General features: G+C 45.8%; 4 protein-coding genes and 1 pseudogene across 8 annotated transcripts; 1 reads left to right on the top strand and 4 right to left on the bottom strand.

Moving 5' to 3' along the window:
* Positions 1-10399: 10399 nt before the first annotated feature.
* LOC118618233 (activity dependent neuroprotector homeobox) lies at positions 10400-46432 on the bottom strand. 3 transcript variants are annotated; one of them, XM_036244345.1, is made up of 4 exons: positions 46382-46432; positions 21351-21463; positions 19523-19615; positions 10400-14584 (listed from the first exon to the last, which is right to left on the bottom strand). In XM_036244345.1, exons 2-4 carry the CDS (start codon positions 21456-21458, stop codon positions 11474-11476), a joined length of 3312 nt encoding a protein of 1103 aa, XP_036100238.1. In that variant the 5' UTR covers positions 21459-21463; positions 46382-46432; the 3' UTR covers positions 10400-11473. The 3 variants fall into 3 exon arrangements, with proteins under 3 accessions (XP_036100238.1, XP_036100236.1, XP_036100237.1); XM_036244343.1 differs by lacking the exon at positions 46382-46432 and adding an exon at positions 44305-45332; XM_036244344.1 differs by lacking the exon at positions 46382-46432 and adding an exon at positions 22294-22428.
* A 3173-nt stretch (positions 46433-49605) lies between these two features.
* On the bottom strand, positions 49606-69833 carry DPM1 (dolichyl-phosphate mannosyltransferase subunit 1, catalytic). Of its 2 annotated transcripts, none has more exons than XM_036245435.1 (9): positions 67298-67931; positions 66629-66728; positions 61846-61879; positions 60263-60339; positions 60153-60178; positions 57676-57771; positions 54826-54894; positions 51236-51350; positions 49606-50363 (listed from the first exon to the last, which is right to left on the bottom strand). In XM_036245435.1, the coding sequence occupies exons 1-9, from the start codon at positions 67429-67431 to the stop codon at positions 50259-50261; spliced, it is 756 nt and encodes a 251-aa protein (XP_036101328.1). In that variant the 5' UTR covers positions 67432-67931; the 3' UTR covers positions 49606-50258. The 2 variants fall into 2 exon arrangements, with proteins under 2 accessions (XP_036101328.1, XP_036101327.1); XM_036245434.1 differs by lacking the exon at positions 67298-67931 and adding an exon at positions 69652-69833 and having other exon boundaries at positions 50014-50363.
* A 257-nt stretch (positions 69834-70090) lies between these two features.
* On the top strand, positions 70091-72050 carry MOCS3 (molybdenum cofactor synthesis 3). The gene has a single exon (XM_036245211.1). The coding sequence runs from the start codon at positions 70093-70095 to the stop codon at positions 71467-71469; it is 1377 nt and encodes a 458-aa protein (XP_036101104.1). The 5' UTR covers positions 70091-70092; the 3' UTR covers positions 71470-72050.
* Positions 72051-98858: 26808 nt separating this feature from the next.
* Positions 98859-102597, bottom strand: KCNG1 (potassium voltage-gated channel modifier subfamily G member 1). The gene is made up of 2 exons (XM_036245751.1): positions 101824-102597; positions 98859-99629 (listed from the first exon to the last, which is right to left on the bottom strand). Exons 1-2 carry the CDS (start codon positions 102595-102597, stop codon positions 98859-98861), a joined length of 1545 nt encoding a protein of 514 aa, XP_036101644.1.
* A 22908-nt stretch (positions 102598-125505) lies between these two features.
* LOC118618638 lies at positions 125506-126727 on the bottom strand (annotated as a pseudogene). Its single transcript, XR_004957079.1, has one exon. The product of XR_004957079.1 is annotated as a glyceraldehyde-3-phosphate dehydrogenase-like (transcript).
* Positions 126728-128336: the final 1609 nt, after the last annotated feature.

Here is a 128336-nt window from a genome sequence, read left to right as displayed (position 1 = left end):
ATGCAGATGAGGTTCCGGCTTATCCTGAAAGTCCACACTCCACACTTTAGTAACGGGCCTTTTAGTTTTTCCAGCATTCCTCACGGAGCCGAGAGCGCACACACGCACACACACACACACACACACACACACACACACAGGAAGGGAGACAGGGAGAGACAGAAACGTCGATGAGAGAGAACATCGACTGGCCGCCTCCTGCATGCCCCCCACTGGGAACTGAACCAGGACCTCTTGGTGCATGGGTCACGCTCAACCCCTGAGCCACACCCGCCGGGCTGGAAATCTAACCGAGTGAATCAGGCAAGATAGCAGAAAAGGAAATTGTCATTTCTGGAATTAAAAGATAAAGGTGGACCCCCTTGTTTCAAGAAGAGCTGACATTTTTTTGTGGAGATGACTTTTGTGAGCATTTATCCTTTTTTATTTAAAATGTTTATAAATTCCTGGGAGTTACGGAAGTCTGACCCCCAGAGAGGTGCGCCGAAGCGTGTGGTTCATGAGCTGTCGGACTGAACACATCTGTTTGCCCCTCCCCCAGGGAGAAACCAGCATGGTCAGCACCCAGAACCCGCAGGCTCCCTCCCAGGTGCTGCCGTCCCGACTCTAGTACAGCGGGTGCTGCAGGCTGGTCCGCGGTGGGTGGAGGGACCGGAGGCTGCACGCACAGGATGCCCCCTTGGTGTCTAGCTCCCCGACACTGTGCCTGTGGCAGGCGTCCCTGTGTGGCTGCGGATCGTTAATTCTCGTGGCTGCGTCGTATTGATTGGGACTGTTTTTAATGAAGGAAGCCGAGGTACTCGCTGGGTCCCAGGCTGCTCCAGGAGAGCCTAGATTCGGTGACAAGTTCATTTTTCAGACAAGGGGGGAGGACGCCAGTTCCCAGAAGGCTGAGTCTGTGTTGATGGCTGGAGAGGCCCAGGCTTCTTCCCTCTGCCAGAGCCTGAGCCAGGGGAAGGCGCTGTCGTGGGAACGAGCCACGGCAATTTCAGTGCCGTAAACAGACCGCAGGACCCTGCTGAGCTTACAGGCTGAGGCCCGCCTGCCCGGGGCACCGTCCTCCCCTGTGTGCCTCGGCTGTGTGACCCTGGGCTAGTTGCTTACCCTCTCTGAGCCCAGCCTCCTCCTCAGTAAGGATAACGGCAGAGGATGTTGCGAGGCTGAAACCAGGAGCCAGCGTGCGCACCGGCGCAGGCCTGGCCGGGGCACCCAGTGATGGGTGTCCGGCTGCGGTGGCGGGCAGGCTGGCTGTGGCTGCTTCTCAGTCGGCCCGTGGCATTCACGAGCCTCCACAGCAGAGACTTAGGAACAGCCCTGAATTCAGAGGAAGAAAAGTCAGGAGGGGGGCTGCCAGGAGTCCGACTCGTCTGCCCGGGTTTTGTGGTCCCATCCGTGAGGACACATGGGAACACCTATGGGACACGGTGGCTAAAGAACTAGATTGACCCGTCCAAGTTCCCTGGGAAGTGCGGTGCCAAACAATGAACTCGGGGGCACTGGGGGACACCGGGGGAGGGAAGGCCAGTCACAGCGCCTGCCAGGTATTCCCGACCTGGGTCCTTTGAGCTGCTGGGGTCCCGGAGGCCCTGTCCTGGTGCCAGGTGAGCCAACAGGCTTCCCCTTTAAGGCCAGTGCCTGACGTGCTCCCGTCCAGCACGAGAAAGCCGGGACACCGACTCAGCCGGTGCCCGAGCCCCTGGCAGGGTCCCTTCACAGCCTGGGAAAGGGCCCTTCCATCTCTGGTGTGGCTGTCGTTGGGCAGGGGCCCCGGGGAAAGGCCATTTATTACACATCTTCATCAGAGCGAGGCTCCTCGGCTGGCCACCCCTTCTCTCGTGCACGTGAACTTCATGTCGCAAGCCAGAGGTGCCAGGACGGTGGCCCTGGGTTGACAGAAATATGTGGTTTGTCCCGAACTGTTTTTAAATTGTTTTCATGTTGCGACAACTGGGTAACCATCTGGAAAAAAAATGAGTTCCATACCTCACTCTGTACACCAGGAACACTTCCAAAATTCCAAATGGATTAAAGAGGAGTTAAATGTATAAAAATTAATTTTTTAATTGTTGACACTATTACAGATGTCCCCCATTTTACCCACTTAAAAGTTAATTTATAAGGATGCTGAAACATTACAGAATCATACAAAACGCAGAAGCCATAAAAGCTAGATAAAATTGATAATGTATAATTAATCCTCTGCATGGCAAAAAAGACCTCAGAAAACTCAATCAAAAAAAAAAAAATCTCAAAACCAAACAACAAAATCCTAAGCATATTCAAAAGACAAATGACCAAAAAGACTAATGACAAACAGGGGAAATGTATTTGCAGCTCCTATTACAGAGGGATAATCTCCCTAATATATAAATAGCTCCTACGGATAAATAAAAGAAAAAAAATAGAAAAATGGGCAAAAGGCATTTCACAGAAAATGCAAATGACTTTTAAACATTTGAAAAGCTAGTCAACCACAATCTATACCAATAAGTATGAAAGAAGATTGAAATTATTTTATTTTATCAGGCTGGCAAAAGTGAAATGTTTTTTGAAGACACTGTTGGTGAAATTTTTAAAAAGAAAACACCCATGCCCTGGCCGGTTTGGCTCAGTGATTAAAGCATCGGCCTGCAGTCCAGAGAGACCCGGGTTCAGTTCCCGCTAAGGGCATGTACTTCGGTTGTAGTTTGTCTTCGGTTGCAGTTTGTCCTCCAGCCCTGGTTGGGTCGTGCAGGTGGTAGCCACTCGATCTTTTACATCAATGTTTCTCTCTCTCTCTCCCTCCCGCTGTATCTGAATAAAAATGGAAAAATGTCCTCGGGTGAGGATAAAAAAAAAAAAAAAGAAAAAACCCATTCAATTTCATACATTGTTAGGGGGACCCTTTCTCATGGAGGTCTGGGGAGCTGTATCTATCAACAATAGAAATGTGTATACCCCTGAACCTAGTAACTCTACCCTTAGGGATCCAGCCTCCCAATGTACACACAAGAGAAATGATAAATGCAAAATACTATTCGCCACACATTGAAAAAACAAAAGATTGGAAAGAACCTTAGTCTCCAAAAATGGAACTGGTTGAGTTCTAGCTTACCCATGCATACATGGACAGATGGAGTCCCCTGAAGTTATAAAAATAGATTAGGAATTCTTTATGGATCATTATAGAAATATCCCCAAGGTCAGAAAGCCAAAGTGCATAAAAATGTACACGATGTGTGCCACCATCTGTGTGTGAAAGAAAGACACGAAAATTCTCAGAACTTTGAGAACAGTGAATAGCTGTTTCGGGTGAGAAGTGGACTTTTCTCTTTCGTATACTTTTTTCAATATTTTGGTGTTTACGTATTCAAAAATTAAATGAAAATTAGTTGCTACCAATGAATCATTTGGACAGTCAGGAAAAAGACCTGGATTTCCAGTTTCTTTTCAGAAACTGAATTATCTCGCAATGTTGGCCCATGGGCTCGCAAGGCAACAATGAGCTACAGCGGAGTCGCTTTGGAGGGGCCATGCTGTCCAGGTTTCTCTTGTATCCACATTGATTTCACCTGCCTGGCCCTGTGGGCGTGTGCGTTTCAGAGCCCGAGAACCACAGGGAACTTACTCCCGGGAGATGAGGAATGAGAAGCAATGCAACGAGGGCAGCCGTAGAGTCACTGTAGTCGGAGCATCTGGCAGGCTAGCGAGCATCTCCGTGCTCCAATTTCAGATTCCAAGGGGGCGGGGGTGGGGGTCTCATTATAGAAATGTGCTTTCCACGGCTCTCCTTTTGGGAGTGACTGACACCAAGTCAAAGGTATCATAGGAAAGCTACAGACCAGCTTCCCTTATGAACACGGATGCAGAAGTCCTCAACGAAGTATTAGCGGACTGACTCCAGCAACCTATGGAAAGGATTACACACCATGACCCAGTGGGATCTAGAAATACAAGGTTGGTTTGACCTCCAAAAGTCAGTGTAACACACGGTATTAATAAAGGTTAAAAAAAAAACACCATGCTAGCACCTCAGAAGGTGCAAAAACAGCATTTGACAACATCCATTTGTGATAAAGGCGCTGCTTCTCCGGGTGGGGAGAGGAATTCTTGGGAGGGCTGGATGCCTCCCCCCTGCAGCTGGAGGCAGCAAGGCAATGCTCCTGCCCATTTTAAAAGCAAAATTCCACTTGTCTTACAGTCAAGAGCACAGCCATCTTGGGGTTTGGAAAGATTCAAAGCAATCCTGACTCCGAGCCGCCCCCGAGAGTCCTGCGGGTTCTGAGTCCTCATCAGCTAGATGCTCTTCAGGCTTGCAAGCCGCTGGGGAGGGGTGGGGGCCGGAGGCTCGGCTCTGCCCTCTTCATCGGGACTCTGGCAGGTCTGCCTTGCTGGCTACATACGACGTGTTTGAGGAGTCAAGGAGCACGCTGCCAGGAGGTGTATTCTGTTCGGTCCGGATAAATGTGTGGCTCCCCAAGGCCCACGGCAGCCAGATGCTGGAGGTGGGCCCCTGCCCCCGGAGGGCTTTCTCCCTGGGTCTTGCAAGGAGTTGCTCCGTTCCAGGTGAAGTCAGAGCTTCGGCAGCACCTCCGCTGGGAGGCCAGGCCCCAGGCATCTGCAGCCTGGAGACCTGGAGGAGCGCCCCCGGAGGAGCACCCCGAGAACAGGTATGTGCTTTTCTTCTGTCGGCACTTCCGCCGCCGCCGCCCTGGGGACGTGAGCCAGGGAGCAAGAGTTCTCCATCTGGGGTCGCGGTCCCCGGGAGCCGTGTAGCAAACGTGTTCAGTGTTGGCTACACACCGGTTGTGTCTGTGAGGGCAAAGAGGGGTTTTCCAGGCTGTTGGACTGGTGGTTGTTGAGTGGGGGGGGGGGGTTAGAAAAAGTGGTCTCACACAGGAAACCACTGGTAGCAAAGTATTACACGGGGGAAGGCTCGCTCTGTAGCCCCAGTTTGCGTGTGTCTTTAAAACCGCGGCTTCCAGCCCTGGCCTGGTAGCTTAGTTGGTTAGAGCATCGTCCAGACCCCCGAGGGTGTGGGTTGGACCCCCAGTCAGGGCACAGGCAAGAAGCAACCAATGAATGCAGAAATACGGGCCACAACACACTGGTGTTTGTGTCTCTCTCTCTCTCCACTCTCTCTCCCCTTCCCTCAGCCCCTCCCCTCTCTTCCCTCTTCCTCTTTCTCTAAAATCAATACATTAAAAATTTTGTTTTGAAAACAGAGGTTCTCAATCTTGATTGCACGTTGGAGTCAGCTGGGCCACCCTGGAAGGCCACTTACCTCTGTCCTGGGGGAGGGGCCTCGTGGCTTCAGTGTGCACCAGGGCTGGGGGTGAGTGCGCACCAGGGCTGGGGGTGAGTGCGCACCAGGGCTAGGGGTCAGCACTGCTGAAGAGTCAGTCAAGCATGTTTTTTTTTTTTTTCCAATCATCACCCAAGGATATTTTTCCATTTTTGTTCAGATAGAGTGGAAGGGAGGGAGGGAGGGAGGGAGAGAAACATCAATGCGAGAGAGAGAGAGAGAGAGAGAGAGAGAGAGAGAGAGACAAAGACAAAGGCAGAGACAGAGACAGAGACATCGACAGGCTGCCTCCTGAACCACCCCAACCAGGGCCGGATGGACTGCAACCTGCAACGGAAGTACGTGCCCTTGACTGGAATCAAACCCGCGACTCATTGGTCCACAGGCTGACGCTCCAACCACTGAGCCAAACCAGCCAGGGCAGCAGTTGAGATGTTTTTTTTAAAGGAGGATTTGCTACCGCTTCTCAGTCGTAGCAGCTGCACGTTCCATACTTGATGAGGTTTCTTTTGAAAAGTGTAGTGGCTGATGTGGCTCAGGTGGTTGGCTGTTGCCCCATGCACCAGGGGGTTGCAGGTTCGATTCCTATCAGGGTAGGTGCTTGGGTTTCTGACTCGAGCCCCAGTTGGGGGGTATGCCTGTCAATGTTGTGCTCTCACACTGATGTTTCTCTCTCTGAAAATCAATAAACTATTCTTTAAAAAAAGAAAAGGAAGGTATAGGGGCCTCAACGTCCGTCTCACGCCTTCCTGAGTTTGGTGTTTGAGTTGGCTTCTTGTTTGGGTTGAATTGATTCCACCCAGGTCAAAGAGGGGTGCTGACCGGTCTATGCCGATCAATCCATCCCAGCTCCGCAGCTCTCGAGGTAGCTCGGCCCAGGCCTGGGCAATAGAAACTTGTTCTGGAATGGTCAAATTGGCCCTGAGTTCGAGTCGTGTTCAATAGAGGGAGGGGACACACTCTCAGTGAAGGTGGAAATGCCCGATGAACCCTAGAGTGCCTGCCTAGGATGAAGGTGACCGTGTGGGTGTCAGGATGAAACAACAGAGGACCGGAGCCCTTGCTGATGTCACTGAGGCAGCCTGCCCCACGCAGGCACAGTGGGTTTCCTGCGCGTCCCCTTTATTACGCCCAGTCTTAGTTGGAGTTCCTATTATCTGCCTGTGAGAATCTTCTTTCACGGAAAAGGAGTCTAAAGCCGGGGGAATGAGGTCATCACAAAGACTTCCCTGGGAAGCACTGAGCCAGAGCCCTGTCTTGCCTTCGGTTGGGGCCACAGGCATGCATTAGGTCACACAGGCCACGGGAGACAGACGTGAGGCCTGACCAAGTCTTTGTCTTGCCTGGGCCAGGGGGAAGGTCTCATTTTGATACTAGGGTGACCTGAACCCCTCTGATTTTTCCTTTTTGCTAAACAGAGCAAGTCTCAGGCTCACAGGTCATAGCAATTACAGGTGGCAAAAATTGACTGTAATGTTTTGTCTGGTATTTATTTTTATGGATGAAGACTTTCATTAAATGGCAAATGATGATGGTTTTTGTGTAGACAGCTTTCCTTTTTAAAAGGGGAAGTTGAAATGTACCAAGTACTTAAAGCAGTTTCTGAGGCAGATGCGGCAGAAATGATGAAGAGGGCAGCAAGAACAAATGGAGTTCGGAAACGCTGTGTCAGGGAAAGTGTGTGTTGGCGTCGAGACCAGGGCTCCTGGGTCTTTGCATTCACAGCAGAGACAGCCTTTCTTAGTAGCCTGGTCTTGAGCCAAGACCAAAGCTGCACAGTGTGGTTGGGGATTCCAGTGACTGTGGACTCGGACAGCCTGGGTCCAGGTTGGCATTGCTCCTGGGATCTTGGGACCAGTCAGCTTCTCTGAGCCTTCGTGTTCTGAAACCAGGCACTGATACTCCCCTTATGAGACTTTTATTTGGGACCAGGGCAGGACTGTTTTGAAGATTCAAATTACCTTGGAATCTATTGTTCCACAGCTAGTCCCAGAACACTTCAATGATGTTCACAGAGGACTTGAGTAAATACGTACTTGGGATGTGTGCTGAGCTCCAGGTGTTTTTTTTTAAGGAACAGTGACACACTTATAGGCAAGGTGTAGTCATGCCTCTGTCCTGGATGTCCCCTCCCTGGAGGAGGGCCGAGTTTGAGCCCCTTGGCCTCCTTTCCAGAGAAGCCCATATAAGCTGTGCGGGCCACCAGTCGGGGACACAGCAGCCTCCAAGGCAGGGTCTGTACATTCCCAGACTCCCAGATGGTGGCTTCTCTTGCACAGCTGTCACACTGTTCCCATTTGATAGCAGCCAATACAGTGCCCCCATTAAGTACACTGGAGAAGCACATTTCTAGCCTCTTGCTCTCTGTCTCCAAAAGGCAAACAACGTGCTTATTAGGATATCCATGTTGCTTCATTTGGTAATAAAACATTAATGAAGGTACAAGATTTTTTTGGGGGGGCAAAGACCAGTTTAGGTTAAAACAGCTGCACATCTTTCTATGGGGTACTGGGAGTGGGGGAGGGGCTGGCTTGTATCCCAGATGCACAAGCATTGTATTCCGATGAAACACACACACCTGCAACAATGCATTTACAGAGCCGCAGATTGCGCCCTTTATTCCACTCGGAGCATGTCCTGGACATGACTATGGGCCTTCCTGTTTAGTTGGAGCACTTTGAAATCATGACTTCAAGATACGCAGTTTTCACCTTATATGCTGCTTTTTGAACACAGCCTCCACTAGATTCAAGTTAGTGAATGTCAGAGTTACTGAAAGTGGAGTTAAGTTGATGGGAAGTAGCAGGATGCAAAGAATTACCAAATGGTGACCCTCATTTGGTGCAAGTTTGAATCAATTTTGAAAGCTAACCTGCCAAGTACTAGCTGGTAGAAAATGCCTTTTTTATTTTCTAATTTAACTCACTGTTGAGTTTATCTCAGCTGAGTCTTTTTCTAGTACACCTTGTGGTGGTGGGTGGCCAACTGATAGTTAGGGCACCATTTCAGAAAGGTGGGAGCTGCCCCTTTATTTCCAATCTTCTGGGGATCCTTGAGATGCTTTCACATGACACTTTGGTGAGACATGCAATTGGTGCCAACCCAATGAACAGACGGGGTGGATTAGAAATGAGGGTTACAATGGGTACAAAAGACCATTGCTGAAGGGACAGAGGCTCACCTGATGTTCTGTGAAATCCAATATACTCAATGCCCTAATAAACTTCATTAGCAAAGAGTTGACTTTCCATCTCTCAAGCTAAATGGTTCTCAAGCTTCAGTGGCATAGAAGCACCTAGAGATGACTTGGGGGCCCTCTGGAGGGTTTGGTGCTGGTAGCCTACAGTGGAGGGGAACCAGCTCTGTGTGTGGCAGTCCTCACTTGGCAAGCCATTTTAATGGCTTCTAGCAAAGTGTTTCAGATGGGGCATGCCCTCGTCTGCCAGATCACTCTCAGAGCTGGTGCACATTTGTTTTCTGAAATAGTGTACATTTTTACAAATGGCCAGGCATTTGGACCAGATATACACAACTACAGGGCAAAAAAAGACACCTCACAGCTTGGATCTCAAGAAGGGACAAAGAGCTGTTTGATAGAGACCCTTGTAACTGCTCGGTGAAGGAACCGGAGATGGGACAAAGTAATACTTTGATGTGCTGAAAAGGGAGAGAAACATAGTGCTAGTCAATCTGACTCTGGAACTCACGAGAAATTTGAAGGGCAAGAAGTTCTCTGGAATCAGGTTTTTCCTTGTTCAAAAGAAAATTTACAGAATTGTTCAACTTCCAGTTATATTCTCTAAGTAGCAGTTTGCCACAGCTTTTACTTCCAGATTATTCCAAAAGCAAACAGTAGCAACAACATTCTTTTAAAATGGCTTTTATTGAGATACTTTTAGGGCTTCTGCAACATTTTTAGTTGGTCCACTTCTTAGGTGGCTAAATTCTTTCTAAATGTTAACAAGGTCCACTCCCACTACCTCAGCAAGGAAGCACTCATTTGTCTCTGCTCAAATGTCCAACCAGGCCACCCCCCGTCTATTTTGCACAATTTTCTCATTGGTACTCCACATAGGACTAATAAGCTCAGGCCAAATTCTTCCCACATGTTGATGAGGCAGAGTAATTTCAAAACAAATGTGAGATGGCTTCAATTTGGCTGGTATTACTATCCTCAAGTAACAGACCTTCTCAATGCTGCCCCCGCTCCTGACCCGATTTGGTATTTGGGGATATCCTGTCCTAAATATTAGCTGGTGTCCACAGAATGTACAACCTATGTAAAAGAATTCAACGAACCCATGCCAGTCCCTCACACTCTAAAGATTCTATTTTTATGCTTTCTCCTGTATTGAGTAGCATGACTTCAACATTTTAGGGGTAGATTGGTCAAATTTCTACTCTCAGGCAACAAAAGCATTAACAAGATGAAATATTTTGGAAAGTCTTAGAAATTATAGAAACCAGCCACTTCAGAACTGAGAGGTGGCTGACCAGCCTCTGCCCGCTGCATGGATTGGAGGATTCCATGGTTATAATTGCTGAAAATGTTGGCTAATTCTGCCTCCCTGTAACTTCCCTTCTTTAATACGAGTTGCTCTTGGGAATCTTTGCATAGTAAGTATATCTGGTCTTTCCGTGTTGAAAGCCCTCCAAATGCGTGATCTCCAAAGCCTTTTTTCTTAACAAGATGGTCAAGTTATAGCAAAAGAGAGTAGTTAACTGTTTAGTACAATTGTTCCCATTGTAAGGTGAAAACGAACATTTACTTCATTTAGAACACCAGGGCATTAAAATTCTGCTCGCAAATCAATGCCAATTTATGTTTACATCTTTTTATCATCAAAACATTTACACATATAAGCAGGCTATGCTCCTTAACAAAAGGTGAACTGAAAAACTCAAGGATGTTTATTTTAGCAGTTATAAAGGAAAAAGACAAAAAAAAAAAAAAAAAAAAAGACAGCCCCAAAGCCTTCTTCGTGTCAATGGCAAATCTTGGTCTTCCACCAGTCTCCTCCGTGGCCGTGGCTCCATCTCAGGTGAGAGAGCCATGGCATCACCCGACTCAGACATAATGGACACACAGGACTGTAATGTGTAATAAAGCAAATATTTACATTAAGCACAATACAGCAATTTATTTAGATGCTTAAAATGAATACAAAGGGAAATAAAGATCACAAAATTATACATACTACAACAGTGTGTCATATATTAGATGGTATAAATGAATACACCACGTGGTGTTTAACTAAAGATAAAACTAAATATCCAAAATGCAGCACTCATTGGTTTGCTGCTTCAACACAACACACTTTCATACAGATCTAAAAGGTGTCAAAATTAGTTGCTGCAAAGTCAATTCTTGCATGTGATTTTTAGCTTAAAAGATTTCAGAAAACAGATCTGAAATACCAGTTTTTGTTTGTCAGCTGTAATGTCAAGGATATTCAGAACAAGAAAAATTCTATAATACAAGAGAGTCCAGATATATATCTTATGTGGCTGGCCTCTGTTGCAAGATTGTACAAGGTTATGTGCAAAAACTAAGTCTGTTCAAAAGTTTATACTAGCGTAGTTCCAAGCTTCTGCTAGGTAAACTAGATACAGCGTTTATTACACAGCAAGGGCAACACTAAAAAAGAAACAAATCTATGATGGGTACACAATAACAATATTATAAGCATTACTTGAATAGGTCTAAAAGACTGTACAAATATACATTTCAACTATTCAGAATGAATACATGAAAAAAAATCAATTTTCCCCAGTCTACTATACACGTATTGGACTGGTAGCTTGTATGTTGGCCCTACGCTACCATGTGAATCAGGGTAACACTTCTTAAGGACATCCAAACATTTTACAGAGGGAAAGAAATATTGAGAAGGCAGATAAAATAAACCTCTGCTTTTCCTCATGTGCATTCGTGAGCCACCAGCTTATCGGTTTTTCACATTTAGTTACTGTGTCTGTCAAAGCAAGTTCTAAAGCAAGATCAGCCAATTACGTGTCATAGAAATAACCATCGGGACTGCAGTGGCCACATGTCCTTACAGCCTGATGACCCAGCACTCAGAAGGCAGTAACAGAATAGTTTTGCAGTCATACTCAAAGAACAGAGTTCCAGGCTGCAGCATGTCACTGATGCCAGAGAACCTGGCCCTGATGCCAGAGAACCGGTCTTTATGCCTGTTGGCTGCTCAGTTTAACTCCGGTTAAGCTGCCATGCATTGGCTCAGCTACTCCATCAGCCATGTTCTCAAACTGCTCCCCATCCTCACTGTCAATTGTGCTATTCTGCCACTCAATCTGTGGGTTGGACAAGCGCTCATCATTTTCAGATGCATTCTTCCACTGTGACTGGTCCTTGGACCAAAACCCTTCAACTTTTCCATAGGAACTATTCTTCCATTTCAACTGCTCTCTGTCACCTTGCATGGTAGCCTTTTTTTTGGCAGCTGGCTTACTGCTCCTTGCATCTTCACTCTGGGAAGACTCATCGGACCAGGTTCCTGGCTTCATTTCACATGTGTTGTCCTCAAAGTCTGACACTTGTTGGGAACCAGGGCCACTCTCAGATGGAGAAGCACCATCTTTCCACTCAACAACATCATCTTGGTCAACCTCACTATCAGAAGCATCATGCATTAGTTTAGTTGGTTCCTCAGTCAAATGAATAGTTTCATATTTTGAACCATCCACCTCTTTTTGGTCTAGCTTCTCCTCAGATTCTAAAGCATCCTCAGAAATTACCTTCGGTATGTGCTCCTCTGGATTATCATTAGGGATTTTAGGCTCAACTTCAAAAACAGGGTCAAAAGGGCTACCACTTCCATTGGATTCTTCTTCCAAGTTTTCAAAACTGTCTGAGGAACTGTCCTCTTCCTTCCCAAGGTGGAGCTTTTTGTCAGCAGTTTTACTAGCATTAACTCTGGAATCCTTCTCATCATGATTTTCAAATAACCACTCTGCATCAAAATCCATCTCATGCTTAACTTTGTTTAATTCTTTCATGTTGAAGCCCAGTAACACACCAGGCTTGTACTTCTCACAGTCTCGGACACACTTCTTCCTCTTGTTACTAAAATGGGAAGCAATGTCACTTTTCCACAACCATAAACTGGCTGCTAGCTTCTCAATTTCTCTCCTGGTGGGATAGGGCTGTTTGTTGAAATATTTTGTTAGGAAGCTTTTCCTGGCTTCATAGGAATCATCTTCATGACCCTTGGGGTCTAAAGCTAAAATAACAGGTTCCTCAGGCTTCTCTTCAAAGAAGCTGGGTGCATCACTATCATCATCTAACTTTCTCTTTTTCAGCAAGGGGAACTCCATTTGCTCGTAAGTGCGCTTCACAGGTGCCAGTCCTGGAGACTGATTAAGCCGAGAGGGTGCATTTGTCTTATCCTGGCCATTTTGAGTCTTTCCGACACCCCTGCAGTGAACTAGATGCAGAGTGATAGTTGAGGCCGTCATGTTGCTGGTATACACACCAAGGCAATGAATACATTTGTAGGTGAGCTTTTTCTCCACTGGATGAACCGTCTGAATAACTTGGTGCCTCTCTCGTAAGTGATGTGCAAGTGCATCAGATATGGGTCCTTTTAGGATTGAAAAGCAAAGAGGGCAAAGGGTTTTCCCGACATCTTTTTTATAGGGCACTGCAGCTTGAGGTGAACTTTTAACAGGGGCATCTGCCTTTTCCTGAATTTTTGGCTGTGGCTTTGGAGGGACTGGAGGATTATTTTGGGCATGGTAAGCAACAGATTCAGCTGGGGCATCCCTCAAGTTGTATGTGGTTACAAGGAGATGAATGTTAGTGTGACTACCCTGCTGTAATGTCAAATCAAAACTCAAGGTAGAATCTGTTTTAGGTCCCATCTCTTCATCAATGTGAACCATCCTCATGTGTGCTGCCATCTTTTCCACATCATTGAAAGTTGAACGACAATATGGACAAGACAGACCATGAATTAACATATGGTTGAGCAGGGTATCTGTGGGCAAATAGCGATTACAGTAGAGGCATTTGCTAGTAAAATTGTGTATTTTCATAATGTAGTTGGCTACTGCTGGGACTTTCTCAGCTTTATGTTCTTTTTCGAAGTGCACACTATAGACATTCTCAGGAAAAAGCTCATTACAGATTGTACATATTTTCCACTTCTGGGTTGAGGAAGTATTGGCTGGGGGAGGGCCTGTGGCAGCTGCAGTAGGTTTGGAACTAGACTGACCTAATACTCTGGATGCCTGTGACTGTGAGAGGGAAGTAGACTTCATCTGGCCTGATGAAAGAGAAGAGGCATTAGCAGACTGCAGGGCGTATCGTGCTGGTGCCTGGGACCTCTGCTCTGACCCAAGCCCGTAAGATCTTCCATTTCCACTTGGAAGTAACTGCTTCACAGACTGAGACTGCTGAGGGATGGAAACGGGTGCATTTCCACCTAGACCCAATCTCATTGACTGACCAACGCCATAGCCCTGGCCTACAGATTTGACTCCATAATTGTTCTGCTGTAGGTGAACATTGGACATCATGTTGACTCCTGTAGAATTTAAGTTAGGCTTTGGTATTGAAAGTCGATTCACCATCTGCTGTGAAGGCAAAGACCGGACGTTTCCAGAAGCAAGGGAACCAATTCTTGATTGGAGTCCCATGCCCTTCTTCTCTTGAGGTTTGGGGGCAATTAGCATCAGAGGTTTGGATCGGGGAACTACCACATTTGTGTGCCCAATCATGGCAGTGACCTGATAGCCTATGCGTTCATGGTCTTCGATGACATGCTGAACCAAAGCTTCATAGGACTTTGGCATGAAAAGGCATCGCTTGCAGTGAATACTGCCCTCTTCCCGGGCATTTGAGCCTAAGGGGACAGCACCGTTGAGTGATTTTTCACCTGCCTTTGCTATGTAAGGTGCTGCCACATGCTGAAAATGTTCCCTGTAAATGTGCTTCCTAACTATTTCATAAAGAGGATCTCGGTAAGTGCACTTCTTACAGTAATAAACAGCTTGCTCCACACTGTCAGCCTGCTTAGGTTTAAGGCCATCATTTTTGCTTTTATCTTTGAAAGTGCTGAGGCTGCTACTTGGTGCGCTGGCGTTTGGAGCATGAAATATTTTAATGTGTGTTTCCAAAGTCTTTTTGTCTGCATTGAAGGTACAGTAGGGGCAATTAAGGAGAATCCTATTTTCAAAGTCTTCACTATGGACATTCCGGAAATGACTTTTGTAGGCAGAGAAGAATTTTGAAGAAAATGGACAAGCACTGCAGCAAAATGGTTTTGTCCGATAGTCCTAAAGAAAAGACAAGACTGGAATCAGAATGCCACTTCAGACAGGCAATAACAGGTTCTAAGTTGTTGTTCAGACATTCTCTATTCTTAAAGTCGTGTTAGTTTTAAAACTGAAACTCTAAAGCACTGATTTTTTTGCAGAATAAATTTATGAAATATAAACTCAAACGAGAAAGCAGTTTTAAACTAAATACTTTTGAGTCCCACAATGTAAATAGAAAACTTCATTTTTAAGCTATTCCTCAATGCTTAGAAAAGACCAGAATCATATTTGCTGATTGGTTGTAGACAAACGGCTTTAAGATAAATGTTCTACAGTTAGAAATGACAAGACATAAATTATTTGTAATCACTTTCACTCCGTGAATCATTAAGGCTTCAGATTTACTATATAATAAAATTCAGAACCCAGAATGGTATAGTATAATTAGGCAATAAAATATAAAGATACACCTTTTGTCCTTTCCCCATCGTGAAATTTTTTATAGAAAAAAGGCACATCTTCAAAAAATCGCAAACATTTTTTCCTCTGATCGAAGTCCAGTATGGTATTCAGATTTCATTGCTGATCAAAAAACTGATCTGAAAGTAGGCTTTCTTCTACAGGCCATGCTGTTCTTTCTTAAGAAAGAGCAGCCTCAAAAGAAGTAATGAAGTAACTGCTTCTTAGATTCAAATTAACAAGTTAAATAAAAAAATGTCCTACAGACTGTGAGGAGCCCATGATGTTACAAAAAGCCAGAAGCACTGGTATCAAAGAGCAGCTTCCAGAATTATACTCACTGACATTTGGTCCTTTGATGAAAAAAGGTGAAACACAAGGTTGGCCAAAGATTATATTTTCGCCCTAGAAACCTACTTTGTTTTAGATACTGGTCTGAATCAAAATGAAATACTCCATTTTCCCCTTAAATCTCAACCCTTCTTTAGTGTTAGAATATGAGGCTTTGGGATGGGATTCATAAAAGTGAATAATGTGTCCCACTTAGAAGCTTTGGTATTTTAAGACTGTTGGTTAACACCTTTTCCTGGGAAATAAGTAAGAAAGAACCAGGTAACTATACTATCAAATTTCAGAGGAAGAGTTTAAAAAAGTACTAATTCCCTACCAAGTATGTTCCAAGAGATGAACAGGTCAATAATCTAGAATTACAACCGATACTGAAACAGTTAATTGTAAAGTATGAATTGACAATCACTTCTCCCTGTGGAAAAGAAAACACTACCTACTAACTCCCTCTATCTTTGTCATATCTTCAACTAATGATACTTGTTGGTATCGCTGGTGCCTCACATTAAGTATTATTTTTAACTCCTGTTTGCAAACATTTAAGTTACACCTCTCTGTCACTGATATCTCTTACAGAACCACCAACTCCCTCCCGTCCCCGATGTGCTGGCTTAGGCCACCAATAGAGATGGAGTGAGATGAACATAAGAAAACCTAAATGGAATAAACAGTCTGGTCTTCCCCTTTCTAGAGAAAACAAGAACTGCAACACAGATATAAAAAAATGATGAATATCCTAGATGAACAGAATGTTGGAGGGAACATTTTAGAAAAAGGAGTAGTACTTTTGGGGGAGGAGAGAATGCTGGTGTACAACAGGCTTCAGAACTTTTTAGTAAAATCTCAAGTTTTTACACTCTAAGTTTTAGTCCAATGACAAAAAAGACAAAAAATTCTTCCTAGTTTTCCCTACTATGTAAGAAAATATGAAATACAGTCATGCGTCGCTTGACCAACAGATATACGTTAGATGTTATCATTGTAGACCTACATGGCACAGCCTACTATATACCAGGGCTATCTATATGGTATAGGCTGCTGCTCCTAGGCTACAAGCCTGTACATGTTACTTAGTAATAACAGAGGTAATCGTATCACAATGGTTAAGTACTGTGTATCTAAACATACCTAAAAGGTCTAGTAAAACTATGGTATAGGAGATAGAAAATGGTACACCTGTATAGAGAGAGCACTTACCATGAATGGAGCTTGCAGGATTGGAAGTTGCTCTGGGTGAGTGAGTGAGTGAGTGGTGAGTGAATGTGAAGGCCTAGGATATTTATACACTACACAGACTTTATAAACACAGCTACAAGCAGACCACACTAATTTATAAAAAAAAAATTTCTTTCAATAAACTTTAGCTTACTGTAACTTTTTACTTTATAAACTTAATTTTTAAAAACTTTTTGACTCTTTTTATAATAACAGCTTAAAGCATAAACATACTGTATAGAAATTATTTTTCCTTCATATCCTTATTCTATAGACTTTTTCTATTTAATTTTTAAAACTTTTTTTTTTTTTTTTGTTAAAAGCTTGAACACACACACATTAGTCTAGACCCACACAAGGTCAGGATCATCAATATCACTGTCTTTCACCTCCACATCTTGTTCCATTGGAAGGTCTTTGGGAGCAATAATAATGCATGGAGCTGTCATCTCTGATGATAACAATGCTTTTTCTGTAAGCAAATAATGTACCATGAACATTTTTCTCTATTAATGAGAACCTTTCTGTGTTTAGGTCCATGTTTTCAAACTTTTTAAGAGGCTTGCTGAAGTCTGCAAAAGCTTCTGCCAAACCCTTCACTGTGAAGTTTCTTGGAGATTCTTTTTCTTGTCCTGCAGTTTTCTTTTCTCTTGCCTTTTCTTTGGCTATGTGTTCCTGTTCCACTCCTGGTGACTCCTCATTAGTCAATTTCCTCAGGAACCACCTCTAGGAGCTTCCGAATTCCTTCCTCATCCATGCCCAGGTTAAAGTGGTTTGCCATTGTTCAACCACAGCCTGATTAATTTTTGCAGCGTCCCCATCCTTGGCAAATCCTTTGAAGTCATGGATGAACCTACTGCATGTCTTCTTCCAGATGTATTCCTAGGTGACATCACCACAAGCAAGGTTATTAAGCAGTCACAGACATTGTAATCCTTCTAGAATTTCCTCAGTTATTGCAATAGTCTGGGCAAAGGTCCTGGCTTTAAAAGCTTCTGTATTTCCCTGATCCATTGGTTGGATCAAAGAGGTGGTGTTTGGAGGGAGAAACACTACTTTGACACTGGGAGAAGATCACTAATAAAAGAAGTATGTCTGGCAGCATTATCAACAATAAGCAAAATCTTGAAAGGCATGCTATTTTCCAAATAGTATTTCTCCATTTTGCTGGTGTAGCAATTCAAGACATCTTGGAAGAGAAGCTGGGTCATCCATGACTTCCTATTAACTCTTGTAGTACACTATCAGTGTGTGCTTATTGATATGGTTGAAGACCGGGGTTCTCACTGTGCCAAATCACAAAGGGTTCAATTTGTAGCCTGCAGCACTGCTCCCCAAGCAAGACTGCCATCCTGTCCTTAAAGCCTTCAAGCCTCCAAGCCTCCTTATGGATTTAAGTCCTTTCAGGCATCCGTTTCCAGAGTAGAGAGGTTTCATCCATACAGAATATTTGCTCTGGCAAGTAATTTTCCTCCACAATAAGCTTATAGAGACTTTCCAAAAATTCTTCAGCTGCCTTCACATCAGCACTAGCAGACTCACCACTCACTTTCATATTATGTAATGAAAAATGATTCATTCTTGAATCCTTTAATCCACCCAGAGCTAGCAGTATTCTCAACATTGTAGTTGGGTCTAGCCTTTTCTTTCAACATCACAAACAAACATTTTGCTTTGGCCATGATCATTATGGTGCTGAGAGATAATGCTTCTGTGTCTGGTCTTCAATCTAGGTCATTAGAAGTTTCTCCATGTTTGATATAGGCCCTTCTTGAATGTTAGTCTCATTGCTTCAATGAAGCAGCTACTTTAACAGCTTCTGTCACTTTGTTCTTGTTCTTCATAGTGGACTGGGATATGCCTGACTGATGAGCAATAGCCATCCACCTTCATAGTCCTTAATCACTCTTAATTTCACTTCCAGGTCAATCACTTGATGTGGCCTCTCACTGTCAACATTAGCAGTGGATTTTGTATGCTTAGGGGTCATGATGAACAAAACAAGATTAAAACAAGCACAAGAGAAATTATGTGATCAAGAACGTGGTAGACATGTATGAAGCTGCTACTGATATAACACAGCATACTATTTTACAGCAAACTTTTTTATGTAAGTAGAAAGAATATACTCTCAAATGACAAAAAGTGTAACATAGTAAATATATAAATAACATAGTTTATCATCATCAAAGATTATGTACTATATATAATTGTATCTGTTATACTCTTTCTAAAAATCCTCACCCGAGGATATGTTTTTACTGATTTTGAGAGAGAGAAAGAGATCGATGTGAGAGAAATATTGATTGGCTGCTGCCCTCTGCACATGCCCTGACCAGGAATCAAACCCGCAACCTTTTGGAATTTACATAGGGTATAATTCCCCTTCGTAAAAATGCTCTAACCAAGTCACCTGGCAAGGGCTATTCTATACTTTTATATCACTGGCAGTGGTTTGTTTACACCACTAACACACGAGTAATGAGTTACACTACTATCTTACGGCAGCTTCAACATCACTAGGTGGTAAGAATTTTTCAGCTCTATCATAATCTTATGGGACTACCATTGTATATTTGGTCCATTTTTTTTTATCCTCATCTGAGGACATTTTTCCATTTTTTGTTCAGAAAGAATGGGAGGGAGAGAGAGAGAAACATTGACGTGAAAGGGACACATCGAGTGGTTGCCACCCGCACAACCCAACCAGGGCTGGGGACAAACTGCAACCGAGGTACGTGCCCTTAGTGGGAACCGAACCTGGGTCTCTCTGGACCACAGGCCGACGCTCTAATCGCTGAGCCAAACCGGCCAGGGCTATTTGGTCCATTGTTAACAAAAATGTCATTATGCGGCGCATGACTGTAATCAATTTTGACATTTTCCACTACGACAGGACTAGAGCTGAAAAGGGAATATACCTGTCCCACTTACCTGGTTTTTTGTAAGTGAAGGGTCCCATAGTCCTACATCCTCCCATGTAGTGTTTTTCAAATAAAAGTCATTAGGTTCAAACTGTTTAAAATCCTAGAAAACAGTGAAAGAAGTTTACAAAAACATAGTGGTATCAACTCTAGCCCAATCTTACTTATACATCCTTTCTCTTAACTAGGGTTGGAGTGATGTACCAGAAAATCAATACCACCAAGAACTAAACCAGGAGCCATAAGGCTCTTAGAAAATACAAAAAGGTATATAGAAGTTGCACTGAACATTTTATATTAACCATTCCCCTAATGGTCTGCCAAGTTTTCAAGGAAAATGCTGAAAGTTCTAATTAAAAAATGTAGTCACAGATTAATACCAAAGTACCCTTCATTAGAGTACTGCAACTCATCAGTTGTAGTATTAGAATGGAGTGTGACATTCTGGTTCTGCGCAATAAATAAAATAAATAAATGGCAGGGTTGGGGGAATTGGACTGCAAAGAAAACTCAAGAGTTCTGAACCCCCAAAAGGAAGAAAGCTATTCAAAGAAAGTAAACAGTATTATGTTAAATTTATACTCTTATGTAAAAATTTAATGGCCTGCTTCCTCCCAAGCTAGGAAGATAAAGTCCTAGGGTATAATTCCCCTTCCTCCTAAAAGGTTCACAGTTCAGTGTGGGAAAATCAAGCACATGTAAATTACAAGATATGTTCTGGGTGTAATCATGGGAGGGGGGAAAAAAATCAAATGTAGGATAGAAAAGGTACCTTATTTGCATTATTTATTCTTATGATCACCCCACTGAGTGCAACGTGAATGGACTATTTCATCAGGCAGATCTACCTGAAGTTGAGAGGTTGGAGAGGGAGTGGAGTGATCTTCCACACTGGGGACAACATAACTCGAGAAGCTTCAGTCTACATAATAAATCCTAGATTATTATTAGTGGAAATCAGGGAAAGAAAATCTGTTGAATAAAGGAATTTTTTTTTTACTTTCAATTCCATCCAAACATTTACTTAGTACCTATTTTGTACCTAGTTCTATGATAGGTGCTGGGGATACACGGATGGACAAGGTAGTTCTGGGCCCCTGACAAATTGGGACTTAAAGGTTAGTGGGCAAAACAGCTTTGAACTTTTCTTGTCAATCAGAGGCTTTGTAGACCAACTAAACATAAGACCTGGAACAATGAGATCTGGAAAAAAAGGAACCAATGCACTGGCTATTCCACAGAGCTGTTGTGAATAAAGCTCATAGAATAAAAGGCTAGAAAAAGTTTGTGAGTCCAAACTGTTACACAAGGGGAAGATAATAGTCTATGATGGGTCAAAAGGGCCAACACATGCTCAAATCCTATGGAAAGAAACAAAAAGCACCCAAACCACCACGCCTCAACAAACAGAAGCTCAACCAGAACATTCAGGTATATCAGAATGGGATAAGGCTCTGGAGTCCCAAAGACAGACCCTGCCAACGCATAACTGTGAGGTGGACCTATTTCCTTACAGTTTCTTTATCTGTAAATTGGAGATAAGATTTTCTATATCCCTCCAGGGGCTGTTTTAAGGATTCAAAATTTAGAGACAATTTTAAAGCACCTAGTAAATTGTCCGATATGTGTATGTCCTCAATGGTAACTGCTTTTGCTTCAGGATGCAAAGATGAAAAAGCCTCATTTAGGGAGAAGAAAACAAGTTAGGCTAACTGAGAATCTAATGCTGAGGTTCAAAATCAGAATCATACCTAAGAGTTCAACATCCTGGCCGCCAACACAAAGTAATGGATCAGAAGCTGAGTTATGTTAAAATTAAAAAATGGCATGCTACTTACTTCTATGTGTTCTTTACAGTATTCCAACCCAATGTCACTAAGTATTTTTTTCACAGTTTTCCGGGCTTTTCTTAAACTGCCAAGATTGTTGACAGGAAGTTGGAACATAGTTTCTATTGGGAAAAAAAATTTAAGTCAAGTCAAAACATGTACAAATTGTAATATTTACTAATTCCACTGATAGTAGGATCAAAAACTCTGGCCCAGTCTGACAAAAAAAGATAAGTAAGTATTTTAGTATGCTCTCAATACTTAAAGCAGGCAGGCAAAATAAGTGCTCTCTGACTTTTCCTATTTTTAACAAGACATTTTATGTTATAGATTGACTATGAGTCTAACCAGGCACAATTCTGATTAAATTTTTGGTGATGGACTTCTAAAGTTAAAAATTAGATAAATAATACCAAATGACTATTTTAAAACCAAATGTGAGTGCTTTACTCCTTGTGATGCCAGATCTCTGAAAATGGAAAATGCTCACCATTTTAGCATTAATGCCACATAATTTTGAGCGCCAGGGAAAGCAGCTTATGGGATCTGGAAATTGTCTTGAACATTACCCTTGTATTCTTTAAAAAAAAAAAAATGACTTGTATTCTTTTTTTTTTTCTTTTTAATGTTTTTATTGATTTTAGAGAAAGAGGAAGTTGGAAAGGAAGGAAGGGAGAGAGAGCAAAACATCAATGTGAGAGAGAAACATTGATCAGTCAATTGACTCCCACATGCCCTGACCGGGAATTGAGCCTGCAACCCAGGCATCATGCGCCCTGATGGGAAATCAAACCCAGAAACTTTTAGTGCATGGGATGATGCTCAACCAACTGAGCCACATGGGCCAGGGCTTGCTATAGTATTCTTGAAGAAACATTCTTATAAGTTTCAGTATGCTATGCAAACTAAAGACATTAATGATGGTGTAATTTGCCCCTCACCAGCACCATACCTGGACAAAGGCACTCACTTATGGTCACAGAATGAATGCCGAGATGGGGAAAGCTGGGCTCAGCATCAGAGCAAATAATGGTACCTGGTATATGATTTCAGGGGATTTTTTTTTTTTTTTTTAATGGAAAGCTTGTATATGTCTGAGGGAACTGAAAAATTATTTGAATGACATGACCATATATCGAAGAAGAAAATGTAGATCATTTCCCCAAGTTCCTTAAAAACAATGGTTAAGAAAATAAAATTAGTAAAACTTGGGTGGATGACAACTCATATGCCTTCCAATAAGATCATAAATGTTTCTTATAAAATACGGTAGCAATTTATCATCAATAATCTAAATAAATTTTGCAAGATCTATAGTACTAAAAACCAAAACAAGGCAAAAACCCCCCAAAACAAAAAGCTAAAGCAAAGAATTAAAACTTAATACATGCAAACCTGCTTTTCTAATTAATAAAGGCTGTTACTCTATACCACTACCATTTGTAAACAATCATAAAGTCAACTAATGCAAACACAGTACCATGTTACCTCATTTATTTTTCTAATCCAAAAATCAATATTAACTATGAAAAATGGAACAACAACAAAAGAATGAGGCCTACCAAAACAAATAGTAACTCCTAGAAATTTGGAATCTGGGTATGTTACCAGAACTTAGAAGTTTCAATATATTCTATGTGAAGAACCAAAGCTGAGGCCATAAGACAAATGAGACAAATGTATTTCACTGAGGAAAACTTATCAGCCTTCTCACCTTCTAGATGGAACTCCTACTAGTTATGAAGCATAACTATGAATATATTCTCTGTACTCTGCCATCCAGTAATCTGTATAATATTTAGCTAAGAGCAGACTTAGAAGTTACTTCTGATACAATTTAATGTGCATTCAAAGCCAAATCTATACCTTATGGTAATATGATTTTTAAAATCCTCACCCAAGGATACTTTTCTGTTTATCTCTAGATAGATTGGAGGGAAGGAGAAACATCGACATGAGAGGGACACATCCACTAGTTGCCTCCCGCACGACCCTGACCAGGACCAGGGAGGAACTGCAACCAGGGTACGTGCTCTTGACCTGAACTGAACCTGCGACTCATTGGTCTGCGGGTGGACGCTCTAACTGCTGAGCCAAACCAGCCAGGGTGGTAATGTGATTATTAAAGAGACATTTTGTTTCTCTAATCATTTCATAAATTCTCCATGGGTCAAAACCCAGCAGTTCTTTTAGAACTTCCCAAGTTAATCCTGCAGCAGTTCAGAGCAGAGATGTGCCCAGAAGGCAGCCATTGTTGGTTTCCTCTGCCTCCTGGATAAGCTGCTCAGTATCTCAGCAAAACAAATACACAAAGATCTGGAAATGTTGCCACCACTGAAGCCACCAGTCTATATAGAAAACATCCAGGGTAGTCAAACTGTAGCTCAGGAAAAGGAAGCCCCATTTGGAAAATACTAGCCATTCTAAGTGCCCACAGACAGCTAACAAAGTTGTCTGAAGACATCCAAGTGAAACACCTCACTGCATGGTGGGTACACAATTTATCCACCTACAGTTCTAAAAAAGTGAGTATGCTCATAAGGGAATGCCATTACAACAAACATAATTTATAAAGAGTGACATTTCTGCCACCAAGTAAATCTCAAGTTTACTTATTTAGGCTGAATTAAATAGGCTTATAAATAAATTAATGACACCAATTACTGGAAAGTGCTGTACAAAAATGGTTCTTTGTTCTATGATTAGCAACTAGGAGAAAATCAGGTTAAAGTTTACATTGAAAGATGCAGAATATTCTGAGTTAAGATTATAACTATCTTCATGACATTTCTAATCTGGGGAATTCTATCACTGGCCCTTTCCCCAGATGGAGCTATCCTCTATTGCTTACAGAGGCCATTATCCCAATATTTTGTTCATCTGGAGCTGGAATAACACATTCATATGTGTTAGAATCCTCAAAAGCATTTACAAAGATTCTTTTCTTTCTTTAAATCAAACAAAAACACTTTTCTCAGTATATGAAGCAGGCACACAGTACAGGAATGTAAGTAAAGAAGGCTTCCCCTACTCCTACCCTCCAGCCATGCAGCCCACGGTTACCATTTCTTGTGTATACTTCTTGAGCTTTTCTATGCCTATATAACAAGCCAAAGGTTTATTAAAAAAAAGACTTTAACAAACTCTATCAGTTATTGGCAATTATTATGGGTGATAAAAAGAACTCAAGGGTTCTCTCTATTTTTTTTTCAGCCTATTGCTTGCTGTTAAGAGACTTCAAATCAACAGCTGGCTCCAGGGTTCATTATTTTTATCTATTTGATTCCTGTTTAAATACTTTTACAACAATTACCCCTGGTCTTCTCCCCACTCCTGAAAAGCCTGCTGATTTAGAAATCTGGAGAAGATGCCCATACCTTAAATGATGAAGGATAGGAACAGAGTAAATAGGGAACTTACTGCCTAAGATTAAAGACCGTTTCTTCACTTTTGAAATAGAAAGAGCTAAAAACAAAATATTTACAGTCATTACTCTTGGGGAGGAAGATGTCTTACAATAATGTGAAAGTTGTGTAAAGATGGGCTTTGAAAGGAACGCAGAGGGATGGAGCTTATCTTTCTCTCCAGATTTGTCCCCCAGTGGCTAACCCTTTCTCTTGAGCTACCTTGACTATCAGGATGGCCATTTTCACAAGGTCAGCACCATTATCCCAATACCAAGGAGAGCTCCCTTCAGCCAAACCATAAACCTCTCAGCTCATGGCATAAAAAAAGGAAAATATTCAATTTAACAGAATGGTACCATAGTTCATCTGTCCATCTATCATTTTTGAAGCACCCACACTTTGCCAGTCAATAAACTAGGAATAGAGAGATTAACAGGACACAGTTCTTACCCTTCAAAAGTCCACTGATTCTAGGGGATGGATCTAGAGCACACAACAGGCACGGGGTTACTGGAGCACAAAGATACTTTGTTTCTGCCTAACTTCCTCTTGGAACCACCACGGCCGCCCTGTTGTGTGGTCAGTTAGGAAGCCTTTCATTCTTTAGAGCAGAGTGTATATGGCTCAGACCACCAATTAAAATAGTCTATCACTTTAGACACTGATTAGTACAGAGTAGGGCATGTGCCTCAAACAGGGCTGACAGTGATGCTGAAAAGCAGTCAGGACCTGCCACTACATATAGAAAGCAGAGGGAGAGAAAGATTTCTGCTGACACTGCTTAAGGTCAACATACTTGTGTCCTGACAGCCAGCCCCACTACCCCCCTGACTTTTCAGAAACAAAAGCAAACACAGTATCATTCATTCATTCTCTCTCTTCCCCAAGGACATTTTTCCATTGATTTTTTTTAGATAGAGTGGGAGGGAGGAAGAAAAGAGAGGGAGGGTGGGGTGGGGGGAAGAAACATGGATGTGAGAGAGAGACATATCAATTGGATGCCTCTCAAAAGAGCCCAATGAGCCTGCAACCCAGGTACGTGCCCCTGACCAAGACCCTTGGGTCCAAGGGCCGAAGCTCTAATCACTGAGCAAACTGGCCAGGGCGTCATTTTTGCTTAAACTTTGGTTCATGTCACTTGTTAATCAAGTCTTGGTGTCCTGCAGTGGGTCACAGAAGAGGAAGTAAGCGGGAAGATGGGGAATTTTGTGTAAAATAATTATAGTTGTAATTGGGTCTATTGGCAGAACAGCAGTTTGCCAGGAAGTTGTGGTTATTCTGAAAGACGCTTTGGCCCCTGGTTTCATTAATCAAAAACACAATATGGAAAGAGTAAAGCATTTTCTAAAATCTAAGAATCTGGGGAAAGCTCAATGACCTATTAATAACATAGTTAACATTTGTAAGTTGTTTTATTAACACAACTGAAGATAAGTAGCTTCTGAGTAAACAAAGAACACCTGATGAACTAGACTTAAATCATTACATCATTTTTTTTTTCAGAATGATGTAAAATTATTGTTGAATGAATGATTCAGTCACACTCCTTTTTCCTACCAATCTTTGCAAATTATACCCTCACCTACTGATTGGGGCCAAAACAGGCGTTTCACTAATCCTGGGTCAAACTTCTACTCACATACTTTTGTCAGAGGACCAAAACAAAAAGCTAAGATCCATAGCCCTAGGCTACAGATGAACTACAACCATATAAATTATATATCTGACTGATCTACTGCATGCACCTCTTTACCCTCCAAGCACAAATACTCCTTTACTCCAAGTACCAAGAGGGCAAATAAAGGCAGAGAGTGTCTGTCTCATGAGGATATACATACTACAAACAATTTCAGTCTTGGTAACATCATCAACCCAAATTAACATTTAAATAACTCAAAACAAAGTACAGTTAGTTGACCCTTGCACAACATGGGGGTTAGGGGCACTGACTCCTGTGCAGGGATTCTGTACAGGGGAAGGATGATGATATAATATCAATGACTGTGGACTTTACTGAAGCAAAGAGGTCATTATAATCACTTATGAAAATACAGCTCTGCCAAAAGGCTCGGATCTAGTCAGGTATACTCGGGATCTTATGAGTCAGGAAGATAAAGGGAAACTCAACAGATGCCAGTGCTAGTTTAGCAGACTCAGGGCAAGGCCTGCAGAACCTGACAACCAACAGTCAATGGGGATTGCCTATGTAGTAGGTAGTCCCTCTGCAAAGCTGAAGGATCAAAGATGGTCTAATTTAGTCCCCGTTTTTAGGGGTAGAAAAACAAACAAACAGGAGAGAAAGCATTTATAACAGTGCCATCAGAAAGTAAAACAAAAAACCAAAAAATCCATAAAACCCAACCATAAACCTTTGACCAGGCACAGATAAATAATCAAGCTAGGAGGGAAAAAAAGCCTCCAAATTAAACCTCTCCAGGTTGTATTTTAAGTAGCTACAAGTGTGGATCTAGCATGGCATTTTCCAGTACATAATTCTGCATATTTTATATTCATTCTTATATGATGTTCCCCTCATTCCTAATAAGTACGTGTGTTAATTTAACATGCCAGAATATACAGAAATAAATATGATCATGTGTTCTAGTTTCCATCACCTGCTGGTATAACTCTGCTACTTTTTCTTTCTTTTTTTTTTAATAAAATTAATCCTCACCTGAGGATATTTTTCTATTAATTTCCAGAAAGAGTGGAAAGGAGAAGGGGGGGGAGAGAAGAGTGGGAGATATACCAGTGTTGAGACACATCAACTGGTTGCCTCCTGCACGACCATGAACGGAGGCCAGGGATCAAACCTGCAACCCAGGTATGTGCCATGCCCTGGACTGGGTATTGAACACATGACCCATTGGTCCATGGGCCAGTGCTCTAACCACCGAGCAAAACCGGCCATGGCTCTACTACTTTCTAATACAGAATGAGCAAAGTAGGTTTACAGTTGTTAATACAAATAAATAATATAACAAATAATAATACAAGAATAAACTCTGTTTCATGTACTCACAACTGTAAATCTACTTTTGCCCAACTCTATTTGGGAACTGCAATCTGAACACATACCAGAGTTACAACAAATGCATCAGTTATATTAGCGAATGCAATTCAAGAAGCATTTCTAACACTGCACTGAGAGCCAGACAAGGATGGCTACATTTCTTCAGGGTAACATCTAAACATAAGTTGCTTAGTCTAAACCAATAGTTTTGAACCCTGCACCACCCGCCAAAGGGGTGAAACCCTTACTTCTAAAGAAATCTTAGGTGAGCCCTGGCCAGTTTGGCTTAGTGGTTGAGCATCGGCCTGCGGACCAGAGAGTCCCGGGTTTGGTTCCTGCTAGGGGCATGCCCCCCCCCCCCCCACACACACACAAAATCTTAGGTGAGATATAAACAAGATTAAAAGTGGAGGGGCTCAGGTAGAAAGAAAGAAGAAAAAGTTCTCTGTCCCCAAATATTTCCTTGAAACAGTAGTTACTTGTCTAAACTAAGCTCATGATGCAAACTTATGGCAAGGTGGCTGTCTACTGAAACAAAATCTGGACCTAGCGGGCAATCAACCAAAACAGGAAAGTTGATGGCTATAGCAAAATTCCAACCGTTTAGTGAAAATATCCCCTAAATAAAATTAGTCTGATCAGAATACGGTTATAGGAAGCCTAAGGATTGTAACATAGCTTATACTTTGATATCTTTTAAACATTTTTACAGTAAAGCTGTAAAGATAAACACAGTCTCTCTGGGAGTTTTTTTTACCGGGAGGGGGGAAAATAAAAAAGAAACAAACAAAAAAAACCCCCAAAAAACAACCAAGACCAGAAATTATGCCATTACTAGTGAAGAAAATGGCTGCCGTATTTTCTAAGTTAATAAAAATTAGAAAGACATTCAAACTACTATACAAACAATTTCAGTTTTGGTAACATCATCAACCCATATTAACATTTAAGTAACTCAAAACAAAGTACAATTAGTTGACCATTGCACAACATGCGGGTTAGGGGTACTGACTTGCTGTGCAGTTGAAAATCCTAGTGTAACTTTAGACTCCCCCAAGGCTTTACTACTATTGACCAGAAGATGTAATAATAACATAAATAGCTTATTAACACACATTATGTATGTTAATATGTATTATATGCTGTATTTGTACAATAAAGCTAAACTATTAAGAAAATCATAATAAAATATATTTTCAGTACTACTGTACATATTAATTGAAAAAAATCTGCATATAAGTGTGGACCCATGCAGTCAACTGTACTCCAATTAATGCTGATGAAAGTATGTAACAACCTTAAAACCCACACTGGGGTTTAAGAGTCTGATATTTGAAGTTTCTTTAAACAACTAAAAAAGTTATGCCATTTTCTAAAAAGCCAAGCATTTTAAGATTCTCATAAAGTGAATCAAAGCACCAGTTAATTCACTACTACCCATGATGGTACTTTAAAAAAAACAACAGATTTTGTAATGTTTCTGTGGAAATATTTAGGACGTGGTTAAGATAAAAACAGTTTACTGATTTTTTGAGAGAGAGAGAGAGAGAGACAGAGAATATCGATGGGCTGCCTCCTGCATGCCCCCTGACCAGGAATCAAATTGGGACCTCTCAGTCCATGGGATGGCTGCTCAATCCACTGAGTCACATCAACCGGGCTATATATTTGTATTTTTAAGAACAAATCTTGTAAAGCTATGCTGGAACTACCCTCCAATATGTGAGCATACCGAGAGCCCTGAGCCTACATTCAATCTGGAAGTAATCATCCTACTCAATCTTTTTCTAAAACATAGTCCTGAACAGAAGTAGCTGATCTTTCAATTTCCTATAAACTTGGGCAAAAGACCTTCCAGATGCCAGAAACTCTTCATAGAAAGACAGCTTTGTCGTCTTCTCTCTTTCAGCAAGTAACTGTCTGACTATCCCAGGGGCAGAATGCTATTCTAGATTAGCAGATAAAATGTGCAGCATTACAGAGGTAAGAAAAGAAAGTTTCGTCTCCCCTCTCAATGTCTAGTAGTGTTAAGGCTAAAAAAGGGGGTATTTGGAAAGCCCTGGAGAATTAGAAACTACTTTGCAAACTCAGACACACTTATACCAAAAAGCTAAATCTGAATAATGAACACAACTTATATTGCTCAGGATAATCATATTGGAATACTGTTAATAAAGACAAGAAGCAGGCAGGAAATGTAACCAATCTGTTTTATTTTATGCTCAACTACTAGTGCATTGACTTTTACTAGCCTATTTGATAATGGAAAACAAAAAACTGCCACCCAATTAACTGAGTAAAATGTCAAATACAAAACTGCCTCCACTAAAGAAAAAAACCAACTTTGATTTTCAATTTTTAACCAAATCAATTATTATTAAATTCCATATAATTAAGTTTTCATAACTACTTCTTTGGTAGGCAGACTATATTTATTAAGGCAAAATGAGTATATTTACCTAAATATAGCATTCTGTATGAAAATGATTGGTCTTAGGAATACTTTTGGCCACTTTTTATAAACAGTGTGTGAATCCCTTCCAGAAATAACCCTGCTCTAAGAGACTATCTTGCTGCCTGATCACCTCAAATGAGGGACGCACAAACCCTACCAGGCAGCTCATTTCACAATGGACAGCTCTGTTCATAAGTTCACTCTTTATAAAGTTTTGTAACTGCCCAGAACGCTCAGCTCAGCTACAGAAGTTTAATCACTTAGCCACATAACAGCCTTTAAAAATTTTAAGACACTTCCTCCTCCCTTCCCAAGTTTTCTCCTTCTCCAAGTTAACCATGCTCAGTTCTTTTCACCGTTCCTTGTTATTGCATAAGCCAGTCACCAATGGCTGGGCTCCAGTTTGTCAATCTCACTGATGTCCTGAATTAACTCATTTCTGATGTGACATAATCAGAATATCAAGTGGGACAATACTTCTCTAATTCTGCATATTATTTTTAAATTAATGCTCCAGAAAGGTACATTTGTGTTGGTGGCAGCCACTTTACACATGATCACCCTAAATCTTTTTTTTGTATATGTGCTGCCCTTTTCAGCAATTAGCTGGTTCAGTTGGTGGAAAAAACATATTCTATACTGAATCCAAGTCTGGTTAGAAGGGAAGTAATGTCGGCTGTCTTTAAGTTACCTTCTCAACTGAAGGGGCATGGGCATTCTGACTGCAAAATGAAAAAGAACCAATATCCATTCCAGGTCTTAGGAAAGAGAAGAAATTAAGATTCACATTCCAAATCATAATACCAACTGCAATGTTATGGAAAAGCAGCACTTTGAATCACTGGTTGTCTAACCCAACTCTTCTCATTTTACAGATTAACAATTGAGGTGAAGCAACTGCTCTAAGGATGATCAGCTTGTTAGTGACGGAGTTGGATCTCAAGGTTATTTCCGGATCTAGGATGCAGCACTCCCCTCAGTATCCACATGGATGAAGCTCTGATCTCTGACATTAATTCAAAGTGAACAACAGCATGTTCTATACATACATCCAAATGTGCCAGAATGTTAATTCCTGGGATGAAATGATGTTAAAATGTTCAGCCAAACTAGCTCAAGTGGTGATACAGAGATTAAGAATATACACTCATCTCCAGTCAGATGGTCCCATTACACCCAGTGGAGAACTGAAACAGGAACGCAGCTCTGAGACCATCTGCTCTAAAGTGCTCTATACCATCACCATGGATGCCAACATTCACTGGATAAGTCATATCTGAAAGATATCTTTCTACCCAAACTGTAATGGTAATAAATTACAAAAGGAAAACCATAACCTTGGTATTTTTAAATAAAACAAGAGCTTTTAAAAAACAAAGGTATGCTATGTCTCTAACTTTACCATTTTTCCATTACCAACACTCAAAGCATGTTCTTCCCAAAATTGCTTGGGAAAACAGAGGCTCTGGGTAATCATTTTTTCTTTCCCTGGAGGGCAAGGCTAGGTAGGAGGCTAGTGAGCTATTAAATGCCTCTTTATCAACTTTCCCCAATAAAGTTCCATTAGTTTTTGTTACAAAAGCAATTGGGAAATGAAAACATACATCCATACACAAATAAACAAAAAACAAAACAAAACAATCATAATACCCAAGGAGAAACAGCCCAACTGATAAATGAATAAATGTAGTATATCCATACAATGGAATATAATTGAGCCATAAAAAGAAATGATATACCTATTCATGCTCCAACATTAATGAACCTGAAAAACATTAAGTCAGTTATAAAAGTCCACTTATTATATGACTTAATTTACATGAAATGTCCAGGAAAGGCAAATCTACAGAGATAGAAAGGAGATTAAAGTTGCCTAGGGTTTGGGGATTTAGAGGGGAAAACAGAGGGTAACTGCTACCGGGTTCTTTGTGGGGTGATAAAAATATTCTTAAGTGATTCTAGTGATAGTTGTACAACTCTGTGAATATAATAAAAAATTTTAATTGTACACTTTAAATGGGTGAATTGTATGGTATACGAATGACATCTCAATGAAGCTATTACCAAAAAAAAAAAAAAAATCTATTAGGCCTAGTATAAGATTACAAAATACAGATAAGGCGAAAAACAAACTTTACGCAAAGACAATAGTTAACACTGGGATAATATTTATCCTTCAGATTTTTATGCACACATAATTTTTCTTTTGCAAAAAACAGTATTTATCTCACTGCTTATCCATGCAACAAGAAAACCAATGCTGCTTGAAAATTTTGTTAACTTTAAGAACTGTGTTTTCCAATAAGGTAGCTACTAACCATAAATGGCTATTAAGCTTAAAATGTGGTTAGTCTGAACTTAACTGAGATATGCTTAAAAATTATTTTGTCTATTTATATTGTTGTTAAATACACTTAACAAAAACTATTAAGATGCTAGATTTTATGTGTACAGTTCAGTATTAAGTAGTCATACTATGGCACTATCATTACCACCAACCACCGCCAGAACTTTTCATCTTGTACATTGAAACTCTATACCCATTAAACAATTAACTCCCCATTTCTCCCTCCTGTTCTGTATCTGGAAACCACCATTCTACTTTGTCTCTATGATTTTTACTACTCTAAGTACTTCACATAAGTGGAATCATAAAGTATTTGTCTTTTTGTGACTGGCTTAGTTTACTTAGCATAATGTCCCCAAGGTTTATCCATATTATGGCATATGTCAGAATTTCCTTCCTTTTTAGAGCTGAATATTTCACGCTACATGTACACATTTTGCTTCTTCATTCCTCTGTTAATGAACACCTGAACTGTTTCTACCTTTTAACTGTTGTGAATAACACTGCTGTGAACATGGCTGTACAAGTATCTTCCCCAGATCTTGTCGTACCACATAATTCTATGCTTCCAGAGCAGCTCTATCTTCACATTCCACCAACAGTACACAAAGATCCCAGTTTTTCCACATCCTCATCAACACTTTTTTTGTTTATACTAACCATCTTAATGGGGATAAGGTTTTATAGTTTTGATTTGCATTTCTCTAATGCTTAGTGTCAGTGAAAATCTTTTCATGTCCTTTTTGGCCAGTTGTGCATATCTTTGCAGAAATGTCTACTGGAGTCCTTTGCCCATCTGAGATATGCTTTTAAGTATAAAACATACTTCAGATTTCTAAGGTTTAGTATAAAATAAGCCAAAACACTGATTTTCAGAGGAGGGGGGCTGGAGGGAGGGATGAGAGAAACCAAAAAACTTATTATATACATGTATGCGTAACCAATGGACATAGACAACAATGCTTGGGGGGCAGGGTGGAGATAGGGAGGAGGGTGTCTGGGAGGAAAAAGGAGAAACATCTGTAACAAAAATTAATTAATTAGAAAAATAAATAAAAGATTGAGAATAAAAAGATAACATTTATTTTAATTTTTTTATCCTCACCTTAGGCCATTTTTGCATTCATCTTCAGATAGAGTGGGAGGGAAAAAAGAGAAACATTGATGTGAGAGAGACACATCAAGTGGTTGCCACCCATACGACCCCAACTGGGGCCAGGGACAAACCACAACCAAGGTACGTGCCTTTAGTGGAAACCAAACCCAGACTCTGGTTCGCGGGCCGACGCTCCAACTGCTGAGCCAAACCAGCCAGGGCAAAATAACACTGATTTTAAAATGACAATATTGTGAATATACTGAGTTAAAATACTATTAAAATTAATTTCACTTTTAATTTTTTAAATGTGGCTACTGGAAACATAGATGGACCCCAAGACTTGCAAAATAAAAAGAGCTAGTCACAAAAGGACAAATACTGTATGATTTCACTTCTGTGAGATATTAAGAGTAGTGAAATTTATAGAGGCAGAAAGTAGGAGGGTAGTTGCCCAGGAAGGGAGAACAGTGATTATTGTTTAAATGGTATAGTTTCAGTTTTGCAAGTGAAAAAAGTTCTGGAGATGGATGATGGTAGGTTGTACAACAACGTGAGTGTACTTAATATCACAGAACTGTACACTTAAAAGTGGTTCAAATGATTATTATGTTATACATATTTTATTAAAAACAAATTAAATTTTTGGTGCTCTCCCTCCAGGGAGCATGCCCACGCCCATGCCTCTCAGGTGTGCATCTCCTAAACCAGTGGTTCTCAACCTTCCTAATGCTGTGACCCTTTAATATAGTTCCTCATGTTGTGGTGATCCCCAACCATAAAATTATTTTCACTGCTACTTCATAACTGTAATTTTGCTTCTGTTATGTCTCGGGCTACCCCTTTGAAACGGTTGTTCGATCCCCAAAGGGGTTGTGACCCACAGGTTGAGAACCGCTATACCTAAACTCTAAGGGTCTGCTTGAGACTTGCAACCAGGAGAGCAATAGACAGCAGAAGCTTGTCTGGGGTTAAGCCCCCTGTACCTGTCTCCAAGGCTATCTTCTCTCTGACTCTTCAGTGAGCCAAAGCAGCCCGCCTAGGCTCATTTCTTTCCTAAAACAATTCTAGAGAGTCAAAGCAGCCCCTCCTGGACTCTCTCCTGTTGTTTCTTCTATGCTTAGCCCTTCCTTGTTTCACTGTCCCCAGCTTTAATAAACATACTCTCAACATCACCTGGACTTGTATTGCAAAATCTTCCCTGCACAAAGTCAAGAACCCACGCATTAGGCACTACCAGCTGGCCCAAGGCAGACCAGCTCCGGGCCCAGTAACATCCCCACACTCTTTCCCTCTTCCCTACCCTCCTCACTTTTTAATACCCTTTGTCCCAGGATCTGCTTCTGATGAATCAACCTAACACACAAAGCATAGTTCCCTACAACCCACCGCAGCTGCCTTTTACTGTGCATGTGCTATATGGTCACTGTTGTCAAATACCTACAGATAAAGCTTTCATTTAATTTACACAATAACCCAATCATTACTGTTACCCGAAAGGAGACCTCGCTACGCAGCCCCCAAGCAGGTCTGCCTGGGGCCAGCTGGTAGTGTGTGGGCTCTTTGTGCAGGATAAACTTCACAAGAGTCCAGGTAAATTTTAGAGAATGTTTATTAAAGCTGGGGATAAACAAAAAAGGGCTGGGGAAGTGAGCCTAAAGTGAGTCTGCTTTGGCTTACTAAGGAGTCAGAGAAAAGGGGGCCTTGGGGATAGGTTCAGGGGTTCACCTGGGATGAACTGCCACTGCCCAGTGCTATCCTAGTTGAAAGCCTTGCGGGGAAAGAAGGGTGGGGGGGAGGCACAGGAGTGTTCCTGGTAGGGACGCCTTGCGCTAGGACCTTAGTTTTGAGGGGTTTTAAAGGCTAGGTATTTAAATGATTGACAGAATATTCAACAGATTTATGCTGATATACCAAAATGAGATTTATTCTCTTAACTTTATCTGTTGGTTGTCAAATAGCACTAATTAGATTTTTATCTTTCTTCCTAAGTAGGGTGGTTTAAGCTATTTACCCTCTGGTTGGGGAGAAGTGCAAACCATTTTCTTTTTTGTTGATGTTGTTAATCTTCACCAGAGGTTATTTATTTATTTATTTGAGAGAGACTAGGAGGGAGGAGGAGAAGGAAAGGGGAGGAGGGGGGAGGGAGAGAGGAAGAGAAACATGGATGTGAGAGACACATCAATTGGCTGCCTCCCGCACACACCCTGACTGGGGCTGGGGATTGAACCTGCAACCCAGGTACGTGCCCTTGACCAGGAATCGAACCCAAGACTCCAGCCCATGGGCGCTGTAATCACTGAGCCAGGGCCAAACCATTTACTCTTAAGTGTCCTTGGCTTAGGGAAGATAGGATTTACTAGATGGCTGCAAACTGCTGATTAACTGTTTCCCTTTCTGCTTGTCCTAGTTTACTAGCCTGCCTCATTATCACCATTTTGAAGAGAGAAACAGAGACCATGGAGAGGCACAGTCACACAGGGGATAAATGGCAAAACTGGGATTTGAACTCAGGTCTTTCCTATGTCAATGTGTCTGGTTTTAACCATTACATTTTCCCATATTTATTCATTTGTGTACCCCGGACACAAAATACAATGTCTGGGCCTTCATGGACCTTTAATATGTTGTATTAGTCACAGTTCTCCAGAGAAACAGAACCAATAGAATATAACAATGGAGATTCATCATAGGAATTGGATCTTGAGACTATGGAACGACGATCTACCGTCTGCAAGCTGGACACACAGGAAAGGCAGTGTGCTGACATGTTCACAACCCCATAATTGATAATTGGTAAATTATTGTGCTGATTTGTTTATAGCTCCATAATTGATTGAGAAAGTCACTGTGTGCCCTTTAGCTGAACCTGTTTTGTAAAGAATTTAATCAACAGGATAGAGATAAAAATAACCTCAGTAAATTGGAATACTCCCTGAACCAAGAAATTGTCGGGAGCTGGCTACATGTCTGACAGAGTCCAGGGAGCCTGGAGGTCTTGAGTCCGAGACTCAACCACCCCCACAATCTCAAGGAATTAGGTTTGTGTTGTGCTTGTGCAGCTTGGGGCTAAGTGTGACTCAATGTACATTGAAATACCTGGGTGTTCCTGTTATCCACAAGGCAAACTAATTCTATACAGCATTGTTGTAGCCCTGGGTATTATATCAAAAAGATCCTATTTTCTTATATCATTAAACTTTTTCTGTAAGGTATAAAAGGCATGTAATAAAGCATATCGAGGCTGATCTCTGAAGACTCTGTCACAGGGTTGTTGGGAATCAGACGCCAGCCAGCTAATAAATGGCTCTTACTTGGACTTCAATTCTCTAGTGGTCTTTCTTTGACTTTGTCATGCCACAATGGCAGTACAGTAATGCAATCTGAGTCTGAACCAGGGGAGTGGATGGGGTAGGTCCCAGTAGGAGAGGAAAGGCTAGGAGTGCCAAAGTCCAGGGGTTGGTGAAGATGGACGTCCCAGCTCACAGGAAAGTAAATTCGTCCTTCTTCCACCATCTTGTTCTATTCAACCCTCAGAGATTGGATGACATCCACCTGTAATGGTGCGGGTGGATCTTCTTTACTCACTCTACCAACTCAAATACTAATCTCTTCTAGCAACATCCTTACAGACACACCCAGAAAATAAATAAAATTTTCAGACCACTTTGGACAATATTAAATGAGTGACTCCATGGTAATATATTAATGATCCCCAAACTGTTAAGTACTTAATAAAATCTTAGTAGAGAGTTCACTTTCCTGGCAAAACTGCTCCACTCCAAGAGGCCAGGAACAATGGAATGTAGTAAGTCCTCACTTAAAGTCATCCTTGGGAGGTTCTTGGAACTGCAGTGACAGGATGTATAACGAAACCAGTTTTACCACAGGATAACTGATCTGAAACTATGCTGATCGTTGTACTAAAGGACATTATTTGAGAACCTGCTGTGTATCACTTTGTCATTGTCAAAGATCCAATTAATTTGGCCTTAACTTAATAGATTTAATCCAGCTGGAGTTATTTTAACAAGAAATTCAACTATTTTTTTAGTTTTGCAAAACTGAAATGATTCCAGAGTATGTAGCAATACAAAAACGTTTACAGCCATTCCAGACCTACTCAATCTGAAAGGTCTGCGAAAGCAGCAGAGCCTCAGTTATAAGGCAATGAGACATTGATGTGATAACAAAAGGAAGGAGAAAAAGGGTTCAAGGGTAAAGCCTACAGCCTACATCAAAATTTGTTTTCATGGACAAAAATTTAGATGACCTATCAGCCACATGCAAACATTTTTACCTCATAACTTAAAACTTCTGTAACAAAAGGTAAGGTGACAAGCACAGGAAAGAAAGATGTTATGATACAGTGACTAAGAATACAGCCCCAGAACTAGACAGATCTGTACTTAAATACTTGCTCTGTCACTATCTCTGTGACCCTAAAAATGATACTAATCCTCTGGAGGTCTGTTTTTTTTTTTTTTTATGCTCATCCGAGGACACTTTTCCATATTTTGTTCAGATAGAGTGGGAGGGGGAGAGAGAGAGAGAAACATCGACATGAAAGGGACACATTGAGTGGCTGCCACCCGCACAACCCAACCAGGGGACAAACTGCAACTGAGGTACGTGCCCTTAGCGGGAACCGAACCTGGTTCCCTCTGGACCGCAGGCCAATGCTCTAACCACTGAGCAAAATCGGCCAGGGCTATTATTATTTTTTAATCATCAGCGGAGGATAAAATAGGAGGGGCGAGAGGGAGAGAGAGAGAGAAACATCGATGTGAGAGAGACACATAGACTGGTTGCCTTCCACATGACTCTTACCAGGGCCAGGGATGAACCGCAATCGAGGTATGTGCCCTTGGCCAGAATCAAACCCATGAGTCTTTGGTCTGCAGGCTAACGCACTAACCGCTGAGCAAAACCAGCCAGGGCTGGCGTATAATCTTTTTTAAAAGCATGAACTATTATTATTATTTCCGAGAATCAGATGTATTTGCCACATATCTATTCCTATGCACATTATAATGTACATGGACCACTCATGTCAGAGTAATATTCTTAACTTTACCAAGCTCTGTAGCACTTAAAATGCTTACGCAATAGAACATCTGCAAATACCCAAAATAAATCTAGGTGACTTAAAGTTACGAAGAAACATAAAAGTGTGATCTAGATTTTACATATTTATTTTAAAAAATACATGAGTCGCTCCTCTTTTGAAAAGACTTGTTGAATGAGAAAATAGCGAAAATGCTATTATGTTGCTGCTTATCCTGTTACTTTGAGATTTCAGACAAGAATCCTAGCTATGACCACCAGAATTTCTAACAGCAATGGAACCAATAGTTTTCAGGGTTTAGTTCTGAGAGTGTGCTGAGAGACGGTAAGATAATGAGTTTGAATGGAGGGGAAGATGATGCCTAAGGGACAATCCTTAATTTTATATACTAGAGTGCACTTAAAATGTATTTGAAAGGGAAAAAGATGCCTCACTGTTTAATAAAAAGAAAAAAAAAAAGATTGAGAATATCTCCAACATCCCAATCTAGTTTTAGGGAGTGTGAGCTGGGGAGCATTTTCCAATTTATTACTTTTAAAATAGGCATTCCAGCAAAGCAGGGACACATTGTGGGAAGTGATTCTAACACTTTGCTGTCTACCTAAGAACGCCATAGGCTTAGAGACGCTGGCTGTCAATACAGGTGGAAAACCTGGCTTACGAGAAATGTGAAAACAGATAACCAACTTACAGTGGGCCTAAGAGGACATTCAGATATGTCCTCTGGAATCATTCCAGAAGCATGTGGCTGGCCTTTGCATTTAAATGGCATAAGACAAAAGTAGGTTATTTTCAACCCCTTGAAAATGTACCACACTTTATCAAAACTTCAAAAATAATTTTCCCATCCATAGTATTGGGGAATGTACTTTTCTCACCATTCTTGGGGGGAAAAATGCTACATTTAAACTATTTCTAACTCATCTTCTAAAGTCAAGGCTTAGCCAAAGCATTCTGTGTAGTAAAAACAGCATTTTTATAGCAGGTTTTGACACTAAATGGTCAATGCCTACATTTTCTGCAGAGAAGTTTTGTTTTTATTTTTCTTGTTTTTAAGGCTAACGATCTTGAACCAGGATTCTGAGCACTCCCTACATTAGGACACTCCAAGTCTCCATTCTAGTCACCTTTCACAAGAGCAAGAATTCTGACTTAAATTGGTAATTCAAATCTAAATTTTTTTAACCCATTTTGCTATATTTCCACTAGATGGAAGTTTCTTCAGATACCTAGGTTTCAAAAGACACCACTCATGCAGGTTCTCAATGTTGCCAGCTTTTGCCAGAAAAGGAAAGCTTTACAATTTTCAAGGGAAGCACGTTTCCGTGAGCTCTTACATGCAGTATAAAGGGTTCAGAAAAAGACAGAAATGGCAGAAGGGCAAAAGCCAGCAATTATCTGTCTAAGCAAAAATAACTGCTCACAAGGGAGAAGGAACAAGACTGGCCTAAACTACAATATTGGGAAAGGCAACAGGACCACAATCAAACTTTCTTTTTAGATCCTTATACAGGTAACTTCAAACCAGACATATACTACTTCAACTAAAAGCTACTGTCACAATTTTCATCTATATTGTCCTGTTGGGGGTGTGGCTGACTTTAACTGTGGAGCCCATTTGGGATCTTAGGGTGTTAGCTGACATACAAGCACAAAACATCACTATGAAGTTATGAAGCATTCATCTGAGCCCTCATTAACCAAAGAGCTCACAGGAGCATTTTATAAAAGCCTGTATTCCAAGCACAGGCCTAGGAACCAGCACAGACATATTCTGGGGCTCACTTCATTACTGCACGTGGTAGTGCCTTAATTTCCCTACTTGTGAAACAAGGAAAGTCCTGAGAGAATTGTTTATAAGTACTTGGAAAATAAAACAGGCAAGACATCAATATTATTTTATAATACCACAAAGGCCAGCAAGGGAGCCTTTACACTCATTAAAGACATCAACCAAGTCATATGAAAAATGTCACATAAACACAAACAACCCAAAGTTGAGCAACTCAATTACAAATCTACCTACCCTTTCTAAAAAGGGAACTAAGATGTGTGGAGATTTATTTTCAATTGTATGAGCTGGTCAAACAATGCATGAGTCTCTTATGGATGTGCATGTCTTTGAGTTAAATTTTAAACTGCAGTACATATTCAGGGCAGTCTTCCCTTAGTAAACTCTTACCAAAAATCTTTTATGCTCTCCTTTATTTCTGAAACTGCTGAAATTCTTAACATTTTTGGATTTCTTTAGCTGCTGTCTTGGAACTATGCTGGGATCAATAAAACCAAGGAAGCTGTGAGTGCATCTCAAACTGCTAAAGGCAGAGGACAGTGAATACATAAATGGAGGTAAGAGAACCCAGAACAGAAATGGTGTTAAGAATTTTGAATTTTACACTGATTAGAATAAAAATGTACACTCAATCAAAACTGCCACTTTAGTTTGCTCACATTTTACCTGTGACTTTTCCACACATACACCCCCTCCCATATAACCAGGTTTATATATATATATACACTTGAGAAGCCTGGTAACATGTGAGGGGGCCTGTTTTCTCCTCCCAATGAAGCAGAATATGGATTTTCTTTTAAACTGACCCCTAATCTGACAGATATTAAAGGTAGGTTATGACCTAAACAGAGGTATAAGGAGTACTAAGACATGGAAGGAACTCAATCATCATTCCTATCACTTTCTAATTACAGGGTCAGAAAAACAATAAAAAAACCATGAAGTCATCATGATGGAACCATGGTCATTCATGTTGGGCAAAACATGGATGGCTTCTCTTATAAAGTGTCTCAATAATCAAGATGGAAAGTGCCAATGTATAAACAAGAAACAGCCTTTATATTAAAAAAATCAATTCCTTTAGTGTGGGCCTTTGGTTCATAACAGTTTCAAATGCCAAGTTTCAAACTAATAACATAAAATAATTGATGCACGTCAGCAAAATATAGCATTTTCTTCAGATTCAATGAGCTCTTACAAAACCGAAGAAGAAAAATCTGCAAGTTTACATGATGCTACTAACACGCCAAAGTCTGTTAATTGAACTATAATCAAATTATTTATATAGGGGAGCAACATTTTTCTTCATCTTCGTGCCTTTTAGGCAACTAAATGAAAGTTAAACTCTCACGGAAAGTATTTTACCTTCTGGAAGACATAACAGGGTTATAACATTCTTTTAAAGTGAAAGTCCTTTGGAAGTTGAAGTTGAACAAGTAGATTACCCAACAGTATTGGGCATCTTGATATAAATGACAAACTAGCTTCTAATCTTATAAAATAAAAATTTTATTTTTGTACTTTCATATTATTTTTAAAGTTTATTTCAACAAGATTTAAACAGGTTATTTTTAAAAACTCGACACTTCAATTCTATGTTTTTCTCTGCACTTAATTTCTAACTTTAAAACAGCAGACTGTATTTTGTGTGTGTGTACACACACACACACGTGTAATTAATGGAATTAATCTGCCAAGGTCTATTACAACTTACGCAATTCTGTTATTTATATGTTTCTCAAAAGAAAAAAAAAACCACATAAATTCTGAACATTTCTTTTATCCTTTCTCTATGAATCCCTATTTGCATTTTATAACAGCTCTATCTTCCTTATTAAATCATAATTTTCAATTAAATGTGTAGTCAGAATGTGTACATCTCAAATATATCAACCAACAGATTGCTGAGTATTTAAAATGGTAAAACACTAAGAATTATTTTTAATAGATATTTTCCTTTCTTTTAAAAAAATAATTAAAGGATATTTTTCCATTTATCCTCAGATAGAGTGCGAGGGAGGGAGAGGCAGAGAGAGAGAGAAACATCAATGAGATACATCGACTGGTTGCCTCCCACATGACCTGGCAGGGCTGGGGACAAACTGCAACCCAGGTATGTGCCCTTGGCTAGGACTGAACCTGAGACTCTGGTCCACGGGCCTATACTCCAACTGCTGAACCCAACTGGCCAGGGCTTTAACAGATATTTTTCAAAATTTATAAAGTTACAAGAAAAGCAATAACTCATAGTGTACCTTATGTAATTAATCATGCTTTAACTAATATAAATAAGAAATAAATGTATGCATGTATGTTACAGTGAAAATCGAAAGCCATTTTACTTAATAAAACCCTATTTATTGGTTGGTTATTTGGTAGAAAGTACACTCTTGACAATCTGTTCAATATGGTGACGTTTTATTTTAATATAAATAGTATTAGAACTTTCCCTGCATTCTGGTTTAAGAGAAAAAAGAGAAATTTAAGCAAAATAAATTAACAGTGAATATGTTTAAAACCAATGACTTCCATATAGGTAGGACAAGGAGGGGGTCTTTAGAAATTCACAGCCCAATCACCTACTATTTTCTATAGAGACTGTAAGACCCAAATCAAAGACTTAGTTTGTTTAATGTATAGCAATCACTATAAGGTAGTCTTAGAAAAATTTCAACAAAGGCCAAAATGAAGAAATTTCTACTTAATGTTCAATTAAACAGGATACCCATAAACTACCCTCTAGTTAACTGAGGTTTTTCATATAAACTTTAATGAACCCTCACAATTTAAATTCCAGCCTTCAAACCCAACTGTTTCACCTTTTATTTTTCAGTGTCAAAACCAGGGAAGCCTTTGAAACCACAGAATACATGCTTTTCTAAGAGCTCACAGCAACTGTAGGAGGAAACCAGCTATTACCAATAGGTCATCAGTTAACACTGTATCTTATGTATAGTTCACTAAATCAAACAAAAGAATCTCCAAAAACTTCATCTCAAACATAGCCTCAAATAAGAAATTGTCTTCAAATTACTCATTTATAGCTCGTGTAACTATATACCTAAGACCAAATATAGATCAAATTATGTTTGTTTAACAAATACTAAGTGATATTTAGAACTTACAAATAATACCCATTTAGTTTAAATATCTGATTCTTGTAATTACTAAATAATTTAAAAGCAAGATAGTTAAGTTTCTAATGGAACACCTGAACCCAACTACCTCCTTTTCACTCACCAAAATGCTACTTGGTAACAAATGCTCAATGAAAAGTCTCCCTTAAGCACCAAAGTAGTCAACTATGTATCAAATAATATACCTATTAATTTTCCCATAAATTTATCTTGGTTTATCTATATAAAATACTTGTAACAAAGCCTTAAAATACTCTTGAGTATCAACAACCAGTCAATCGTTGGTAGCAAGTACATGTTCATGGAAAAGCCTGCTCTAATCAGAGAATCTTTAATGTCTTTAGAAGCTTAACAACTCTTGAGATTGGGTCATCAAAATAGCATAACCGAGAACTTAACATACTTTATGTACAAGAGTGCAGAATGCAAAAGATTAAACATTATTAGCAACTTAAAATTTTCCCTCAAACAAGTCACAAGTCATTTCTCTGTTCAGAACCCATGACTACAACCAGCTCTGACTGGTTCCTTGAGGAATGTGGCTAGGCTAAAATTTTGGAAGTGTTGGCTTTGGTGGTGACCAAGGAGGAAGAAGTCTCTGGCTTCCCTGTTGCTGCTGTTCCCACCCTTCAAAATGAATATACCCACCGGTGTTAATTGACAATGTGGTCCAAAAAGCAAAGCAGGAATGGAGTCCAGATCCTCAAAATGGTAGTACAGGGCATAACCATTAGTCCACCTATCAGTTCAGTACAAAAAGTACAACCCTGCGCATCATGGTGCAAAAGCTGGGGCCTAGGTTTCGCATTGTGCATCTCACACCTATGGAAATAACAAGAGGAGTAAAATCTACAGAAATCAACACACCCTAAGAAGGTGGGTGTTCCAAGAAGACTGGTGTCAACACGTTTGCAAAGGTGGTTGGCTACTAAGATAATGAATGGCAATTACAATTCGAAAGTTGGAAGGAAACAAAATTTTACAATCAACTGTTGAGTTTGATAATGGGGAATTCAACATGGGCTTGATGTTCACCAACTAGGCTTTGCAAATCAAGACACTCATCTACACGCTTATGACAATTACTACTACCCCACTAGTGTCTACCATATCTCAAGAATGATTAACTCTCAAAAAAATTGGAATGATTTGGACCATGAAGAAGGGAAGTAATCAGAAACACTCCAAACCAGTTACTCTTAGGTTTTAAGCTTGTCCCTTTACCATCTGACCTTGGAAAGACATAATGACCTGTTCAAAGTTTAAGGTGGAAGAATTCCAGACTAGGGGAAATCTGTGTACCAAAGATGTGCCAAGATGATTCGTCAAGAACTAAGGTAGATTCTTTGAGGGTCAACAGTTTTGAAAAGTAAAAAGAAAGAACTTCTGAAATACAGAGTAGATTCTTTAAAGATATAAAAAAATCACTGCTCTTGACTCAATCCTTCGCCATGTTGCTGTCAGCTCACCAACTAAGAGTGCAGTGTGTCTTGCTGGGCCCATTTCCCCATGGTCTGTAGAAGGCGCTGTGAAGCACATCCTGTTCTAGCTCTGGGGCCCTTCCCCCCTCTGCAGCCTTACCCAGTGCAGAGAATGCGCCCCCTACTGACTCGAACACTCATAGCCTTTAGCCGACTTGGCTGCAGTGCATTTTGGGTGGGGGCTGGTATTTTCTTCATGGCCATAAACCAGAAGCAACAATGCAGATTTATAAAGAAACTGTATCAAGCTCCCCAGGAGATTTTTTCTTTCATTTGGAAGGTTCAAGGCACTGGCACGAGAAGCATCAGGAATAGGAACTGGGTGTGTGGGGATGGACAGTATGAAAATGGCAAACACAGGAAACAGTTTGGTTCTTTTTCCCTCCTACCCCTTTGTCTGAGAAATGGGGTTATGGCAAGAACTGTCCAGAGGACCTGGCGAATGCAAGAGCATCAAGAAGACTTGGTGTGGGTGTGTGTGGCTGAAAAGGATGTTAGACCTCAGCGCCGATCTTGGGCAGAAGAGGAAGAGGAGCAATCGCGCCTTTTCCAGCAGACAGGCATCCAGGTGGGGGTGGGGGCAGGCAGGCAGGCAGCCCAGGGCAAAGAAGAGGTGGATAAAAGGGTGCTCAAAGAATCACTCCCCATTCATTGCACTAAAAAAAAAAAATCCTCGCAGCTTTCTGGATCTCCGTTTCCTACCACCTCACTGCAAAGTTGGGCTCGGAAGCTCCCGAGGTCGCGCTGCCCAGCGGCGGGTCGCGGCGCGGAGGGCTCGGCGAGGCGGAGGGAGCTGGCATGCTGGGGAAGGACCGCGCAGGAGGCAGACTTTCCTCCGCGCCGTGCATGCTCCCCGCCCCCCGCTGTCCCCCTCCTCCAGCTCGGGGTGGGCAGCCCTGGCGGAAGATCGTCCCAGGCGCTGGGGGTGTGCGTGGGGCTCGCTGGGGGGGCGGGAAGGAGGGATGCGTTCCAGGGATGGAGAGCTCGGCTCCCGCTGGGGGCGGGGTGCAGGGCGCTGCCATCGGCTGGGCTCCGCGGGCTCCGCGGGCTCGGGCTGCAGGAGGAGGCGCCTGGCCGCCGGAGCGGAGCCGGGGAGCGGGCCGGGCGGGCGGGCCGTCAGCCCGAGTATGCAAAGGAGCGCGTGCGGCCGCGGGGCCGGCAATCGGAGCACGACGCGCCGGGGCCGGCCGGCGGGCGTCGCGCGGCCCGAGGGTCGGGGCAGGGCCGGGCCGCGCGCGGCTTACCTTGACTCGGCCTCGAGGCGCGCGCGGGGCCGGCGTGCTCGGGGGCCGGGCGGTAGCAGCGGCGGGCGGATGGCGGCGGCACGGCGGAGGCGGCGGCGAGGGCGCGCCCGGGGCCTCGTCGCGCTCGGGCTCGGTGGCCTCGGCGGGCTCCGGCTCGCGCCGCGGCCGCGGCTGCTGCCGGGGGGCGCGGCGGGCGCAGCAGAGCGGCGGGCGGCGGCGGCGGCGCGAGCGGCTCCCTCCAGTCCCCGCGCGGGCGGCGGCGGCAGCAGCGTCGTCGAGCGGTGCAGACAAAGGAGGGGCGGAGGGCGGAGACGGAGGGTGTGGGAGAGGCCGCTTCACCGGCGCGGGCAGGCGGGCAGCGGCGGCCGCGCTCCTCTCGCTCCTCAGCTGCGGGGACCGAGAGAGGGAGCTGTGCCTGAGGAGACGCCAAAATCCCCCTTAGCGCTGCCCGCGGGAGGGGGAGGGGGCACAAGATGGCGGCGGCCCGGGGGGGGCGGGAGTTCAGCTCATGGATCTCGGCGGGCGGCGGAGGGGAGACCGGGCCGGCGGAGGCTGCGGCTGCAACGGGCGGGGGAGGGGGCTGATCCCGCGTCTCCCCTCAGCAGACAATACAAGCGCCTCAGAGCGAGTCCCCGAACCTGCCCTAGCCAAAATGGCGGCTGAGAAAGAGCGGAAGTGACGTAAGTGCTCATTAGCATAAGAGGACTCATTGTCCAGCTAAGTGGGGGGGGAGGCAGTACCCTTTCCCCACCAGTCCCCCAGGGACAACTCTTACTCCCACTGTGCTCGCACCTAACTTTTTCGGAGGGAAGGTGGCACCAGCACCCCACCACCCGCCTAAGGGAAATTATATAATCCCCACTGAGGGGCAACTCTCGCGAGAACCAGGAGAATTAGCCATTGCCCACTAGGAGGCGCCGCAGATAATGGCCGCAGTGCGCTTCCAGGCCGTGTGCACGGCAGGCGCCTTCCACTGGCCGCAGCGCCGGCGGCGGAGGCACAAGCAGAGGGCCGCAGCACCCCCTGCACTCAGTCAGGTGGCCGCGCTGGGGATCCCTGCGCGGGCCCAGCTGGGCCTGGACTACATCTGGCGGGAGGGGGCGTGTGGGCAGCCTGGCGGCTCCACGTGCCGGGAGGCCCGCGCGCTCACTGGCTGGGCAGCGGCAGGAAGGGCAGGGACACCTGGCGGGTCGGGCCTGCGCCTCCGGCCCTAGAGGAGGTGTGAGCGCCTCGTGCTTCACACCCTGCCTTGCGATGGGCCGCAGCCCCACGGATGCCGCCTGACCTCTTCGCCCTGGCTCAGTCTTCCAGCAGCGATGGACTCCTCCTTGGCCGTGAGGAGACGAACGGGATCCCCAGCATGTCGAGGCCATTGGACTGGTGAAGCCCAAGGATGAGCAATGATGTTGCCAATGGACTTCAAGATCCTTAAGAACTACACGTCCGTCAACTGTAGTCCCGGGCCCGTTCCTTCTGGGCCCCAGTCTGCGGCACGTGGACCGTTTGCCTTTGTAGACTTAAGTCAGTCCCGACCAGCACGTGATCTCCTCGCCAGTCTGAACCAATCCTTAACAGCAGAACGCATCCGAGTATATCATTGGCTGAACGCATTGAATAGTTAGTAAATGCCAATTGTGAAGGATTAAGCAAGCCTGTTTTCTTAAGATGTGCCCTGTAAATCCTCTATCTTTTGCTGTTACTCAAAATTTCAAGGTAACAGTTTCAAACCATATTTAACACCCCAAAAGAAATTTACCTTAATTGAAAATAGTACAAATTGTGGTTGCATGTAGCTCAATGTAACCTTCAGGTAGATTTAGCAAGGTGTTTCATCCAACACAGTATTCCATTAATTTCTGAAATTGTGATAAAATACACCCTTAAAACCCAAATCAGTATTTCAAAGGAAAAAACAATAGCTGGAAAAAGTTGTAAAAGAAAAATGTGTGGGGGTGCAAAATTTGGTTTAGAGACAAAGATGACTCAATTACATGTTGCAGAAGACAGGCAAAAGCTAATACGAAATAAGCAAAAATTTTATCTGAAGTTTAGCTTTCCTTAGTTATACTTAGATTTCATACAGTGATAATACAAAGGGAGAACATCTGGATTTCATCCTTGGCCTCATTTACAAAGTAAAAAGGGATGCTGGATTCACATGTAAATGATTTTAGTGTTTAAGTCACCACATCTACTACAAAAATGCATCTAAATAGTCCACATTCCTTTCTAAATAACTTCCAAATGGTGAAAGTCTTCACTGCTCGAATACTTTCTTTACTGTAAACTCCAATAAGTGAGCGTGCTGTAATGACTGTGGGAATGAGAACCGAAAAGAGTAAAAAGGCAAAAGATGCCTCCTCTAGTGGAGGTTAAGAAGGCAGTACTCCTCGTGGGTTCTCTGAGGCAGTTACTTCATCTCTGTTCCACATATTTGACAATGAAAACTCAACTTCAGATTTAAATGAAAAAGAACAGATTCTAAACACTTTTTAAAAAGGATATTTCTATTGTTAGCTTAAAACTAATTCTATATCAAAGTGATGCATTTTCTAGTTGTTAATGATGAGAGAAATCACCTCCCGAGGAAGGTGGGTTCCTGGTGGGCCACTGCAGCGCTCTGTGTGAACGGGAAATGAAATAGCAGAGGTCCTATGGATTCAACAATGGGAACAGGCAATGTTCAAAATGACCCAAGGGTTAATACTCTAGTATTTATTTCTGGTATGATGTTAGAAATGGAAACAAAAAAATCAGACTTAAAATTTCTTGACTTGAGCAGTCAAATTAAGCCAGGAAAATGTAATAATTAGGAATACTGTTCACTAAATGTTTATTAAATAACTTAGAGATGCTTCTTTTTACTTGCAAAGTCAACTTGATCTTAAGCTTATATGCTCACAGTATGTCTTACCCGAAAACTTGAAAGACACTTCATGACCCAAAAGCTATGTTAGAGATTTATCTTTTTTGAAATACCTACATTAGAGAAGGTAAACAGAATATCTGCACTGGCTCTACTGAACAATTTAACCTGCACTTTAACTGTCAGAAGACGTTTCTGAACAGAGAGAAAAGCTCTAGGAAAGGAATTTTTGTTTTTTATAGTAAAGACATATACTTCATTGAAGGTCCTGAAATATGAAAATATTTTATATAGTTTGTCAGATGTTTAAAAATTACTATAGCAGCTAAATTATGCTTTAATATAATCAATATTTTTCTTTACTGATAGAAGTTATTGCTCAGAGGAGAAAACACAGCTATGCTATCAACTGTTATCAAGTTGTTTCCAATTCAAATATATATTTAAAATAGACTTGCTTTGACAGATGAATTGCTTCATCAATTCAACAGCTGCAAAGACCCAAACTCTAAAACTGTGCTCTAAATGTATTGTTTTATCTAAGAATTTTGAAATACATTTTCAAAGAAAGGGCAAGAGGTGTGTATTTCTTTTTCAATCCACACAGAAACAGTCATATGTATTTCATGAATATAACTAGCATTCCTCTTCTGACATTAAGTACAAAGAGCTATGAATAATCTAGGTTTTATAGAGAATATTTCAAAATCTCCCCCCTGCAAGAAATTTTACATTCACACACTCTAATGAAAGCAGCAATATTTTATGCAAAACCCTATATGCATTTATTTATAGGTTTTACTTAATACAGCAAAATGTTAAAATTGAAAACACTGCTCATTTTTCTAATTTAATTTGACATATAAAATGGAATTTCTTCAGAAAAAAAGATTTGCATGAAATTTACCTTACTTATGATTTATGCTCTGAGAGTACATTTTATAAAAATCAGCAACCAGGCTTTTTTATGTTTAAATTGAAATGAACATGATAAATATAAATACATTTCTTTTAGGTAGTAGCAAAAAGAGTCAATAATCCTTTCAAGAAAGAGACTATTTCATTTCCTCCCAACTTGGATTCACCGTAAACACGATCCACAAATGTTATTGGAACCTAGTTAAAAAAATATACGTTAAGTCAGTCTTCAAAAATTACGAATACAACAGAAACAAGACTAATTCTATGACAGCAATTCCTATTCCTTCAATTCTTACAGCAACTATGCACACCTCCAACTCTTTAAAATTAAACAAGCATTTTATTATCTAAAAATAGTCCATATAAACCAAATTGGCAACTGTTTGAAAAGCATTGATCCTGCATTTTAAGTTGGTTTACTCAAGTTTCAGACTGCATTTCAAGGAAAAATTATACTCCAAAAGTTAAATGGCCTTAATTTTTTCATTAGTTTGTCAAACTTAGCTGGCATTGTTTTAGTATGAAGTTAAAAATCTTAACATTTCCACAAGACAAGTGGCATTCTAGTTAGCTACTTCTTGCTCTGAATAAGTCTTACTGTTAAACAAGGGGAGTCTTCCCTAAGAGTTCACTAGCTAGCTGTAAATATTACAGACACCCCCCTCCAATTCCTGTACTTTTCATTTACTCACAGGAAATGGGCAATGGGACTCATCATTCATTTTAAAGTCGGTGGCTGTGGACTATGGCAAGAGGAAAAGCAGCAAACAGACTCATCCCAGAAGGCAGAGTGGTCAGAAGAAAGGGCAAGGATGGAGAAGATACCAGTAACTTTTAATTATTTATAAAAGAATGTTGCCTTCTGTTAATGTTTTCGTTTTGGTAGGTCAAACATATCGATGTAAAAGGGATGTGAATTTTCATCTGTTAGTGCTTGGGCATTCTAAATAGCTGGAAGCCTTTCACATTTATTTGGCAGTTATAAAAATTAAACTTTTAACAATAAAAAGTCTAAACCTTATTTCTTTATGAGGAATACAACATATTATTTACCATCAATTTCATACCTCGCCAATAGTATAATTCAACTGTCTTGCCCGAACAATCATTTCCATCTGGAAGACGTAGCCTTTAGAAACACATTTTTCTATTAATTTCTGTAGAACTTCTTTTCGATATAATCTGTGTGAAATTTAAAAATATATATATAAACACCTGGATAAATACTCCTGCCTACATGCATCCTAGTATTTCTAAAAGTTCACTGGTATTTCTAAAACCTAAAACTTTCACTAGCCATTTGTATACAGAAAAGCTCTCTCAGTTGATATTATGATTTGTCCTGAACCAGAAGGGTCATGAAATATTTTGTAAATAATTTAGAAATTAATTCTTAGTATCTTTTAGAGAATTATTTTCCTACCGTACTATCAGAAATGATAAAAACATAGTAAAGTGAATCATTCGAAGCGGAACTACCTATTGTTTTTAACTTACTGGGCATCACAGGATTGAGGCAAGCCTGGTGGGACACAGCTATCACCAACTGATGTCACAGTTAGATATTTATAATGGGTGAATGAATGTGCAGTCGAACTGTGGAAGGACTGTAGGCCAGACACAGAGCTCATCAGATTTACAAAGAAAGACAGGAGCTGGGAAGTCCTGTGAGTGACCCCAAGTGCTTTCTTGAGGAGCTCCCTGTTTTCAGTCAGAGGTGAACAAACAAACAAAATACCCCTAAACAGTCTCAGTGAGTAGGAAGGCAGCAATTTCTGCCTCTCTCTCTCTTTGGAGCAAGTTAGGAGAGGTAGTTTGGTGTAACTTTGTTCTCTTCCCAGTTAAAGGCCACCTGGATTTACAGTGCCTGAGGGCCTTACCTGGAACCCACATTCATTTTTCTCAGGTGCTTTCTAAGGAATCCTATTAGACAACACAGTCCTTAGAGGAACCTGAAAAGGACTAGTGTGCACTTTTACCCACACAGCTTCCATAAGAATTTAAAAGGATAAGTTTGGAATAAATCTAAAGTGAGAGGAATCTGATGGTAGTAATATTTAATCAATAATAAGTATTTACTAAGCAACCTACTGTGTTTAAGGCATCTTTTTATGTTTTGGGGTTTTAGCAGTAAAAACTAAATAAAGATATATGTCAAATAAAGTTAAATAGGGGAGGAGATTGGGACTATGGGAAGGACTAGGATCATGATGGGATGTTTCAGCATTACCTTTTATTTTATTTTTATTTTATCCTCACCGAGGACGTTTTTCCATTTTTTGTTCAGAGTGGGAGGGAGAGAGGGGGAGAGAGAGAGAGAGAAACATCAATGTGAAAGGGACACATCGAGTGGTTGCCACCCACACGACCCAACCAGGGCCGGGGACAAACTGCAATGGAGGTAGGTGCCCTTAGCGGGAACTGAACCCAGGTCTCTCTGGACCGCAGGCTGACGCTCTAACCACTGAGCCAAACTGGCCAGGGCAGCATTACCTTTTAAATTGGGGTTCAGCTATGAATTCTGCCCCTTTAACAGTCATTTTATTCCTCATAAGAGTTATTTTGTAAGACATTTCTCTTTATTGCCATCCCTTCTCCCCACCACAGTATTTTTAAAACTATGGGTGATGATGTAATACTGCATACATAAAGCCATGAGCTGGTAAATTAGGATAATTAGGATCCAAATGGTCTTTGCTATTAAATGGGTTTACATCAGACTGCAATCTTTTTGGGTTTCCTTTTATCTGATAAAAGGCACATGCCTCCTAAATACTAAGAACTTTAACAAGAAGTTGAGCTTTAATAAAAGCACGTATTAATAAATCATTACTCCTATGAAGAGACAGTGAGCTTTATTTAAAAGTAGTGAAATCGACAGGCTTACTTTCGTGTGTTTGGCTGCTCTGATATTTGCACAGAATACGCCCAATCACTGTTTTCTCTAGAAGCTATCGACAGCTCCAGGCCAGCCTTCATCCTCACCCCCTCCTCTACTTCCTGCATGGTTCTGGTGGCAATGAAGTGCCACCACCCATTACTCTCTGCTGTGTTTTTCTCCACAGCAGGGTCCCCCCATGTGATGCTGCACCTACTTTATGTAGTTAGTTGTAAGTATCATGTCATTAGAATGTATAAACTCCATGAGGATAGGAACTTTGACTCTTGTCCAAGGATTGGCACATAATAAATATTTGCTGAATCTAAAATGAATCACCTTTGAACTTTTTGAAAGCATCTGCAGAGCTTTCAATAGGGTCGCTAGGCCAAAAAACAAGGCCCCCACTCCACAACCCTTGGAGCCACCCTAGGTCTTCGATCGTAGTCATCATGCCTATGAAGTCTACACGGGCCATTTGTCTGCACAGAGATTTTGCAAGTGCCACGACTCTTTGCATTGTTGCTACTGGGCCATCAGTGACCTTAATCAGATAACGTATATTCCTTTGCCTTGAAGTGGGGGACAAAGGGCTCCATTTATGGCCAGATCTGTCTCTTACACACCAAATTCTGCTTTTTAATCAATTTCCATTTTAATTCTAGAAAGGCTTCATTTTCATTATTTGACCTCTAATTTGTGATGGCTCTCTTCATTTGGCGGGGGGTAGGGGTCGGGGAGGTGGGGGGGGGGGGTGTCAGGGTTGCGGATGGGGCAGCTGCCCTTGTCTCATAAGTACTTTTATTTTTACTAAATAAGGACATTAAAAAAAATTTCTCTTCACTTTTGACCCTCTCAGTCTTACTATTTCTGAACTACTACTATTCAAGACTTGCAGTTACACTACGAATACTAGTTACTTGAACAGCCAGCTCCTAATTTGTGTGTGAATTCTAACGAAGGATCAAATATCAACATTATTTAATGGAAAAACTAACTATTAAGTAATATAAATTATTAACTAATGCATGGGGCTTGGGCCTTAAAGAAAACGAACAGGCATTTTATAGTTTCAGAGATAAAAAAAAAAATTTTGGCAGGCTTTAATCATTTGGCATGGTCATACAAACCAGTTCATCTATTGTAGCAAGTCTAAAATTAAACACATACCCCCCCCACCCAGAGTAAACAAAAATAAAAAACCCCAGGGACCTAGCAGGAGGCTTTGCACCAATTAAATAAGACTTTTAAAATAAAAAACATATGGAGAACAAGGTAACCGAAAAGGCTCTACATAAATATTAAAGGTTTTAAACTTTTCTGTGGACAATGCTATCAATATGCAGAAAAACTGCAGAAAATGCCTGGAAGAGGCACTGTCCTTTGGAGCACATTACCAGTGACAGCAGTGTTCAGAAAGAGCAGTGAGTGGTCACCTTGGACCCCCCTAGGGGCTGAACATTAATACTAACATAACAAGCACACTAACCTGAGCCCTGCCTTTGATGCTCTTAAAAAGGCACGATATTTGCCCTGGCCGGTTTGGCTCAGCAGTTGGAGCGTCGGCCTACAGACCAGAGAGTCCCGGGTTCAGTTCCCACTAGGGGCACGTACCAAAAAACAAAAAGGGCACAATATTTTTCAAGATGCATTAGTGTCCCAGGACAAAAACAGGGTAGAAATGAAAAGCATCTCTTTAAAATAAGCCATTGTAAAGCAAGAAATTTAGACAAGCAGTTATAAATAGTAGACATATAAAATCACAGGTTTTCACTGTACCTGAAACTTCCTGTTAAATCGGATGCTCCTGGTCTCAGCAAAATCTGAGTTATAAAATTGGCCCCACGGCTGTCAAATAAAACAATCAGATCTTCTTTATAAAATAGTTTCTAAACAAAAGAAACACATCCAAGAGCAGAGTAGTACAAATACTACACTAATTTCATAAATAAATGCAACACTTTCACAAAAACATTAATTCTATAGAACAAAATTTTAGTCAGTGAAAGGAAATCTGATGTTTCTCATTTTCAGAAAACGGGGACATTTAGAGGGAACCTATAAAGCAATCATTCTTTCAAGCTTGACATATGAATGGTAACAGATTTTTAACTTGTGTATTTGCCAACAGCCATTATTTAGAATTCCAAACATCTGTCAGCCAGCAAAGAGATCAGGAATCTGGAGTTTCCTTTTCAGATTCCAATAAGCACAAAAGGGATAGTGGCTTCAACTAGGTAATAGGCCAGTCTGCATAAAAATGGCACTTTTTTTTTTTTTTTTAAAGAAGGTGTGTGCAAGTGGAAGAGGGTTTTGGTTTTTGGTAATCTCTGGAAACTGATCATGGTTCTCTGGGAGACTATCTTAGTCTGCTTGGGCTGCTATAACAAAATAGTGGAGTAGGTAGCTTAACAACAGACACTTCTTTCTCACATTACTGGAGGCTGGGAAGTCCAGGAAGTGAAAGCCCTCCTCCAGGCTTACAGATGGCTGCCTTTCTGCAGGAAGGGGTGGGGGGTAAGCTCTTGTCTCTTCTTCAAAGGGCACTAATCCTACCACGAATGCCCCATTCTCAGGGCCTCAACTACACCCAATTACCCCCCAGAGGCCCCACCTCCGAATACCAACACTTTCAGGGAAGGTACTCTAACATGAATCTTAGCAGACACAGAGTCCATAACAATGACTTTAGGGCATGTACTTCAAACACAACTAAGTATCAATCAATTACAAGCTATTACTGACTAACAGCTATTATTAACATTTCAAAAAGATGTGATGTGATCCTAGAAAAAGTGACTTTTGTACTACAGCTATTTTATTGTGCTCAGATTTAAAACAAACAAACATTTTCTAGGGTAGCCTGGAGAGAAGTTTTCAAAACCAAAGTAAGGGTAATTGTTATAGAAATAACACAGGGTTATAGCCAGAATAACAGCTAACAAAAAAATCCTCCCTTCATTTTGCTTCAAAAACCTATAACAGAAAATTCCAGGACACAGTTTACAAAATGTGTGTACTCAAAGAAATGTGAGTGCATGTGTGTATATATGTGTATGTATGGTGTATATGCATGTATTTGTACATCTAATTTATTTTTACATTGGTGTCTCTTAATATGCAGCAAAAGTCAGACAGACTTGGATTCTGGACCATATAGCTGAGACCTTGCACAAGTGATAACAATCTTTCTCAGGAGTTTATACTTTAAGTCAGCTCAGACATTAACAACTAATGACAGATACAACTAAATGATCCAACTAAAAGTTGTAAACTGTCTTTGGGACTCCCCAGTTTTGAATAACAGCTGTAACGCCCAGGTGCAGAGAGGCCTGAGAGCTCACTGTTGGTCTCAACATCGTCTGTATACAGAATCACCTGGGAAGCCTGTGGAAAATACCAATGTTTGACCCCACCTCTGGAGTAAGTCTGCATGGTGTGTGTGTGTGAGAAAGGACCAATAGGGCGCAGTTGCATGTCATTTTCTCCCTACGTGACTCCAATGTTCCCTACATGAAAACCACTGTTTTCATCCAACCCTTTCATTTCTCTGAAGAATGAGGCACTTACATGTTTTAAATGACTTGCCCAAGGTTCACAGTTAAGAGGCAAAACTGAGATAAGCAGAATCTTCAACAGGAATGAAGTGGGTGATAAAAAGTACTAATAGCCAAAAATTCTTTAGGGGTTGTCCATTCTGTTTCTCCACCCCTTAGTTAGGGGCTGCTCTGACCAAGAATGAATGTGCTATCAGCCCTAGAACCCGGGACTCGAGAAGCCCTGTGGCCGCGCCTTGGTACTGCTGGACCTACCCTTAGGACGCCAAGGAAAGAAGCTGGTCTAGCTTTCCAAAAGGGGAGGGACCACATGCAGAACTGAGATGCCCCAGCCCACCACCGGCACCAACTCCTGGATGGGTGCGCGAGGCAGCCCAGCCCTTCCAGCACGGCTGCCTCTCCAGCAGAGGGGAGCTGCATGGATGAGTCCAGGCGAAACCAGCAAAGGGACCACTAGCCAGTCCACAGAACCAGAAGAAATAATAAATAGTCGTTTTAAGTCACTAAGCTTTGGGATCGTTTGTTATATAGCAATAGAAAACGGAAACAGTAGGTTTTATTTCCACTTTATAACGAGGAAAGTAAAGCTTAGAAAAGGTAAAACGTGCAAGGTGACACAGGTAGTCAAATGACACAATCGGGATTCTAACCTAGGTCTGACTTCAGAGTCTCACTACTTTATGCTGCTTAGGAAAAGTTGAAATCGTTGTGTCTGATTTACTTAAAATGATTAAAAAAAATATATGGAAAAAACTATATAGTCCCAAAATACAGAAGAACAGTTCGCTTAAAACCAAAGCTGAAGGTCCAGTGGAATACATTTGTGCTGAATCACACTATTTTTACCAAAGGTTCAAAGGTTTATGCTGATTTTTCCTTGGTGAAAAATATCCAAAATAAAATAATCATAAAAAAAATGTAGGTAAGAAGCTATCTGAAAGTATTTATTGAAAGTTATACTCTGATCCCACAAATACCAAGGCAGCATGGTAATTTAACCTAAATACCTGTTATAAACGTATTTATAGTAGTTACACTGAAAAACAAGAGAAATCATAGTACAGGTATATACCTGATTAATTTTCTTTTAAAATCCCAGCCATAAACACCTCCATTTCCTTTGTATCGAGTCCCAGAGACAATGTCGAAATTACCTTCCTTCTGCTTCCTGTGGAACAAATAAACTAGCTGTCAATTGGAGAAGGCTGTTGAGCTTTCATAAGTTATTTTCAAGAGCTACACAAACAGAACGTTCAAGACTCGCATCTAGAAAAAACAATACCAAGGAAACAGATGAACTATAGTACTGTAAGATCTTTCAAAGTAAGGTTTTTAAACCTGATTCTTTTCTTTATTAATATTTAGAACAGTACATTTGCTGGCTGCGCCATGTGAAACCAGCCTAAAATGTAGTAATAAAATTAAATTTTCACAATCCCCCTGCATTCTGTTCTCGGCTCCCTGAAGTAAACAATGCCAAAACAGCCTGGTAACCTTTCAGACCTTTCTCTGTTCACAAGGAAGATAACTCAGACACACACACACACACACACACACACACACACACACACCTCTAGGGTTTTAGGTCACTTTTACAAAATTGGAATCCAAAAAAAAGTACATTTTGCAACTTCTTCTTTTTTTTTTTTTTCCAGTGAATAATACAGAATCATGGAATCATGGATACCCCTACAGGTCAACAGAAAACTTCCCCATCCTTTAAAAAAAAAATTGTTTTTTCTTTCTTGGTTTTTAGAGAGGAAGGGAGAGTGAGAGAGAGAAGAGAAACATCGATGAGATAGAACATCAATTGGCTGCCTCTGGCATGCCCCTCACTGGGGATGTGGCCCACAACCTGGGCCTGTGCCCTGACCGGGAATCAAACCATCAACCTCTTGGTGCAGGAGTCGACACTCAACCACTGAGCCACACCGGCCGGGCTTCCCCACTCTTTTCTAATAACTGCAAAAATATTCCATAGACTATTGAGCCCATTTACTCATATGATTGTATCCATGGTGGGTCCCTCCGCTTCCAAGAGCACAACCACAATGAATAGTGCTGCATTCTTATAAATGTATAGCCTGCTGCTTAGACTACCCAAAGTAGAACATAATGGGATTGCTAAAATAATTCTAACAGATCTCACCAGAAATTACTTGTAAAAAAGGTTGTAGCAACTCACTTCCTCCTGCAATATTTGAGTGTGCTCATTTTCTACAATCTTATTGGTGCTGGATGTATTGCTGGATTGAATTTTTAAATCTGATAAACTAATGGGTAATAGTAACAGTTGTTTTTAATTTGCATCACCCTAACTACATCCTGGGGTGACTAGTTTCTTGTAGGTTTATTAGCCATTTGGATTTCTTCTACATTTGGCCTGTTTGCATCTTTCCCATTTTCTACTCCACTGGTTCTATTTCCCTATCAGGTCAAAGGGACTTTGTGTATGGGAGAAATAAGCAGAGCTAGTATCTCTGAGGTGACTTGTGCAGAGGTCAAAGGATGAGAAGTTGTTGGCCACTAAGGAGCAAAGAGCAGGGCAGGCGAAGGGAACCTGGTGCGCTGTGCGGGCACAGGAAGGAAGCGGCGTGCCTGCAGAGGAGAGCAGAGGGGAGAGGCTTAAGGGAAGTTCAGAAAGGGAGGCAGGGCCCAGATCACACAGCAGTTTGAGGGGCAAAAAAAGCAGTGCAGATTTTTTCCCATGTGTTAATGGGAGCTCCCTGAACTAGTCTAAACAGGGAGTGACATAATCTGACTTTGTTTTTGTATATTTAGCTTATATTCAGAACAGCTACCAAATTCTTATTTGGACAGGTTTTGTGCTCTCTTGGTTTTCTAAGAATATAATTATATCACCTGCAAATAAATATAATTTTGTATCCTTTACCAATATTTATACTAAATTCGTATCTTACATTACTTAAAATCTCCATGTTTAATGGTAGCTGGTATGCCTATCTTGATGAATTTATTAGAAATGATTCTACATTTCACCATTTAGTAAAATGTTTGTATTAGGACTGGGTTACCTTCATCATGTTTAAGTGGTTTCCTTCTATTTCTACTTTGAAGTTTTTATTGGAAATGGATAGTGAATTTGATCAATATCTTTCATCATCTACATACTTAATCATGCTGCTTACTTTGTTAATGTGATAAATGATGTTGACAATTCCTGAAGATGAACCACTCTGGCATTCCCGGAATAAATCCTATTTGTTCATGGAGTTTTACCCTTATGATGCAGGGCTTAATTCCATTTACCAGGAAGTTGCCTTCTGTCTTTTTCTGTAGTCTGCAATAATCTAGATAACAAAGGGATTATCTGTTGATCAGTCCCTCAGGACTCCTGAAACATCGTTTAGTCACATATCTATACACTCATGAGTCTCAAGTCTACATGTTGGTTTTATTTTTGATAGCTAACAAAATATCATGTTCGTTTTTAATTAATGAAGAATGAAAAATAAAAATGAGTCCAAAATCAATATAAGATAAATGATGTGAATCATATTTTTTCCCCAAAATATTAGAATTACCTACCTAATGAATTCAGGAATAAATTTTGGCTGAAATTTAGAAAGAATAAATAGTAAGTCAGTATAACAGGCTAAGACAATCACAGATCACTAAGAAAGAAAGATGCTACTTACATGGTGTGAGAGATCAGCATCCATAATAATTATGTAGTTTCCTGTGGCATGCTTCATTCCATGTATATATGCAGTTCCTAAAAATGAACATATTTATCTCCATTAATGAAAATGCTTACGTATACAATGTCTGAACAGAGAAGAAACTGTTAAGCACAGAAAAGCATACATTAGTCCTCTCAATATCATCCTGAACTATAAGTAAATATTATTTACTCTCAATCAAAAACATCTCTCAATTCCATTCTTTGTCTCCAACTTCACCTTGGTCCCAGGCACCATCTCCGGACGATCCCTCCCTACCAAGTTCCCTTGCTTCTGCTCTTTCCATCTTTCCCGGTCCATTTCCACAAAAGTGGCCCTTGTCAGTGTCTACACTGTAGGAAGCCTGGTACACTAGCCTGCTCTGGCATTTGGGGCCAAAGGCACAGCTAGCAAACAGACTTAGCACCTTCAGGCCTAGAAGTTTCTTAGGGTTTGGCAGGTAAGGTAACTGGTCAGGAGCAGGATTTGGGGATTCCTGCATTCTCTGGCTGCAAGCCACCACAGTGTCTTCTAACTTCTTGCTAAGAATGACCACCACACCTTTCTGTATATGCCACTGACTGGTCAGTAATTCTTGGTTGCTTTTATAGCAGTGTCCAGATTATTTCAATCCTAAACAACCTTCTGGATTCAGATATTCAGAACATTTAATGATGCCAATTAACGAATAGTATTCAGGAGAACAGATATTCAATTTTTCAGAACTGTACTTCTTCCATGCTCCATCCCCCCATTTTTCAGTAAAATTATACCAATTCTTTACATAAACAACTATGACTAACAACAGAAATAAAGGCATTTAGATCTTCATTCCAGAATGACTGAGCTCATCTGAAATTTTAACTGTTAAAAGCTGGGAAAGCTTTCTTTTTTAAAAGTAAAGAGTATCTTTTTAAAACTTATGACTTAAAAAAATGTTCGAAGATTTATAGCTAAGGCAGTGTGTAGGTCTAAGATATTTGCCTCAGATCCCTTCTCTGGGCTTTCCCTATATTGCAGGGAACTTATTTCCCAGGTTCTTTTGTCAACTGGCTTCCAAACAGCGTTGGGAGGCAGGAGAGAGAAGGGGAAAGTCTCATTCTTGGCCTCCTAGCACTGACTGCATATCCTCAATGTCTCCAGCTCCTGCCAGGTATCACCGACTCCATCATTCTGGCCCTCTTTGGGTAGCGTGGGTTGGCTCCTGGAGTCTAAAACCAACATCTCCTATTGCTGCTCCATCCTGAGGTGGTAGGAAGCTGCAGGTATTACTAATCTCTGAGCAGCCTCACTGTTCCATTTGGCTTCTCAGTAATCCCTTCACCTGTGTAACCAGATTCTCTGATTCAATTCCCTCTACTGAAAGACTTATAGTGGTTTCTGTTTTGCCAAGTGGGCCTTGACTGATACAGGCAACTCAAACCATTTAAATATCATTAAGATCATTAAAAACCATCAAAGGGGGTTACGTATTTTGTACCTGTTCCAAACTAGGAAAATACGCACTGGACAATCTTACCAAGACAAAAAGCATGTGAGGGGTGAGAGGTTCTACTTACCTAGTCCCAACTTTTTCTCCCGTGGTCTTAGAAGCTGTAAGAATAAGAAACAACACATTGACACAGATCATTTAAAAATATATTAAATTTTTTAAAATTTGTATAGTGCTACTCATTTTAATAGAAATACAGCTGCACTTCTTACACTTTAGAACAGAGTATGCTTAACATTGTTTTGCCAAAGTAAAAAAAAAAAAAGGCATTAGTAACAAATCAAATATTTCAACAGCTTTTAATGAAAAACATTCATTCACCCCAACCTCACAATAAAAGCCAAATTTTACACTTTTTTTTTTTGAGCTATTCAGAAAACTATATAAACAATATTTTTACATCTGTCACTTGACTTATCATTTTAAATAATATCTATTGATTCCTTCCAAGGAAAACTGCAGGTCTAACTCACTTATTCTGTACCTTTTTGGAATATCTGGTAGCCAGATCTGTTTTTCAACGCCCTCTGTGATTTTAAAGGGTGTTATCATCCTTCCTGCAACAACTTACCTTGACCTTCTACTTGGATGACCTTATCTCACTCTCTACTGGCCCAGTGACGGGGTATAAATTCTTTCTCTTTTCTTGCAGTTTGTCAGTTACTTAGTCTTTCAACATTTTTTGCTTCACATATGAAACCTGACTTAGTTGCTTTTCACCTAATGTGAAAACTCCCGAAAAAGCAGAATGCCAAGGTTTGGACTCTGCTGTTTCTGAGATGCAGGGTTCAGGCAGGCGCCCACCAGAGCGCATCTTGTCCCTACTGCATCTGCCAGGACACCAGCAAGTTGCCTCAGACTGCAAATCTCTAAACAAAGTCTTTTCAGTTCCAGTCACCCAGGATAGATTAATTTTATTATCTTATTATTTTTTTTATTTTTTACTACATGCATGCTGCTCTAGGTCTTGCAGAGGAATAAAAAGAGATAAAATACATTCCTGCCTGATGAGCTCTTATAGAGAGACTAAGACAGTCAATTAACTACAATAATTACAATTCACTGAACGAAATCGAACAAGGTATGTCAGGTTTTATTTGATTTTGTGACAGTTGCTAACAAAATACTGAGCCCATCTGATCTCCGCCCTGAAAAAGCCAATCTTTTAAAGTTCACCTTAGATATTCTAGTACCCCATGTTTCAGCTGGAAAAACCTCTTTGTTTCAGATAAAGAACAATTTTGTTATTTAGAAGTTTCAAAATGTTCAAAAGTTCATACAAACTATAAACCATGTTGTATAGGATAGAGTACTATGAAGCAGTTAAAAGAATGGGGTCATTTGGTGACAAAAGATCTCCAAGATGTAAGTAGAAAGTAACAATGATACAGAAAGGTTGTATTTATATTTAAAAACAAAAACCATCAGCACAGATACCTCAGTTCTAAGAGGTGGCCACATACACAGATATGCACAAAAAGGGTAACACCCCAAACTGCTGACCAGGATTTACCCTGGGGCGGAGACTGGGATGCAGGTCAGGAAATGCTAAAGGCAACTTCAGTTTTATCAGTAACATTTACATTTTACACCAAGAACCTGCTTATTTCTTACACAGTGAAAAGTTCGACTTGTTTCAAGTAGTGTGCTTAACTTTCAGACCCTTAATTCTACCCCCCTCCTGGGCCTCCTCACTCTGGTCTGGGCGTCAAGGGCACCGCGGAGCACGCCTCACCCCACCCGGCTGTCATGAGAACGAACAAGCAGTAAGTGCACAGGCTGCCAGGCACAGCCTCTCTGAGGTACGCTTACAACACAACTGCTTATAAACTCCTTCATCTGACACTATAATTTGCTTGACAATAAATGTGTTCTATAAAAAGTTTTATCCTAGAAAATCTTCATGACACTTCAGACAAATTCTATCAATCTATACTAGGATCAACAGCATCTGAGTGAATCTGTTTTACCATACTCTCGAAAACAATGGGTTGAAAAGAGAAAAACACATCTTTAGCTGAGAAAGGCTAATAACTCTTCTCTCCTCCTAGTTTCCAATTCTTTACTTATCATTGAGGCTCATGTGTAGTTCTTGTTTCATGAATTATCTATTTTTGTACACTTGACTGGGGTATGAATCTTTTTGTTAGAGATAATTTGGTATTTGGGGGTGAACAAACTATTTTATTATAACAAATTACTCAAATCTCTCAATCCTACAATTACATTTGCTGTTTTAAAAGCAATGAACCTACCTCACTGTACAGATGTATATGTGAACAAAAACCACTTCCATCTGTTTGTTCTTCCTTGCTGTGACTTTTGACCAACCTCACTGTCCTTAAGAAGCATATCAAAGCCTTTTAATCAATAATGATCTGTGTTCTTTAAAATGTACCCATAAATACTTTTGTTAGTAATGGCCAGGAAGACAACTGAGATGAGTGTCAATCTGGTGACAGTATCAGTCACCAGAGGGTATGGCCCCTGGAGCTGCTGCATTCTTTGTCCCTTTGTCTTTTCAATCATTAGCACCTGAGTTTTATTAGCAGAGAATAATTTGTACAAAACTGCTGGGCTAGATTTGATCTGATTTCAGGTTGGGGGAATGAAACAAGCCTGGAAGTCAAACATGACAGAAGCATTCAACATAGAAAGGTTGCAGCCCTCCACAACCTCAGATCTCCCTGCCCTGGACCACGGTAACAGTTTGGAACTGTGTCTCCAACTTTTCTAAGGGCCCACCTCTGCCATTTATTAGTTAGCTGTGCAATCTTGGGAAGTGAATTAACCCTCTTGTCTGCTACCTCACTTACAGAGTAAAAAAACAAAACAAAAAACTTCAGTCTTGTCCTGAAATATCCATTTCAACCAGTTTGAAAGACTAGCCAACAAAGCATCTGTGCTGAACTACTTTAGGTGAGAGAAATAATCATTTTTATCCATCTGTCCCCTCAACTAAACATACATACGTCACTTAAAAGCAAGTAAGTACCACCTCTGGCAAGGCCTGACACTGGAAAAAAATTCCTACTTTAAATGATTTAAATGTCATAAAATAATGAACAGGAAATTTCCCTGGTACGGCTGGAAAATCGTGATAGTAAATGCTAACTTTTTTCTTACTCATTTTAATTTTATTGGGTTGATGGGAAAAATTAAACACTTTGAGGAACAACGTTGTTTTCAAATTTGTGATGGTCAATTTAGTAGGCAATTCCTAAAATCAATCAATTACACCTCAAGGCTGAGCTTCTATGACATGGTATTCAAAATACTGCCAGGCTGATGTTCCAGATTAAAGTGCGCACATAACTCAGGGTATTCTACATATAGAAAGTGTGCATCGTGGCTGTGGCCATGGCCCAGGATTTCTAAAAGATAAACTGGGGAACTCTTGGCCAACCTATCAACCTAGCATCACTGGAAGTCCTTGCTAGAGGCTGAAAATCTGTCAACTTTTATCTCTTGTACTCCTATACAACAGAGATATTCAGAGAGGACTGGAAGAATGTCAGATCTGTGAGACAGACAGGAAGAATCTCTAGTATAGGATAGATTTACCATGTATATAAGAGTAACACATTTCATTACACTCTTCCTACCAACCAAGATATCCTCCGACTAAACAGAAATTATTTCATTATTTAGATTAATCGAGAATATTTGGACCTAGTTTTTTATGATGCCAATTGCCATTTCTTGAAATGAAAATATCAATAAAGGTTCTCCAAGAGACTTCTTTATGTCTATGCCAATGGTTCTTTATTGGGAAGCGGGACGGTTTTACCCATAAGGGGACATCTGACAATACACTGAGACATTTTTGGCTGCCACGCTGGGAAAGAGGGTAGCTGCTGGCATCTAGTGGCTAGAGACCAGGGATGATGCTAAACATCCCACAAAATACAGGACAGCCTCTCACAGCAAAGAATTATTGGGTCCCAAATGTCAATAGTGCCAAGATTGAGAAACTCTTATAATACCCAATGCCTAGAATGTGTTTTCTCATTAAGTCTGGGCTTAATTGTATATTTGGGCCCAGCAATTATCCAAAGTCAAGCTCACTAGTATGCTCATACATTTTAAAATCCAAACCAGTGATCAAAAATAAAAATTGTGAAGCCATTAGAAAATGAACTCTACATCTGCCTAAGTTACTCTCACAGACGAACAGTTTTCAAGGTACAGTGGGAAAATCTAAAGTTTAAGACTCAGAAAGTGAACCTACTCCCACAAGACTGTTTTACAGATAAAAATAAAAACAAAAACAAAACTGCCAAGTACTCTGAAAAGCCATTCCTGTTCCACAAGAAAACAGTCACCTATCTCAGCTGTAAGCTTTTAGCCACAGGCAGTCTTTTCCACCGAAAGCGTGAGAACACCTAGCAAAAGGGAGCAAGAAAGATCAAGTCACCCTGGTCAGTTTGCCTCAGCGGTTGAGTGTTGGCCTGCGGACCAGAGAGTCCCGGGTTCGGTTCCCGCTAGGGGCACGTACCACCAAAAAATAAAAAAAAGATCAAATCACATATTACTATCTGCAACCTAGTTCTATAATGTTCCTTGTGAATTCAATATCACGCTTTAATTTTATCCTTCAAGAAAATTTATCTACAGAAGTAATCATAAAAAACAGAGTTCATCCAAAGACTCACTATTTTGCTGTAAAACTACTGATCCAACATATCAAAAAGATCTAAACCTCAAGCACAATGAAAACACATCAAAATCTCAAGTGCTTTTTCTTTTCAGTTTCTAGACAAGCAGACTGAATGTAAGCACTGTTTCTTTCTCATCTTTCCCCTACAAAACCGCAACTGGTGAAACAGAAAAATATTCACATGACTTACAATTTTGTCTGACCCATAGATCTTCTCCAACTGTTCAGCAACGTCCCTTGTTCCATCTGGGCTTCCATCATCTATGATTATAATTTCATAGTTGATTCCACTAAAATAAAAAAATTAAATTTGCATTGTTTGAATACAGTATTCTCAATTTTTTTTAAAACAAACTTTAAAATGACTAATTCTTAACTAGTAGTAGAAAACTTCAATTATCAAATGAAATGTCAAATTTCCAGTCCTTCACCTCCAAACTCAGCATGTTGCTGGAAAATGTTATTATAAAGTCCTAAGATGTTAAAAAATTCTCACAGAAAACATACTCTTCACCTGATAAGTTAGCATATGAAGTTTTATTTACTTTGGAAATAGAATTGTGGAACCTTAATATCAAACCTTGGTTTTATCAGCTATTTCAAAAGTATATTTAAAAGACAACTCAAACTGATTGAGTAGCTCTGAGTGATTATTCTTTTTAATTTAATCCCAAATGATTTAAAGAACATAATCAGTATTAAATCCGACTTAATTTCACCCTTTAAAAAAATCTACTTTAGAATAGTGACACTCTTTTACACCACTATTGCAAATAGTTGTACCCATCATCCTGCACTGTCAAATAAAAAGAAATAGCACAGAATTACAAAAGATTTCACTATCCTTCAAAAGTCACACCTTTCTGCTGCTCTCCACTGTCTTTCCGGGAGAATTTCTATTCTAAAAACAAGCCAACATAATACTTGGATGAACATGAGATCGCCACGTCTGCCACTACCCCCTTTAAAAAACATTCTTTTTACTAACTTCATTGGAAAACTTAAGGGGAAAGAAATGAGGAAATGCCAAATTCTCACACATAAACAACATTCTGTTTCTTCTTGATCCCCCAAAACACATTCCACTGTTCAAGGCTTGAGAAAGTCAGCCCCAGCAAACTTGCCAGAAAGCGAACTAGCCTATCAATTTTTCAGCCTCCCACTGTCCTATCAGGCTTGTGCTTTTTGTGTGTGTGGGGTACGTGCCCCTAGCGGAAACCGAACCCGGGACTCTGTTCCCCAGGCCGATGATCAACCGCTGATGCTCAACCGCTGAGCCACGCTGGCCAGGGCTGGGGCTTGTGCTTTACAAGCCAAAACAAGTAAGATGTTGATTGTAGCTGATGTGCTGAAAGATACACAATTCATAAGCAACTATAGTCATTCATAAGCAAAATAACTTCTCTCTCCCACTTCAAAGCACCTACACCACCTGAGGGTGAGGTAGCTTAAAGGAATCAAGCTGAGCAGACATTAGATAACATAATGTGACTGCATCTGGCAAAATAGTTGTTTCCTTCATTAAACTTCATTTTGATTTAAAAAATCCACTCGGGCCCTGGCCGGTTTGGTTCAGCGGTTAGAGCGTCGGCCTGCGGTCCTGAGAGACCCGGGTTCAGTTCCCGCTAAGGGCATGTACCTCGGTTGCAGTTTGTCCCCGGCCCTGGTCGGTTGTGCGGGTGGCAGCCACTCGATGTGTTCCTTTCACATCGATGTTTCTCTCTCTCTCTGTTCCTCTCTCTCCCTCCCACTCTACCTGAACAAAAAATGGAAAAATGTCCTCGGGTGAGGATAAAAAAAAAAAAAAAAAAAAAAAAATCCACTCGGAAACTAAAGATAAACTGCACTACATAAAATACTTAAAAATAAAGCAAAAATATTGTACAGTCAGAAGACAAACAGGAAAAGATTGGCTACATGACAATTTCTTTAAATTGAAAAGAGCCTGAAGAAATCAAAAGAAGATGATTTTAAGAGAGGAAAAAGTGATGAAAAAGCCTGCAGAGCTATGTATGTAAATATAGTTATCTCAATCAAAGAAATATAATCAAAACAGCAATGCTGTACACCTGCAACTAATACAAAATACTAAATGTAATTGAAAAATAAAAGTAAAACGAAATGGTGCAGCTGAACAAAACAAACCAGCAATGTTTTTCACCAAACATTTCCAATGATGTAAGTTTAATACTATGCAGGCTGGCTGGCTGTGGGGGAACAGGCACTCGTTGAAGAATGCGGGACAGTCCTAAACGGGGTACAATCTTTTCTGAGAGTAATCTGGCAACAACGATCAATTTTAAGGACATCTCTGTCGATCCAGCAGTATCACCGAGATTTTAATCTCGATTTACCAGCAAAAGTATGTGTTTGTTGCAACGTTCATCTAATAAAGGAGCAATCACTATGTGTCAAGCACTTTTCAAAATGCTGGAACACGTGCAGTGAACAAAGTCCCCGTTCTCTCTTGTAAAGCAAATGTCAAAAAATAAAAATAAAAATCTTGGAAAATAACCTATGTGCGTTGACACGAGCCGGTTAGATAAAATACAACACAGCCAAATGGAATATTAATTAATTTCCAAAATAATTTGCTAACTGTGTATGTGCTGAGATGGCAAGATCTTAAAAGAGTTCTACAACATAGTCCCATCAGTGAAACCGTAAAAGACGTTCCTTCGTAATGATACCGGGATTTTTCCAAAGTTAAAGAAAAAAAAAGACAAACTGTATAAACACTTTCAAGTCCCAGGTTCTAACGACCACAACAATCGTCCACCAGTGGTCAGCGAAGCTGCCCTGCTGCTCTCTCCAGAAAGGCAGCTCCCTAACCCGGACACCGAACCTCACGCTTATATAAGCACTGGGCTCGGGGCGAGAGCAGACTCCCGGCTGCGGCCGCAGGGCCTGCCCACCTGGAGGGACGAGCGGGGTCCAGCTTACAGCCTCGCCCCAAGTGAGAGTGACCAGCGCTTCCGAGAGAAAGGAATGGGGGCGGGGCGGGGGAGTGAAGATAAAGAAGTGTCTCAGGACCCCGAGACCCCGAGAGAAGCCCAGAGGGTCCGCCTCTGCGTCCCTCGCGGGGTGGCCTCCGGAGACCTCCCCTCTGCAGCCGGGAGGGGCCGGGCCGGGCGGGTCGCGCGGCCAACGGCCGGCAAGCAGGCCGGGGAGCCAGCTCATCCCACTCGTCGGGCGCGGCGGCGGGCACGCTACCTCTCGGAGAAGCTCTTCACCAGCAGCCACACGATGAGCGGCAGGTTCTCGCGCTCGTTGTAGGTGGGCAACAGCACCGAGTACTTGTCCCGCGGCGGGGCGCGCCCCCCCAGCTCCCGGCGAGCCCGCGGCGGGGTCCGATTCGCTTCCTTGGAGGCCATGGCGGAAGTGCGCGAGCCGTCGGAAGCGGAACAACGTCAAGGCGGCGCGGGCAGGGAGCCAGCCGGCCCCGGATCCGGGAAGGGGGGCACGGCCTGTGTGGCCGAGGGCTAGTTGGACAGACGCAGCGCTCGGGGGCCCCTCAAGCCGAATCTGAAGCTGGCTTCGGGAAATCCAGAGCCATCTCCAAAGCTCCCTCGTCTTTTAGTTTACCCCAGTCGCTAGGCGACGGTAAGCCGGAAACGGAAGTGCCCTTCCAGATAACTTCCGGAAGGGACCGCCATGGCTGCCAGGGAGGAGGTTCTTGCCTTGCAGGCTGAAGTGGCCCAGCGCGAGGAGGAGCTGAGATCCCTGAAGCAGAGACTGGCGGCGGCTCTTTCGGCGCAGGAAGAGCCAGAGCGGCTGGTGCCGGTGCCGCCCCTGCCGCCGAAGGCCGCCCTGTCCCGAGAGGAGATTCTGCGCTACAGCCGGCAGCTCGTGCTGCCCGAGCTCGGGGTGCACGGACAGCTGCGCCTGGCGACCGCGTCCGTGCTGGTCGTGGGCTGCGGGGGGCTCGGCTGCCCCCTGGCGCAGTACCTGGCGGCGGCCGGCGTGGGCCGCCTCGGCCTCGTGGACTACGACGTGGTAGAAATGAGCAACCTGGCCCGCCAGGTGCTGCACGGCGAGGCGCTGGCCGGCCAGGCCAAGGTCTTTTCGGCTGCCGCGGCCTTGCGCCGTCTCAACTCGGCCGTGGAGTGCGTGCCGTACGCGCAGGCTCTAACGCCGGCCACGGCCCTCGACCTGGTCCGCCGTTATGACGTGGTAGCCGACTGCTCCGACAACGCGCCCACGCGCTACCTGGTGAACGACGCCTGTGTGCTCGCCGGCCGGCCCCTCGTGTCCGCCAGCGCCCTGCGCCTGGAGGGCCAGATCACAGTCTACCACTACGAGGGCGGCCCTTGCTATCGCTGCGTATTCCCCCAGCCACCCCCAGCCGACACGGTGACCAGCTGCGCGGATGGCGGGGTGCTCGGTGTCGTAACTGGGGTCCTGGGCTGCCTGCAGGCGCTGGAAGTGTTGAAGATCGCCGCCGGGCTGGGCCCCTCTTACAGTGGCAGTCTGTTGCTCTTCGATGCTCTCCGAGGACGTTTCCGCTGTATTCGGCTGCGGAGCCGCAGGCCCGACTGTGCAGCTTGCGGGGAGCGGCCCACTGTGACTGACCTGCAGGACTATGAAGCCTTCTGTGGCTCCTCGGCCACCGATAAGTGTCGCTCCCTGCAGTTGCTGAGCCCAGGGGAGCGAGTTTCTGTCACCGACTATAAGCGACTTCTGGATTCTGGGTCACCGCACCTGTTGCTGGACGTCAGGCCTCAAGTGGAAGTGGACATCTGTCGTTTGCCTCATGCCCTACACATCCCTTTGAAACAGTTGGAACGGAGGAATGCGGAGAGCCTGAAACTCTTAGGAGAGGCAATCCAGAAAGGGAAGCAAGACACCCAGGAAGGGGCAGCTCTCCCCATTTATGTCATTTGCAAACTGGGCAATGACTCCCAGAAAGCCGTGAAGATCCTGCAGTCCTTGGCCGAAATCCAGGAGTTAGACTTTCTGACGGTTAAGGACGTTGTGGGTGGACTCATAGCCTGGGCTGCCAAAATCGATGGAACATTTCCGCAGTACTGAGGTGGCTAACGTACACAGTCTGACCTGAGAAAGATGTGAATTGCCATATTACCTTAAAAATATATTTATTTGCATTTTTCTCAGTAATGTACAAAGAGACTGGGATTCTGCATCTGTGAATATGGACTTCTTTTTATAAGGGGCTTTTTAATGGTAATTTATTGGATGATATAGTTGTTAATGGGCTATAATATTGTTTCTGAGAACTGCCCTGTGTTTTCAGTACTTGGAGGGTGCCTTGAACATGTGAGATATATTGTAAGCGACAGGATTTTGTATTTTAATCCGCAGATCATTTGCCTGCCCTGCTTTTTTCCCACCTCCCCCAATCAAAAAGCTCTCTAACTGGTCTGTTTTATGCCTGGAATTAAGTTGTTGTAAACTTAGTCTTACCAAGTTGATCACAGATGATATACTTAAGATCAGTTTATTGTTTACTAAAGGCATCCTTTGGGTCTTATTTCTACTTCACATGATAGAATATGTCCTACAGAAATAAATGTTAAGATGTAAATTGTTTGGATTTTCTGGAAAGTGGTCATTAAATATTTTGAAGCATATCAAAGTGAAATATTTACAGATTAGCAAGATAAAGGAAGTTACCTTTATAGTATGTCAGTTTCTCTTATAAATTGCTGATTATTTTCTTTTTTTTTTTTTTAATATCCTCACCCGAGGATATTTTTTCCATTTATCTTCAGATAGAGTGTGAGGGAAAGAGAGAGAGAGAAACATCGATTCAAAATAGACACATCAATTGGTTGCCTTCCTCACTACCCCAATAAGGGCTGGGGACCTAACTGAAACTGAGGTATGTGCCCTTGACTGGAATTGAACCTGCGACTCTGTGTTCCACAGGCGGATGCTCTAACTGCTGAGCCAAACTGGCCAGGGCGCTGATTATTTTCTTAAAGATAGTGTCAGGGTCCACCTTATGTTGTACACATAACATTTTCTAAACTGTGTACTATGGTTTGGCTTGCTTTGGAATCTTCAAGTCCAAGTTCCAAACTTCTGCCCTCTTTCCACCTTTTCCTATCCATCTGTTTTTATTTTTGGCTTCACTGTATGGTCAGGACCCTAAATACAATATTGAATTAAAGTGGAATAGTGAACATTATCTCCTCAGTCTCAGGTGAAAATCTTTGCTGGTTTGATCAGTATTGTTTATTATTGCTTTGATAAAGACCCTTTATCAGATTAAGGAAACTTTCTTCTGTTTATAGTTTGCTAAGAGTTTTGATCAAATTTATCAAATGCTTATTCTGTATTTATTAAGATTATATGTTTCTTAACTTTTTCCTCTTCTGTTCATGTACTGAATGACATTGATTTTTTTTTATTGTAGGAAAAAATCATAAAAATACACCCTTCCATCATTTTCCAAATATACAGTACAGTATTGTCAACCATCTGCACATGCTTGCATCAGATCCCAGAATCCCCCTCCTGCATAACTAAAACTGTACACCCACCAAAAAACTTCCCCCTCCCCTCAGTTTGCCTTTTCTATTTTGATTTAATCTGTTTTATTCCAGCATTTTGTAGTAGTGAGAAATGTAGATGTTTTTGTTTTTTTCTTTTAAACAACATTTCCATGAAGTAGCGGTACTCTGCCCAATTTCCAATATCTACAAAAAAATTAAAAGTGAAAAATTGATATGTGAGTATATATCAGTGCCAAATTCAATGGGAAATGCTTTGTCAAAGGGGGCTTCTACTCCCCAACTGGCTTTCGTGCAGACCTACTTAGAATCAGAAATCACAAACATAAACGTGAAATCTTTGTATCTCTGGTTACAAATGTTCTTTGAAAAAGTGAAAAAGCATTGTGGGACAAACAAAACTCTGTATGTCAAATTTACTCACCAGTTTACAATCTCTGATAGCGACTCTTGTTTTATTAAAAAAGGATGGTATTTAACAATCAAATTCACTGGCAGGTGTGGCTCAGTGGATTGATCCTTGTCCCATGAACTGAGAGGTCCCAGTTCGATTCCCAGTCAGGACATATGCCTGTATTGCAGGCCTGATCCCCTGTAGGGGGTGTGCAGGGAGGCAGCCAATCGATGTCAATAAATACAAACAAAAAACAATTTCAAAATGAGGATAGTCATCACTTTTTAACTGAAACATTGCAGCTAATTTTTTTGAATAGGTGTGCTTAAAATATGATAGGCCGTTCTGTGTTATAAACACGGAGCAGGTTTCTCGTAGGTGCTTTTCCCAAGCAGTTGTGGAAATAATGACAGATGTGAACAGGAGAACAAAGATGGCTGGACTGTGTCTTGTTTCTCCCAGGACCAAAGCTGAATCTGATATGTATCAGGAAACAATCAAGTGGACAGACAGGAAGTATTTCATATTGTAAAGACTAGTGTCTTAAAGTTAGGCAATTTTGGTAGTTCTGGCAAACCTAGTTGTGCGTGGGACAGACCCAAGGCTATACTTCCAGGAACCACGCCCAAAACCATGCACAGAACTGGCCTCCCGAGAACAGTCTAGGCTGTGCTACCCCATGCAGTCCCAGAGGGAACTTCCAGCAGAGCTCACTGATCCCTGCCTGTCTCCCAGAGAGCCCAACACCACCCACTGCCCAGGGGCAGGAAGCAGAGTGCCCCATACTGTATTGTTCTTTTCTGAGTGTTATGAGGGTGTGTCTGGCTGGTGGAGCCTACTCACATGCTTACACACTAGTTGCAAGAGCGCTGGGAATTTGAGTTCTGTTGTCTACAATGGGGAGGCAGAACTCATTATCTGGGATTTTCTCAAATTAGTGAAAGATTTTTCAAAAGATGGGCTGTTAAGAATATGAAAGTATCCAACTATGGGACCCAAATATTTTTATTCTTTGAAGCCCTGTTTTCTCTGGGGATGGTGGCTACATTTTTACATTTAGATGGGACTGAATTTTTTTCCTTTTCATTTAACAAACATCAAGTGCCTTAAGTGTACCAGTCATCTTTCTAAATTCTGGGATAAAGATGAACAAGAGATTTCCTATTGTCATGGAGTTTACATTTAAATGGAGACAAATCTAGTAAATTAGTGATAAGTGCCACAAAAGAAATCAAATTGATGTATTGGGTGGGGAAGGAGGAGCTATTTTGGATAGGTTAATTGGGGGAAGCTTCTTTCAGAGAAGGGTTGACGTTAAACCCAAAACCTGAATGGTGAGGAGCCAGTTAGATCTGGGAGAACATTTCATACTGGGCGAAAATGCAGTGGAAAAACCCTGAAGCAAATAAACGCAGAATGATCAAGAGACTGAAGAGGCACAAGTTGGTCTGTGAACAGTTGGGGAGAGTACAAGAAGATGAGGTTTGAGAGAGAATATATCCTGTAGGTTGTAGACCATAATTGGAATTTGGTGTTCATTCCAAGTAAAATAACAGCTAACATTTATTGAGCACTTACTTAGTGATTTCGCATTTGAACCCACTTGGTCTGGCTAAAGAGCCAGCAGGTGCCCTAGGCACTGTGCTGACTATACTGACTGCTCAGTGAAAACTTTGTAACTGTTTTATATGTTCTCATTGTTGAAAAACAATGCCCTGATAATCACAGAATGGAAAGGGCTTATATTTCAGATACAGTAGAAATAAATGTACTCTGATGCACTTGGTTTGCAGACTTCTCTCTAGGGGAGGAACCCCAGAGTGAAATCCCTGGGAGACCTCTGACACCCGTGTGTCATATAGGTAATGTTCATTTAATCATGAGCCACTTTGGTCAATGAAAGCGAGAAATAAAGTCGCAACATAAGGAGTCACAGCTGGTAACTGGAAGGGTTGCCAAGGAGGGGACAGGTCATAAAAGGACAGTAGGTCTGAGAGTCACTGTCCAAGGGGATATTTTGTTAATGCATACCAACCTGCCTAAGAAAAACTACTTCCCAACAACTTAGCGTAGTCTTTCCAAACTTTTAGATCTTGGCCATTCTGATGCTTTTTAAAGTCTCTCATTGTGTTAATTTATGTTTTCTTAAGTTTGAGCAGTTTTTCACATCTTTTTTATTTTATTTTTTTCTTTATTGATTTTTAGAGAGAGAGGAAGGGAGAGGGAGAAAGAGACAGAAACATCCATGAGAGAGAACATCGGTTGGCCACCTCCTGCATGCCCCCCAATGGGGATTTGGCCCACAACCTGGGCATGTGCCCTGACCCGGAATCAAACTGGTGACCTCTTGGTGCAGCATGGGTCAACGCTCAACCATGGAGCCACACCGGCCAGGCAGTTTTTCATATCTTAAAAGTCTTTTCAAATAAAAAATACTGTTTATTGCCTGGCTGGTAGGGGCATGCAGGAGGCAGCCACTTGATGTTTCTCTCTCTCTCCCTCTCCCTTCTTCTCTCTCTTAAAAATCAATAAAAATATTTTTAAAACACTTTTTATTTTTAGCTCATTTTTCTATGAATTGTATGTTCTCATTCTTATTAATTTATATGGTTAAGAAAGACCACTGGGGGTGGGGGGTGGGGAATCTGTGTTCCTTAGCAGAAGGGTTTGACATGAATTCATTCTTCAGACATTGAAAGTCTACTATGTACCAGGCATTTGCCAAGTTCTGAGGACACAAGATAATTGGGGCTGTGGGGCTTGCCTGCCAGGTGTTCGTAACTCATTTTACAGCTTTACACATGTGATTTCCAGAGTCCTTTCCCACCTACATGATTTCATTTAATCCTTCAACAACTCTGAGATCAAGGGAACCATCTCTGTTCATAGACTTCTCTTCTGTGTTCTCACCAACGATAGATTGATCTGGAAGAACTTAGCTGAGCGTGGGCCTTGTTCTCTGAATGGAGCCCTTCTGTCCCTAATGAGATCGGGCTCTGCTGACCTTGTACAGCGTTTTAGAAAAGATTCTAGTGTAGACTGGGTGCATTTGTCAGCTCTTCCCACGTATCTCCTGTGTCCTGATGGTCATCACAGAACCCTTTTCTCTGGAGCCACAGTGAGACACTGTGAGCACAATGAATTGCCGCTGTAATGAGGCTTGCATCCTGTCGGTCCATTGTCGATGGTCTCCAGATGGAGCCAGACACACTTCAGTGTGGCTTTTGGTCTTTTTTTCAGATGGTTGGAGGCAGGGTACCTGGGACACCTGGATCATTAGCTAAGTGCAGATATTTCTGACACACAGTCTTTATTCCCATTGAATGGGTTGCATATATTGCTTTATTTAAGATTTTCTGTGTACATATTTTTAAAAATTGTTTTATTGATTTTTAGAGAGAGAGGGAGGAAAAGAGAGGGAGAGAGAACATCGATTGGCTGCCTCCTGCATGCCCCCGACTGGGGATCGGGCCCACAACCTGGGCATGTGCTCTGACCAGGAATAAAACCTGCGACCTCTTGGTGCGTGGGTCAATGCTCAACCACTGAGCCACACCAGCTGGACTTTGTGTACATATTTATGATAGAATTTCACACTTGGGTTTCCTGATTTGAAAACAAGTATATCATGGGTGCTGGTTTTCCTTGGTAGAATTTCTGAAAGCCAGATGGCTTTACCACTTACCACATTTCCAAGTCCCAGCCTACTTTGAAGTTTTGATATTAGAAACGCTTACACGTGTGAAATGATGTAAAAAGGAAAGCTGAATCCAGGACTCAGGAGACAATGACCTTGGAAGAGGAGGGAGGGAATGGGGATGGGGAACCGTGTGGTTAGATGCCCACCTGATGGTGCTGAGTTTGTTTGGTGGTGAATTTGTGGCTGATTTACATTATTAAAAATAACTCACAGTTGCCTTGGCCGGTTTGGCTCAGCAGTTGGAGCGTCAGCCCACGGACCAGAGAGTCCCGGGTTTGGTTCCCGCTAAGGGCACGTACGTACCTCAGTCGTAGTTTGTTCCTGACCCCATTTAGGGCCGTGTGTGGGTGGCAGCCGGTGGATGTGCCTCTCTCACATCGATGTTTCTCTCTTTCTCTCTTCCTCCTTCTCTCCCTCCTGCTCTATCTGAAGACCAATGTAAAAAAATGTCCTCGGCTGGGAGGACAAAAGAAAAAAAACAATAACTCACGACCCCCAACCAAGTAGCTCAGTTAGTTAGAGTGTCGTCCCAATACGCCAAGGTTGCAGGTTTGATCCCTGGTCAGGGCACATACAAGAAACAACCAGTGATTGCAGAAATAAGTGAAACATCAAACTGATGTTTCTCTCTCTCTGAAATAAATAAAAATTTTTCATTAAAGAAAATTTATGAAATAAGTAGAGCACATCATGCTTGGCCAATTATGAGAAAGTGTCACAAACCGGTATGTTTAATCCAGTTATGGGCACTTGAAATTCAAAGAATAATGTTGAATTTGATCACCTTAAAAATCAATCTATTGGATTGCAAAATAGTTTGCTAAAAATAGACAAGAACTGCTTGATGGATGGTACCCTATTCTCTTTCACTTTGTTACATTTTCCTTCGTTGTTTTCTATGAAAGAAAAGGCAAGCAGCCCACCCCACCCCCTGACATTTGCCTTTATTTTTGCTCCCTCTTCCAAAGAGTTATTTAGAAAGACTCTCTGGCGCATTTAATTAAGAGTTTTCTAGAAAGGCTCTTAGGACCATTTAATTAATCAGCAGCTGCTATATATTTTACCCTTATCTGCCCGTGTGTGGGCCTGTAACACTGACCCAGCACAAGGGCACACGTTTAGAACAAGATTAGAACAAGAACCCGAGTGCTTACAGAGGTCGTCAAGAGGGAGGGCACTGAGGTCATGTAGGGGAACACACCTGATTCATTCCAGAAGCCTTTAATGGGCATTAGGAATGAGCCGATAGTGGTGCCTGGGACACAACTGTGAGCCAGACAGACTCGGGTCCTGTCCACACAAACTCACATTCTAGTGGAGGAGAGAGATGACAGATCATCAAATATACAATCATAAAGTGTGATTTTTTTTGAAAAGGAATAATGGCTGCAGTGGTGGCCAGTGAAGACCTCTGGTAAGCGGTCTGAAAGGGGTGATGGCAGGAGTCATGAGAAGAGTTGGGGACATAGCATTCCAGGCTGTGGGAACAGCAAGTGCAAAGGCCCTGGGGCTGGAAAGAGCATCCGGAGTTGGGAGAGTCAAGAGGACCCAAGTAAACTTGGAGCAGAGTGAGTGAGGGGGAGAAGAAGGAAGGGCCAGATCCTGAAGGCACAGTGGCCACGGCAAGGAATCTGGATCTTATTCTAAGGGTAACTGATAACCACGATCCTCAAGCTGTGCTTGTGTGCAGAGCTGGACACGCATGCAGCTCCCAACCACTGACTGACGGGAGTTATGGGTAAATAAATCTCCACATCTCCAGGCGCCTGGAGTGAGACAGAGTGGAGGTGCATTCTTCAGCCTCCCAGAGGTCCCCAGTGGGACTGAGCTCCTGCTGCCCACAGTGACCACCTGCCCGCGAATACCCTGTTCCTTTCCCTCCCGTCTCACTTCTCCAGGCCGCTTCCTGAGCGTCCTGGGATCTCCTCCCAAATCAACCGCTTGTACTCGGATCCTTGTCCCAGGGTCCCCGTGGTCTCACTCAGCTTTCTGGGACCCTGACCCGCGGTAGGTCCCAGAAAGCGTTTATACAAATGTCCCTGGCAGCTGAAACATAGAGAGAAAGACTGGCTTGGGATGTTATTTCTTTGTTTTGACTTCTTCTTATTATTATTTTTTATCCTCACCCGAGGACATTTTTGGATATTTTGTTCAGATAGAGTGGGAGGGAGAGAGAGAGAGAGAGAGAGAAACATCGATGTGAAAGGGGCACATCGAGTAGTCGCCACCCTCACGACCCAACCAGGGCCGGGGACAAACTGCAACCGAGGCACGTGCCCCCAGCGGGAACCGAACCCGGGTCTCTCCAGACCGCAGGCCGACGCTCCAACCGCTGAGCCAAACCGGCCAGGGCTGACTTATTTTTTTTAAAGGGGAACTAGAGAATATTATTTTAGTACACAGCCGTTTTTATCCGAATCATCTGCAGTACATTGTGTGCACTCCATGAACTCTCCAGTGGCTTCTGCTCGCCAGGTGCTGGCGTTTTTCTCCTCTGGAACTTGATTCCTGAGCCCTTAGGAAAAACACAGAAGCCCTGGCCGGTTTGGCTCAGCGGTTAGAGCGTCGGCCTGCGGTCCAGAGAGACCCGGGTTCGGTTCCCGCTGGGGGCACGTGCCTCGGTTGCAGTTTGTCCCCTGCCCTGGTTGGTCGTGCGGGTGGCGGCCACTCGATGTGTCCTTTTCACGTCGATGTTTCTCTCTCTCTCTCTCTCTCTCTCTCTCTCCCCCTCCCACTCTATCTGAACAAAAAATGGAAAAATGTCCTCGGGTGAGGATAAAAAAGAAAAAACACAGAAGTCTTTTGCTGGGGCTCCTCCCTCCAAGTCTGGGCCCCGGGTCCCAAGGTTGGCTAGGCTGGCAGAAGTTACCCTAACACTCAGTTCTTCAGTGATGAAGGAGATGGTCAGGCGGAACTGTCCCTCAGGCCCGTCACTGCTGCTGGCTGGCATCTGTGCTCGGCTGGACACGGGGACACCTGGCCGCAGGGACTGACCAATGTTCCTTTTATTGCTGAGTGGTATCCATGGTGGGGGAACGGACTGCCTTTTATTTCAACTGTTCATCTGGGTTATTTCCAGTTTGGGAATTTTATGAAAAAGCTGCTATGAACATACGTAGATTTATTTGATACATTTTACTTCCATTTTTCAAACTGAAGCCCCAGTCAAACTTTTCCCCCTCTCCACTATTTACTCTGAAATGTGGGTCCCCATTTTAAGTAGATTTACCACAAACAGCCTTTTTCTAGCTCCCGTTACTTGCCTGGCTCGGGCCTGCGTCCTCGGCGCCTCTGGCTGCGAGAACCGAACCCGGCCGGCTCAGATGGCTGGATGGGAGCAGAGCTGAACTGGCCAGAATTAGTGCTGAGCGAGGCCTGCCTGGAACGGGCAGAGCTAGAAATTCAGCGTTTAGCCCTGGCCGGTTTGGCTCAGCGGTTGGAGCGTCGGACTGCGGACCAGAGAGTCCTGGGTTCGGTTCCTGATAGGGGCACGTACCTAAAAAAATAAATAAATAAAAGAAATTCAGCGTTTAAGAGCCCCCCTCACCCCTGTCTTATCTTCTTACATCTGGGGATTACGGCTCAGTCCAGCTCACACGGCACATGGAGGACCATGTGAGAGAGACACAGACCACACAGGACACGCACGAGGAGTTGGGAAGAATGTTCCAGCAGCCTGGGGAAGGAAGGCAATTGAATTGAGCGCCTTAGGCGGGGAGGCTGACGTCATACTTCCCTTCTGCACCCCTCCAGGCTGGATCAGCTTCTCCCTGTTCTTTGTTGTCCTCAAGTATTTTTTGAGCACTTTCTCTGTCGTCATTGGGGGTGCCGCAGTCAGTAAGGTAAGCACCCTCTTTGCTCCCAAAGCCCAGGTCACGGTGGGTAAGAACATTTTAAAAAACGAGGTACACACCCAGAATCAGCTAGTTTGCAAGGCCCCTTGCTCAAACACCGGCAAGAATGTCACAGTGGGGACAGCCCAGCACTGCACCGGGCCCTGTGCGACTGCACTGGACACAGCGACCGTGTGTGGGATATTCGGAGATGTCTGCAGACATTTCTAGTCGTCAGAGCGGAGGATGTGCAGGGGGGCGGGCCGCTGGCATAGCATGGGAAGGGACCAGGGATGCTGCTGACGCCCGTGCCCAGCACAGGCTCACAACAGAGATTTATCCGACCCAGAGTTCAAGTGTGTGCAGATTGGGAAGACCTGCGTCAGCCAGCGATGATTTTGATGTGGGCCACAGAGAAAAAAGGAAGGAGAATCGGGAGGGTCTCGGCCGTGGTCTGGGGAAGGCCTCGGGGGAAAGGCTCTTGGAGCTGAGCCGTGCAGAGTGAGTCTGAGTGAGCAGAGCCAGGAGGAGAGGAGGCGACAGATGCTGGGTCCGGGGGGTTAATCCTTTCGTTCTCTGTGGAGGTTCAAACCCAATGAGAGAGGGACATGGGACTTCGGTAGACGAAGGTGAAAATCCCACCTTTATAACTAAGAAGGCTACTTGGAGGGTGTGCTTAGGTACTGCCAACCTGGTGACCACATTGCCCCACCCTCGTGCACCTGCCGCCCCAGCCTGCAGGGCCCCGCCTGCTGCTCAGCAAAGAACACCCCACACCCCGCAGGAAAAAAAAAAAAAAAGAGGAGACAGAAGGGGACATAGTCTATTCCCCATTTCCCTCTCTCCAGCTCACCATCTGGATCAGTCTGCGGCCCTCCCTGGAGGATGAGAGGGTGAGGGAGGGGCAGAGCCGGTCACTCCTGCGCAGTGGTCTCCTGTAGCTGCAGAGGAAATCCCCTGGGGAGCTTGGATACGCCCTGCTGCCCAGGCACATTCCAGCCCAGAGCGGACCAGCATTTAAGGGGCCAGGCACTGGTTTCTTCCTTTCTTTCTTTCTTTTAAAGCTCTTCCCTCCCAGGATTTTCAGATAAACTACAGGACGCCCAGTTCACTTTGTATTTCAGAAAAAACAAATACATGTTTTAGTCCAAGTATGCCTCAACGATGGCATGGGGCATGCTCATATTACAAACGTTATTTATCTGAAGTGCCAAGGTAGTGGGAGTCTTGCATTTTTAGTTGCTAAAGTTGGCAACCCTGGGATCCCAGGTGTGTCCCACCTGCAGCCAAGGTGGAGAAGCCCTGGACCAAGGACACAGGAAGAGTGGGAAAGAGGTGTCCTCCTCCCACATGCTCCCAGCTGTGGTCCCCTGGACCCTGAAGCTGAACTGTTCAGCCTGTGGACAACTGGGGTGGGCTGTCCCCGTGGGGGACAGCAGTCTTCAGACCAGTGCTGGGCCTGCCTTCTTTTGTTTTTTTTAATTACTTTGTTATTATTGTTTTTTAATCCTCACCCGAGGAATTTTTTTCAAATATCTTCAGATAGAGTGGGAGGGGGAGAGAGAGAGAGAGAGAAAGAGAGAGAGAGAGAGGGAGAGAGACATCGATGTGAGAGGGACACATTGACTGGTTGCCACCCTCACAACCCTGACCAGGGCCGGGGAAGAACTGCATCCGAGGCATGTACCCTTGACCAGAATCGAACCCGAGACTCTTTGGTCCGCACAAACTCTAACTGCTGAGCCAAACCAGCCAGGGCTGGATCTGCCTTCCTGAACCCCCAAATCAGCCAGTGCTCCTTGAGGATCTTAGGGGTGGGGAACGTTCAACCTGTGGGCTGTTTGAGGCCCTTGAAATCAATACCGGCTCACGTCACACGCCTCACCAAATTAGCCTGACCAAATAGCAGGCTAATGTTTAAGTTGATCATTTTGCATGGCCCGCAGATGATGTTATAAATATCCAAATGGCCCCTGGCAGGAAAAGGTTCCCCAGCCCTGGCAAGGGCCCGCTGGCTCAGCAGTGGACGGCGGAGAGCACCTTCATCAAGTCAACAGAACCAGCCTCGTCAGTAGTCCCCACAAGTGAGTTTCCCATTTCTTTCCCCACCCCCAGTTACGGCCAGCTCTGTGATCCAACATGACCCATCAGGGGCTCGGTCACGGGATTACGGATAGTGACGTGGACCCCGATTGCTTCGATCTTACAGCTAATGGGGGCAAGCGGATTAGCGCAGCATTTCATTCCTTTGGGTTTTGGGTTTTCCTTCACTTTCGGCTCCAAGGACTCTGGACATTTGTCCCAGAGGACATAATAAAGCCTTTCTTATTCAAAAGTGGAGGCATTGGACAGTTAACCCTGGCAAATGGGGTTGACACTCTGATGGGTCAGGTCTGGTCACATGCACCCCTGGAACTGGGCTGGGTACAACTCCATCTCATCCCGTGGACTGGAAGTGAGGGACAGGTGGTTCTGGTTTTAAAATGCAGGTTTTATGATTATTCAGGAATGATGAGGCCCATAAATCAGGAGAGGACTTCCACCGAAAAAATGGTTTATATTCACAGATCCCAGGAGGAGGGGACATGGGGAGCCACAGAGGGAGGCTGGGGGATGGTGGTGGTGATGGAAGTGTGGACAAGCTCCTTCTACTGTGGTTCCCGTGAGGAGCAGGGAGGCGGGGTAAGCAGATTGCAGACTGGCTTGTTTAAATGATCTCAGAGGCTCTGGGGCCCGGGACTGACCCTAGCTGCCAGTACCTGGTCCTGGGCGATTAGAGCAGGTGGGTAGAGATGTGGCGTATGAGAGCCAGACAGAGGAGGAAGTCGGGGCTCCGGGCTCTGGCTTGGTTGGTTTGCATATGAAAAGTACTCTGCAGGACGTGTCGTGTACCATCTCTAGGAACTGGCTAATTCAGGGGGGACCGGACGTGGAGACAGATGCCAGGCAGGCAGAAGCAAGTGATAGCCACGACCCAAATACAATTCCAGCCACTTCTGACCCCAAATTCAGACTCTGCTTACTTGGTCAGCTTTCATCCTCACACTCTCCGACGGCTCATCCTGCGTCGTCACCGGGATTCGCCGCACCCAGCGGCCTCCTGGTTAGTCCCATCCTGGGATCCCTGACAACACGTCCAGGTCTTCTCCAGGCTTCTCGGTCCCATGTCACTGGGTCCCCGGGCCACATCTGCCACTGTCACTCACTCTGATCAGTTGGGCAGAGCTGACAGTTGCTGCGGTTCTCACTTCCCTGGCACCGGTTCCTCTGGTTTTGTTAAAAACCATCCAGAAACTGCCTGCTGTCGCCAGGAGCGGGGGTGATCCGAGCGAGTGAATGCTTGTCTTCAGGGGCTGCTAACAGGACTGTCGTCCCCTCCAGGCACGGGGTCGGGCAAGGCGAGAGACACACCATCAGGGCAGCTGCCATGAGCACTGGGGGAGACTGTCAGGTGTTGAGACACTTTGGGCTGTTGGAGGGGCTTTGCCCTTTTCGTCCCCACCCCCTCAGTCATGGAGATCCTTCCCCAGGGAGCTGGGCCTTCACGGGAGCTACGGATTAGAGATCATGGTGGTTTTGTGGTTGGCTCCCGGGAGCAGAAGCTGATGAATGGAGGGGGCTGGAGCGGGGTTCCGGGGTTTGGAGTAGGGAGGCAGGGTTCGGACATCTTCCTCAAGCAGGGGGCGTCCGCACCAGCGCTCAGCCTTCTGGGTTCTCTAGCAGCCTCTTTAGCTCTCCTCGCACCCCAGCGGGAGTTTTGCACACCCACCAGGCCTTTTTTTCTACTGCTTGCGAATTCGGGCACTGGGCAGTGTCCCCTGGCCCTGGACTGAGGTTGTTTTTTTTTTTTTTGCAAGGGATTATTTTGGGATCATCTTGAGCTCTATGAACCCAAAGAAACTTGCTTTGTGACACTGCTCCTCCCCCAATCCCTCCTTCCCAAACCCATCCTTCCCCTGGTAGTCCTTGGCTCCTGAAATGTCACCGCCACCCTCCTGGTGCCGAGGCCACAAACCTTGGAATCCTCTTTGCCTCCTCTCTTCCTCTGTTCCCCCATCCCATCTGCCATCAAACCCTGTTGGCTCTACCTTCAAAATATACCCGGAGTCTGCCCATTTCCCACCATCTCCTCTGGCCAACCACCCTGCTTCTAGAATGAACCATGACTTCCCTGCTCCTACTTGGTCCACCTCCATCTGTTTCCCCCAGCAGCCAGAGGGACTCTGTTCACACTTAGGTGGTGTCCTGTCACACCCATGCTCAAAACCCTCCCCTGGCTCCCGTCTCATTCAGAGTAACATCCAAATTGACCAGGGGACTGCCCTCTGCCCTCTGACTTCTATGCCTGGTCTCCTATGCTCTCACCTGTTCACTCCGCCCCAGCTACACTGCCTCATTGCTGATCCTCCAACACGCCAGACATGTGCCTCAGGGCCTTTGCATAGGCTATTCCTTCTGCTTTGCCTAAATGTCACTTCCTCAGGAAGGCCTTTCCTAACATCTTCATTTAAATAGTTTAAAATTTAAAAATGCAATTTCAAATTGCCTCTCCTCTCAGGCTTCCATGCTTGGTTTTTCTCCATGGCAGGTCACCCTCTGGCATACTGTTTTCCTTGTTTATTTGTTCACTGTCTGTCTCTGCCCCAGGAGGGCAGGAACTTACATCTGTGTTGTTCCCTACTGTATCCTAGTGCCTAGAACACAGGAGATGCTCAATAAATATTTGTCAAATGATTGATCGAATCACTCTGGCAACCATCCTATGGTCTGAAAAAGGGGTTTGGAATTGTTGATGACCCTTAAAAAAAAAATCTGAGTGATGTGTCCGAGTTTTGACTCTGCATAAGGGTCCCCCGTCCCTTGCCAATTTGGTGGCTGAGGGAATAAGTAACCTATTACTCTTCCTTGTGAGTGAAAAGTGCCATTGATACTGTGTCTACACATTCTTTGAAAATGTCAGTGGGGATGAATCATGGGCCCAGGGATTGCACCATGGAGCTGACCCGTGAGCCAACTCGATGACTAAGTCTCCCCCATGTAATGTCACCAGAGTCAGAGATGACCCCCCTCCCCCCCCCAAATTTCACTGGGGACTCCTGAACCTTCTCGAATGTGGCCATGTCTGACCTGGGCAGTGTGGCAAAGGTCAAAGGCATGACCTTCAGGGACACTTCTAACTGTCTGGCAAGTCACTCACTTCTCGGAGTTTCCTTGTGTGTAAAGTGGGGGTGGGGTCGCGTTCATTCATTCAGCCAGTATTTACTGACCCTGAAAAGGGACTGGAGATTTGAGTGAGCAGATAGACAGGCACCTGTTTCCTTGAAGCTCACAGGTGGTGAAAAACCAGACGATAAACGGGTAAGAAAAGAAAGACATTAATCACACTACTGAGAATGTCATGAAGGGAATAGAACCGGGGTAGTGGCAAGGAGAATTCCGAGCCAGCCAGCTTGGGACCAATGTTAGCAGGGCCATCGGGATGATGGTACCTGGCAGATGAAATCTGGGTGGAGGGACCAGCAAGGGCAAAGGCTCTGAGGTGGGAATAAGCTCAGTGCATTTGAGGACAGAGGCCAGTGTGGCTGGAGTTGGGGGAGGGGAAGGAAGGGCACTGAATACGGTCAGGGTCAGAGGATGTAGGGCTGGGGGCCGGGAGTGGGGCACGGGGAACAATCTGGTCTATGGACCCACCCAGGACAAAATGTCATGATGTATACAGAGCATGAGTGCAGTCGGGTGAGTCCTTCTGGTGTGTCTCCCTTGGAGAAGGGTCAGGGTGGGGCTAGACCCCCGCTGAGGACCTCCTGGTGGGCTTTCCCCTGGGCTTCCTCAAGCCTGCAGACATTCCCAGGAGAAAAACCAGGCTGTCCAGGGCAGTGCCGTACTGGGGAACCAGAGAGGGATCCTGGAGAGGGTGCAGGGTGGCTGGCTGAGTCTGGGTTACCTTGCAACCTGGGGCACACTGGAGTCCTTAATGATCATTGAACAGCAGCGGCATGGTGGGTGGGCTCATGGTGAGCTAGTTCAACACTGCAAGGCCACATTTTTCGGGGCTGGCAGTTGGAACATCCGGTCTTCCGTCTCCGAAGAAAGCTGACATTGTCAGCCTTGCTGATTTTCTGCTCCAGAAATACAAGGATCAGGCCAACAGCTGCATCCCACTACCAGGAGGGGGCGCCAGATCCCTTTTTAAAAGCTTGTCATGTACAGTTGTACTTTAAAAAATTGTAACATTTATTTAAATCAACTTTTAAAAATTAAAAACCCACTTTAGTCTCATTTCTAGTAATAATGCCATTTAAATCAAAGATTTGTTGTACTGGTTTAATTTTTTTCTTAATATTCAAGAAAATAACTACATCTCAATCATCACAGCAAAAGCAATTTTTTTTTTTTTTACAGCATGTCCTGTAAACCAGGCATTGTTCTCACAGCTTTAGAAATATGGACTCACTTAATTCATGCACATTATGAGGTGAGCACTATTATTATCGCTCTTTTAAAGATAAATAAACTGAGGCAGAGGCTGGCAGACTTGCCCTGTGGCAGGTGTTGGAGGTGGTTATATGCGGTATCTGGAGTGGTCAAAACCACAGAAACAGAAGGTTGAGTGGCAGTTGCCAGGGGCTGGGGGAGGGAGAAATGGAAAATTGCTCAATGGATGGAGTTTCAGTTTTGCAAGACGAAAAAGCTCTAAAAATCTGTTGCACATAATTGAATGTACTTAATACTACTGAACTGTCCGCGTAAAAATGGTTTATATGCTACATTTAATGTTGTGGGTTTTTTTTTAGCATAATTAAATTAAAAAACAAAGTAAAATTTTTTATTATTTGAGGTCCAGCCATTTAGATATTCTCCAATGCAAAATAAAGGTTCAAGGGTGATAGGAAGAAAGGTGTGTGTGGTGGACCCCAGAGCGCAGTGTTCAAGGGTGAGCATAGAGATTGGGGACCTGTCAGTCTACCATGTGACAGCCATGCTCCCCTGATGTCACCGCAGGGCCTTTGCCTGGGAGAGGAGTCTAAACGGGGGGAACTGGGAGCTTAATCGTGTATACCATTTTAAAAAAAGTAAGTATGCTATCAATTTAGCATGTATTTATTTATTTAGTTATCTTCCTCCCCCCCAACTAAATGTTGTGGCTTCAAGAGTTAGGCTTCAGATTTATTTCAACTTTCCAACTTGAACTTTTAAAAAAAGATGCTTACACATGCTTTTATTTATTTATTTATTTTTTATCCTCACCCGAGGACATTTTCCCATTTTTTGTTCAGATAGAGCAGGAGGGAGAGAGGGAGGAAGAGAGAGAGAAACATCGACGTGAAAGGGACACATCGAGTGGCTGCCACCCACACGACCAACCAGGGCTGGGGACGAACTGCAACCGTGGTATGCGCCTTTAGGGGGAACCAAACCCGGGTCTCTCTGGACCACAGGCCCATGCTCCAACTGCCGAGCCAAACTGGCCAGTCTTTTTTGATGAAGGACGACTTCTTCTTCTTCTTCTTCTTCTTCTTCTTCTTCTTCTTCTTCTTCTTCTTCTTCTTCTTCTTCTCCTTCTTCTTCTCCTTCTCCTTCTCCTTCTCCTTCTCCTTCTCCTTCTCCTTCTCCTTCTCCTTCTCCTTCTCCTTCTCCTTCTCCTTCTCCTTCTCCTTCTCCTTCTCCTTCTCCTTCTCCTTCTCCTTCTCCTTCTTTCTTCTTTCTTCTTCTTTTTGGTCCCATAGTTCTCTTTGGTAATCTGCTGGAATCTATGACATTCTTCTCGGGAAAAAAAAAGGTTTTTGTGTGCATAAAGTAAAATACACAGGAATACAGGGGACCAATGATGCGGAAATGCAGTTCTATCCATGGATACTCAGGGAGCTGGTGGGAGCTGGATATGGACCCCTAGCTAGTTTCTAGTCTATTTTCTACAACACGTAAGAATTAGTATGTGCTATAATGAATATCCTGGTGCACATGCCTACTTATTTGTGTAGGTTACTTTTCTAGACATAGAATTGTTGGGGCAAAGACCTTAATTTTATACCACTGCCTTAACACAGAAAAGGGTATTTATAACAATAACACTAGCCCCAAAGGGTGGTATCCAGGGTCAAATCCGACCAAAATAGAAGGACTCTTACCTTCTATTGGGATAAACAGGTGGTGAACAGTAGGAAATACACAAACGATAAATAATATTAACTGTGAAGGAAATCAGCCCTGGTCATGTGACACGAGGGGCTGAGCAGGGAGGAAGGTCATGGCCTCTTGAGAAAGGATGCTGGGAGGTGATCTGAGTCTGAGGACTGAAGAGCGACAAGTCGCCAGGCATGTGAAGATCTGGGGGAAGGTTATAGTTTTCTCATGCTTACATTATCCAAATTTTGGAGTTGACTTCTAATCTGAGGTGGAAGCTATAAGACAATTGGGAACGGATGTTAGAGACAACCTAAATACTTCCCCCTGGCTGATTATGGAAAGGTCCAGAAGAACATGGGGGACAGCGGGGAGCCTTCTCATGAGAACTTCTTCCAGATACATAGATGTGTTAGGATTCTTACCTCCTTTATGGGACTTTTCAGACCTGGATTATTTATTAGCAGGGTCCGCCGGGAGAGCTGACTTGACCCCAGAGTGTAGTTCTCAGAAAGACCAGTAGGTGGGGGTAAAGGACAAGGAACAGACAGCAGTTCTTTGCAGCCTCCAGACCACCACCATTCAGGTCGAGCCCATCACTCCCTGAATCTAGCTCAAAAGTATACCAGTCATGGTATACCATTCATGTACCAGCTTCGAGTACATGAATCTGAGTACATATGAGCTCCCACAGAGGGAAATCAATGAACAGTTATGTAGCACCTGCTATGGGCCAAGGAACCTCAAAGCTTATTTGCATGCAAACTTCTGCCTCCCCCCTTTCCTACCACTAGATAAATCAGGGGTCATGCAGGGAACATAAATGAGGGGGAAAGGCATGGGGGGTGACTAGCACATGCCCTTTAGTAATATTTTTTATTTCCCCACGTTGGGTAAGCATCCTCAGTTCAGAGAAACATTTTTCTATTATAAGAAGCGTTACAGCCAACACTTGAGCTGGTGGGCGCCGTGATGGTCTCCTGATGCCGGTGGGGACTCCGGTCATTTAAAGGGACAGCTGTTTCTCAGCTGCACCAGGGGCTGCTGGGTGGGAATTCCCGGTGCTGCCGAGAACCTGGACATCTAGATTTTTTTCTGTAAAAGCTCCAGGTTTTACAATGTTAGTGACTCACCATACAATGTGTGGTTCCCGTACAACGCTTCCTCGGGCTGGATGCAGTTTCCCTTGTGAGAGATGCCTCGTCCTGGGAGGAAGGAACATTCTTATCACCAGAGATGGGACGTCGAGGCAGAGAAAAATCTGTGCAAAGACACTTGTGAAAATAACTCACCTTCCTTCAGTCTCCCCATATATTTTAGCGAATTCTCCATCATCGCTCTTGTGTGTTCAGCCCAGAGAGAAAGCACTGAGGTATTGTCACTGCACTGGGACTTCATCTCCCTGGGAGGCCTCCTGTGCCACATAGAGTCTTTATTCAGTGAACGTTATGCTGTTCTTTGGTAACGCTGTCTTTCGTTGGAGTCCAGCTGAGAACTGAGGAGGGTGGAAGGAAATAGAGCTTTTCCTCCCCTCCACCTCCGTCACTAAAATCCCAGCTAGTCCATGTTTCATTCCACCTGCTGCTTACATGGGAAGACGCCTGAAAACAGTGTTCATGCTCTGCAGTATCTCCAAACCGTCGTAACGATCAGAACCACAGCTTGTGAACTGATGGGCTTCATAACGAAGCTCGTTGGTTACTGAACCACTTACTGGTTTTAGGAAATACTTTGACAACTGCGTTTCAGGGGCTGGGTTTTTATTGCAATCTTGTGCACAGAGTCTGCACCCCCTAACGGGCTTCCAGGGGACGTGAGTGCCACTGGTCCACGGGCCACAGTTTGAGGAGCCAGGGTTGAGAGCACACTCATGCTCACTGAGAACCTGCTATTGTGAACCAGCTACCCCGACTGGGAGAGAAGCGGCGATCATCTGCAAAGCACATCTGTATTTCCCGAGGCAAACACAGACCAGGCCCCTCTCCACTGGACTGCCAGGGTCCAGGTTTGCAGAGCAAATCAGTGAGTATATATTTGTCTAAAACCCACGTACACCACTGGCCAGCAGCACCCATCACGGGCAGTGGCTGCTGGATCGGCTTTCTGAGACTTCAGTTCCTCCTGCTTGGGTGCCGAGGAGTTGCATTTTGCATGATTCTCTCCTCTTTCCTCCTTTTTTTCTCACTTACTTCTCGCCCCACAGCAGCCTGGTTCAACGTGCAAATGAAAGGCAGTCCCGGGAAGATGAGAAGTCCCGCTGGTCCGCCTGCTGGGAAGAGATCGAAATGATTATTTTTCTCTGTCCCTCTCCTGAGCAGGTTTGTTGAAATTGCTAGAAGAAACAACATTGACATCGGAGCTTCTAGGAATACTTTTTAAAGGAGTCTCTGCCCTAGCTCCTTCAGCACCCCAGCTCCCTCTTGCTGCTGCTTCCGTAGGAGGGCTCCAGGGCTGGGTGGTTCAGCGTGGCGGGGCTGCGTCACGGACCTTGGCAAGTTTCTTATCCTATCTGTTAAATGGGATACTGACAGTGCCCACTGAGCTGGGCATTCTCTGTTTGCTCCCCAGACTCCTCTCTGCCCAGAGAGGCTGACTGTCAGGGATGGCATCAGTTGGGCATCCTGCCTCCTGGCTTCCGGTTGGGTTTGCAAAGGGGGGCACCGGCAGAAGACAGGAAATTATGAACCTGTTTCCTTCCTGCTCTGGACTGCGGCTGTGCGTTTCTCTCTGACCACAGCTCCTTCTGGGACGGCGCCTCTACAGCTCCAGGCCTGGGGAGGTATGCCAATTACCAGTTTATTGCCTCTCAGCTCCAAATTCACCCTCTGATACCTACCTGCTCTGCGTAATGGACAGAGTTCTTCATGAAGCATCTCCTTTGCGGAGTGCAATGCTAAACTTTCTCAGTAGAGGGCGCTATGGTGACAATGCTGGCTCTGCCTGTTTTCCTCCTTCCCCCTCTCTCAGACCACGGGGTGGGTAGAGCATGTCCCCAGGGCCTGGCCAATCAGAGCCTTGCCTCCTGGTGGCCTCATTGATCCACTCAGGGATGGGCACATGGTCTACGCTACTCCAGTCAGAGCGAATCTCAGAACTTCTGGCGAGAGCTCATCAAAAGGTATCTTGGCTCTTTCCTGTTGGACTTGAACTTGAGAAGATGACAGACTGGGCTGCTGAAGCCATGTTGTCACCGGAAGGGAGAGTCCTGAGCTGCCAGGTGGAGCATGAGGTTGAAGCCAGCAAGTGGAGACTGTACGAAGGTGGGAGACGGACTCCTCATGACACTGAACGCACCTGCAGCTGGCACGACCTTGGGACTTTTCAGCTGGGTGAGCCTTCAGACTCCCTCTCCACCACCCACATTCCCTCCCCCACCCCCAAGGCAGTTTGAATTGGGTCTTCTGCTCTTTGGAAACATAATACTCCTGCCTGAGACAATATTCATTTTAACTTTTACAACGTGGCTTTAGGAAAAAAACTCTCACTAAATATCTCCTCTTTGCCAGGCACCTGACTGCCAAGTCTCGTTGAATCCTCTCCCCATCCTCACCTAGGTTCTCAACCTGTGGGTCGAGAACAGGGGTCGCCTAAGACATAACAGGAGCAAAATTACAGTTATGAAGTAGCAACGAAAATAATTTTATGGCTGGGGGTCCCCACAACATGAGGAACTGGATTAAAGGGTCGCGGCATCAGGGAGGTTGAGAACCACTGCCTTAGAGGAAGGCATTCTCGTGACCCCCTTTTTTCCAGATGAGGAAAACAGTGCTCAGAGAGGTTAGGTAACTAGCTCAGGGCCACCAGCTAGTGAGTAGTGGGAGCGAGGCACACACCGTGCCACCGCCCCAGGCTGCCTCCCAGCAGAGGGGAAGCCAGCCATGTACCTTCTCAGGTGGCCAGACCTGGGCGTCACAGCAGAGGGGTACATCCTGGCCGTGGGGTGCGGGCAGGGCCGAAATCCAGTCCGCGAGTAACTGCCCAAAGATGCAGTCCCCCATGTTCATCACTCACCTGCCAGCGAAAGGTCTCCAGATGGTGGTTCTACCAAGTCTCTTGTAGCAAAGGCGAAAGCGCACCTGCCGTCAGCAGCTGCCATGTGGCCCCCGAGAAGCGTGTGCAAGCCCCTTGGAGCGCTGCCTAAAACCAGGCCAAGGCCCCGTCGCGGGGAAATAATACACAAGAATAGTAGTAGCCACTATTTATTGAGCACTTACTGTGGGCCAGTTTGCGATGCTTTCTATTCTTTATTTCACTTAATCCTCATGGCACCCCAGTGTGGTGGGCATTAGTGGTCCTTCTTTACAGAGGGTGAACAAGAGGTTTAATAACTTGCCCAGGGACACACACCAAGGCAGTGGCTTGTCAGGGCATCGAACTTGAGATGCTTTGGCTCCAAAGCCCAAGATCATTCTGTGGGGTCGGAACTTGAACGCTCTCTGCTACTCCAAGTCGTCACACTCTCAGGAGAGGCTGTGCCTATTTGGGGTGGTTCAGATGAAGACAATGATGTGCACTGACTCCTCCGAAGGCCAGTGTGCCCGGTGGGCAACAGTGCCAAGTTCGGCTGTAGGACCTTCGTGCTCTTGAAGGTGCCCTGATAGGTGCTGAAGTTCACCTTCCTGGACTTATTCAAACCCAGCCCAGCTGCTCTGGATGGAATAAGATCCAACAGCTAAGGCCACGGAATAAAGGGATGGCATCCCTTCCCCACGCCATCCCCGGGCACCTCGGGTGACTGTCGCCGCTGAGTAATTTTCCTGCCAATTGGAAAAGAACCCTGAGCTTCCAAAGTGAGGAGGCATTTCTCTTTGTAGAGAAAGAGCTTCTGTCCACTTAGCAGTGATGTTGGGCCCCTATTAGGGAGATTTGTCATTAAGAGAATGAGTCTAAGTATGTACTTGTTTTTCAAGTTTCATGTGTATATAATAACACACCTGATGGAATACCAACAGCTACCCAGTAATGCAGACCTAGGGTATAGTCCTGTCAGGTTATCCTCCCCCCTTTATTGTTTTAAAATCATTTTTTCTTTATTGATTTTTTAGATAGAGAGGAAGGGAGAGGGAGAGAGAGATAGAAACATCGATGAGAGAGAACATCGATTGGCCGCCTCCTGAATGCCCCCCACAGGGGATCAGGCCCACAACCTGGGCATGTGCCCTGACCGGGAGTGGAACTGGCGACCTCTTGGTGCCTGGGTCAACCCTCAGCCACTGAGCCACACCAGCCGGGATCCCTGCTTTTGTTTTGTTTTGTTTTGTGTTTCTTAAGCAAGGCCAGTGGTGGCTTTAAATCTGTCAACACACTTATTTATTTGGTCATTTGAATAAGCAGCATGTTCTTTTCAGAAAAGAAAGTGAAAAGAATCGTTCGGGCTCGGATTTATGGTTTCAAAACAAAGTCCTGTAGTCCCTTTTCATACATTTAACTCAAAATACAAGGGTATTCACGGAGGACTGAACCCACAGGGTGAGGTTGTCTCCAAGCAGAAACCAGCGAGTGACTCTGGGCGTGAGTCTGTTATGGATCGAGGAGGTTGGTAGAGCTGAAAGAGAGATGGGGGGGAGGCAAGAAGACCAGGTCATGGGGATGGGATGTCACCAGCTTTTTGGGGGGAGTGACATGAGCCGAGGAAGCACATGAGCTGTCTGGGGTTCTAACAGGGTCTCTCTACTGTTGTGCAAGCGCGGATGGAGAGGAAGGAGGAGCGCAGGGGAACCAGGGAAGAGGCCCCGGCAACAATTCAGGCGGGAAAGGACGAGGCTGGACTGGTGGGGAGGCGAGTGCACCCCTGTCACTTCACCTGTGAGACACTTTATTCTGTGTCTTCTCCATCAAATCATTGGCACCTCTGGGGCAGGAACTCAGTCCAGTTCTGTTGTGTCTGCTTTGCCCCCAGTTGCTTTGATCCCGTCAATTTCAGGGCAAGGTCTCTGGAAATGCTCATTGTCTGCTTAGCACAGCCGGGCTTTCTCCCTGGGAGGACCGGTGCTCCCCGTAGGGGCGTGTTCCTGAGCACAGGTGCTCCTTGACACCTGGAGAAATGTCTGGGTCTCCCCTACCTCTGGGCCTTGGCACTGGCTGTTCTCTCTGCTTGGATCACTGCCCCCTCCCCACTCCAGGTCTCTTTTCAATGCCACCTTCTCAGAGAACATTCCCTGACTCTCTTAAGTGGCTGCTCCCCGGCCCCGGCGTCAGGTCTCTGCCAGGTCGCCCTGTGCTCATCACCAGGAATTACTTCCTCTATTCACTTGTCTCTCTCCCTGTCACGGTGGGGGTCCCATGAGAACAGGGGCCTGGCTCTGACATGCTCACTGGGGTAGGAGGTGGTGTTGGTGCCCATTCTGATGCCCTTCAGCAGCTGGGGTGCCCGTGCCCTCACTTCTTGGGAGATGTCCTGGGCCTATCAGTGCTGCCTCGCTGACGTGCCAGGGCCCTCGGCACAGGACCAGAACTAGGAGTGGCAAGACAAAGCTTGACCCTGCCTTTATTTAAAAGGTACCTATTTTGTTCATTGCGAATTTTTGGCATTAATCTTGGTTTTTAAAAATACTGCATTAAAATATGATTTACCTTGACCACTGAGCTTTTAAAAACATTTTTTTATTACTTAATAAATTAATTTTTGTTACAGATATCCCCCCCCCGCCGGTTGATACCCCCCTCCGCCCCTCCGCCCCTCCGCAGCACTGTTGTCTGTGTCCATCGGTTATGCTTATAGGCATAAGTTCTTCGGTTTATCTCTTCCCTCTCCCCCCGCCCCCTCCTCTGAGGTTTGTCGGTCTGAGCCCTACTTCTACATCTCTGGGTCTATTTTGTTCGTCACCTTATTTTGTTCATTATAATCTACAGATAAGTGAGATCATGTGATATTTGTCTTTCTCTGACTGGCTTGCTTTGCTTGCGTAATAGTCTCCAGGTCCCTCCATGTTTGTTTTTTTTGGCTCCGCCTAAAATTCTGAGCCCAAGGTGAGGTTCCAGCCCTGCTCAGAGGTGAGGCCTGAGAATCTGTGTGGTTAAATAAGCCTTCCCAGCCCTCCACTGTGAGTCTTGCAGAAGCAATGAACTCAATCGGAGCTGGAGGATAACCCTGTTACCTAAACTATAGCAGCTGAGCTGTTTCCCTTAGAGCTGTCATTTCCACACCGTCCTGGCTGCGTGGAGTTAGTCGCCTGTACCAGGGTCAAAAGGGGGGCCCCCTTAGCGCAGGGACAAGGGATCGTGGCCCATACTTCAAGCAGAACAGTCCTCATTTGATCCAGTTTATAGCTGGGCTTTCTGTATCGGATTTTACATCGTTGAAACAACGTGGAAAAGCCATAATCATCAACTTGGTCACGGTCCTAAAAGTGGCTAGTGAGGTGTGTTGAGGCCTCGTGATTCTTAATTAGGAGGTTTTGAGGGGTGCCTAAGTCTGGGGCTCTGCCTCCATCACCAGCGCCAATCAGAATCTTTGCAAGATGCCAGAAACCCGACCTTCAGTGACCCCAGCTGCTCCCTGCACAGCCGTAGCCTCTGTCCTCAGGGGCGGGGGTCCCCTTCTAGCGCTGTCCCAGCTCCTCCACCCTAAACGGTATTTGCTTTCTACCCCCTTGCATTTTAAAGGTCTCCATTTATACCTCTTTCTGGGTCACGTTCTATTTAGCATTTGCAGTGTCTCCTGTCTCTTGTAGCCACTTTGGAGGGGAAAAAAGGTCATTCCATAAATCTAAGGTATTGTTACCGTGACGGCAGTGCCGATGGCTATGACACCCCTGGGCTGGGAAGGGAGAGCTAATTAGTTGGAAACTTACTTTTCAGGCATGTCATGGAAGCAGGTGTCAGGGGGCCTTTAACGAGGCCCTCGTGACTCGAATGATATTTCCACTCTGCATCACTGCGTGGGTATTGCACTGAGATGCCCCCTCACTCCCCAGGGGAGAAAGAGGCGCTTGGAGGCCCAGCATCCAATGTTAAAAGCAGATGCTTTTCTACTTTCTGGTCTCTTTCCTGTTTCCCTTCATTTTCACTCCCTCCCTCATTCATTCATTCATTCATTCATTCATTCATTCATTCATTCAGTGTTTACTGGGCACCTACTAGGTGCTGGGTGCTAGGGGTCAGTGGTGAGCCGGGTAGCTGAGTCCCTTCCAGCACAGCACCAGCCTCCTCCTGCTGGAGACCGACCATAGCTGAGTGGCAGAGAAATAAATGAGGCGATTTCAGAGGTTGGTAAGTGGATGAAAAAGATCAAGCAGCTTAGGAGACAGAGTGGTGGTGGTGGAGGTGCTGGAGTAGACTCTTTAGAGAGGGGGTCAGGGAGGTGATGGGAAGGAGCCAGTCATGCAGTGTTCTATAGGAAGAGCATTCCCTGCAGAGGGGTGGCAGGCATGAAGGCTCTGATGGGAACGGGCGAGGCTGTGGCAAGGGAAGAACAAAGGGGCTGGTGTGGCTGGATGGAGATAGAGGTGGGGGCCGGAGCTGGAGAGGAGGGCAGGGCCCAGTGCATGCAGGGAATTTGGATTTTATTCCCAACGTGACGGACAGCCCTTGGCGGGTGAGGCAGGACAGCCAGTGGTCGGGTTTGTTTTAGAGCGTGCTTTGCGCTGCTGGCCGAGGGGGGGCGCTGTGGCCCAGGATGCGGAAGAAAGTGACGCTGCTGTATCTGACGCTGAAGACAGGCCGTGACTGTGACTAGGGGCGAAGCCCCCTCACCGTGCCTGGCACTGAGGGACTCTGATCCCGGGGCTGAGTTAATCTGGGGGCTGGCCTGGGGTCTCCTCAATGGTGGGTCATCCGCAGTAGGTGAGGTCAGGAGCTGTTCCCGGCGGTGGGTGCTCTGTAGGCCTCTGGGGGACATGGGAGTCCTTTGGGGGCTTCAGACTATGCTTCTCAGACCTCCCCGGGAACCACGACCCACCTTCCTGAAGCATCAACCCCAGCCTAGGTTTAGATTTCCCTTCAGGCAAATACTTTAAAGTGTTTTTTCTAAATATTCAAATCAATGTGGAATAGAATTAAAAACACACACTCTTTCTTTCTTTCTTTCTTTTTTTTTTTTTTGGTACGTGCCCCTAGCGGGAACCGAACCTGGGACTCTCTGGTCCTCAGGCTGATGCTCCAACCGCCAAGCTGTACCAGCCAGGGCAAAACACACTCTTTCTAAAAGATAAAATGAAGCAACATCACCTTTGTAGTCGGCAGAGCTGACAGGCCCCTTGGTGTGCACTCAACTGTGAGGGGTACCTTGGGGGAAAAGTTTGAGAACACAGGCCTGAAGGTGCAAAACAGGAGGGAAGAGGATGGGAGAGAAGGAAGAAGGGAGACAGAGAGGGAAGTCGGTATTTACCGACGATTTTCCCAGGGGTATCTATCTGTTCCCTCTTTCCCTCCAACCCCACGGGGGCCCCGCCAGGCCTGAGGGGCCCTGGGAAACAGGTCCTTTACTTCCTGTCGCCGTCCTGGCTGGCTCTGCTGGGAAATACTTTCCTTTAAGAGAGCCCCAGCGTGGGGGGTTTCTCCCCTTTCCTCTGGTGTTCTTTCTGCATATGGTCCACAGTAAAGACAAACACGGTTGCGGCCACTTGTATTCTTTTCTCCAGGCAGACCCATAACGCAGGTCTTTGCTGGGCGTGTTATTTACATGGTGGAAAGGACGAGTCATCTCCCTGTCGAGGGAAACGGCTCGAGGGCTGGGGCAGGCGGGGCACCGGCCCGGCGGTGTGCTGGGCTCCTGGCCGGCCCTGTGGCTGGGAGGGTGGGGATCGGGTTGGTTCTGGGCCAGGGCGACGCTGGGAGTCAGCACGTGCCTCTGCAGGCTCCTGCAGTGATGGCGGTAGCTTCAAGCCGCAGAAGGCAGGCAGGGCTGGGGGCGTCCTGGTGGAGGCAGCGGTGGCGGGGTGTGTCCTCTGGGCTCAGTTCTTGTCTCTGGTGTCCGAGGAGGCACTTCCAAACAGGATGTCGCTGTCCTGGGACATGCCGCTCAGCTGCGACTTGGTTTTGATGAGGAACTGGGCTCTCCGGAACATCAGTCTCTCCTGCTCCTGCTTGAGCTCCAGGTAGGAGCGGGAGAAGGTGTGGAAGATGGAGGTCACCGGGAAGGCCATGAGCAGGATGCCACTGAGGATGCTGCTGAGCGCCACCACCTGGCCAGGCGTGCTCCTGGGCACCATGTCTCCATAGCCCACAGTTGTCATGGTGATGACAGCCCACCAGTAGCAGGCAGGGATGCTGGTAAACTCGGGGCTGTCGGCCATCTCGTTCTCGATGACATAAAGGAGGGGGGCAAAGAGGGCAATGGCCACGCAGAGGAAGAGCAGCAGGAGCCCGAACTCGCGGGTGCAGCGGCGGGCGGTGAGCCCCAGTGTCTGCAGCCCCAGGGAGTGGCGGGCCAGGCGCATGACGTACAGGATGCGCAGCGCCCGCAGGACCCGCAGCACCAGCCCCACCTTGTCCAGGTAGCTGTTGCCCGAGCCCGGCTTGCGGCGGCCGGCGGCAGCACCGTCCACCAGCAGGGTGATGTAGTAGGGCAGGATGGCCACCAGGTCGATCAGGGTCAGCGGGCTCCGCAGGAAGGTGAACTTGCTGGGCGCCTGGATGAACCGCAGGAGGAACTCGAGGGAGAACCAGCCCACACACACGGACTCCACAATGAAGACGTTGTGGCACATCTGGGAGCACAGGCCCTGGGAGAGAGGGGACAGTCACCGAGAGGTCAGTGGTCCCACCAGCAGGGAGTACGGAGCTCTGCCCTGGGCGGAGTGCTGTGCCAGTGTGGCCACCAGAAGGAAAAGGGGCTGTTTCCCAGGGTCCCTCGGGCCTGGTGGGGCCCCAGTGGGGTTCAAGGGAAAGAGCGGGAACAGACACCTTTGGGAAAATTGTCGGTAAATACCGAATTCCCTCTCTTGCTTCTCTTCCACTCCCCCCAGCCCAGGCCTCTCTGTCTCTCTTCTTCCTTCTCTCCTCTTTTCTCCTATGTTGCACCTTCAGGCCTGTGTCCTCAAACACAGCCAGAGGGACTCTGAGCACAGGAGCCAGATCCCGGCCCTCCATGACTCAGAGGGACAGCGCACATCTCTGAGGACACAGGCGACCGGCTGCCACCTCTGCCACTTCCCCACCCTCGCCCACCTTGCTCACCGGCTCCAGCATCACCAGCCTCCTCTCTGCCTCTCCAGCAGCCCAGGTTCGCCCCCCAGCCCGGCCTTGGCTTTTTCTCCCCTTGGCAGGATGCCTTCCCACTCACATGGCTCTGTCCTCCTGCCTCCGGCTCTTTGCTTCACTATTACCTCCCCGGGGGCCTTGTGACCCCCCGTTTGAAAATCACCCCACCCAGACAGGTCCCAAATGGTGCACATTTTCTCTGTCTTTTCTTTGGCGGGTGAGGAAGCTGGAGCACAGGGAGGTTAAGTAACTTGCCTACAGACACACAGCCAGAGTGGAGGAAATAAGATTTAGATCCAGGCCATCTGGCTCCAGCCCTGCCTTCTGCATCGCTACCCCTTATGCTCGTCAATAGTTCATTTTATTGGTGGAGTGCTGTTGTCGCAACACGTGCGTTTAAAATTCAGCATATAAAAACGTGACAGAAACCCTCTGGGTTAGAAATGCTAAAGTGTCGCTGTTGCTTCCAGAGGGTGTGCATGTGGAACACCCCTCGTGTGGCAAATAGCCCTGCTGTCCCATCAGAGAGCGCGTGTTGTGTACGCAGCTGGCGTGATATTTATGCTCACTTCCTACGGCATACCCACTTCTCCGCCATCTATACGGTTGGTACCTGTCTAAACCTTTAGGTCTGTCTTGAAACTTGCCCCCAGAAACCGCAGGTGTGGGGGGAAGGCGCCTGACTCAGAGGCCAGAAGGTCTTACCCAGAAAGAGGCTGAACTGGGGGGGCAGACGTCTGTGGACCGAGAGCTGCCGTGTGGATGGCAGGCTCAACCATTTAGATTTTTAACGGGAGCTAGGAGTTTGAATTTTTAAATGAAAAATATCTTCCTTTTAAATGTTGGCGACCCAGTCAAAATTTTTGGAAGCGTAGTGTGGGCCAATAACCCGCTTTTGTGGGGAACCCATAGTTCCACATTGAAGAACGCGGAATTTGGGCTCAGTCAGACCTGGGTCTGGGCAAAGCTGTTCCGCCTCAGTGTTCTCATCTGTCCAGTGGGCGAGAGAGAACGCCTCCTGTACAGAGCAGCTGGAAGAGTCGCTGGTAAGGTTGGACGTGGGCAGGGCCGCAGCCCTGGGTTCTATTAGCTGCTTACGTGGTAGCCCTGAGATCCGCGCACACACCCCGTGCCAGGTTCTGGAGTAAACCCCTACCTGCGTTCTCTTATTTAACACGAAGCAATGCTCGCTCTCTGAAGACACGTGCACACACACATACCTACCACAAAAATTATATTCAGCACCCAGGAAGTGTTCCTGGGATATTTTTATACAAGGGAATCAGGAAGGTTGAGGAAGGACGTAAGTCAGTGAAATAAATTTGGATGATACATGTCATGTGCTTAGCTCTGGGCCAGGCACATCACAAATCATGTCACTCATTCATTCATTCATTCATTCACTCAACAGAGAGGGGCCCAGTGCCTCATGGTGTGGGACACTGTTCTGGACACTGGGGCACAGTGTCTAGACCAGGACAGGCCTGGGGCTCATATTTGAAGATGCAGGTGGAAGACAACATGTAAACGTGATGTCAGGAGGGGGATGCTACTCAGCCAGGGCAGTCAGGGAAGGCCTCCTGGAGGAGGTGACAGCGTGCACTGTGAAGGATGTGCACTTCTGGGAGGAGGTGGTCTAGCAGACAGCTTTGTCTCCTGCCGGAGAGACCATCTCTCATGCAGCGACCCTCCCCGAATACAGTGGTGGGCTCTTACCTGCTCCTCCTCTTCCCTCAAGCTGGGTAAGGTGCTGATAGAGAGGTTGACGGCGGTGATGGTGACAAAGAGCACGGACAGGCAGGCAAACACCTTGCCTGGCAGCCCCGAGTGCGGCCTCTCCACCATGTCGCGCAGCCTCCGCATGCAGTGGCCCAGGCGGCCCTCGCCCTCGCCAGGGCCTTCGCTGTCCTGGCTGTCGCTGTCCAGCAGGTCTTCGTCCTCCTCCCGCTCGGCCATCTCGGCGAACTCCTCCATCTTCTGCAGGTAGCGGCGCTTGCAGCAGCCGTCCAGGTGGTCGTCCGCGATGCCCCAGTACAGCAGCTCCTCCTGGAAGGACAGGGCGCACATCTCGCGCAGCAGCCGCAGCTTGCCCGCCCGCAGGAAGGTCAGGATGGTGCCGAAGGCCCCCGGGTTGCGGTCGAAGAAGAACTCGTTGCAGGTGACGTCGTAGTCGTCGCACACGTTGAGGATGTCGTCGAAGTTGGTGCAGGCCTTGAGCTGGCCCAGCCGCGTCATCGGGAACTCCTCCAGGGTGGTCCAGGGCAGTGAGTACTTGATGCCGCCCACGTTGATGATGATCCGCCGCCGGCGGTCCTCGGGCAGGCCTCCCTGCTGGGGCGCGTCCTGGGGCCCGAGCTGCTGCGCCCGGCGGTAGAAGACGCCCTTGAGTGGCTGGGTCTGCGGCAAGAAGGCTGGGTGGGAGGAGGCGTCCGAGGTGCAGCTCAGGGCGCTGTAGTCGTAATCAGAGTTGTCTCCCGGTAAGAGAGTCATTTTGGGTCTTCACATCCCTCTCAGGCCTGGGAGGAAGAAGGGAGGAAAGACACACTCAGTGACTCCGGAGTCTCAGCGGACAGTGCTGATCCTGCAGATATTAGGGGCTAACCTGTGCCTGCCAAATCCACAAGGGGACCATATCCGGGGCTGAGGCCTTTGGGCAGTGATTAGGTCTAGATGAGATCATGAGGGTGGGGTCCTCGCCATGGGATTAGTGCCCTTATGAGGAGAGGAAAAGACACCAGAGTGAGGACCAGTAAGGAGGCACCATCTACAAGCCAGGAGTCCCCACCAGGCAGGCGCCCTGACCTCAGACCTCCCCGCTCCAGAGCTGTGAGCCATGCACGTCTGTCCATGAGCCGCCCAGTTCGGGGTTTTGTAAGAGCAGCCGGAGTGGACGCAAACATTCACTTAAGAGTGAAAAGAGCAACACCATCCTTCAGCATCCCCTAAGCGGTACAGTTCCTCCATGTCTACCTCATTTATAGAAATCTTCCGGGTGCCGCTGTGTGCCAGGTGCTGGCTTGGCACCGCTGACACAGCCACGCGCAGAACAGATGGGGTCCCTGACCCGCGGAGCCAACCTACCACTGGACTGTCAGGCGCCCTCTGTACTGTTATTTACTTAACACGTCACTGTACAATAGCCCCATTTTTTGGTAAGGTCGTTGAGTGGTTCTCAGTGAGGGTCAATTTGTCCCCCAGGGGACACATGGCAACGTCTGGAGGCATTTTTGATTGTCATGTCTGGTGGATGGCATAGTACATAGGGGTCAATGATGCTTCTAAAATGCCTACAATGCACAGAGAATTCTCGGTCCCCAAGGTCCACGGTGCCAAGGAGGAAGGGCCCTGGGGCTGTGGTTACAAGCATGGATTCTGGGGCCGCATGGCCTGGGCAAGTTACTCAACCTCATGTGTTTCAACTTCACTGTATTCCGGGAGGGTCCTTATCTGTGAATTAGGTGTAACCATATGGCCCACTTCATAGAATTATCACGACAATTCAGTGAATTATGTACATAAGAGCACTCCGTACAGTGCCCAGCACATATTAGGTATACAATAATTACTATTACTATTTGTATTTATCTTTTCTTTAAAATCCTCACCGGAGGATATTTTTCCATTTATTTTCAGACTGAATGACAAGGGGGGGTGGGGAGCGAGAGAGACATCGATGCAAGAGAGACACATCGATTGGTTGCCACTTGCATGACCCTGACCAGGGCCAGGGACTTGAACTGCAACCGAGGTATGTGCCCTTGACTGGAATCGAACCCACGACTCTTTGGTCAGTGGGCTGATGCTCTAACCGCTGAGCCAAACCGGCCAAGGCTATTTGTATTTATCTTAAAGGGACACTGCTCCCATAAATGAAAAAAACTATACCATTTGCCATCAATTAGAGGTCATGTCACAGTGATGACAACAATGCCAGGTGTTCATGAATCAGCAAACATTCTCTCGAGGACACAGGCGTGAACAGGACAGGCATGCTTGCTCCTCCAGGGAGCCTTCCTTGCTTTTCCAGCTAAATCGAGCTCCCTCCGCCCCCATTCATGGGGCATTTATCTTCACTGCACACATCACCCAGTTTTAGAATGATCTGTGTGCAAGTCCCGCTCCTTTACTGGACTCCTTGCTCCCCGGGGGGAAGCAGTGTACTCTACTCATCTCTTAATCCCTGTGCCCAGCAGCACCGGCGCTCAAAGAAGTGCCTGCTAAATGAGTGCATTTCCTGCTGGCGAGGCCGACGCGATGAGGGCCCTTCTGAGAAACGGAGGTCAAGAGATCGGCTTACGGAGATCCCTTCCTTCCCAAAGCTAGAATGAATTGCTTATTCATCCATAGCTCACAGGTTGGATTTGGTGCATACATATTTGCCTGGCTCTGAGAAGATGTTGAAAAATGAAAAATGTCATGTAAAAATTCATATTCTTGGTTTCTCTCGAAAACCAGGCTATCTGGTTCATTTGGCCCCACTTCCAGCTGGGAAATGGCTGTCCCCTGAGGCAGGGCGTGCATGCTGCCGTCCACCTCCGTCCCCACTTCTCCCTGTTGTCTTCCCAACACCCACTCTGCTTCGCTTCCTGGCCCCGGCAGGCATCTGAGTTCCAGACCCTCAGATTATAGCAACAGAACTAAGCCAATCCACAGAAAAGAAGAGTCAAATACTTTGCTTTTTCAAAGCACCATCCCTTCCTCAGCCCCAGCCCCCTGGAAGTACGTGGTTCCGGCAAAATCCATCAGTTCCACGTGGAAACCCATTTCCAGGACCCGAGTGTCCATCTGTACCCTGGACACGCTCAGGGAACACACACACATACATGTTTGTCCAGTGGGAGCCACGGGGGTGGCTTTCCACGTTGGAAAGGGGATCTTTCCGAACAGGATCCTTCTACCAAAGCAAATCACCACTCATTTGTCTTTGGGGAAAGCGAATTTCACAGATTGGGTTTTGGAAAACTAGGGTGTACCTGTGTGAAACAAAAATGATTTCAGTTTACGGTGTTGAGAACGCTTTTAACTTGACCTGAAATCGGAACCCATCTCCCCAGGCACCGCCTGCCAGCACCCCCACCCCCAAGCAGGGCTGCCAGGAGTCCCTCAGGCACTTCACGCGCGTGACGTCGCCTTCAGCTTTGCCTCTGCACCACTGTCACCGAAGATGAGGACAAACGGACACACTGTTTGGGAGAATGATGATGGAGGCCAAGGAACGGTCCTCAGGCCCTGCAAGTCCCCGAGGGAGAGCGTCTGTGAACCCCCCAGGCTGCGATCCCCTCTGCTCCTGAGGAATTTCTGCTTCCAGCCCTCTGGGGAGGCTCCCCCAGTGAACGGTTCCTCCTCTTTCTCTCATGACGCTCGCCGGCTGTGAATTAAAGCCTCAGCATCCTGCGTGGGAAGTTATCCTGTCTCGGCCGACGGTTTAGGATGGAGAAGAGGGAAAAAGCCAAGTTCATCAGACCACTTGTACCCGGAGGGCCAGACTGACCAAGCAGGAATGGGCACACTTCTCCTTGCACCCCGTCCGACGGGTGTGGGGGCGACGACTCCCCATGCTCTAGGCTCCAGAGTCTCCAGTGAAGGTCAGACATCGAACAGGCCCCCGAAGTCCTGCTTTTGGAAAATAATGCCACTTCCCACCCAGCCGGACACCCTCACAGAAATCTGGCCTTTTAAACTTTCTCTGCAGTGTGGTCTGCGGAGAACTTCGAGGGCCTGACGGATCCCAGTGATTTCACCTCCCAGGGCCTATGGGTGCCAGCTAGAGGCGCATCTTACTGACCACCCCAGGCTGGGGAAGCAGAAGAGCCCACTGGCTCTGAAATCAGGAGGCCTGGGTTCAAGGCCAGTCATGGTTTATCTTTGAGACTCAGTTTCCTCATCTGTAAAATGGGGACATGAATAGCTACTAAAGCAAATGACACGGCGATGTGATTGCCCCAATGCCTGACACGCAGTGGACACTGGTTGTATAATTATACGCTGTGCGGGGGTGGGAGTGTCCTCTTCCACCAGCCAAGGGTGACTCCTTTCTTGACCCGAGCCAGCAGGATTTGAACCTGGCATTGTCTGACCCCCAGAGCCCGCTGCTGAGGGAGTGTGGTCTGGTATTGCCTCTGGGAAAGCCCCCACGGGTGCTGGGGGACAGGAAGGATGTGGCCCAGGAATCCCACTGTGGGTACACTCCCAGATCTGGGTTTCCCGGGGTCTTGGCAGACACGGCCAGTAATAAATCATTTGTACTCAAATCCCTGACTCAGGATCTGCTTCTGGGGAATCCGATGTAAGACAGGAACAAGGTACAAGAATATGCGTCCCATGTTGCGGGTCATGCTAGGAGGTCCCCTAGTGTCTATCAGGGTGGGGTTAGGGGAAGGACAAGGGAGACATGGTAGATGCAGATGGTGGACTCCTATATGGCACAGGAATTGGAAACAACAAACTAGATGTAGATTTAGCAACACATTTAGGTCTTAAAAACATGGTGCCGAATGGAGAAAGAAACAGAAGTTTATAGCACTGTGCTATTTATGTAAAGGAACACAACATCACATACTTTACAAAGATTCATATACATGTAGGGATCTATATCCACCACGGGGTGGGGGCCTGAAGGGATGGAAAGGGGGGACACGCAGGGGGAAGGGGACTGGAAGGAAGGGGACAATGAATAACAGGGCCAGGATGAAGAGCAAAGCAGAGTATGGTTAACACAACTCTGGGCTGTAATCCAGACACACACACAAAGAAGAAAAATATGGAAATAAAGAGCACAAGAACAACCAAGCCTGCAGGTTCCGAATCGCCCTGGTGCTCAGTGGAGACGCAGATTCCCCATCCTGTCCCCAGGTCTTCTCAACCATAATGCCTGAGGGCGATGGGCCTCCCGACAGGTTCCCTTCGAAAGCCTCACCTACGCTAAGAGAGAAAGAGAGGGTACTATGACCCCCCGGGCAGGGGGCACAAGGGCTGCTCTGGGCTTTGGAGGGGAGCCCCTTGCCCCACCTCTCAATGTCCCCGGGGTTCCAGAAGGTCAGTGGGGTGGCATATTTGGGGAGCTTCACTGGAGAAGTGGAAAACCTCTGGACCGAAAGAAAGACTTTCTGCACTGGGACCGCCTCAGTCAGGTTCCCCTGCGTGAGCCACAGATCCGACGACAGGCCCCTGCAATCTCGTGGCTCCTCTTGGGAGAAGGGTGATGTCCAAAAGCAATGACTGAGGGCTGAGGACACATTTCCAAGTGACAATTCCAACCGTAGGGAGTTCTGAGTGGCAGCCCCACCACGGGGCCGCGCTGTGGTCAGAGTCTGACTCCGGGTGGGGGTAGGAGTGGGGAGCAGGAGGGGACTCTGCTTGTCCACCCTTAGGCCAGAGCTCTCTGTCCCTCTCCTGAGGGGGAGGGGCTGCGGAGAGAGTAACGTGACGGCAGCAATCCCAGCTCCCTGGTCGCACACGAAGTGCCAGGCCCTGTGCAAGAGCCTTAACTGTGCGAGCCGCGTCCTCCCCGAGAGGCAGGCGTTACCATTAACGCCTCCATTTTGCAGAAGAAGAAATTAAGGCTTTGAGAAGTGAAAACTCAGAACCCTGGTGATAAGTGAGGACGCCAAAATCAAATTAGGTCTGTGGGACTCCAAACCAAACCTCGTTAACTTTGCACTTTTCTGCCTCCCCGGAGGTTTTGGGGTGTGAGTGAGAAGGTCCTTTCCTATGGGGTGTGTATCCCATCACCTGGGCGTCTCATCCCTATTGTCTTCAGACAAGCTTTCGGATGGACTCTAGGATGAGGAGAAGCAGGCGACTCTCACAGATGGGGGAAACGCCTTTATTCCTGTTGTGCGTTTGCACCGGTGCAGAGTAAGACACCAACAAAATGCCTGGGTTGGTCAAATGAGTTGCCATTTTGGCCCCGGGCAGATGCTCTCCGGTGGCACCAACCAGGGGTGAGGGCAGGGCCTCTGGCTCACCATTTACTAGCTGTGTACCCCGAAGCAAATGACCTCACCTCCCTGTGCCCGAGGGTCCTCAGCGGTAGCCTGGGTAATCACCTCCCCAGCCTTGTAAGTGCTTGCAGCTGTGCCCAACAGACGTGTTTGCTAGAACGGCTTGTGCGCAGCAAGCTTGCCGCCCCCCCCCTCGAATTCCCGCCTTCGAGGAGGAACGCGGAACAGAAAGCGCCTTCCAGAGGCTGAGCGTCAGTGCTGGCTCTCCCTCTCAACTGCCACTGGAGCCAAGCCACTCACCTGGCCAAGCCTCAGTTTCCCCATCTGTAACATACATTGAGGAGACACGCCCCTAGGGTGGGCAGAATATTGCTCCCCCAAAGACGGGACCTTGTACTTTGTTCCTTACATCGGATTCCCAAGAAGCAGATCCTGAGTCAAGGATGAGTACAAGTGGTCCCCGGAACCTGAGACTTTGTTACCGTACACATCAAGGGAGATTTTGCTGGTGTGATTGAATGCGGAATCTTGAGATGGGAAGGAGATGCAGATGATTTGGGATGATCTAGTGGGCCCTGTGCAATCACAAGGTCTTTATGAGAGGGAGGGAAGAGGGGCAGTCAGAGGTGTGATGGCAGAGGCAGAGGCTGGAGTGAGGCGGGCCAGGAGCCAAGGATGCAGGCAGCTTCTGGGAGCTGGAAAAGGCAAAGACAAGGATTCTCCCCCAGGAGGTGCACAGTCCTGCTGACCCCTTGCTTTTAGCCCAGAGACCCACTTCGAACTTCTGATCTCCCCAAACTGAAAGACAATAAATCTGTGTCACTTCCAGCCACTAAATTGGTGGTAATATGTGGCAGTAATAAACTCACACGGCCTCCAAGGCAACTTTTGAAAAGAAAAGCATTTCTTTCCTGAGCTCTTGGGTCACTGGTTCCTTCTCACACCATGCTTCTCAACCTGTGTAATTCCCCAAGTCCAAGTAGGTGTCAGGGGACCCTACCGATCTCTCCACGCTGTGCCCCTCCTGCCCCCCCCCCACCCCAGTGCAGCATCTTCGGTCAGGTTAGGGCTTCTGGCTGGGATGACTCAGACTTGGGTGATGCTGCATTAATCTCCAATTAAAATGTTAATCAAAATGGATCCAGCCATTAGCCTGGCCCAGGCCCTGGCAAGTTGAATCTCTGAGCGATGCTGTACCCACGTGGAGAATCTTTCCTAGCTGCCTGCTCTCCATCCTCCTCATAATCCAACCAGGCTGGACCTCATTCCGGCTTCTTTTGAGCTGGGGCTCAAGTCCCTGGGGTGGGGGGCGTTATATTTTCTGGGAGCTGGGCTCCTCCCTCCATCCCCCATCTGCTCCCACATGTGTAAATGTCACCCATAAAAAAGACAGAGGCAGCCCCTGGAGCCTCCCTACTCAGGCAAAATAACGCCAAATGCACATTTGCCTTCCACCAGGAGGTGTTTTGGGGTGTGAGCCAGAAGGTCCTTTTCCATTCGTCTCCTTGCAGGGCAAAATTTGGGAACACAGGCATAAGCAAAGGAGCAGGCCTGGGGGAACAGTGGGGACCCTGGGACAACAGGAAGGGGACACCTGCTTAAATAACCCCTCAGTTCTTTTTCCTTAGTAAGCCTTAAGGCTGAGACACTGGGTACGCGGGGTGGGGAGGTGAGGAAGGGAGGGACCGCATGGCGGTGGTGCTTGCCCCCTGCCCAGGAGCGGGCCCCGCAGAGCAGGGGAAAATCCCAGGCACAGTTCAGATCCTATCTGTAGCACATTCAGTCTACGTTCTGCTTTTGTTAATCAAACACAGCCTGCTATATAATAGAAATGGCCAACAGTGATTGAGAGCCCGTAGCTAGACTCTCTTGCCTCTCCCTTTCTGTTAATTCTATCTGGAGTAATTCTTCCAGCCATTTCCCACTCAGGGGCTCCACTTCTGAGTTTAATGAGTCAACCAAGAGCGGCTTCCCGGACCCCTATATCTTTGGCAGCCATAAATGTTGACTCCTCGCTTATAAGAAAAGAGATGTGGAGAAAGGACAGCCCAGTCAAGACACCCATCAGGGGTCCGGGGGGTTCATTCCTTGGGTCTCAGGACACATCTCTGTGCTTCTGTTCCCTGAGGCATCCCCCTCACCTCTGGCCAGAGCCCCGCTGTGTGTCTGGTGCAGAGAGTTCCAGGTGGTATGGGACTGAAGCCTGGCTCCCAGAACTGCCCTAGGCAGCTCCAGGGCGGCCTGAGGTTGCAAGTCTCCATAGAGGGATGCAGCCTGTCTTGCTCCCAGCACATCCATGGTTCCCTGTGGGTTTGGCGTGTGTCCCACGCCAGACATCTTTCTGCTGGAATGGGCTGGGTTAGGGAATGACTGCCTCTGCAGAGCTCCAAGGCATAGGACATAGGGGTCGAGCTCAGGCCCGGCAGAGCCTGAGAAGTCCATACCCTGGCCATGCGCCCCTCCCCTGGCCCCAGCATCAGGGCTGCTCTCCGTAGTGCCAGACTCTCCTTGGAGATAGGCTTGGTGAGGCTCCCCACAGTGACTCTGGCTGCTGCCGTGTGTGTGTGGGTATCAAACACACCCTAGTGACAAAGCTCTGCTCAGCTTCCTGTGCCCCCACCCCAGTGAATCAGAGCAGCACCTGCTCCCTCCTCTCGCCTCCCCCTGAACTTATCTCAAGGTGTCGGCGAAGAGGGGGGTGGTCCCCATGTCTGTCTGACTTTGGCGCCTGGCACCCTGTAAGTGCTTAAGAAAATGCCTGCTGAATGGACAACTAACTCACAGACCCCACGAGTGGCAGCCTGCCGTCCTCTGTAACGTCAGATCAGTTTCTCGCCCTTCCTCCCCATTCCCACCCTCACCTAGGGAGCATTTTAAAGACCTCTTCCTTCTATCCAAGAACCTGTTCCAGACTCCCTTCTCCCCTTGAGAACGAATGCATTAGATGCCCAAGGGCCATTCTGCAACCTGGGCAGCGACTTTCTGCCCTACACACAGGGGGGCTGCTAGAGACAGCCACCCCCCAGGCTGGCTCTTCGAGGGAGGAGCTGGGTGTTGCTGCTTACTTCTCTTTAAGCTGCAAGCTGTCTTCCACCCTGTCCTGTCCCCACCCCATCCTTCTCCTTCCATGTTCTCTTAGCAGGGTGGGTGCCTCAGTAACTGTTTGTGAAATGAATGAAACAATGACTGCTAGGCTCTTGGCAGGGTGAGATGCGCACAGTAGGTGCTCAGCCAATCTCTGTCCAATCAGGAATGAATGAATGAGCCCCTCTCTTTTCCTTTCTCACCCCCAAACGTCAATCCATCCAGGCTGAGCCTCTCCTGAGTATGGGGACCTTGAAGCTGAGGTGGTGACTTCCCATCTTCCCTACCAGATGCTGGAGCATCAGGTGAGAAGAGCTGTCCAGGAATCCCCAGCCCAGCACACAGTAGGCACTCAACAGAAGCTTGCTGAGTTAATGAATGACTCAATAAAGCCCACGAGTGGAAGCTCCTCTCGGTGCCTCAGGGCAGAGTGAATGAACGCGTGACAGACACCCCCTTCCACCTCCCCCAACGCTCCCTCCTCCAGGTCCCAAGGCAGCGAGACACCTGGCTTCTGCCAGGACCCCTGCCCCTGCTGCCCCTCCTGCCTCTGCCAGGACCCCTGCCCCTCTGCCCCCCTGCCCCTCCCGCCCCCCTGCCCCTCCGGCCTCACCTCCGGTCACCGAGGCAGAGAAGGTCCCGCACTTCGCATCCCAGCGACTCCCTCGGGAAAAGCACAAGCTGGTCGCGCACCGTGACCGTGGCCAGCACGCTCCACGCCCGCCCGCAGGTGCACCTAGGTCCTCCGTCGCCCCAGCCACCCTCCTCGGCAGGTTTCGGGGTCCCCGCGGCGAGCCCCGCGCTGCCCGAGCCGAGTTCGCAGGCGGGGGCGCCGGCGAGGCTGCGGCGCCAAGTTCCCACCTGAAGTTGCCGTCGCGGCGTCCCCGCCTCAGAGTTGGCCCGGCTCGCGTCCCCGCGGACCCGGAGGCAAGGGGCGGGTGGCCTCCCGGGCGCCCCTACCGCCTCCGGGGCTGCGGGCAAACTTCGGCCCGCGCCCGGCTCGCGCCCGCGCTCGGACCCAGGGCCGCCCCTCTGCTCGCGGCCCCGCCGGGCTCCGAGTGCGCCGGGAGAGCGCCGGCAGCCCGAGGGAGGGAGCGGGCCGGAGGCGGGCCGAGGGAGGGGCTGAGCGCGGGGCGGCGGGAGCGCGGGGCCCGCCTCGCCCCGCAGCCCGGGGGCAGCTGCACCCGCGCCGGCGGCCGCTCGCACGGACGGACTGCGCCCCGCGCGGCCCCTCCGCCGGTCCCTGGCCCCACGCGCGCAGCGCCCCTGCCCCCCGCCCCCCTTCCCGCCCCTCCGCGCTCGCAGCCCGCGTGGCTCCCGCGCTCCGCTGCCGGCGCCCAACCCGCGGGGTCGCGCGTGCCTTGCCGGGCGTTCAGTGCGCCGCCGGTCTGGACCCTCCGCCACCGCTGCAGGGGCTCCACGGGCCACGCAACGCCCACTGTGCCGGCCGCACGCCCCTCGCTTCGGCCTTCTAGGGGCTCATGTGCGGTTCCCTGGAGCTCAGGGGCGCCGGCCCTCTGGGCCCCGCATGCCCGGCCACGGACTGCAGGCGTCTGGGAGCCTCGACTTCTTAGGGACGGCACGTGCTGGGCCAGGTGCCTTCCCTCCAGGTCCGTAGGCCCGGCATCTCGGAGTCTGCGTGGCCCAGCGGTCCCTGGGTCCTGGGGTCCCTGGGTCCTGGGGTCCCAGGGTACCGCGCCCGGGGCACAGGCAGCCGGCTGGGAGCAGCGCGTCCCCTCAGAATTGGTAGGAGTCGTTCTTTTGCTGGGGTTTGGGTTGGACCCGAGAGGGCGTCACAGGAGAACCAGCCTTTTAAAAAAATGTACTGATTAATTTTAAAAAGAGGAAGGGGCGGGGGAGGAGGAGAGAGGGGGCGAGGGGAGGGAGGGAGGGAGAGAGAATAAGATTTGTCGATTTGTAGGTCCACCATCCATGCCATGCATCCATGCATCCATGCATTCATTGGTTGACTCTTGTATGTGCCTTGACTGGGCATCAAACCCACAACCCTGGCATAGCTGGGCGACGCTCTAACCAACTGAGCTACCCAGCCAGGGCCAGAACCAGCCTCTTAAGGTTTCTTGCCTCACCTCCTTCTTCCCTCTTGCCTTCCGGTCTCTACAGCCTTTTCTCATGGGAGAACCAAGAAAGGAGTGAAGAAGCCTGGTTGTGGGCCCCCCGTGGCCTTCTCCTCAAAGGTGGGGAACAGGCTCCTGAGTGGTGGGTGTCCACTTCTTCTGGGATTTCATGAAGAGGGTTAGAGTGTTCTCTCATTTGGCAGAGCTTGGCTCCTGGTGCGCTGGAGGTGGCCACACCTACCCCGAGAACTCACCTTCTGTTGGGGGAGGGGCAGAACCAGGAACCCTGCTGCCTGCAGAGCAGGGTGGGGGTCCAGAGTGAGGGGAGAGGCACCACTTTGGATAGACCTATGAGGAAGTGACTGGCCCTAGAAAAGGAGCAGGAGCCCGACTTTGGGGGATCTGGGAACAGCTTTCCAGGTGGATGGAACAGCAAAGGCGATGGCCCTGAAGCAGGAGAGAAGAGCAGGGGCACCAGGGAGAGCCACTGGGGAGGGTGTGCAGGAGAGGAGGTCCCTGCTGCGTGGGCCCTGGGGTCAGGTGGTCCCCGAAGTACACTTTGAGAAACAGCTCTGTGCGAAGGATCAGGCAGGTGTCTGCCTTCCTCTCACACCTGCAACTTGGTGTTTATATGTTTTTTCCTTTCTCGTTGTCTGTCTCCCCACTAGACATCAAGCTCCATCAGGGCCCGGCTGTGCTGCCTCCCAGCACCTTCCACACTGCCCGGCACAGCTGGACCAGGCTTCTGAAATACTTAGGGGAACGCTGAGGACTGTTGGTGTGGATTTGATGATCCCAGAGACCTAGCGGAAGAGGATGTGGACCCGAAGCTTCTGAAGGTCTTGTTAAAACCCACAGGTTGACCCCACCCCTGAGTTTCTGATTCAGTGGGTTTGGGGAGGGGCCCTTCTAACAAGTTGCCTGTTGATACTGATGCTGCCGGTCTGGGGATCAGAGTTTGATGCTGAAGACTTGAAACTCAACCCAGCTGGGTCTGACTTCAAAGCCCAGTTGAGCTACCAGATCCATTGGGGGATCCAAGCCTTACTACCTATTGTGCAGGGTCAGCTGGACGGATCTATGAGCACCTCTGCGGAGGAGCCACACCCAAGGGCTGGGACTATTAGAACGCTGCACCTGAGTCAAATATTGGGGTGACCCATGAACAGATGGTCCTGGAACACTGGGTGGAAACCATCAGTAAGGGCGTTCCCCCCCCTCCCTTCCTGTCCTCCCACCCCCATCCACCTCACAGACATAGAAGCACTTGCTGTGCCCAGGAGTTAAATTACTGTCTGATCTTATCCTTGACTTGTGCTAAACTATGTCCAATAAAATTATTTTAAATCCTTTTAAGGAATTCCCTCTTTTCGGTTCCTCCCTCCCTTTAGAGCCTTCCAGATTTTCAGCTCTTAGTATCTTCATTTTCTGCCTGAGAACATTCCCTCCCAAGCTGCGGTGTGGAAATGGATGTCGATGATGCCTGTGCATGTTTTCTGAGAAGATGGGACTGCTCGCTGCTCGCTGAGCACCTGCAAGGGGTCGGGGGGTCGCCGGGCAGTCTGTAGACGGCGGAAGTCCACGCTGGGCCCATACATGGGCTGGGACTCGCAGACCTGCTATATTTGGCCCCGCTGGGTTACTTTTTAAATTTTGAATTAGTTGCCAACTCTTAAAAATTGGGATATTTCACATAACATGTTTTCCTTTGAAACATTGGCACATGTGGCTGACACCCCATATGAAAGTGGTGTGCTGGTGCTGGTCATGCCCCCGCCCCTTGCCTCTGGTTCCCCCCTCAGCCTACGTCATGTCATTTCAGTTACCACCGGGCCCAGGGAACCATGAATTACCGACCTCTCGGCTTGGTAAACTGTCTAGGGTCACACAGTAAATGGCAGGGCTGTATCTGATCCAGGTCAGTCTGACCCACAAGCCCTAGCTGGTCACTGAAAAACAAGCCACTATTAGTACGGGGGGCAGGAGGAGGATGTGGCGTCTCTGGCCCCGAGGAAATGCCTTAAAAGGGAGTTGCTGTCAGCGGTTTAAGAATATGCCTTCCTTCCCATTCATAACCAGCTGTCAGTAAGTCATAAAGTTCTGGATTGTTTTTCTGTGGCATGAAGGGTTATCCAGAGCGCTCCAAACTTTTTTACCCATCCTCTCCCTTGAGATGAGAAGGCTAGGATTTGCAAGACAACTGGTTAGAGTTGGGAGGTGAGTCTGGGGAGGGGGTGGCGGGTGGTGTTTTTTCTGCCTTAGCTCTGGAGGGGGAGGACGGGGGACGGACGGACCTAACTGTGTGTGTGTGAGTGTGGGGTGTTGCAGCTGGTGAGCTGGGGTAGGGACGGGGGATTTCACCTGCCACTTCTGCAGCCGCTCTGGTCCAGGCCTCCCCTCTGCCTTGGACGCCCAGGCGAGCTTAGTCCTCTGTTGGAGGTGATCTTCCCATGGATTTCCACATGACTAGTTCCTCCAGCTCTCAGTCAGTTGTCACCTTGAAACTCTTGGTCCCAGCTGGGATCAGAGTGTCAGGGTGCAGGGGGTGAGGCTGGGGCATGCAAGGGCACAACTTTACTCAAAACTTTATTGTAAAAGCTGACATCTTGCTCATCATGATTTTGTTTTGCACTAATGTTGATTTAATGAAATATTCTATCACAATGTTATCATTAAAGAAATAGTTTTTATAAGTTTATTTGAGCCAAACTGACGACATATGCCAGGGAGCAAGACGTCAAACGCTCTGGAGCATGTTATTTACCTCAATTATTGAGCTTTTTGGTGCCTCCTTACATTTTGCATCCGGTTAAGTGCCTGCCTGCCTCACCCCAGCCCCAGCTTTGCTCTCAGGCCAGGGTGCTCTGGATGGGGTATCAGGAGGCCTGGGTTCTGGTCCAGCCTTTGCCACTAGACTAGCCATGTGACGGGACACAAGTCCCCTCTCAGCTGCACCATCTCCCGGGGGAGGGTTATACCTGACTCTAGTTCTAGAATGATCTGAGACACCTACTAGAGCTCTGATAGGTTGTGCATTGTCTCCTGGGCCCGTTGGGGCTGTTTTAGGCCTTGCTGATTCTGGTCATTATGGGCTGTCACCGTCCTTTTCCCAGCACCCCATGCGAGGTGTGCCTGAGTGCAAACACCAGATCTTCGGGGCTGCAGCAGGCCGTGAGCATCGAGGCCCTTGCTTGTTTTCCCTGTTTGGGGGGACATCTTCAGTTTCGGAAGTGTGGCCATGCCCTCTGTTCTCTGATGTCTTGCCTTTTGCTTTTTGGTTTCATTCATCGGATCACGGCACACACATTCATTAGGGACTGAGCAGGCACTTGGGGTACAGGAGACACATTTCCAGCCCTGGAAGAGCGTACGTTCTCGCATAAGACTGCACGTCAGCTGATCTGTGTGCTGCAAGAAGTCTGCGAGGGGTGAGGACTTCTAGCTGAGCTAAGGCCCCATCGAGAGAACCATGCACCGTCCTTTCTCCGGGGAGGACCTGCGGCCTCCCTGCTGCCTCCAAGTGCCACCAGCCCAGAGCAGCCTGGGAGCCCCTTCCAGACACGAGAGGGCTGCAGTGCTCAGTTTGAGAGTTTTTCCTGGTCCTGACACGCTCAAAGCCCACCTCCTTTCAGCTTTCCTTCGCCGCCCCAGCCCTCAGGGACTCGCTCCCTCACGTGCCTCTGCAAAGCCTTTACGAATGAATAGGCAGTCAGTCTAGAGCTTAATTAGGCTCTGTCTAGCGTTCCTTGTGGCTTCAGCCTGGCCAGAAAGTCCTGGTTCCTGCAGGGAAAGGACACTTGCCTGGCAGTCAGCAGGGAGGGCTCTACCCCTCAACTTATAAAAATAATGAATTATGTGCCAATATTTGAAAACCAGGAAACCTCAAAAAAAATCTGGATTTCTGGCTTCTCTTCAAAACTTAGAAGATGTGCTGACCCTGAACTTACTGGTAAAATTGGCTAAAGCTGGTAGCAGCTCTTCCGTTAGATGGGGCATGGGTTCTCCAGTTTGCCACAGTCTCTACTACTCCTTAGTGTCTAACACGGGGCTCCCTTTACTCATCTACTTTACCTTCCTGGCTCCTGTGAGCATTTGAGATTTTAACTCTGGCTTTCAACTGTTTTCTTTAAGAGGAAAGAGCTCATTCAGAGCTGGTATGCACTAGCAAGGCCCAGAAGGAGGCTGGGCATCATTGCTGAAGATAGTTGGGTAGATGAGGGGGGGCAGAGTCAGGAGGATGCTTGCTAATACTTTATTTTGCAGCTTCTTTGTATCAATGAACTCAGGTGTTCGAACTTGGTTGGTATTATGTTGCTTTACTTGTCTATGCAGAGATAATATTTAATGTGAATATAGAACAATACATTGATAAAAATGAAAATAAAATAAACTAACGTATTGAGAGCACTTACGATGTACCAGATACTATTCTCAGATTTTTACATTTAATTCGTAACAACCCAGTGTGGCCAGTACTATTATTTCTCCCCATTTTAGAGCCGAGGGTGCTGAGACACAGGTAAGTAATTTGCTCAGGATTGTAAGAAGCTGTGATTGCAACGTAGACAGAATGACCCTGAACCCCAAATTTAGCAGGATTGGAGGTACTGGTAGATGATGGCTTTTTACATGGTTGTCTTCTCCGCTTCCTCTCATTTCCTGGGATTGTAACCTGTCTCCCTCCTACGAGGGGTGTGAGGTTCGAGGCTTCCTGGCAGGGTGGGAGGTAGCCCGTCTGCGGGTCTGTACCGTGGGCTGTTTGATCTGGGGACAGGCATGAGGACAGGGTGGGAGTGGGGCAAGGCAACAGCGTCCCTGCCAGCCTGGACCAGGTCCCCTCCGATAGCCGCGGACCCCAGAGGCGCAGGGCCCACCAGCCAGCCCTGGTATGAGCTCATCCCCGTGTCCCCGCCTGAGGTCAGCAGCCCGAGCACCGCTTGCCGCAGTGGAAGATTTTAGTATCCTGTCGCTGCTTTGCATTGCTCTGGGCTGCATTCCCTCTTATTTCATTTTCATCTGAAATCCTGAGCTCACCCTCCTCAGCAGCTGACGGGACCATTTATTTCCAAGGCTGCAGCCAGTCAGAGGGCTGCCGACAGCTAAGCGGAGCACTCTGGGTTTCTGCCACCTGGTTTTATTCCTGCAGACAGGGCTGGGAGAAAGAACATCTTCATTTTGCAGCAACCAAGCTCTCAGAACCTCAGAGCCTCTGCTCTCATCCCGTTTGCCCAGAGGGCACTGCCCTGGTGGGCTCTGCCCCTCGGTCCTTTGTGCTTTTGGGCTGGAAATCTTGAGAGAACACAGCCTGTGCTTTGCAAGTGCCTTGTCGATTGCCCCGGGAGAGTTGCATCGGCTTGGAGAGATTGTGTTGTCAAACCTTCTCTCAGATAACGAAACAGAGCCCAGAGAGGGCAAGCAACGTGTGGGATTGCACAGCAAGTGAGTGGCAGAACGAGACTGACAGGCTTGGCCCCAGCCCTATTGTGCTATACCAGCCTGCCTCTTTAGGGTCTGAGGGCCAAGTCTTAAGGGACTGTTCTCTGTGCACCGACCACCTGGAATGCTCTTCAGCCAGCCCTTCACGCGGCTGCTCCTCCTCCTTCTTCGTCTTGGCTCAGTTGTTCCCTCTTCAGAGGGCCCGCTGTCCAAGCATCCCCCTCTCCATTACATTCTCTCACGTTCTCCATTTTCGTGTTCTCAGAGCTCTGAGCAACATCTGAAATGATCTACGATCAGTTTAATGAACACTTTTATTGTCTCTCCCTCCAGAATGCAAGCTCCACAGGGGCGGGGCCGTCTGTCTTACTGCCTCCCAAGCACCTGAGGTTCTGCATGGCTGTATGTGGAAGGAGGGGCTAAGTCTAGCCAGGTGGGTTTCAGGGACTTCAGAAGGAAACAATTTTCAGTAAGTAATGGAAATTTAAATGTCTGCGGAATCACTTTTGTTTGCTTTCGATAAGGAAACAGGGTCCACTCCTAAAAATGCTCGGAGGTCTGTACATCTCGGCCCGCTTTCAGTGGTCCATTTGGCACCATTGCTGAGCTGCAGGTCTGTGCCACGCCCTGTGTGAGGAGCTGGACACGCAGAGACCAGGAGAAGCCGGAGTAGCCCGGAATCGTCTCAAACTGGCTTAATCACAAAGGAGAATCCACTGGGTTCACGTGACTGAAAAGTCAAGGGTTGGTCTGACTGACTCCAAAGCCCATGTTCTTTCAAAACTACTTAAAAAGTATATACACACTTTACATAGGGCAAAATGCACAGATCTTAAGTTTACTGTTTGATCAGTTTTAGCAAAGGCATACACCTGTATCACTCATAAGCCTATCAGGGTACAGACCATTTCTATTACTCCCGACAGTTCCTTCTTCCCATCAAGCCCTCCTCCCCCAGCCCTGCCGTCCCAGGACCAACCACTGTTCCAGTTTCTTTCCCCATAGATCAGCTTTGTGTCTTCTGCAGTTTCAAGTGAATGAAATTATATGAAATGTACTCTTTAGTACCTGCCTTCCTTTGCTCATGTTGTTTCAAGTATCGGTACTTTGTTCCTTTTCATGGCTGAGTACTGTTCCACTTTATGGACATACCACATTTTGTTTCAGCATTCACCTGTTGATGGCCGTTTGGGTGTTTTCAGTTATGGACTACTGTGAATAAATGTTGCCCTCATGTACTACCAGCAGCCTTCTGGACATTAAGAGGGTGTGGCGGGGTAGAACTTACAGGTATCTCAGACTGTTGACAAGAGGGTTGACCTACAGCAGTTCAGTTAGCACGCCACGGAGTCCTGGTTTTAGGTGGACACCTTCATGCGGGGTGATCCTCGGGGGCCTCTGAGCAGCTGCCAGCGGAAGGCTCTTGTCTGGCTCTGAAAGCCCAGGGGTTAGTTCACTGGTGGTGGGTGGTCTGCAGGGATCGACTTGACTCCAGAGCTCTCATTCGAATCCTATTCTTGGTCCCCTCGAGTCTGGTCCTCAAAGTCTCCAAGTGTGTGGGATGGGGATCTCTGGCAGTTTCTCCGCTCTTTTCATATCATTGTTACGGCATGCATTTAATGCCTTATCCCCTTGGGGCCTCCGTTTATTTTTAAGAGCTTCTGTGTGGGTAAGGGGAAGAAAAGAACCTTATCAATTCCTTCTTTCATTTCTGCTGAAACGATTTAATTCTCTCCCACACAGTGTAGATATTTCTGAATTATATGAGTCTTGTATGGGCAGGATGGGCAGAGGAGGCAACTCCACCCCCACTCCCAGACCTCTCCAACCTCCGTGAGGTTTTCTTTGTCTCTTCAGTTTTTTTAAAAATCATCATTTGACATATTGTGTGTATATATATACATACATATATATATATTTTTTCCTCACCCGAGGGCATTTTTGCATTTATCTTCAGATAGAGCAGGAAGAGAGAGGGAGAAACATCGACGTGAGAGAGACACATCTAGTGGCTGCCACCCACACGACCCCAATCGGGGCCGGGGAAAAACTGCAACCAAGGTATGTGTCCTTAGTGGAAACCGAACCCAGGACTCTCCGGTCCGCAGGCCAATGCTCTAACTGCTGAGCCAAACCGGCCAGGGTGACATATTGTATATTTTGATGAATTGCTATTAGCCTTAGATCAGAAGCAATGAGGGGAGGGAGCAGTGTTGGAATCCAGAGGGAGAGACTGTGGAGACAGAGAGAGCTGTCTTTTTTTTTTTTTTTTTTTTTATTTCTTTTATCCTCACCCGAGGATATTTTTCCATTTTTTGTACAGATAGAGTGGGAGGGAGAGAGGAAGGGAGAGAGAGAGAGAAACATCGACGTGAAGGGACACATCGAGTGGCTGCCACCCGCACGACCAACCAGGGCCGGGGACAAACTGCAACCGAAGTACGTGCCCTTAGCGGGAACCGAACCCGGGTCTCTCCGGACCGCAGGCCTACGCTCTAACCGCTGAGCCAAACTGGCCAGGGCGAGAGAGCTGTCTTGAGAGGACCAGCAACCTTCTGTGGAGGGACCCAGGCAGCCTGATGCAACCCCACGCTTCTCCCTCCCTCTGATCTTGCTGAGGCTCCCCATTGGCCAGATCTGATCAGAAGAAAGGGAGAGGTACCCGTCAGCCTCTAAGGGCACAAAGAAGGGTGGAGAAAATGATCTGAAGTGGAAGCAGCCTTCAGACTCCTGTTTGGAGCTCTAGGGTTTTTACTGAAGAGTTTTGAGGCCATCACAATGGGCAGGGCTGATCCCGTGGACTGGACCCTGGTCAGGCTAACAGCGTCCATGAGTATGGGGTGGAGAGAAGGTGGAGAATTGGAAGGCATGAATTTGAACATCAGCTCTCCCACTCTCTAGGTGTGTGACTTTGGACAAATCACTGTGCCCTCTGAGCCCAGATACTTACCCTGCGCGGTGGTCCTCTCAGTGGTTATGAAGATTCACTGAGGTTCAGGATGTGAATGTGCTTTGCAAACAGCAGAGCCTTGGACAAAATTGGTTGTTTTCATCTCAGCTGCCGGTGCGTTTCCATTGTTGACTCAGACACTCCAGGTCTAGATGCAAAATGGGTTAGTGGTCACCGCGAGGACCTGGGATATGACAGATGTGTTCATCCCAGGCAATCGACTTCACTTGGTTTCTGATGGAAAAACCCACACGATTCTGAAGATCCCAGGTGTGGGTAGCAGTCTGTTCCTCATTGGGATGCAAGAGCCCAGTTTGTGCGGGGGGCCTGGGGATGGAATCTTGAATCCAGCTCCATGAATGTCTCCAGTGGCATCTGCTCTCCTGTCTCCCCCTCTCGCTCCAGCCAGAGCAGCACCTCGGGGGTGAGGGAGGGGAGGCTGGTGGGCAGGGCTCTGTGCTTCCTGCAGAGCTGTAGGAAATGGCAGTCTCTCCTTTTTCTGTTTGGGGACTCACCTGACATTCTGGAGCGGGCAGGAGACACCCCACGGCTGGAGCTCTGGGATCCGGGCACCAGGGAGCAGGGAACATTGCCTGTGGTTGCCAAGGCACGTAGCTGCAGAGGGGCGTCTCTTTAGCAGTCTGGGCCACTAGCCCAGCGTGAAGTCGCGCGGTGGGCACCACGCCGCTAATTGCTGTGATTTGGCCTCCAGGGCTGAGAACAGCGCTGTACCCAGTGCGGGTTAGAGGCGGTTCTCGCCAGCGCCGTCGCCTGCTGTCGGTCTCTGCTTTGATAATGAGTCAAGAATCATGTTTGCTATTGGGGGTGGGGACAGAGGCCCTCTTTTTCTCTTTTTCTCTGTTTGGCAGCTCTGAATCCATTCTCGTTTCCAGCCGTGGGGTCCTGGGGTTCAGCGGCTCAAACTCTAGCCTGGGTGAAGGAAACCGGGGTATTAGTCTCAGCCCTGCCACTGCCTTATTCCCGGTCTTTGGACAAGGTGCTTCTTTTTCTGGGTGTCAGTCTGCCCATTAGTAAAACGAGGGTCTTGGACGGTGATATGAGATGTTTCTTCCGATGTGAATATCTTGTGTTTTTAGGCAGGGTTTGTCCGCCTGGGCACCAGGGACACTTGGGTCAGGACCATTCTTTGTTGGGGGCATCTGGTGCATTGTAGGATGTTTAGCAGCAGTCCTGTGTGGCCAGTAGCATCTCCCTGAAAGTTGTGATAAACAAAAATGATTCCAATAAAAAATGATGATGAAAATCCCCTGGGGAGCAAAATTGTGCCTGGCTGAGCACTGCTGTTTTAGGTACAGGTTGTGGAAAATATTTCTCCTGGTATTTACTCTAGGGGGTAAAGTATTGTCATTGCTTTTGTCGTTATTAGTTACACATACACGTATGCATATATGTAAATACCTGTGTCTCCATCATCACATGGCCTTCTTCCCTCTTATGTCCATCCATGTCTCTGCATCCAAAGCCTTCCTTTTTTCTCTTACAAAGACACTGGACTTAGGGCCTACTGTAATCTAGAGTGACCTCATCTTAACCTGGTTACATCTGCAAAGACTCTATTTGTAAATAAAGTCATATACTCTGTCTGCTGTGCACCAGACACAGAATATACAATTGAACAAGACAAACCCGTTCGTGCCCAGGGAAGCCCACAGTCTAGAGGGGCTCTGAGGGGAGGGAGTCTCAGGGCGAGATCGAAAACCTCTGTGTTCAGGATCCTCTCCAACATTGCAAAATAAGAATTTATAATAATAATTAAGTTAATTACTAGTTAGAGTAATAATAATGCCTTTCAACAGCAATTTACGCTGCAGTCAGCATTCACATTTATTTAACCTTTGCAGGTTATGGACTTTCTGAAAAATCAGTGTTACTGAACCAGTCTCTTTACAGTCAAAGTTATAAACTGTTTTCTCTTTCTTGTTCTGGAAAAGTCTTAGTGCTGCAGTTTCCTGCGAAATTCGCACGCGATTCCAACCTTTTCCCAATCATTGACAAAAAGGGAGAGCTGCCTCCAATCCCCCGTCCGACACACACATACATTAATTAATTGCATTATTTGCTGTCATGTAATGTCCCCAGCGAGCATTGCCCTCACACAGGCCCATGTCTGGCCATGCTGCTTGCACCCGGATTCAGAATTTGGGTCCCAGACACGGCTCCACGTCATCTGAGCAAGCAGAGCTTCGGCCAACCTCGCGGGCAGGCAGAACAGCCACGCGCGATGTGACCCGCCTTACAAACAGGGGGCCTGTGCTGGGAGGTCAGAGGGATGCACACAGCCCAGTTGAGTCATTAGCAGAGGATATTGTGGTGCCTTTAACCGGCCCAGTGAGCTCTGCATTCATCTCACATCACAGCAGGTGTTGATCTTAGTCCATAAAAACTGAGCATGCCAGAAAAAAGAAGGAACACATTTCTTTATTTGCTGTCATTTCAGGCTGGTGGTAAATTCAATCTCAGGCCTTCATGGGGCATTGAATCTCCCCACACAGCAGCCAGAAGTGTGCCAAGGTCTTGGCAGTGCCAAAGTGGCAGGGATGCCCTTGATTCTGTTTCATGTTTGGGGTACAGGTATCATCATTGAGGGTGGGCATCCCTCGGCATCATCCTCGGACAGTCGTCCCCAGTGGGGGGCAGTGCCAAGCATGCTGTAAAACAGTCTACAATGCACAGGACAACCCCGCCCCCCCCGCCCCCCGCCACACCACACAGTTCTCCTGACGTCAGTGGTGCTGAGTTGAGAAACCCTGCTTTCAGAGATTCACAATCCTCCATTTTCCCAGCCTTCTGACCTCTGACACTTTATAGTCGGAGGTCCTCTTTTCCTTTCTCTTCATGTAACTTCCCTCTCCATTCTTGTTATCTTCTAAGGTACCTCACCCCTCAAAGAGCTAAGTCTTTCACCAGCCACAGAGAAGAATTGTGACTTGTCTAAGCCAACCATGCCCACACCACAGTGCTAGATACTGGCCTTCCCAGCTTCTCTAACAGCCAAGGATTGCTATTTGGCACAGTTCTGGCCGATTAGATGCAAGGGGAAATGTGTTGGGGGGCTTCTAGAAAAGAGATTATTCAGAGGTGAGTTGTTTTAGAGAGGAGAGCTGGCTGGTGTTAACCCCCATAGTGTCCCTGCCTGGAGTATCCATATGAGGATGTGATGTATGGGGCTCTGGCAGCTATCTTGTGACCACGTGGTAAGTTAGGAGAATTTCAGAGCTGCCTGACCTTTTTGAACCCTGGAATTATCCACCTGCAGGCCTCTTGTTAAGTCATTCACAAATGCCCTTAGAGTTTAGACCATATTTGATACACTTGGGCAAGCAGCTTAACCTCTGCAATAGGGGAGACTAAAGTTGTTGTGGATATTTAATGAGGAGATATCTGTAAAGTATTTGACTAACTGCCTGGCATATACTAAATATTTAAGGTATTGAAGATGTTTTTATTACTGTCCCTATAAATGGAATTAATAAGGGATGATACTGTGGGTTTATGGTAAGTTTATTCTATTGGTTGATTGTCCACTCAATTATCCAACAAACATGTAGTAGAGCCTGCCAGGCTAAAATACTGGAAATGATAGGAAATTTTAAAGTATGTAATGTTATTTACCAATGTTACCACAATAAGTTTAATTTAAAAATAAAAAGAACACAGTTAGAGGGAAACAATAGCCAAGAAGTTGTCTGTTAGATCTCATAATAATTCCCTGGTATTTAAGAGTAGTATTTCACAAACTAGTTTTTCACAAACTAGTTTTCCACATTCTGTCTTTATATTTGTCATATCCATTTACCATGTCATTGTACTAGGGCATCACAGTACTCTTTTTGGTTAAGTAGATTAATTTTTTTTTTGGTTGGGTACAGTGAACTTTATTGATGGTACATGACAAAGTAGAGCTCCCTAAGCCCCTCCCCTTCAGGGGGTCTGGGATGGAAACTCGAGGTCAGGAGATCTCAGTGTGTTGAGGGGTCAGTTTGGGAAAAGGACTCCCCAGCAGCTGAGGGCCTCTCTTCTCCTCGCTGGGGTTGGTGGTCCAGGGGGCTCTTACTCCTTAGAGGCCATGTGGACCATGAGGTCCACCACCCTGTTGCTGTAGCCGAATTCATTGTCATACCAGGAAACAAGCTTGACAAAGTGGTCATTGAGGGCAATGCCAGCCCCAGCATCGACGGTGGAGGAGTGGGTGTCACTGTTGAAGTCACAGGAGACAACCTGGTCCTCAGTATAGCCCAGGATGCCCTTGAGGGGGCCCTCTGATGCCTGCTTCACTACCTTCTTGATATCATCGTATTTGGCAGCTTTCTCTAGGCGGCAGGTCAGATCCACAACAGACACATTGGGGGTGGGGACACGGAAGGCCATGCCAGTTAGCTTCCCGTTCAGCTCAGGGATGACCTTGCCCACAGCCTTGGCAGCGCCGGTAGAAGCAGGGATGATGTTCTGGGCAGCTCCTCGGCCATCATGCCACAGCTTCCCAGAGGGGCCATCCACGGTCTTCTGGGTGGCAGTGATGGCGTGGACCGTGGTCATGAGTCCTTCCACGATGCCAAAGTTGTCATGGATGACCTTGGCCAGGGGGGCCAAGAAGTTGGTGGTGCAGGAGGCATTGCTGACAATCTTGAGGGAGTTGTCATACTTGTCATGGTTCACGCCCATCACAAACATGGGGGCATCCACAGAAGGGGCAGAGATGATGACCCTCTTGGCTCCACCCTTCAAGTGAGCCCCAGCCTTCTCCATGGTAGTGAAGACACCGGTGGACTCCACAACATACTCAGCACCAGCATCACCCCATTTGATGTTGGCGGGATCTCACTCCTGAAAGATGGAGATGGATTTTCCATTGATGACAAGCTTCCTGTTCTCAGCCTTGACTGTGCCTTTGAACTTGCCATGAGTAGAATCATACTGGAACATGTAGACCATGTAGTTGAGGTCAATAAAGGGGTCATTGATGGCGACAATATCTACTTTGCCAGAGTTAAAAGCAGCCCTGGTGACCAGGCGCCCAATACGGCCAAATCCGTTCACTCCGACCTTCACCATCGTGTCTCAGGGCTGAGGCTGCTGGCACTGCGCAGGAAGACGCGGCTGTCTGACGAATTAGAGGAGCAGAGAGCCTTAATTTTTTTTTTTATCCTCGCCAAGGACATTTTCCCATTTTTTGTTCAGATAGAGTGGGAGGGAGAGAGAGAAACATCGACGTGAAAGGGACACTTCGAGTGGCTGCCACCCACATGACCAACCAGGCCGAGGACAAACTGCAACCGAGGTACGTGCCCTTAGCGGGAACTGAACCCGGGTCTCTCTGGACCGCAGGCAAATGCTCTAACCCCTGAGCCAAACTGGCTAGGGCTAAGTAGATTCATTTTAAAAAGAAACTTTGTATCACTATGGTAAGAGGAAAACCAATATCTCTTGGCATAAACAAAGAAGAGCCAAAATATAAATGCAATAAGACTCCCCAAGGTTAAATTAAAGCAAAATATTTATTTGTCTGTTACCTAAAGTCATCTTGCATACCACGGTTGTATCTATAATCATATATCGTGAAAAAATTTAAAAAGTTAAAAAAAAGCTTGAAATTCATAAATGCTGCCATGGGTCCTGACTTAGAAATTAGACATAAATAATATGATTGTTACACCTAATTATTCCTCAGCAGTTCATCATCTTAGAGAAAAATGACTGTGAAATATAGTGTGGCTTTCTGGTTAGCAACATTTCCCCCTCCTTATTAAGTTTAGGAAACATTTCTCTTTCATAATGCCCGAGATATTGTACCATGAACGCAGGAATCCAATAATACCTTTCAGTGATTTACTCTTCATCCAGCATTCAGATTGACTTAACTTTTGCAGCTGATGGGCCTTCTGAAAAATCAATGCTACTCAACCAGTCTGTTTATGTCAAAGTTATACAGCGTTTTCTCAAACTTAGCACAACATTCCAACATTTTTCAAATGGTTGACAAAAGCTTCCCCTCTCCACTCCCCAACACACAGTAATATTTCAAGAGTATATTACAATAAATTGCCCTTGAATAAATCTGAACCCGGATCACTCAGCCTTTGGGAAGTGTCTTGACTTAGGGTTATTTTGTGATTGTCAGTCGAAGCCCTGGTGGGTTGGAGTAAGGTCTGAAGGGAATAGACTCTCTTGTCGGTTGTCCTGGGAGGAGAGGTGAGAAATGATAGGCGCTGAACCTGGATGAAGCTGTTCAGAAGGAGAGATCTGCACAGTTTCAGGGCCAATATTAACAACTTGCGGGTGGTGGTCCTTAAGAATGTGGTGGGGTCAGGCAGCCTGTGGAACGGGAGAAAATATTTGCAAATTATATACCTGGTAAGGGGTTAATAGCTAGAATATAGGATGTCTCCCCAAAAGTATACACACACTTTGAATAATTATAAAGCCAGGGTTTATTGAAATACATTTTGTTTTCAAAATGTAATCTACAGACACCCTGTATACATTTAAAACATTTTTTTTCTTTATTGATTTTAGAGGGAGAGGGAGAGATAGAAACATTGATGAGAGAGAAAGAACATCGACTGGCCGCCTCCTGCATGCCACCCACTGGAGATTGGGTCCACAACCTGGGCATGTGCCCTGACTGGGACTCAAACTGACGACCTCTTGATACATGGGTCGATGCTCAACCACTGAGCCACACAGGCTGGGCCCCTATATACATTTTTTTGAGACACC

The sequence above is a fragment of the Molossus molossus genome, unplaced genomic scaffold, assembly GCF_014108415.1.
Source record: "Molossus molossus isolate mMolMol1 unplaced genomic scaffold, mMolMol1.p scaffold_m16_p_6, whole genome shotgun sequence".
Lineage (NCBI taxonomy): Eukaryota > Metazoa > Chordata > Mammalia > Chiroptera > Molossidae > Molossus > Molossus molossus.
The sequence above is the reverse complement of the archived record's forward strand: the minus strand, read 5'-3'. Positions and strand labels throughout refer to the sequence as shown.

Coding starts and splice junctions, on each gene's coding strand:
- DPM1 (XM_036245434.1), bottom strand. CDS start 69,812: ATGGCCTCCAAGGAAGCGAATCGGACCCCGCCGCGGGCTCGCCGGGAG. Junction 57,772..60,152: donor TTTATTCCTGAATTCATTAG/GTAGGTAATTCT, acceptor TTTGTTCCACAG/GAAGCAGAAGGAAGGTAATT. Junction 51,351..54,825: donor GATTTAACAGGAAGTTTCAG/GTACAGTGAAAA, acceptor AATTTCACACAG/ATTATATCGAAAAGAAGTTC.
- MOCS3 (XM_036245211.1), top strand. CDS start 70,093: ATGGCTGCCAGGGAGGAGGTTCTTGCCTTGCAGGCTGAAGTGGCCCAG.
- KCNG1 (XM_036245751.1), bottom strand. CDS start 102,597: ATGACTCTCTTACCGGGAGACAACTCTGATTACGACTACAGCGCCCTG. Junction 99,630..101,823: donor TGAGGGAAGAGGAGGAGCAG/GTAAGAGCCCAC, acceptor CCTCTCTCCCAG/GGCCTGTGCTCCCAGATGTG.
- LOC118618233 (XM_036244345.1), bottom strand. CDS start 21,458: ATGTTCCAACTTCCTGTCAACAATCTTGGCAGTTTAAGAAAAGCCCGG. Junction 19,616..21,350: donor ACTGTAAAGAACACATAGAA/GTAAGTAGCATG, acceptor ACTGTTTTCTAG/GATTTTAAACAGTTTGAACC. Junction 14,585..19,522: donor CTTCACTTACAAAAAACCAG/GTAAGTGGGACA, acceptor TCTTTTCTTTAG/GACTATCGGACAAAACCATT.